Raw genomic sequence first — 139,861 nt, 5'->3', positions numbered from 1 at the left:
CTACAGGCATGCGCCACCATCCCTAGCTCAGATAAGTTTACCTTGGTCATCTACTATGGCCGCCCCTGCATACCTGTGTCTGTCCCGGACGAAACTGCTTTCGTCCGTGAACCAGGTCAGGTCGCTACCTGGAAGGGGGCGATCCTTCAAGTCTCTATGGGTCATCTAGGTCTCAGCTAGGATCTCGAGGCAGTCATGTTCAGGTGCGGCTGCATCGGGGGTTGGCAGAAGTGTAGCCGGATTCAAGGCGGCAGGGGTCCGGAACTCGATGCAGGGTGCGTCCAGCAAAAGTCCTTGGTAATGAGTCAGTCTCACATTTGTAACATCGTCCCGGCGGCTGGATGCACTCATTTATTTGCTATGCTATGTTATGGATTCAACCTTTGGCCATTTTGTTGTTTTGTTTTGGTTTTTGGGTTTTTTGTTGTTGTTGTTGTTGTTGTTGTTTTGTTTTTGAGACAGAATCTCACTTTGTTGCCCAGGCTAGAGTGAGTGCTGTGGCGTCAGCCTAGCTCACAGTAACGTTAATCTCCTGGGCCCAAGCGATCCTACTGCCTCAGCCTCCCAAGTAGCTGGGCATGTGCCACCATGATCAGCTAACCTTTTCTATATATATTAGTTGGCTTGGACAATTAATTTCTTTCTATTTATAGTAGAGACGGGGCCTCGCTCTTGCTCAGGCTGGTTTCGAACTCCTGACCTTGAGCAATCCCCCCCCCCTCGGCCTCCCAAAGTACTAGGATTACAGGCATGAGCCACCGCACCCGGCCAACCTTTGGCCATTTTGGAGACCAGGGTGTGAGTACTGGTTCTGGCACTTTCTATCTGTCCAACTCCAGATATAGAAGTGACTTCCTAGGCTGGGCGCGGTGGCTCACACCTGTAATCCTAGCACTTTGGGAGGCCGAGGCGGGCGGATTGCTCAAGGTCAGGAGTTCGAAACCAGCCTGAGCGAGACCCCGTCTCTACCAAAAATAGAAATAAATTAATTGACCAACTAAAAATATATATACAAAAAATTAGCCGGGCATGGTGGCGCATGCCTGTAGTCCCAGCTACTCAGGAGGCTGAGGCAGGAGGATCGATGAGCCCCGGAGTTTGAGGTTGCTGTGATCTAGGCTGATGCCACGGCACTCACTCTAGCCTAGGCAACAAAGTGAGACTCTGTCTCAAAAAAAAAAAAAAAAAAAAAAGAAGTGACTTCCTTACTTTGAGTCATTTCCTCATCTGTAAAATGGGGATGCCAGTACCCTTATATGTGATGTTACTAGTCCTCACTTTATAGATCAGCAAAAATGAGTCTCTGTGAGGTTAAGTGACCTGCTCACAGTGACAGGAGGAGGAAGAGATGTCGCTGTAACCGCCTGGGCCTCTCCGACTCTAAGTCCTGGCGGTTCTCCAACTCCTCTGTCCCCTCTCCCTGCTTCATTCCCCTCTACTTTTGCACAGCCCAGTGAGGAAACGGGACATCACAAAGATGGAAAGAGATGGCCATGTCAGGGCCCCAGGGTCACACAACGTGGCTAGCAGCTACCTAGCAAACAAAACAGGAGTTCTGTATTTGCACATTTTTAAGAAAATGTTGAACATGCTCGTTTCATTGATGATTTTGGCTCTAAGGTGACATGCTCACCTTTTACACTTAGAATTATCACTTGGTACCAATAGATGCCATGTACCTAAGCCCTTAAAGTCGACACCGAAATTATTGTTGTAGGGTAATCATTAGTAACTTAGAGGATAATTTCCTAAACCCTGCTTATTTTTCTAAAGGAGCATATTTCCATTTTGATAAGCTTTCCGGGAAGACGTGATAACTGTTGGGATTAAAACACTTGGTGCAGGCCGGGCGTGGTGGCTCACGCTTGTAATCCTAGCACTTTGGGAGGCCGAGGCGGGCGGATTGCTCAAGGTCAGGAGTTCGAAACCAGCCTGAGCGAGACCCCGTCTCTACTAAAAATAGAAATAAATTAATTGACCAACTAAAAATATATATACAAAAAATTAGCCGGGCATGGTGGCGCATGCCTGTAGTCCCAGCTACTCGGGAGGCTGAGGCAGGAGGATTGCTTGAGCCAGGAGATTGAGGTTGCTGTGAGCTAGGCTGACGCCACGGCACTCACTCTAGCCTGGGCAACAAAGTGAGACTCTGTCTCAAAAAAAAAAAAAAAAAAAAAAACGCTTGGTGCAGACCAGTTGGGGATGAGCATCAGGAAGCTCTCTCAAAGCGGTTCCTTGTTTCTTAGACACCCTCTTGTAGGTGGCTGCCGTCTCCCCTTGCAGATGCACCGCTCGGCCACTAGGTGGCGGAGTTGTAAAGCCGAAGACCCAACCGCAGACTCCAGGGAGCCAGGATCTCCTTGGTGCCACTCTCGCCTCCGATGGCTTTGGAGTTTGGAGGCAAAAGAGGCTTTTTCAGCCTCTAAAACCACACCTCTACATGGCAACCAGTGCTTCATCCCTCGTAAAGTCTGGCATGTGCATGCCCTGAGTATTGGATCTTCATCCCTCCCTTCGTCCACCATCCATTTGCCTTCTGTCCATCCACCACATATTTACGGACATCGACTGTACCAGGCACTGTGCCAGGCACTGGGGGTGCAAGAGTGAACGGACAGACCCAGGCTTCACTCGCATCCTGACGGGCAGGGATGGACAGCAGCAGCAGTCAGACACGGGAACGGACAGTTGCAACCTGGGGTACAGGTAGTGAGGGAAGGCACTGAAAGCCTTGAGTGTGTCACCTTCAGGCACTTTTCTGACTTTTCTGATGAGTGCATTAACTAGGTGAGGTGGGTGGGGAGCGGGGGATTGTAAGCTGAGAGAAGAGGGTATACAAAGGTACAAAGATGAAAAAGTCCTGGTGAGTTCAAAGCAGGCCTCCGGGTGGGGGAGGGCATAGGGAGAGGAGGCTAGGGGCCCAGGTGGGGACTGCGCCGTGCGGGGTCTCACCTGGCCTGGCATGGAGTTTGCCTTTGATTCTACGTGCAGTGGAAAGCTGAGGTCTCTGCCATCTGAGCCCTCTCTCTGCAGCTCACCTCCTGCACGAATCCCAAGCTGCAGCCACGTCGAACTTTCTGTGAGGTCTTTCCATGGCTCAGGACTTTGCATGTGCTACCCCCTTCCTTGGATCTTTTTTTTTTTTTGAGACAGAGTCTTGCTTTGCTGCCCAGGCTAGAGTGAGTGCCATGGCGTCAGCCTCACTCACAGCAACCTCAAACTCCTGGGCTCAAGTGATCCTGCTGCCTCAGCCTCCCAAGTAGCTGGGACTACAGGCATGTGCCACCATGTTCAGCTAATATTTTCTATATATATTTGTTGGCCAATTAATTTCCATTTGTAGTAGAGACGGGGTCTCGCTCTTGTTCAGTCTGGTTTCGAACTCCTGACCTCGAGCAATCCACCCACCTCAGCTTCCCAGGGTGCTAGGATTACAGGCGTAAGCCACCAGGCCTGGCCCATATATATTTAAAAAAAAAAAAATCCAGACTGGATTAAAAAGAACAATCAACAATGATGTAGGTGCCAGACAAGCCAAAAGATAGCTAGAAAAGTATGCTTCAGGCAAGTTAGGGAGCCTCATTACTACCTTTATCAACTTACCTAACATAAATAAGCTTAGTTTTCCATTCTTCTAACTGCTTCTGCCCCATCTACAAACATGGCACAGCTAGCTTGCCTTGCAAGGCCACAGATGATGGGCCCCATCTACACACATGCCAGCACAGCAGCACTTGGCTAACTAGGAAAGATCTCATCCCCAGTCTATGGCTACCTTCACTGTTGTGTGAGATGGGTTGACTCCTTAACAATATGGCCACTTCAGCACAAAACAACGTTAAATCTTTATACCCTTCTACATGCAGCTGAAAAATTGGATCTTTTGTTACTCCTTGTCTCTGGTGTGTAGACTCCAACTGACCCTCAAACTCATCACTCAGATTTTATTCAAAGCCACTCCTTAACCTGGTGGTGGGAAGGTCAGACTTAGCAAAGCATTGCACTGGCCAAGGGCTGGGCTCCAGAAGGGAGTCCTCGCTTGGGACAGCAGTGAGTGGGGATAGGGCGGGAGGGGACAGAGCTGGGTTGAGTCAGGTGGAGGAAGTAGGGGATTACCACGCACCTGTCTGGAGTGTGCCCCAGGCATGCCAGTTGTTTTCTGTGCTCAAGCAGGAGTAGGATAGGTGTTGGGGCTATTCATTTAATGAATATACTAAAGAAATATGACTAAATGGACAAGCAAGAGCACAACACAGGAAATTAGCAGCACATCAAACAGGACTCTTCAAATGTGGGTCGTACTCTCTGGATCACCTCCCAGTGTCTTGGGAGGCGTGGCTGCCAGGCGAGTCTTTGTGCAGCAGCAGAGTGCAGGTTCTCTGGCTTCAGAGCCGGGATCCACCAAGGCGTAGCCGCTGATGAGACGAGGTGGCCGTGGCCACCCCTCTGTCTCTGCCAGCTTCACTTTTCTTGTTTTTAAGCCGAGGGTAACTGTAAGCTCCAACTTGTGAGGCTGAAATGGCGTATTGGATGTGAAAGGATTTGGGGAATCTTTTTTTTTTTTTTTTTTGAGACAGAGTCTCGCTTTGTTGCTCAGGCTAGAGTGAGTGCCGTAGCATCAGCCTAGCTCACAGCAACCTCAAACTCCTGGGCTCAAGCAATCCTGCTGCCTCAGCCTCCCGAGTAGCTGGGACTACAGGCATGTGCCACCATGCCCAGCTAATTTTTTCTATATATATTTTTAGTTGGCCAATTAATTTCTTTCTATTTTTAGTAGAGACGGGGTCTCGCTCTTGCTCAGGCTGGTTTCAAACTCCTGACCTTGAGTGATCCACCTGCCTTGGCCTCTCTGAGTGCTGGGATGACAGGCGTGAGCCACCACACCTGGCCTTAAAGTGGCAACAATTAACTAGGAATAAAGTAAGTTGAGTTTCATCCAAGAGGACCTTCTTTTTTTTTTTTTTTTTTGAGACAGAGTCTCACTTTGTTGCCCAGGCTAGAGTGAGTGCCATGGCGTCAGCCTGGCTCACAGCAACCTCAATCTCCGGGGCTCAGCGATCCTACTGCTTCCCGAGTAGCTGGGACTACAGGCATGCACCACCATGCCCGGCTAATTTTTTGTATATATGTTTTTAGTTGGTCAATTAATTTATTTCTATTTTTGGTAGAGACGGGGTCTCGCTCAGGCTGGTTTCGAACTCCTGACCTTGAGCAATCCGCCCGCCTCGGCCTCCCAAAGTGCTAGGATTACAGGCGTGAGCCACCTCGCCCGGCCTAACAGGACCTTCTTTAAACTTTAGAGCTTCTTTGGAGAGTTGATAGACTAGATTTGATTAGCAACCCCATTCCCTGGGCACCCTCAGAGCGGGCCCATCTTTATCCCATGGGGAGCTCTTGGTGTCTGGGGGAAGGACTCATAAGGAGTAAGGTTGATGCCAGTGGGCAGTGCTGACCTTAGAGTCCCCCGGAGCCCCTGAGGCTGAGTGTTCAGGTCAGCACCTGCCTGTCCCTGTGGGAGACATCAGGGGCCACTGACACCTGCCACCTCAGCCTCCCTGCAGGGCCTGCCTCAGCCCCAGGGACGAGCCCTCTGGGGCAGGAGTAAGAAGGAAGGCACATCCCCTTTCCACGCTGCCTTCGCAGTGAGGACTGGCTGCCCTCAGGGCACCCCGGCCCAGTGCTCCTGTTCCTCAGGCTTGGGGACCCAGGGCCCAATGTCCTCAGGTGGCATGAGCCCAAGAGACCTGAGGACCAGCCATGGGCCAGGCTCTTCCAGGACAAGTCAGACATTCCACCTCACTCAATCCTCACCACTCCCAGAGCTGCCCCAGCTTCACAGACAGGAAAACCAAAGCTCAGAGGGGTCAAATGACTTGCCCAAGTACACAGGACCGGGCCCGTGTGGGGAATTCCAAGTCACATCTGCCCAGCTCCTAAAGACCAAGGTTTTCCACTATGGCCCCCGACTGTGGATGAATGACTCCCTAATTAAAAAGCAAATTAATAAGAAATTGTAAAAGACTGAGTTGAGGAGGAGGTGAGGTGGGTTAAGGCGTGAGTTGGTCACATGACTAGGTAAGTGGGTAAAAGGATGGGAGGGACAGAGGGGAGAAAACCCCCCGGAAGGACGGCCCCATCGCCCTGGCGGGCTGGTTCCCTTGCAGGTCATTGCCGCCATCCCGACCAGCAGGCTCAAATTCGCCGAGGAGGCCGGCAGGCTCAAGCAGGAGGAGGAGATTCCGGAGGAGATGCTCAGCGAGGACGTGGAGGTTTCTTCCCCAGAGTGGAGTGCGCTGGCTGCACGCAGCATGTGCCACCTCCTCCAGGCCTTCAGGTGGGGCTCAGAAGGGACGATGAAAGCAAGACGGAGGGTCTCCTGCCCAGACCCCTGGGCAGCTGGGGCTCGCCACATGCAGGGAGGTGCCACCTTGGAAGAGGTGCGCCCACACTTCGTCTCCATCCTGCGTAGCAGACAGCTCCCCGCTGCTCCCCAGCCTCACTGCCCCGTCCCACACTCGCCTCACCTGGCCCTCATGGCCCCTGGGAAGTGGGCATGACCCTCCAGGCTTGGAGGTCACTGCGGTCCAGCAGCTTTCTGCAGAGCTGGCACAGCTGGATGGGGTAGTTCTGTTGCTTGTCCCACATCCCCAATCTCTCCAACTTCAATGCCTACACAAAAAATTTAATAACAGTTGTTATATTTATTTTATATCTAATATATAATATATGTCGAATATTCCCTTACATTATGTCTAATGTTCCCTTGTCCCCATTTTCCACTCGAGGAAAATGAGGCTCAGAGAGAAGTGACTTGACCTCATCACCCAGAGCGTCAGTGGTGCAGCTGCAGACCCTAGGCCGGGGCCTGGCCCTTCAAGAACAGGAGACCCAAGAGGTGCCCCACACCCACATTTATACTTGTTCTACCCTAAGCAGCACCCCCCACACGCCGGCAACATTTCTTCACAGGAGGGAATTAACAAATCTTGAAAGGGTGAAAGAGTGGGTTGCTCCGCTGAGGCCTGGCCCTTAGTTCTATTAACCCCCCACCCCCTGGCCCCTTCCAAAGCTCCTTGACAGTCTGGGTCTATCACCCTCTCTGAGCCTCAACATATTCCCTCGATTGGTGACCTTCTCCAGCTAGGGCCTTCCTAGTTTCAACAGAGGAAACTGAAGGATTGTGACTTACCCAAGGGGAGTTGAGGCTTCACCCTGGGTCACTTGCTTCCTTAGTGTCTGGAGGGAGCCCAGGGCTGGACCCTGTGTGGCTGAGGGGAGCCCCCAGCCTCTGTCCTCCAGTGCAGCATTCTCACTGTGCTTGTGGGGAGCCTTCAGCTGTCCTCCCGTGGGAAGCCAGGGACCCAGGGGTTGGGTCCTGGGCTCCAGCTACAGGAGATGGGCTGAGGGCCCTCCTTGCTTCCAGGGAATCTACACTCCGGTCGGATTCCAGGGGCTCAGTTTGGAAGAGGCAATTTGGAGGCATCAGTCCTGTGGCTTAGAGAGGGCAGGGCGAGAGGTCTCAGCCTCTAGGCATTCGCTGGCCTCCTCTGCTCTGGTCTCAGTCCTTGGGTCCCAAGGAGGGACTTGTCAAAAAGAAGCAGGAGGACCAATTTACTCATGCTCCCCACCCCAAGAAATCATCCTACAATGTTCATCATAAAGCCGGTGACACTCAGAACAGCAGGGAGGCATGTGAAGCTCCTTTTTTTTTCTTTTTTGAGACACAGTCTCGCTTTGTTGTCCAGGCTAGAGTGAGTGCCACGGTGTCAGCCTAGCTCACAGCAACCTCCAACTCCTGGGCTCAAGCAATCCTGCTGCCTCAGCCTACCGAGTAGCTGGGACTACAGGCATGCGCCACCATGCCTGGCTCATTTTTTCTATATATATTAGCTGGCCAATTAATTTCTTTCTATTTATAGTAGAGACGTGGTCTCGCTCTTGCTCAGGCTGGTTTCAAACTCCAGACCTCGAGCTATCCACCTGCCTCGGCCTCCCAGAGTGCTAGGATGACAGGTGTGAGCCTGCACGCCCGGCCTTTTTTTTTTTTTTTGAGTTGGAGTCTCAATCTGTTGCCCAGGCTAGGCTAGAGTGCCGTGGCATCAACCTAGCTTACAGCAACCTCAAATTCTTGGGCTCAAGTGATCCTCCTGCCTCAGCCTCCCGAATAGCTGGGACTACAGGCATGTGCCACCATGCTCGGCTAATTTTTTTTCTATTTTTTTTTTTAGTTGTCCAATTAATTTTTCTATTTTTTTAGTAGAGACGGAGTCTCGCCCTTGCTCAGGCTGGTTTCGAACTCCTGACCTTGAGCCACCGCCCCAGCCTAGAAATCTTTTCTTTCATTCATGGTTCTCAGGAAAAGGGTGGGCTTGCTCAGGACAGAAGACTCACCAGAGCTTTGGATTCCAAAGTCCCCGAGTCAGGGTCGCCATGGCAACTGAAGCCCCACCCCTTGGGTCGCACATTTTCTCAAGGACAAGGGGAGGGGGCCATGGGCGGGGCCACAGGAGGGCGTGTCGTGGCCTGTGGAAGGTTCGGAACTTTGGTGCTGGCGGGGCGCGTTGCCGCACGGAGGCTCTTAAGCCACGGCCCGACAGCTTGCCAGCCCGGCGCCGGAAGTGAGCTGTTCGGAGGCGCCGCCGGGAGCTGCCACGTCCGAGGCCTGGAGCCGCCACCGCCGCAGTCATGGTGAGTTTTGGAACTAGGGAGGCCAAGCAGGGTTCGGGCCACGGTCGCGACCCTCGCGGGTTCCTGGACGCGCGAGGTTCAAAACCCTGGCTGGGGCCGTTCAGCTCCCCTCCACCGCTTTGGAGTTTTGGGGGCCCTGGCCTGTCCCTGCGGACCTTTCGAGGGGGAGGCCAGGGGTGAAGCCGCGGAGCCTCTGGAACTCTGTCGACCGCGTCGCTGTCGCGTCTCCTGCTAATCAATCTCTCCTGTCCTCTTCCGTCAACAATTCTGTTCTGTCAGAACCAAAACACCGTAGGAGCTGCGGTATCTGATACTGACCTCTTAGTAAGTTCGAGGTAATCCCAGCCTGCTGACAGCCTTGTGGAGTAGGTGCCATTATTAGCAACAATTTACAGATGAGGAAACTTGAGGTTCAGCGAAGTAAACCTCACAGCTGGTAAATGGCAGAGCCGAGATTTGAACCCCCCTAACCATCCTATTCTGCCATGTACCTCTCACAGCAGAGATGATGAACAGTTGCTCCCGTAGGGCCCTCAAGGCATGGGGGGAGTCTTCAGGAAACTGATGTGAGGATGAGCTCTGTGAGTATCTAAGGGCAGGGATCAGTTTTTTTAATCTCTGTAGTATCCGCAATGCGCATTCAGTCCACACTTACCCATTGAGTGAATGAATGAGAACTAATGGATGGAAGTATCTAGCCTGAGCCTGGCACAGTCTAGCAAACATGTGCTCTTAGGAAAATGGGTGTATCTCAACAGCAGGTTTGAGGGAGCCTGCTGGAACCCAGAAATCAGAACACTGGGTTAGTTCTTGTTTTGCGGGGGGGGGGGGGGGGGGGTAGGTGTTAAATCATTCACCTCTTTTGGCCTCTGGTTTTTTCGCTGCTGAACAGAATTGGGGGCTCTTTTGTTTTTTTGAGACAGAGTATTGCTCTGTTGCCCAGGCTAGAGTGCCATGGCGACAGCCTAGCTCACAGCAACCTCAAACTCCTGGGCTCAAGCAATCCTCCTGCCTCAGCCTCCCAGTAGGTGGGACTTACAGGCATGCGTGGCCACCATGCCCGGCTAATTTTTTTTTTTTTTTTGAGACAGAGTCTCGCTTTGTTGCCCAGGTTAGAGTGAATGTCGTGGCGTCAGCCTAGCTCACAGCAACCTCATACTCCTGGGCTCAAGCAATTCTGCTACCTCAGCCTCCAGAGTAGCTGGGACTACAGGCATGCACCACCATGCCCGGCTAATTTTTTCTATATATATTAGTTGGCCAATTAATTTCTTTCTATTTATAGTAGAGACGTGGTCTCGCTCTTGCTCAGGCTGGTTTCGAATTCCTGACCTTGAGCAACATGCCCACCTCGACCTCCCAGAGTAATTTTTTATGTATATATTTTTAGTTGTCCAGTTAATTTCTTTCTATTTTTTTAGTAGAGACAGAGTCTCACTCTTGCTAGGCTGGTCTTGAACTCCTGAGCTCAAATAATCTGCCCGCCTTGGCCTCCCAGAGTGCTTGGATTACGGGCATGGGTCACCACACCCAGCCATAACTGGGGCCTCTTACACTCTTGACAATCAGCTCATTCTAAATGAATTTTTACAGGAGCTTATCAGAACTCACATAGCCAAAACAAAAAAAAAGATAAAAGAAGAAAATAAAAATTAAAAAAAATGAATTTTTAACTCATCTGATTCTGAAGAGGGGGATTGATTTAAGTGCTGCCTCTTACTACTTAACAAGGACCAGATAACATCAGTTGCTCAGGAGAAAGTACTCTAAGGCTTTAAAACACACCCACCTGTTTAGAAGCATGGTTCACCAACCCTGGCTGGTGGGTGAGAGTGGTTAGAAATAAATGCTGATTATTTCTAAGGTCCTTTGGAAACCTGGGATCAAACTACCTCTTAGTAAACTTTCTTCCTGACTCTATTTATCTTTCAGCCATTGGGTTTAGGGAATTTGGCGTAACAACTACTTTATGTTCTAGATAGGCAGCTTTCATTTGGATTGGAAAGCTCTGTGGGCTGGGAGTTAGGACATGGAGATTTTTCCCCCAGCTCTGCCTAACTACCTCTGCTAACTACCTCTGTGACTTTGGCAAGTGCTTTCTCTTGTATGGGCTCCTTCAGTTCGTTAGTCTGTCAGGTGGCTCTGCCTTTGGTAGCTCTCAGTGCACACGTGAAAGCACTTGGTAACCTGCCTAGCTCGGCACATGGAGGAGACTCCTTATCTTCCTTACTTGCTTCTGCAGACCTTGGGGACTTGCTTTTTAGGGAGTCTAGAATTTGATGAGAGAAGCTGTGCTTACTTGGTGTGTACTTCTTGAACTGCTTTGCAGCCAGCCTCTTCCCATGTCTACCTTTCTGGAAAGTCAAGTTAGACTTTATACCTGTGGGGCTTGTGCTGGAAAGGATGAAATGGGGGAAATGGTAAGAAATGTCTGTTCCATTCTGATTCAAGCAGCAGAGAATTCAAGAATTTTTTTTAATTTAAAAAATAAAAAGAAATGTGCGTTCTAAACTGAACCCTCCTTTTTAGTTCCCCTTTCTATCCCAGGAATTTACAGAATGGTGGTTGAGCAAAGAAAAAAATAACAAGTTTTTATTCATTTATTTATTCATTCAGCAAATAGTTCCTGGGCTCTTTCTGTGAGTTTCTTCTGTTTGCAAAGCTCTGTGCTGGATGATTTGAGGAGATTCAGGACTGAAGATGGCTCAGACCATGGCTCCAGGGAGGTCACCTTCTCGTGAGGAGAAGAAACAACATAGGCCAGGCGTGGTGGCTCACGCCTGTAATCCTAGCACTCTGGGAGGCTGAGGCGGACGGATTGCTCGAGGTCAGGAGTTCGAAACTAGTCTGAGCAAGAGCGAGACCCCGTCTCTACTATAAATAGAAAGCAATTAATAGGCCAACTAATATATATATAAAGAAAAAATTAGCCAGGCATGGTGGCGCATGCCTGTAGTCCCAGCTACTTGGGAGGTTGAGGCAGGAGGATTGCTTGAGCCTGGGAGTTTGAGGTTGCTGTGAGCTAGGCTGATGCCATGGCACTCACTCTAGCCTGGGCAACAAAGTGAGACTCTGTCTCAAAAAAAAAAAAAAGGAAACAACATAAAGTGTTGTAGACATTCCATGCCGAAGATACGCATGGGGGTCCAGCCATTTAGGGATCTGAGAATCTTCAAACGGGCATGGGGCAGGGTGTGCAATTAGAACTGGACCTCAAAGAATGAGTAGGAGAGCAAAGACCATGACAGCTGTGTTCCAGCCCTACAAACTGTTTAAACTTGAATGACAATCTAGGGTCTGTCACAAGTGGTGGACCAGGGAGCAGCCTCAGAAAAACTTGAATCAAGTCTTGGGTAACAACCCTGTTATTCATATCACATCTGCTGAATAGAACTGGGGGCTCTTGTACTCTGACATTGTGCCTGAAGCATTAGAGGATCTCTTGTCCAGGAAGGGAACACCAGCTTAGCTCCCTTGGGTTCCTCCTCACCCTCAAAGGTAGCCAGGACTGCTTGCCACTCCCCACACACCTCAAGCTCTCCCAGACATGTGTGTCTTTGCTTGTGTTATTCCCTCTGCGTGGACTGTACTTTTCCCCTGTGCACTTGCCAAATTCCTACTCATCATCTAAGGCTCAGTTCATATCTACCACCGCCACTCGCCTCAGGCTCCTACAGCACACGTAAATCACTGTTAATTTATCTTGGGCAGGCACAGTGGCTCACGCCTGTAATCCTAGCACTTTGGGAGTCTGAGGTGGGAGGATCGCTTGAAGCCAGGAGTGCAAGACCAGCCTAGGCAATATAAGAAGATCCTGTCCCTAGGGAAAAAAAATTTAAATTAGCCAGGTGTGGTGGCATGCATGCCTGTATTCCAGCTACTTGGGAGGCTGAGACGGGAGGATCGCTTGAGCCCAGGAGTTGGAGGCTGCTTTGAGGTATGATGGCACTGCAGTCTAGCCCAGGCAACAGAGCAAGACTCTGTCTCAAAAAAAAGAAGGGAAAAAAAAGGGGATTTATTTTGCCATGTTATGGTTATTTATGTGCAAGATTCTCAAGGACAAATAGTACCTCTTATTCATGTCTGTATCTCCAGTGCTTGGCAAAAAAGAAGGTACTTTGAATGTTCACTGAATGAGGGAACAAACATAGTCATGAACTTCAGAAACAATTGTTGGATTTATTGAGATGATTGCATTCTAACTGCCATCAGTTACTTAACCAGCAATATCTTTGGTTCTAGGTGTCAGTAATTAACACTGTGGACACCTCCCATGAGGACATGATTGTAAGTATTCATTTAGCCCCTCCCTCCCCCCAGGCTGTGGACATGGGCATTTCTGTGGCGGGGCAGTTTGGATTTTTTATTGCCCCTTTCTGTTGATCATTCATGAATCCAGCTGTGGCTTTGCAGCAGTTGCCAGGTAGGCTGTACCCTCAGGGATATACTTAGTCTCCCCAGCAATTCCCTCTGAGTTGGCAGGGCTATGGCAGTCTGGTCACTCTCTGCTGGGAGGAACCTGGGAATGGCCTGTCGTTTAAGCCTCTCAGTCTTGTGGTCAACACAGTACCCTGCTCTGGCATGGGAGCAGAGGTTTGACAGTAGTGTTCCCTCCTATCTTCCTCTTGCTGTCACTTCTTAGCCCCACTGGAAAGGGGGTTAAAGGAAGAGAGAAGGCAATACAGAGGCAGAGGCTGAAAGCCCAAGGCAGAGGCATGTAGAATCACCGCAGGCAATAGGCCAGACAAGGCCCTTTGAACCAGAAGTCATTAGGGCACTTCCTGAGAGAAAAACACATGGCTCAGTGTAGGACTGGGCTACAGGGGAAGGTCCAGAGGTTAAAGTCTCCACCAGAAAAAATGCAGACTCTGCTTCATTCAGGGCCACATAGTCCAAGCAGCCTTCAAACAAGACCCAGGTCAGTCTTGGAGTGTTTCATGCTGGGCATCTTGCCTTCACAACAGTCCACCAGCAGTTGCTGTAAGAGCACACCTTCGCAGAGATAGTGTGGCATCAGGGGCAAGAAGATCCAACCTGAGACTCCCAAGCCAGCCAGTGTCTTCTCTGAGCCAGCCTTAGTTTCCCCAAGGTAATGGATATGCTATCTACCTGTGTGAATTTGGTTTGAGGAACAGATGAGGCACAGTAATAATGACGAGCATTTGCATGCTGTCAGACCCCATGCTAAGTACTTTTCATTCAGTATCTCATTTAACCCTCATAGCAACCCTTGAAGCAGATGCTATTTAAAGGTGCCCCATTTAAAGGTAAGAAAACTGGAGCTCAAGGACAAGGGTTGCACGGCACATGAGCTAAGGAGATAGGATTTAAATTTCTCAGGCACTATGCCTTGCTTCCTCCCGCTGCGTGACAGCACTGCAGGAGTGCTTCAGAAACACACCTGAATGCCTGCCTTCCAAGAAACCAAGACCTAATATGGGGGGAGGGTTGACTTCCAAAGAAGAATCCAGATGCTTTCTTTGGGTAGGGAGGTGAGAAAGGAGTGTTGATGCAGACAGAGTGAGTGCCTCCTTTGAAAGGGTATAATTGCTCCTGATCACCACAGGAGTAACAACTGATATTCCCTGAATCCCCCGAGACGGGACAGCTGAGGAAAGCGGCATCCATTGGAATAGGCAGAGCCAGCAAGTGAGGAGGGACCAGGGTATTCAGCAGGGCGGTAGGCAAAATGCCTCAGAGGAACCATCACCCAGATGGACAAGGAACTGTGGGCAGGGCCAGCCCTACCTCTGGGTGGTTATCTAGCATCAAGGAATTCCGTTCAAAAGTGGTAGGACCGGCGACACTTAAGGTATTGTGTTGGGTGGGGAGTCTGGGGTAATGGGCTCCCTAGGAAAAAGGTCACGCAGAAACCAAGAGGCAAAGGTCCACTAAGGACCCAGGGCCAGGGATGGAGCGAAAGAGCCCAAATATCTGAGTGGAACTCTGTGTCTAGGCTAGAGGTACATCGTAGATAACCTGATTGGGACCTACAGACGGAGGCCTGCTCCCTTGGCCAGCTTACAAGCATTAGCTTTGGATTTTGGGACTGAGCTGAACCTGAGGTTATCTTCCACAGTGGCCCTTGGAGCCTAAGACCCAGGTGAGGACCAAGAGGAGGAAGAAGAGCAGCTAGGCCAGCTTTTTGCCCCCATACCTACCCTACAGAACAGGATTGGGACCTTTCCCAGAGTACGTAAAGAGTTTGTACAACCAGCTGGGTGTGACTTGTCCCTTAAGACACTGCCTATCAGAGAAATGAGAATGTCCACATTCTAGCTTCCTGCCTGATGGTGATGATTCTTTGAGGTTAGAATAATTTCAGGTGGATTCTGGTCCAAACTAGACTCTCTGTGTGGTGACCACCCCCGCCCCCACCCGCCCAGCCTGCAGGCTTTCCGAGCTGTCCTCCCTTTGCAGCACGATGCCCAGATGGATTACTATGGCACCCGCCTGGCAACCTGCTCATCGGACAGGTCCGTCAAAATCTTTGACGTGCGCAACGGAGGGCAGATCCTCATCGCCGACCTCAGGGGGTAAGTGTTGTTGGCAAGCTTAGGGAAGGCCTCAGCAAACGCTTTGGTTCTCAGGCCCTGCTTCAAGCACGGAAAGAAAGGGTAAGAACCCAGATTCAGAGCAAGCCTAAAGTGTGTTTAGCATTGAGGATGCCTGGATCCCAGCCACCCTGGCTGCCCTCAGCAGATGTCCCTGGGGGTGATGTGATTAAGGGCACAGGTGGATCGGGCTGTGAATCTTGGTTCTGTCCCCCATATGTATACCCACTGGAAGACCTTGGGCAAGTGAGGCAGTCTGTCTCTCAGCCTTCATCTGCTCACCCTCAAAATGGGACCAGTGCTGCCTCCTTCCCAGTAGTGCACGTGAGGCCCTGTCACAGCGCGCAGCACACAGGAAGTCTTCAGTGCAGGCAGCTGCTGCTACTTTTAAAAGCGGTAAGCAGTACTATTTTGCGCAAGTTTAGACAGTATGATCTAAAATGTCTCTCAAGTGCATTACTATAAGAATAAGGTACAGATAATAATTTTACAAATCCCGTTGTTCTGCCTATTTGCCCATGGTAGGTGTTCAGTGAATATTTACAAAAGTTTGATTTAACCCTTCTCCCTACTAAGATCCTTGAGGAAGTCCTGGCTCATTTTTATGGCCACATCTCTACTGTTTTCCCTCTGTTCACTGCCTTTCTTTACTTGGGTTTCATGGATCTCCAAGGGTTCTGTGGATAGAATTTAGGAGTTGGTGAATTTGGGCAGGGAGAAAACCAATCACATCTTTATTTTCAATGACTCTGATATTTAGCATTTTCTTCAGTTATGCGTGTAGGCCTGAAACCTCTGTAGTATTTCTAGTACCTGTCACTTTGTCACTAATAGAAGTCACAGATATTTTCATCCCATGTTATAGTTTAGCCATCACAGATTATCATTTTTGCTTATCATGACTTTAAAATTACAGTGGTTATTAGTCTTGCCGCTGGAATTTGTTGCTTGAAGTGTTAACAAAGAAAAGAAGCACATGTATCTCGTAAGTTGTTTTTCATTTTGGTAACTGCATTTCAATCTAATTGGGTTTTCTTTATAAGTCCAGTTCTGTGTATTTTGTGCATTATTTTAAAAAGAGATCCAAAACCCTCATCAGATTGCACAAGAGAGATTGAGAGCTCTGACAAGTAGATTCTCAGCATGTATCTGTTAACTGAATCAGAGAAAATGTAAACTTAGTCAGTGTCCATTCAGGAAAACAGGCCCTAGAAGTTCCTGTTTCCTGAGCACCAAGGATCAAACGACTGGTGAGCCAAATGCCAGCTCCTCTGGGCGGAAGCCTCCAGCCAAACACAGCTGCTAGGGTGCGGTGGGTTGGCAGCACTGGCATAGATGGTTGCATTTGCTGTGACTTGGTACTTTCTGCTCTCTGTTTTTCTTATGTCAAAGGATGTGAAATATTTTGGGATAAAAAATTCACATCTCCATCACCTCCATTCTTTTTTGCCTCCGTTAAAACTGTGTTGGTCAGGCCGGGTGCAGTGGCTCACGCCTGTAATCCTAGCACTCTGGGAGGCCAAGGCGGGAAAATCACTCAAGGTCAGGAGTTCGAAACCAGCCTGAGCAAGAATGAGCGAGACCCTGTCTCTACTAAAAATAGAAAGAAATGAATTGGACAACCAAAAATATATAGAAAAAATTAGCTGGGCATAGTAGCGCATGCCTGTAGTCCCAGCTACTCGGGAGGCTGAGGCAGGAGGATCGCTTGAGCCCAGGAGTTTGAGGTTGCTGTGAGCGAGGCTGACACCACAGCACTCTAGCCATGGCAACAGAGTGAGATTCTGTCTCAAAAAAATAAAAAAAGAACTGTGCTGGTTGTTGGAAATTTGAGTCTACTCGCAGTTTCGTTAGCAGCACCGTTATAGAGACTGGGAGTGTACCATTGTCTCAGCTAGAGAGAGGAGCAGATTTCGGTGTCTGCAGCCCTAGGGTGAAGGAGTGCATGAGGAGCAGCACTAATAGCTAACAGCTATTGAGTGGTTTTTTTCTTTTCTTGTACCAAGCATTGTTCTAAGCTCTGTACCTGAGTTATCATAAATTTAACCATCGTGACCACCTATGAAAGATGGCTCATTGATATCTCCATTTTCAGATAGAGTCAAAGCTATAGAGACGATATGATCGTCGCCTAAAGTCAAGAGCTAGTGAACAGGGGCGTGGATTGGCAAGAGCCTGGGCTCACAACCACTGACTGCACCATGCTACCTCTTGTGTGCTGAGGTGCACCCTGCACCAGAGAAATAGTCCCTGTACAAAGCCTCAGACAGCACTGTTATCGGGTGAATGGATAAAGATCGGAAGAAAAGGGACAGACTTGTTTTTTGAACAAATTAAAAAGTATTTCAGGCCGGGCGCGGTGGCTCACGCCTGTAATCCTAGCTCTCTGGGAGGCCGAGGCAGGCGGATCCTTTGAGTTCAGGAGTTCGAAACCAACCTGAGCAAGAGCGAGACCCCGTCTCTACTATAAATAGAAACAAACTAATTGGCCAACTAATATATATACAAAAAATTAGCCGGGCGTGGTGGTGCATGCCTGTAGTCCCAGCTACTCGGGAGGCTGAGGCAGAAGGATCGCTTGAGCCCAGGAGTTTGAGGTTGCTGTGAGCTAGGCTGACGCCACGGCACTCACTCTAGCCTGGGCAACAAAGTGAGACTCTGTCTCAAAAAAAAAAAAAAAAAAGTATTTCAGTGAAATGGATACTGCCTGCTCAAGAAGTTGACTGTCTGCAAGGATGAAGTGATTCAATCTACTGATATTTACTGAGCACTTGTGGGTATAAACCCTAGACGGATTAATAATTATATTGATGACTGCAGATATAAGCAATGCTGGCTACAGTCTAGGGCAAGTGAGGTTGCTGCCTGGCCAGGATAGGGAGGCAGACCCAGAGTCCTGACTCTTCAAAGGCTCTGTGACCTTTAGTTGCTTAGCTTGTCTGGGCCTTGTGATCCTCACTGTCCAGTGAGCATTCCTGTTGGCAGTGGCCTTCTGTAGTTCTCCTTTTTAAAGTTCTTAGGCAGTTCTGTCCTGAGACATTGTGTCAGCCCCCCAAGGAAGCCACTTGGTTCTATCCAGAGTGGTGCCTGGCAGGGACACTGTGGGTTCCTCTGGCCCATCTGAGCAGCCTCTGACCCCTCCCTTTGCAGTCATGAGGGTCCCGTGTGGCAAGTGGCCTGGGCCCACCCCATGTACGGCAATATCCTGGCATCCTGCTCCTACGACCGGAAAGTCATTATCTGGAAAGAAGAAAACGGCACCTGGGAGAAGACCCACGAGCACTCAGGACACGACTCTTCAGGTACGCTGAGTGTGGCAGGAGGGGCAGGCAAGGGGCCCTTGTGAGGAAGGCCTGTCCTGCTGAATCCCTGCTCCCTTCCCCTCGTGGTGCTTCTCATCTGTGCCTTGGGTTCCGGCTGGCTCTCCTGCTAGTCTGTCCACAGGACAGAGGCCCTAAGACTAAAGCCAGTCCAACGCAAAATGAGAAAAGCAAGGACAACACAGTGAGTTCTTCTTAAGGTTCATTCGTTTTAAGTACTGGCCTTTATTATTCTCACATTGTTGTCCTTCATGCTTGTTTGTCAAGATAGTCTTTAATTTATGAAATGATGATATAGGTGATAGTTTTTTTTTAATGTCCTTAGTTAGCCAAATTACAACTTCCTCTGGTGATCCCTGTAGGGTTTTTTTTAGAAATTTAATAAAACAGTAAATCTGAGAAATCAAAATCTAAACTCTGGGGCTATGCTCTCTCTACTCACGGTGCCTTCCTCCTTCCTGCAGTGAACTCCGTGTGCTGGGCCCCCCACGACTACGGCCTGATCCTGGCCTGTGGGAGCTCGGATGGGGCCATCTCCCTGCTGACCTACACTGGGGAAGGCCAGTGGGAAGTGAAGAAGATCAACAACGCTCACGCTGTAAGTCCAGCCCCGGCCTTCATGTAGGGCACATCTGTTGCTTTGCCGTGAGTCTGACTGCCGAGAGCATGGCGGGGCAGTGTCCCTGCTGTGCGGTGGGTCGGGCGGGGCGGCTGCTGACCAGACGCGCTTGGTATGGAACATCCTTGAGTTGCTCTGCTCTGAAGCCAGGCTGGGCTGCAGCAGCCTCATTCAGTCCAGGGCAGGGATTGGCACTGGCTGCTCATATGGCCCCAAGTCAGGGAGGCTGGGCACCAGGAAGGTGCGGCCACAGCCTACCTACCGGTCACCTTAGCTATGGCTTGCTCAGGTTGACATGTTCTGCAATAGGCATTTTATGTCACTGCTCAGTCACACCCTAGAATTGAGTGGTGGGATGAAAAGCATCACAGGGATTTAGTTGCTGCGCTCCTGGTCTTCAGACCTTAGGGTTGAAACAGTCAAGAAAGCATCGTGCACAGTGAGAAAAATTTCTTGTTTGTTGAGCCCTACTGTGTGTCATATAAGTCTCACAAACATTTGTGAATGAAGGAAGGAACTAACAAATGTATAGATTTTCAAGGTAAGCAGTCCTGATCCCATTTTATGATGAGGCAAGTGAGGCTCAGCAAAAGTACGGGACTTAGAGAAGGCACTGTGCCAGGATTAGAACCTTGGAGTCTGTGTGCCTTCTTTTGATACAGCAGTCCTGGCTTTGGTGGCCCCAAATACTTCTGATGTCTACCTGATGGAAACTTAAAGTTCGTAGCCCCAAAGCTTACACTGTACTTTTGCAATTCTCAAATATGGGGGATCCAGGAGGGCCCACAGCATGCGCAGCCCTCCAGGCCCCAGGAGCCTGTCTCAGGGCCTTGCTACTTGGGGCTCTGTGTTCTCTGTCTGCTGAAACTTGCAAAAGTGAACAGTTCGAGAGAGGCTTGTGGGAATATGGTAAGGGAAAAAAAATCAGGAAGAATCTACAAATTAGGAGATGTAAAAAGCATAAAAAACAAATTTTAATAGAAAAGACTGTAGTGTTTAGGGATGCATATTTGGGTAACAAACTGGAAAAAGAAGGAACATATTGAGAAGTCGGGGCAATGGTTACTTACTGGGGGAGAAGGAGCTGTGATCAGCATGGGACACAATGACTGGCCTTCTCAGGTAGGTGGCAGACTTTTATTTCTTGACCTGGTGGTGGTTACAGGAGTGCTTTTAAACTAACTCATTAAGCCGTGTATTTATTTTGTGTGTTTCTCTAAATCTGTTACTTTATAGTATTTTTTTTTTTTTTTTTTTTTGGAGACAGAATCTTACTTTCTTGCCTGGGCTAGAGTTAGTTTATTTAAGGAAGGGGGCCATGAGCCAAAGGATGCCCAGGCCAGAGTGCCATGGTAACAGCCTAGCTCACAACAACCTCAAACTCCTGGGCTCAAGCGATCCTCCTGCCTCAGTTAGCCAGCTAATTTCTTTCTATTTTTTTTAGTAGAGGCAGGGTCTTAATCTTGCTCAGGCTGGTCTCAAACTCCTGAGCTCAAACAATCCACCTGCCTCAGCCTCCCAGAGTGCTAGGATTACAGGCGTGAGCCACCATGCCCAGCCTATAATATTTTTTAATAAAAAAATAGACCCAACGTGCTCTTTTTTCATGTCTTTAAAAAATATCCTGCTTATTAAATTTCCCAGAGTTCCTAATTCCTACTTTAAATGCATCCTTCAGAAAAATGCCTGCACTGTTAGGAATCCTGAGGGAGAGTTGTGGCTAATCCTTCTTGTTCATCACATCCGCTGTCCTACGGAATCTGGTCCTGAGAATTGGAGGGCAAATGAATTGCAGCCTTGGGCCTGCAGAAGGCTGGTCTATTCTATTGCAGGGCAAAAGAGCAAAGTCACTACATGTCCCCATCTTTACAGATTGGCTGCAATGCTGTCAGCTGGGCCCCTGCTGTTGTACCTGGAAGCCTCATAGACCAGCCGTCAGGACAGAAACCCAATTACATCAAGAAGTTTGCATCAGGTGGCTGTGACAACCTCATCAAGCTGTGGAAGTAAGTGGGGTTGCGTGGGCTTCTCTTCAGAGGGATACTTCTGCCCTCTACCCTCCCTACCATGACTCAACCACAGTTCCCAACAAACGAGGTCACCTTTCTTTCTCTCTCTGGCCAGTAAAATGCTGTTCTCAGTCTGTCAGAAGATATCCTTTTTTTCCCCCACACACTTTTACTATTCACCTAGTTCCCAACTGTTAGAGACACTTTTTGTCTGTGGAGAAACAAAGCATTTCCTGCAGGGTTTCTTTACAGTTAACTGAATGAAGTTCTGCAGGCTCAATAAATGAAATCAGAAAGGTGGACTCGCTTCTGTGCTGCTGGTGGAGCCTTTGCGTTGAGGGAGGGATGAGTTTGTGGGAAAGGCCCATGGGCCGCTGCCTGCTGGATTCTCCCTCTGGTCTGCCGTGCTAGGGAGGAGGAGGACGGCCAGTGGAAGGAGGAGCAGAAGCTGGAGGCGCACAGTGACTGGGTCCGAGACGTGGCCTGGGCCCCCTCCATTGGCCTGCCCACCAGCACCATCGCCAGCTGTTCCCAGGTGAGCCCAGATCCCTGCGAGCGTCGCATGCCATGTAATCTTGAGTGAGGACCATCAGCCTTTATGGTCTCCTTAGTGGAAAATCCTCTTAGAAGGCAAAGGGAGAGCAACAGGCACCTCTGGACCAATGTGGAGATAGGAAGGAACATGTGCATTCAGGTCGTCATTCATTGAAGTCTTGGTCAGAAGCCAAGGTAACCTGCCTCCCCTGAGAGAAAATGATTACAATAGAACCGATGCCAAGAGTGGGGCCAAATTCAGGACCAATTTTCCCTCCTGACCCTCGTGTGAATGGGGGATGGAGGTGCTCTCAAGCAAGGATCAGGTGAGATGGGAAATTCTAAGACTTTGGACTCACCTACCTAGCCACCCTGCCCAGACATCATAAAAGTAAAGTAAGACCAAGGACAAGCCTTTAATTATATACTTCTACCTCCCTACAGAGAATGAAGCCAGGCCTTTTACTTTTTTTTTTTCCTTCCCAGAGACAAGGTCTTCCTTTGTCACCCAGGCTAGCAAGCAGTAGCCGGATCATAGCTCACTGCAACCTTGAACTCCTGGGCTTCAGCCTCCCAAGTGGCTGGGACTGTAGGCATACGCCACCACATCTGGCTAATTTGTTTTTCTTTTTAGTCTCTTATAGAAACGGGGTCTTGCTAAGTTGCCTAGGCTGGTCTTGAACTGGCCTTAAGCAATCATCACACCCCAACCTTCCAAAGTGCTGAGATTACAGGCATGAGCCACCATGCCCGGCCTACATCATTTGAGCCTATTTTGTTTAGCTCTAAATTTGAGAGATCTTTGTGATTTCTTTTTGGTCCCTTCTCATTTTCTTGAGCTTAGTTTTTAGACAGCTGTACCCATTCACTTGAGAAAGTACAGACAGCCAGAGGGAAGTGACTCAGCAGACAGAAGGAAGACTCCAGAGAAACTTGAAAGTTAGCAGTGCAGACGAAGTCCAGATGTGAAACTAGGATGAGAAAAAGAACCTGGGAGACTCTTGTGTCAGGGCAAAGGGACAGAAGCAAAAGTGCTGGGCTAGAAATTGGCCGTCAAAGCTGTGGACACCAAAGAGGTCCTTGGCTACCCTTTGCTTCGAATACCCACCCTGTTCCTACAGAAAGGTCCCGTGTGGCTCCAGGTTGGGAGGATATCACAAATGCAAGATTCTTGCCCCCATCTCCTGACTCTAACCTGTCTTCCTAGGATGGTCGTGTATTCATTTGGACTTGTGATGATGCCTCGGGCAACACATGGTCCCCCAAACTGCTGCACAAGTTCAATGATGTCGTGTGGCACGTGAGCTGGTCCATCACAGCCAACATTCTGGCCGTCTCCGGCGGAGACAACAAGGTACATCCATTTCCAGTGGTGTAGTGGACAGAGCTCTGCTGGTTCCCACCTTGCCCACTAGAGAGCGCAAGGGACAGTCCCATCTCCCATGCTTGGGAGGAACCTTAGTGAGGGCTGCATTTTGAGCATGTGCCTTAAGTGCATCACTGAATTGCGCAACCCTCTGAGGTAATGTGTTCACCTTTTACAGATAAGGAAAGAAGCTGACAGAGGCAGTTTGATTTGCATGGGGGTCACGAAGCTGTTAGGTGGCAGAGCCAGTCAGGTGTGTCATCCTAACCATTTGGTCACCTTATCTTCATGGGGATGTTCAGTTAGCTTTGCCACAAAAGTATGTAAGAAAAAGAAATCATAAACAAAAGTGAGAAGATTTAGTTTTTTTTTTTTTTTCATGGAACATCACAGAACTGAAAATATTTAGTTTTTTATCCAAAACACTTAAAAAGCATGTTTTTAAAAATCAGTACAATTTTTCTTTTTTTTTTTTTTTTAGACAGAGTCTCGCTTTGTTGCCCAGGCTAGAGTGAGTGCCGTGGCATCGGCCTAGCTCACAGCAACCTCAGACTCCTGGGCTCAAGTAATCCTTCTGTCTCAGCCTCCCGAGTAGCTGGGACTACAGGCATGCGCCACCATGCCCGGCTAAAAAATCAGTACAATTTATGGGAATTTATTATGTACCCATTGTGTACCTACCTCTTATTGCTGTGCCATGAGCCACACAAAGGAAGGGTGAGATGTGGAGCCAAAGTGGCCACTGGAAAACTCAGTAAAACAAAGACCAACACAGGACAGGGTAGAAAAGGAGCAGTGAGGGCAGGCAGCACCCTAACCCAGTCACACTTGGAAGCAGAGAAAACGTGCTTATTTCCAGCATGACTGTTCCATGTGGAACCACCCTGAAAGTAAGGGATCATCTGCCTTACAGGAGAATTCAGCTGGGGAGGTGGCAGTGGCTTGTTCCTTCTTCTCTGCAGGCACCTTTTTTTTTTTTTTAGTTGTGGTAAAATACACATAGAATTTATCATCTTGACCATTCTTTTTTTGTGTCAGGAGTGGGATTCATCTTGACCATTCTTTATAGTTCAGTAATGTTAAGTACATTCACATTGTTGTGTAACTAATCTCTAGAACTCTTTTCAGCTTCCAAAACTGAAACTATACTCATTAAATAACTATCTATTTCCCCTCCCCACAGCCCTTGGCAACCACCATTCTACTATTCATGTCTATGAATTTGATTGTTCTAGGTACCTCATCTAAGTGGAATCACACAGTATTTGTCCTTCTGTGACTGGCTTATTTCATATAGCATAATGTCCTCAAGTTTCATCCATAAGGTTCCATGTGTCAGAGTTTCCTTCCTTCTTAAAGCTAATATGCCACTATATGTACAGACCACATTTTATCCATCCATCGATGGACACTTGGGTTGCTTCTACTTCCTAGCTATTGTGGATAGTGCTGCTGTGAACATGGGTGTACAAATATTTCTTTGAGATCCTCTGTAGGCAGCTTCTGTCTGGCCTAGGGTCCCGTATGATCTAAAGTGGTCCCAGAAATATCTAGCAGGCTCCACCTCAAAGCTATAGAATTTAGAGCTAGAATGGCCCACAAAGGACAACTAATCCAACCTCCTTTATTTCTAGTGAGCGCCAGAATCAGGACTAGAACCCAGGTCTGATGGCATCCAGGACAGACCAAGGGACCCACTGCCTCAGGCAGGCCTTCTGAAGTTTTTACTAGGCAGTAAGCATGTCTCTGGTTGTATATTCCGGTCTGCTGTCAGTGTAATTCTAGGCTTCTTACTCGTTCCCACTTGATAAGCCTGTTTCCTATAGGTAGCTCAACTCTACTGCTGTCTCCATAGCATCCCTTAGTGTGTTTTTATTTATTTATTTATTTATTTATTTTTTTGAGACAGAGTTGCCCAGGCTAGAGTGAGTGCTGTGGCGTCAGCCTAGCTCACAGCAGCCTCAAACTCCTGGGCTCAAGCGATCCTTCTGCCGCAGCCTCCCGAGTAGCTGGGACTACAGGCATGTGCCACCATGCCAGGCTAATTTTTTCTATATATATTAGTTGGCCAATTAATTTCTTTCTATTTATACTAGAGACGGGGTCTCACTCTTGCTCAGGCTGGTTTCGAACTCCTGACCTTGAGCAATCTGCCCGCCTCGGCCTCTTCCCAGAGTGCTAGGATTACAGGCGTGAGCCACCGTGCCCAGCCTCACAGTGCATGTTTAATGAATAAGGTCTATCCCTAAAGCAGTTCTTTTTTTTAATTTCAGTATATTATGGGGGGTACAAATGTTTAGGTTACATGTGTTGCCTTACCCCCTGGCAGTCAGAGCTTCAAGCGTGTCCATCCCCCAGGTGGTGTGCATCATACTCATTATGTATGTACATACCCATCCCCTCCTCCCCCCCATATGCCCGACACGCAATAAATGTCATTCCTATGTGTCCACTTAGGCGTTGATCAGTTAATACCAATTTGCTGGTGAGTACATGTGGTGCTTATTTTTCCATTCTTGGGATACTTCACTTAATAGACTGGGTTCCAGGTCTATCCAGGAAAATACAAGAGGTGCTAGATCACCATTGTTTCTTATTATAGCTGAATAGTACTCCATGGTATACGTAGACCACATTTTATTTTTTTTATTTTTTATTTTATTTATATATTTATTTTTTTTTTAATTTTTTTATTTTTTTGAGACAGAGTCTCACTTTGTTGCCCAGGCTAGAGTGAGTGCCGTGGCGTCAGCCTGGCTCACAGCAACCTCAGTCTCCGGGGCTCAGCGATCCTACTGCCTCAGCCTCCCAAGTAGCTGGGACTACAGGCATGCGCCACCATGCCCGGCTAATTTTTTGTATATATATTTTTAGTTGGTCAATTAATTTATTTGTATTTTTTGGTAGAGACGGGGTCTCGCTCAGGCTGGTTTTGAACTCCTGACCTTGAGCAATCCGCCCGCCTCGGCCTCCCAAAGTGCTAGGATTACAGGCGTGAGCCACCACGCCCGGCCTAGACCACATTTTATTAATCCACTCATGTATTGATGGGCACTTGGGTTGTTTCCACAACTTTGCGATTGTGAACTGTGCTGCTATAAACATTTGAGTGAAGATGTCTTTTTTATAGAGTGCCTTTGGTCTTTTGGGTAGATGCCCAGTAGTGGAATTGCTGGATCAAATGGTAGATCTACTTGTATCACTTTAAGGTGTCTCCATATTGCTTTCCACTAGTTTGCAGTCCCTGCAGCAGTGTACTAGCCTTCCTCTCACTCCGCATCCACACCAACATTTACTGTTTGGGGACTTTTTGATAAAGGCCATTCTTACTGGAGATAAGTGATATCTCATTGCAGGTTTGATTTGCATTTCCCTGATGATTAGAGATGTTGAGCATTTTTTCATGTTTATTGGCCATTATTCTGTTGTCTTTTGAAAAGTTTCTGTTCATGTCCTTTGTCCACTTTTTGATAGGGTTGTTTGATTTTTTTCTTGCTGACTTTCCTGAGTTCTAAATAGATTCTAGTTATCAGCCCTTTATCGGATGTGTAGCTTGTGAAAATTTTCTGCCATTTTGTAGGTTGTCTGTTTGCTCTCGTAATAGTTTCTTTGTGCAGAAGCTTTTTAATTTGATCAGGTCCCATTTATTTATTTTTGTTGTTGCTGTGATTGCCTTTGGGATCGTCTTCATAAATTCTTTGCCTAGGCCAATGTCTAGAAGAGTATTTTCAACACTTTCCTCTAGAATTCTAATAGTTTCACACCTTAAGTTTAAGTCTGTTACCCAGAGTGAGTTGATTTTTTTTTTTTTCTATATATATTACTTAGCCAATTAATTTCTTTCTATTTATACTAGAGACGGGATCTTGCTCTTGCTGCTCAGGCTGGTTTCGAACTCCTGACCTCGAGCAATCGGCCTGCCTCGGCCTCCCAGAGTGCTAGGATTACAGGCGTGAGCCACCGCGCCCGGCCTGAGTTGATTTTTGTGAGAGGTGAAAGGTGTGGATCCTGTTTCAGTCTTCTACATGTGGCTATCCAGTTTTCCCAGCACAATTTATTGAATAAGAATTCTTTTCCCCAGTATGTTTTTATCTGCTTTGTCAAAGATTAGATAGCTATATGAGGATGGTTTTATATCTGGGTTCTCTGTTCTGTTCCACTGGTCAATGTCCCTGTTCTTGTGCCAGTACCAAACTGTTTTAATTACTGTAGCCTTGTACTATAGTTTGAAATCTGATAAATTAATACCTCCCATTTTGTTTTTATTGCCTTTTGCTATATGGGGTCTTTGCTATATGGGATTGCTTTTGCTATATGGGGTCTTCTCTGGTTCCATACAAAGTGTAAAATTATTTTTTCTATATCTGTGAAAGATGATGATGGGATAATAGGGAGTGCATTGACTCTGTAGATCACTTTGGGTAGTATAGACATTTTAATAATGTTGATTCTGCTGACCCATGAGCATGGTATGGTTTTCCACCTGTTTATGTCCTCTGCTGTTTCCTTCCTTGCTAAAGCAGTTCTTAAAGTCCTTTTCTTTTCTTTTTTTAATCAAATTAGTACACGTACATAGCTTTAGGTAGTTTTTATTAGATTTTTGTTTTTTAATGCAGTCTCCTAGTTTTCACTCTCCAGGGACAAGCCTTTTCAGCTCTTAGCTGTTTCTTCCACAGCTTACTTCAGTGTAGAAACAATGTACTTAGTGGTCTGTTGTCTTCCTCTACCACAGTTCTCAAACTTTAGTGTTAACTTGTTAAAACACAGATTGCTGGCCCCACCTCCAGGGCTTATGCATCACTTGGTCCAGGGTCCAGGAATTTGCAGTGTAACAAGCTCTCAGGTGATAATATGATGCTCTGGTCTAGGAACCACACTTGGTCTAGGAACCACACTTGCTCTCACTGTAGCGTTATCAGCTTGGTTAAAATAGCATCATCATTCACAGCTACCGTTATTCCTACTCCTTTTTTCTTTGTGACTTTTTATTCCTTTCATTTGATGAGATTTCAGTGGAAGAACAAAGATAAGTGCTCAGTGGTTCTTGACAGGGGTGTGGCTCATTTGGGGGACCCAGTAAAAGAGGACAGTGGAGGGAAGGGGCGCAGACCTGTGACAGTCTGTGTGTGCACTGACTTGCAGGTGACCCTGTGGAAAGAGTCGGTTGACGGGCAGTGGGTGTGCATCAGTGATGTCAACAAGGGCCAGGGCTCCGTGTCAGCTTCAGCCACAGAAGGCCAGCAGAACGAGCAGTGACCAGATGGTTTTGGCATGGCTCCCCCAACTACCAGCTCCAGGACTGCCCCTCCCTGGGCCAACTGACCAAACAACTGGGAAGAGCTTCCAACTCCAACAAGATTATTTTCCCAGCAGTAGTTACAAGTGTGACCACAGGTTGATCATCTGCCTTAACATGATTTGATATGGTTTGATACTATCCAGCTGAAAGCATTCATGTTATGAAGAAACTACAAGTGATCTTCAAATCTATTATCTTAAATACTTTTGGCCATTTTTTATGTACCTTTGGGTTCAGGTATTATTTGGGGGGTTTTGTTTCCAAAGTAATTAAATAAAGTAATATTAATTCTTGCTGCAATATCCTAACCACTCACATACCCACCCCTAAAAGCTGTATGACTCTTGTTGGTCAGTATACTAGAACATTCACAAAGGCCCAGAGCCGAGTTGGCTAGCTAAATCCTACCTACAAAGCCGGCCTGTCTCTGTAAGCATCTTTGTGACTCAATTTATACCGAAGACATCATTTAAAAGAGCTCTGGACTTGGCCTTCAGTGATGAGGACTATAGCCCTGGCTCTGCTACTTATCTTCTGTGGGTACACATCCTCTTCTGTAGAATGAGACTAATAAGGTCTGCACAGTGGTTATAAGACTCAAATGAGGCCGGGCGCGGTGGCTCACGCCTGTAATCCTAGCTCTCTGGGAGGCCGAGGCGGGCGGATTGCTCAAGGTCAGGAGTTCAAAACCAGCCTGAGCAAGAGCGAGACCCCGTCTCTACTATAAATAGAAAGAAATTAATTGGCCAACTGATATGTATATAAAAAATTAGCCGGGCATGGTGGCGCATGCCTGTAGTCCCAGCTACTCGGGAGGCTGAGGCAGAAGGATCGCTCGAGCCCAGGAGTGTGAGGTTGCTGTGAGCTAGGCTGACGCCACGGCACTCACTCTAGCCTGGACAACAAAGCGAGACTCTGTCTCAAAAAAAAAAAAAAAAAACTTAAATGAGCTAGTGCATGTGGTCACCAACAGGGTGCCAAGCCAGGTAGTAATAACCAAACAGTAATAGCTGAGAGGCTGGCCCAGAAAGTGGGACCTATTCATTCAGTTTATTGACTCTGTTAGGAAAAGGAGGGCCCTGTGGTGGGAGACCACAGTTCTGGTCCTAATTGACCCTGAACCAGGAATAATCTCTCAGCAGAGGCCCTGCGATCCTCACCTGAACCAAAAGTCACAATAGCTGCCACTACTGAGAATGCTGTGAGCCAGGTACTGCACTTGGATATTTCAAACATTAACTCATTTAAGCAACACAACAAGCCTGTCTAGGTATATACTGTGTTTCCCCGAAAGTTAGACCTACCCATAAAATAAGCCCTAGCAGGATTTCTAAGCATTTGCGCAATAGAAGCCCTACCCAAAGATAAAACCTAGTGTTCTAAAGGAAATAGAGTTGCAAGAAATTCAGGGTTTGGAGAGTTATGATGATGTTCCAGAAGAAGATGACTTAACTATATTTGAATAAATGTAGATTGTTGTACCACACTTAAAAAAAAACACATCCCCTGAAAATAAGCCCTAGGGTGTCTTCTTGAGGAAAAATAAATATAAGACCCTGTCTTATTTTCGGGGAAACACAGTATCCCCGATTTACTGAGGAGGAAACTGGCACAGAAGTCCTGCCCCCTAGCATTTGGTAAAGCCAGTGTTTGAGTCCTGATCTATCTCAACTCCAGTCTACTCCCCACTGTAGAACCAGGGAGGGGCAGTTGGGGCCCCTCAGCTACAGTCCAAGGGTGGTGCTCACACCCAGCCTTTGTGTGAATGTACCAGATTGGGGGGGGGCCAGGCCTATCCCCTCAGAAAGCCATGTGCACAGGTCAGTATGGACCCTTATGTACCTACCGTGTTTCCTCGAAAATAAGACAGGGTCTTATATTTTTCTTCAAGACGACACCCTAGGGTTTATTTTCAGGGGGTGTGTTATTTTCCCCTCAAAGCCTCAGCTTGCAGCATGAACAGGATGGCCGGGACCTGATGGGGAGCCAACCTTGTTGGTGGGGCTGCCCACACCTTTCTGGTTACCTCTGGGATAGTAGCTGTCACGATGGAGCAGATGAGAAGGGCTACTTGTCTTCTGGGCAAAGTAAATCAAAAACCTTCTGGATAGCTGGGCATGGTGGCTCATGCCTGTAATCCTAGCACTCTGGGAGGCCGAGGCAGGCGGATTGCTCGAGGTCGGGAGTTCGAAACCAGCCTGAGCGAGACACCCCCCCACCCCACCCCCCCACCCCGTCTCTACTAAAAATAGAAACTAATTGACCAACTAAAAATATATATACAAAAAATTAGCCGGGCATGGTGGTGCATGCCTGTAGCCCCAGCTACTTGGGAGGCTGAGGCAGGAGGATTGCCTGAGCCCAGGAATTTGAGGTTGCTGTGAGCTAGGCTGACGCCATGGCACTCACTCTAGCCTGGGCAACAAAGTGAGACTGTCTCAAAAACAAAACAAAACAGAACAAAAAACCTTCTGGAAAGGATTCACCCATTCTATATGCCATTAACCACTTCAGTACCAGCGTCGACTATAGTCGACAGCCACAGATGAACGCGCACAGCGACTTTAGCCAACAGCCGTGATATGAAGGCACACAGCTGAGCGTTGACTTTAGCCGACAGCCATGATAATGACTTTTCCAATTTTCCATTTGTCAAAATAAAATTATGAACATTTAAAAATAATGTAAACATATATGTATGTGTTACCTATTCTGATTTACATTACAAGTGAAGCTGCCTGTAAAGTAAAACAAGCTTTCAGTGCTTTAAAGCTTTCCTCATCACACGAGCAAAATGGATTCGTTGTCAATGCACAGAACAAACAACTGTGGGCGAGGTTTCGCGGCCGGTGGGCGGGGTCCCGAAGTGGTTAAGAACATTGGTGAATCATGAGAGGAACTCAAAATATCAACATTAGCCAGGCATGGTGGCGTATGCCAGTAGTCCCAGCTACTTGGGAGGCTGAGGCAGGAGGATTGCTTGAGCCCAGGAGTCCGAGGTTGCTGTGAGTTAAGGCTGATGCCACGGCACTCACTCTAGCCTGGGCAACAAAGTGAGACCCTGTCTCAAGAAAAAAAAAAGAACAAAATATCAACATTAGCAGTAATTTGGGAGAAGTTGATGCCAACCCTCATGGATGACTTAGAGGACTAAACTTCAGTAGAAGAAGTTATTGCAGATGTGGTAGGAACAGCAAGAGGACTAGAATTGGAAGTGGAGCCTGAACACGTGCCTGAGTTGCTGCAATCTCATGATAAACGTTGTAAGGGATAAGCAGTTGCTGCTTATGGAGGAGCAAAGACAGTGGTTTCTTGAGATGAAGCCTACTTCTGGCGAAGGTGCTATGAATATTTTTGAAATGACAGCAAAGGATTTAGAATATTACATAAACCAAGTTGATTTGGCAGGGGTAGGATTTGAGAGGACTGACTCCCATTTCAAAAGAAATTCTGTGGGTACAATGCAATCAAACAGCATTGCATGCTACAGAGAAATCTTTCAAGAAAGGAAGTCAATGTGGCAAACTTCATTTTTTAAATTTTCTTTTGAACCTGTATATCTAGCAATATTGTCTATTTTAAGAAATTGCTACAGCCACCCCAACATTCAGCATCAGCCACCCTGATTAGTCAGCAGCCAACATTGAGGAAAAGCCCTGCACCCCCCAAAATGATTATGACTCACTGAAGGCTCAGATGATCATTAGCATTTTTTAGCAATAAAGTATTAAAGATTAAAGGTATCTGTTTTTTAAAAAACAAAATGCTGTTGCATACTCAGTAGACCACAGTATAATATAAACATAACTTTTATCTACACTGGAAAACCAAAAAACTCATGATTCACTTTATTGCAATATTTGTTCTATCATGGTGTCTGGAATTGAAGCCACATCACCTACGAGGTATGCTTGGTACATTTCTACTCAAAAATGCTGATCTGGAGGCTGGGTGTGGTGGATCACGCCTGTCATCCTAGCACTCTGGGAGGCCGACGCGGGCGGATTGCTTGAGGTCAGGAGTTCGAAACCAGCCTGAGCAAGAGCGAGACCCCGTCTCTACTAAAAATAGAAAGAAATTAATTGGTCAACTAAAAATATATAGAAAAAATTAGCTAGAGATGGTGGCGCATGCCTGTAGTCCCAGCTACTCGGGAGGCTGAGGCAGGAGGATCACTTGAGCCCAGGAGTTGGAGGGTGCTGAGAGCTAGAGGTTGATGCCACAATACTCTAGCCTGGGCAACACAGTGAGACTGTCTCAAAAACAACAACAACAACAAAAAAAAATGCTGATCTGGAAGGTATGGAAGCCAAAACTAGGAGAAAAAAGAAACCCCACTAAAAAGCCCTCTCTTGCTTGAAACTCTCCCGCAAAGGGTAAGGGGAGACAGGGCAATATATGTAACCTTAACATTTGTGCCCCCATAATATCCTGAAATTTAAAAAAAGCCTTCTCTCAAAGAAAGAATAAAACCTGTTTACAATCCCAGAATCTTCCTCAGACTGAAATTTAGCCAAATTGATGAAAAAAGTGCTTGCTAAACCAACAAATTATCAGTACAAATGAAATTTCAATGAAAAGTGTATAAAGCTAATTTGTTCTCAGATACCATTTATATACAGCAATTAATTTAATAATGAGTCATTCTATTCCATTCACTCAGGCAGGCTCTTAAGAGACCAGCAGCTAGAAGGAAGTCAGCCGGCCAACAAGCAGTGGGGAGACCTGCTTACTGAGCCCCAACAAGGAGGAAGAACAGGCTTCTTCTCACCCTGGGGGAATTCCAAACTGGTTCCTTATCAGGAAGTGAAAGGAATGAGGAGGAGAACACGCCAGTCCTTTCCAGTAGCCAGTCTTCCTCTAAACTCTTCTTGGTTCAGATCTGCTTGTTTCCCAACCCACACCCAGCCCCTTCCACGACTGAGTGGGCAGCGAGGTACTTTCTGGCGCCTCCTCCCTCAACGGTTCTTATGGCCATCAGATGGTCCTTCTTTGACTCTGTGGTATGTGGTTACGGGTTTTCCAACTCCCAGGTGACATTTCTGTTCCCCAAAGATAACACAGCCAGCCGTGGGTGTTTACTTGCTGGTGGTGTTATCTAAGATCAACACTGGCTGCTCCCGCCTCCAGAGGCCTCTGGGGTCAGCAGGAAGAGGAGGCTTCATGTCTCAGTAGCTGCCTGGTTACCATAGTTGGGGTTTTTCTATTTTGGGGTGTGTTTTTGGGCAGAGGCAGTTGGTGGCTCTGAAAAAGTTGTGACTCTTCTCCAAGGGTTCCCATCTTTTCTCCGCCCTCACCACCTTCAGCCCCTCTGGGCCCCAGGGCCAAGAGAGGTCTGCACTCAGGTGGCAAAAGGCCTCCCGGTGACGCACATATTCTGCTGGGGCTAAACGTGGCATTTCAGCCACCACACTGCGCTGGTGATGGGATTTTCATCCGGAGGTACTCAGCCCCCCACGTTCCACTGAAGGATTCAGTCCAGCCCAGCGTGCCTCCACTGTCCTGGGCGCGTCTACAAAGATCCAATCCCCCTGAAGTCGATCTCTTAAGTTAGGGTGCTCATTTGGCCACCAGCCATTCTACTGCTTCAGTATCTTCCCAACTGGCATCCTGCCCCAATTCCAGCTTGCTCGGAGCAGACTGATTTTCCTGGAACACCACGTTCATCATAGAAGCAGATGCCGTATCAGAAAGAACGCCATGCTAGGTCGGAGTCGAGAGACTAGGGTGGAAGTCCACGCATCAGCCCTGACGGCTGTGTGGCTTTGGGGAAAGTGTGGCCCTACTGGAGTTCAGTTTTTCCTCCAATAAAGTAAAGTGTTCAGCCTCCCAGGACTTAAGTCTTCTCAACTCTTTCATGAATTCTCTGGCCCGTCTCCTGGGGAAGTGGGAGAATCACACGGACCCGGCTCCCGGTGTGCTCCAGAGGCTTGTGGAAGCCAGACCAGCACCAGGACTGGAAAGATCTTGGAGACCACCTAGTGACCATAACCTCATTTTAACGAGGGAGAACGGGGGAGTGAGCTGAGATCACACGGCCGCAAAGGCAGACGCAGACCCACTCTCCCCGCTCCCGGCTAAACCAGGGCCGTGCCCACGCAGGGCAACTCCCTGCACGCGGTCCAGGAACAGATGCAGCATCCCAAGCCAACCCAGCAATCTCCCGGGCGTCTGACCTCCTCTGCTGATTTCTGCCCAGAGGGCACGAACATTTCTAGTTCCCAAGGAATGTACACCAGCCCCCCACGGAAGCTAGGCCACCTCTGAGACGGAGCTGCTAGTTTAGAACAAACACCAGGCTCCCTATATAAGGACCAGCCAGCCACTGGGCACCACCTCTGCCAGGAATCCCAGGTAGGCACTCTCTGCTCTTTGCATGTGCGTTTGCTCACGGGTTCGACTTACTTTGTGACTGCTGGTCATTCACTTAACTTCTCTGGGTCTCAGCAGGCCCATCTGAGCAAAGGGGATGCTAGGCAACTTGGGTTACTCAGGCTGCTCAGAGACAAAGCTTGGCTTAGGAGCTGGTCCCAGTACCCCATGTCCCCAAGGGGCCTTGCTGGTTCAGCTCCATCATCCCATGTTTGAAAACTTGGCACAAGCTCCTCGGAGCCTAGGCAGGTGACACTAGGGTGGACACCCCACCTCCCCACCACCCAAGTCCTACTGCCATTCTGCCCTGAATGGCCTTGGAAAAGACAGAGCACGCGCGTCCTTCAGTTCTCTGCCACAGTGGAGAAGGGGGGAGAGGGGAGCCCTTCTCTACTCAGCAGTCTCAACCCAGGTCGACCCCTCACCTTGTCTGCTGGGCTTTACCCAGCGAATTCTGAGGCAAATTGAGAGACTGAGGCATGCTGCCTGGAGACCTCTTTCCCCCAGGCCCATCTTTCCCCAGCCTGGCCGCAGCCATGCTCTCCCTGGGGACCATCTGCAGCCTACTGCTCCTCAGCATGCTCTGGGCAGACATGGCCACAGCAGGCTCCAGCTTCCTGAGCCCGGAACATCAGAAGACCCAGGTGAGACCTCTCCCCACAAAACCGTACGTACTGCTGTGGTATCTTGTTCCAGCCCTGCCAATTGGCAACCAGCTCTGTGACAGTGGCTCAAGCTCTCTGGGCTTCAGCCTTCTCCTAGAGCACAAAGGGGGACTCTGGGTCTGACCTCAACGCTGTTTCTAGGATACAGGGCCTCAGGGTCCTATAGAGAACATCTCCCTTTCCCAGCAGAGAAAGGAATCCAAGAAGCCACCAGCCAAACTGCAGCCCCGAGCTCTAGAAGGCTGGCTCCGCCCAGAAGATGGAAGCCAGGCAGAAGGGGCAGAGGATGAACTGGAGATCCGGGTCGGTACCTCTGCGATTTTATGCTGTGGGGCAGTAAAAAGAATGGGGTAGGGGGAAGGGAGGGCAGGGAGATGGCTGTGAACAGGGACCCACCTACAAGCTGCTCAAGGTTATAAAATAGCACTAAAATAGCTGAGCTCTGGGTTTATTTTGCCCATAAAGAGAAAACTGGGAGCATTAACTCTGCCTCACCAGAATGGGGTACAGGAGCCATGGACCGAGGAGAGAGGGCATTAGCAGACTCCAGGTGATTTCAAAGGCAGCAGCGACAAAAACACCCAGGAATAAACAGCCAGAGACTGAAGAGGTCTCTCTGCAGAAAACGTTGTTTCACTCAGGGGCGTCAGTGCTTAGAGGTGGAACCCTACCAGGAGGGGGCAGCTCAGACTGATCTTTGCTCCCACAAATCTTGCATGGGGCAGGGAGAAAGTTTGGAGGCAACTCAAGGATCGGAAGGAGGAAGTAAAGGTATCTTACAGGGCCGTCCACGTGACCTTCCTGAAAGGATGGCTGTGGTTTAGGGGATGGTCTCACAAGTGACACCTTTGTACAGCTAATCAGGATCCCCCGGGGTGGTACTTAACCATGGCGATCACTGTAAGCTGTGCTTGCGTATAGCAACTTCAGCTACAACCGTTCCACCCTGTTGCGTACCATCTCATCTCTGCAACAACCTGCAAGGTAAGGAGGGCTGATGATATTAGTACCATTTTATGGACAAGGAACAGAAGTCCAGGTGAGCTCACTTGCCCATGGCACTGCCGCCAGTGTGTGGCAGAGATGGGGCACATCTAGCCCCCAGCCCTCTCCTCCTCCTCACTGGTCTGGAGAACAGAGTCACGGTGGCCCAGGAGTGGCCTCTTCCTCCCTGAGAAACAGCTGAAGCGTACCCCACCTTGGCCTCCCTGTACCTATTTACTGGCCTCTCCTCTGGCAGAGGATGAAAGCCAACCTCAGGCCCCCCAGACCCTGCCCTCCAACACTCACCGGAGCCTAAAGGTCTTCTCAGACCCTTCCTCCCCCAGATTCACTATGTACCACGTGGACGGCCTGCAAATCTTTTTATTTTATTTTATTTTTTTTTTTTGAGACAGAGTCTCACTTTTGTTGCCCAGGCTAGAGTGAGTGCCATGGCGTCAGCCTAGCTCACAGCAACCTCAAACTCCTGGGCTCAAACGATCCTCCTGCCTCAGCCTCCCAAGTAGCTGGGACTACAGGCATGTGCCACCATGCCCGGCTAGTTTTTTGTATATATAGTTTTAGTTGGTCAATTAATTTCTTTCTATTTTTAGTAGAGACGGGGTCTCGCTCAGGATGGTTTCGAACTCCCAACCTCGAGCAATCCGCCCGCCTCGGCCTGCAAATCTTTACACGTGTACCAGGCACCGCCCTGGTGACTGCCAGCTACAGCGGTGGGCAGCCGCCCCGGCCAGACAGGCTCCACGCTAGCCCAGATGGGGGCGGTCCTGGTGGCTGACGATGCAAGACAGGGCTGGGGTAATAGATGCTTCCAGTTTCTGTGAAAGCTTTGGAAGAAATGACCCACACTGCCTCAACTAGACCCAGGCGTGTGAAATGCCTAGGAGGTGCTGGGCCTGCCGGAGACGGGGTGAAGCAGCTACCAAAACCCTCCCCCTCCTAGTGCTCCCCCTCCCCTCTCCTATTTCAGGCCCTCCACTTCCCTCCAAGCGTTCTCACCAAAATCGAGTTTCAGAGCAGAAGACTTTTGAGACCAAGTCTCATCCCACTGGACTGAGGCCAAGAGGGAAGAGGATTTTCAAGTCACACAAAGGACAGTCTCCCGTCCAGCTCCTCCACGCCGCCTTCCACTTGCCCCACTGCCCAGCACCGCAGCGGCGTCAGACCGCCCAGCAGTTTCCCAGGAATCGCAAGGCTCCAGGTCCCCTAAAATAATCAAGCCTGTCACCCCCCACTACACTCCACCTCCACAGTGCACAGTAAGCTTTAAAAAGGGTGCGAGCAGCTGTGTTGTCTTAATAACGTCTTCGAGATGTTTCCTCATCCGTGAAACGGGAATTGTGGGGAGGCGCCAGGACACGCCACTGCAGCAAGGGGACTTGAAGGGGTTCCAGGCTGGGTGGGTTTGGTCCTTAGCTCCTGATTCGCTGGGCTTCTGCTGTGAGGGCCAGGTGACCGAGTGCTCCCTCCAGCACTACGATTCCTTTGCTGACTCATGCAGTCACTCAGCGACTGACACAGCCAGGCACCGACGTGGCTACTGGCAACACAGAGACGTCTCTGCTCTCAAGGAAAGAAAAACCTGGGATGGGGCAGCAGACGGAACTCTCCCCGTTTACTCAAAACTCTGAGCTCCAATAAATCATCTCAGAGGATGCCCAGAAAACAGGAAAGACAGGCGCTCCCTGTGGGAGGGAAGAAACAGAGGCACAGAAGGAAAGGACTTGTCCCAGAGCATCTTCCTATGAAAAAGCCAGCTTCCTTTTGATCTTCCACAGAACGAGGAAAGGTCTATGTATATAAGAGGGTTAGAAAAGGAGAAAGGGGAGAGGAAAACCAAACAAAAAAGCAAAAAGAGGCCGGGTATGGTGGCTCACCCCTGTAATCCTAGCACTCTGGGAGGCCGAGGTGCGCAGATTCCTCGAGGTCAGGAGTTCAAAACCAGCCTGAGCAAGAGCAAGACCCAGTCTCTACTATAAATAGAAAGAAATTAATTGGTCAACTTATATATATAGGAAAAATGAGCCGGGCATAGTGGCACATGCCTGTAGTCCCAGCTACTCGGGAGGCTGAGGCAGCAGGATTGCTTGAGCCCAGGAGTTTGAGGTTGCTGTGAGCTAGGCTGACACCACGGCACTCGCTGTAGCCTGGGCAACAAAGTGAGCCTGTGTCTCAAAAAATAAATGAATAAATAAAATAAATAAATAAATAGGAAGAAATGATCACAGCCAGGCAGAGCCACCAGCTCCTGAAACCTCCCTGCACCCAAGGCCTGCGACCACTGGTGACTCAACCTTTTGTCTTCAAAACTGCACAGCAGAAAGAACTTGTATTAGGGGACTCGGCAGCTTTTATCAGCAATCCCCTGAGGGCTAAGGCTGGGATACAAGGAATGAGACTGCAAGGTAGGTGTACCCTAAAGATGGTGAGAGGGCCAGCACAGGGCCTCATGCCTATACCCTCAGCAGTTTGAAAGGCCAAGGCGGGAGAACTCTTTGACCCAGAAGTTCATGCCACTTCGCTCCAGCCTGGGCAACACAGCAAGACTCTGTCTCAAAAAAAAAAAAAAATAGTGAGAAGGCAGGTAAGACATGGGCCTAAGAAGGCAGAGTAAAATCTGGCTGAGATTGAGACTGTCAGTCGGTGGGACCCTGCCCCTTTGAGGAGGGAGTGGGAGAGCCCAGGGCCTCCTTTGTGACAGGACTGTGATGTCTGACACCTCTCGGGCCCCCCCTGTCCACCTCCTAGTTCAACGCCCCCTTTGATATTGGGATCAAGCTGTCCGGGGCTCAGTACCAGCAGCACAGCCAGGTCCTGGGCAAGTTTCTTCAGGACATCCTGTGGGAAGAGGCCAAAGGTAAGTCCTTGCCTGGGTCAGGTTAATTTGATTTCCTTGGGAGTCTCAAACATGGGCAAGTTCCCCCTCCAACCCCTGCCTCTCAAAGAGCTTCTAACTCCTCTTTCCCAGATGCCTGCAGGAAAGGGCTGGGCTGGTACTGGCATAAAGTCTCTGTGTTCAAAGGACACTAGGTTCCAAAACCCAGCACATTAACTGACTTTGAGGCCCAGCTGAACCGCAATTTTCATGACTGTAAAACGGAGCTAACACTATTGTGAGTGTAAAATCATTGGTGTTCAAACACCTTTAATGTATAACTTTTTTCCACAAAAGGAATCATTGCCACAATAGCATTCAGAAATAGGCTCCAGTCAGTTAAGCAAAGGACTTTTGGTTTTGTTCTGAATGCCCTCTGTCTTGTAATAAAAAAACGAAATGAGGGCCGGGCGCTGTGGCTCACGCCTGTAATCCTAGCTCTTGGGAGGCCGAGGCGGGCGGATTGCTCAAGGTCAGGAGTTCAAAACCAGCCTGAGCAAGAGCAAGACCCCGTCTCTACTATAAATAGAAAGAAATTAATTGGCCAACTGATATATATATAAAAAATTAGCCGGGCATGGTGGCACATGCCTGTAGTCCCAGCTACCTGGGAGGCTGAGGCAGTAGGATCACTCCAGCCCAGGAGTTTGAGGTTGCTGTGAGCTAGGCTGACGCCACAGCACTCACTCTAGCCTGGACAACAAAGCGAGACTCTGTCTCAAAAAAAAAAAACAAACAAAAAAAACAAAATGAAATGAAACCACCCAGCTTGTTCCCGATCGAGGTGACAGAAACACCTGCCTCTCGGAAGCTCACGCTACAACCTGTGAAGCACTGTCCTCACCAACATGGTGACCCCCTCCACGCCCCAACCGGGGGCGGCACCCAGCCCACTGTGCAGATAAAGAAACCAAGAGCTGTGCATGCCTTGCGCAAGGTCATAACAGTCCACTCTCTGACTCCAAGGCCAAAGCTTCCTCCCACCTCCCCCTACCCCATTACAACCTGGCACCTCCAAAGTCACCATCATGGAAGCAAAGCCATCTTTGATGGCATTGGCAGGATGGTGGACCCAGGACTGACTTAGCCTCTTGCTTTTCAGAGGCCCCCACTGACAGCTGATCACCTCCAAGACCGGCTCACCCCTTGTTGTCCTCCCAGGCTTGCACGCTCTCATCTGGCTTCCAGATCGCTTCTGCGACAACTCCCAGGACTACTGTACTAGCTCAGGAGGTGAATAAATGTTCAAACCATACGCTGAATTCTCAAAATGGGAATTTATTTAACCAAAGAGGAAAATTTCACATTTCACTTGAAAAAAAGTCCCCCCCAAAAAAACAACAATTCTTGGTCTGTGGTCACTGGGAAGAGACATGTAGCAAGTCAGGTATGCATGCTTAGAAAACCAAAGCAAACCAACTCATTCAAGCAGATTAACTATTTCATGGATGTATTGGACTGGATGTACAACACAAGGTTTCTTGAGGAGGAAGAGGAAGAGAGAAGGGGGAAAGAGGGAAGCGAGAAGAGAGGAAGAACTAAGACACAGTTCCTTTAAATATCAGCCTCCTGAGTGCAAGGCTGCACTGACAGTTTATTAACAACCAACGAGAGCTGTGTGGACAGAAACTCCAGGTGACATTATCTGAGCCAATATCCACTCAAGATCAACAAGAGGAAGAAGGGAATGCCAGAGAATAAATTTGGAGGCCGGGCGCGGTGGCTCACGCCTGTAATCCTAGCACTCTGGGAGGCCGAGGTGGGCGGATTGCTCAAGGTCAGGAGTTCAAAACCAGCCTGAGCGAGACCCCGTCTCTACCATAAAAATAGAAAGAAATTAATTGGCCAACTAATATATATAATATAAAAATCAGCCGGGCATGGTGGCTTGTGCCTGTAGTCCCAGCTACTCGGGAGGCTGAGGCAGGAGGATCGCTTGAGCCCAGGAGTTTGAGGTTGCTGTGAGCTAGGCTGATGCCACGGCACTCACTCTAGCCTAGGCAAGAAAGCGAGACTCTGTCTCAAAAAAAAAAAAAAAAAAAAAAAAAAAGAGAATAAATTTGGAGATATAAGTGAGGTGCCCACCAATAGCTCTCAGCCACTGTTAGCCAGCATTGAAATAACCACCTTCCCTTTCCTCCCGGTCCACTACTGAAAAGGCCTGGCAAGGCTGGCCATCGACTCGACACTGCACTGACACGACACAGTATCCCAGAACACTTCCCAACTCCAGCTCACAGGTGAGATGAGCCTTGATCCTTAACTTTCACAACGTAATTCTAATCAAGACACCAGTCTTGGCCAGGCACAGTGGCTCATGCCTATAATCCTAGCACTCTGGGAGGCCGAGGCGGGTGGATTGCTTGAGGTCAGGAGTTCGAAACCAGCCTGAGCAAGAGTGAGACCCTGTCTCTACGATAAATAGAAAGAAATTAATTGGCCAACTAAAAATATATATACACAAAATTAACCGGGCATGGTGGCACATGCCTGTAGTCCCAGCTACTCGGGAGGCTGAGGCAGCAGGATTGCTTGAGCCCAGGAGTTTGAGGTTGCTGTGAGCTAGGCTGATGCCACGGCACTCACTCTAGCCTGGGCAACAAAGTGAGACTCTGTCTCAAAAAAAAAAAAAAAAAAAGAAAAGAAAAGAAAAAGACACCAGTCTTCCAGGGAGGGGTGCCAGTCACGTCCCCATAGTGTGAACATGTGGACTAAGGATTAACGCTGGTTTCTGAGTGCCAGTAATGACGGGTGGGACACGCCACTGGGGGGAGGGAAAGCCAAAGAGCAGGGGGGCCCCAGACGTCAGCACTAGCAACCTGCCAGTTCACACAGCTGCACATATATTACCGACACGGAGGAAAGCCCCTGCAGAGGAGGGTGATGTCCACACTCTGGAAAGCCCTGTCACAGACGGCTCCAGGAGCCCAGCGTCTCCCAGGTAAAACTCCAGCCACCTACCATGCACAGCACTAACCACTGCTCCCCAAAACCCAACTGCCGCCTCCCACGCAGGAGCTGTGTGTGGTCTGTGGGCCATCTCAGAAGTGCAGAACCCCGGCCCCAGCCCTGCTCTGTCAGGACGTGCATTTGTGACCCCTGGCTATTCCATGGCAGCACTACAGAGCCAGCCAGCAGGGAACAGGTGTCAACTGTCACGAAACTCTTAAGGTAATTCGGATCTGGCCAGGTGGGGTCCTGGACACAGCGGGGAACACATGAAAAAGGTGCCCTGTTTGCTCACTCACCTTCTCCCGGTCTCTCTAGTACAGCTCTGTTGTCAGTTCCATGCCTGTCCCTTGGGCAGACACCACACACATATATACAAATTCCATTTCTAAGACAGCTATATAGACACTTGACTTTATGACTATACAGTGACTTAGTTCACCATCCTTGCTTCCAAAAGCACCTGCGTCTGAGCCTCAGCAATAACCACGCATGGAAAGACTTTGTCATCACTAAAAGAATTTAAGGTATTGAAGAGTAGGTAAAGCAAGGGAAAAGAGAGAAAGAAGTAGAAATGAATTTCCTCTGCTCCTCTGGATAGCCAGCGCCCTCCCTCCCCAGGTACCCAGCACAGGTGTATGCAGGGATCAACACACCTGTCCTGGAACGTAACCGCATCTCAGCTCTGTCACTTAGTAGTAGGGAGGTGCAACCCTGATCACCACTGACTATGCACACAGCCGTCTTCTCAGTAGCTACAGAAGAACATCCAAGGGCCAGGTGTGGACCCAGTGGCCCAGGACAGGTACCAGGGCCTAGACAGATGCTGGTCACCTGATGCTTCCCAAAGACAAGACAAAGACAAGAATTTACTTCTCTCCCACTTGCCCAGATCATTCATGCAAGAAACAGATACTGAACACCTAGACACCCGCTTTGGACTGGGCACTCTCACCTGTGCCATGCAACAAGGTGTGGTGCAAAGCCATGGGCTTGGGTCTCAGAACTGAATCTGAATACCAGCTGTGTGACCCAGATCAAGACACTGCATTTCCCGGGCTCCTCATGTGTAAAATGCCTACCTCCCTGGGTAATGGTCAGGACTGAACATAGTGTCTCATGGGAGAACACCTGGCACTTATCGGGCCTCGGTTCTTATAACAGCTGCCATTACTGCGCTCCTGCTGTGTGCCAGGCACTGTTCTAAACACTTGTACTGACTAATGTAATTTCAGTTTACTTCCACAGCAAGCCTACAGACAAGAAAGAAAACCAAAGTTCAAAGAAATTAAGTAACTTCCCCAAGGTCACACAGCAAGTACACGGCAGACACACGCGCAGAGCTACAGCACTGGGCATGCACTTTTCCCAACTCATTCCACTGCCTCCTGATCAGAGCCGCCCCACTGCCTGGGATCCACGGGACTCCTGGGGGATTTTTTTAATTTTCCTTCATAACACACTGGGTGAACCTGGTGGAGTAGTGAGCACAATTTTGAGCCAATGATCAGCAAAAATAAAACTTGTCAAGGGAAAAGGTTCAGGGCCACCTTTGAGAAAATGTGTCATCTCAAGCAGGTCCCCATGTCAGCTTTCTTAAACCTGCGCCTGCATGCGCCATACCACTAAATGAAGGGTCTCTGAAGCGGGGCGTGTGTACCCCTGGGGTGAGCAAGATACCTGCTGGCGGGAAAAAGTTCTCCTTATGAAAAAATTTCTACTTTGTGTTGTATAATAAACAGCATATGTATTTAATCTATTATACACTCATAGGCGGGTGGCTCAGCGCGCAAACAGAAGAGCTGAAATACCTGCACTGAGCTACCTTCCTCACTCTGAACACACCTTCCACCATCATGAACAAACAAGCAGACAGTGATCGTGAGGGGCTGGATGGCCACTGATCACCTTCTTCGAGTCTGCTTATTCAATCACTGTATATCCCAGTGGCTGTTTGCCCTTATTTTATAAAACTGAATGATGCAAAAGTGCTGATAGTAAATAGTACCAGCCCCAAACTTAACACAGGGAGAAAGATGGAAATGCCAGAAACGCCACGAGCAGACCTTCCGCCACAATAGACTATCCTCAAGTAAGTCAATTATCTGTTCAACTGGAAGGAACTGAGACACAGTTATGGAATATGCTCAAAGTACATAATCTATGACTACACCTAAAAAGTGAGGCAGCGGCTGGGCGAGGTGGCTCACACCTGTAATCCTAGCACTCGGGGAGACCGAGGCAGGCAGATCGCTCAAGGTCAAGAGTTCAAAACCAGCATGAGCAAGAGCAAGACCCCGTCTCTACTAAAAATAGAAAGAAATTAATTGGTCAACTAAAAACACACATAGAAAAAATTAGCCGGGCATGGAGGCACATGCCTGTAGTCCCAGCTACTCGGGAGGCTGAGAGGCAGGAGGATCACTTGAGCCCAGAAGTTTGAGGTTGCTGTGAGCTAGGCTGATGCCACGGCACTGTAGCCCAGGCAACAGAGTGAGACTCTGTCTCAAAAAAAAAAAAAAAAAAAAGTGAGGTGGCAACAGATTATGAATTTGTTCAGCATTCTTAGATGAGAACCTTCCTTTTTACATGTATGTAGGTTTACTTTTTGGCTTGTGCACTTGTGTTCAGGAATACTTTAGTACAAAATAACAGGCCTGCAAGTAGCAAAACAGAATTTCCTTCAAAGTTTACCCAGAGGCATCAGGAGTTCAGTCCAAAGCCCACAGTACAACTGATTCATCAACACCCCTGGGGACTAGATTTTTTCTTCCTCCTACTGCCTTGTCTAGAAAAAAGAAAAGAAAAGAAGGTATCTATGTACTCTTCAAAGGTTAGGAAGAAGCAGTGCATCTGAGTTCCCAGGCATTAATATGAGAGTTCCATGGCAGAACTTTCAAGAAGGTATCGCATAGTCTTACATACAGTTTTTATGGAGAGAGACATACGTATACTTGAGAAAGTCTCCAGATATTTGGATTCTCAGGTTACAAAGCTGGCCAACAACCACAATGAACCATTGTATCACTCAGAGAAATCTACACAAACATGGAGAGCCTAGGAGTTGGCTAGAGAATCCACCACTTTATTTACAGAAAAAGATGGCCAAATGGGGGGAAATAATACAGAGGCATTCCAGGAGCACAGCAAAAACAATCAAGTCAGCCATCAAAAAAACTGAATCAAAAACAATGCAAATCTGCTTTCACACCCACAAACTAAGGTTTCACTGTGTAACAGCACATAAATGATAATCCTAAATCCTAGAGAGAAAAGTAGATAGCACCTTGTGCTTTTCCTTGGCAGGTGAACTGCATGAGCTTACAGACTTCCATCTAGTCTTTTCATCCGCTAATGCGGGGCAAGGTAGTTTCCTGTGGAGGCAGTATTGACTTAAAAGGCTTGCTGTAGAAGAGATGGCTATGGTGCAGTTCACCTGGGTGACAATAAAGCACTTTGATATACTTAGCTGCCCCCAAATCTTACAAGTAGGAGACCAAGGTCCTCCTGACTCCCACATGGGCAAATCTGAGGCACAGGCACCCTTAACAGCACAGCTGATCCATGGGAGATGGACAGTGAACCCAGGCCTACTTCCCAGGCCAGTTACTTGTATGCCAGGACAAGATGGGAATAGCAGATGTGAAACATCAAATCCGTTCTATTTTAGCTCACAAGGCTCCAATGTGCTTCCACAAACACCTAGAGGAATCCACCACAGTGATGGATTTTACAATTTAAGCCTCCAAGAAACAGACAAGGGACTCTAGGTGGCCTGTCTCACTGCAGGAAATGAGGGTGAAGGATCCTTTATAAACAAAGTGTAGAGTCTCCTCACCCATATAATCTCTAAGGCCTGTAATGAGTGTACCTTTACAAGGCCCCTGCAGGGAGAGGAGCGGAGCAAAGCTTAGAACACGGGATGACACAGTTGCTCAAAAGTCGAAGGAGAGTCTCTCACTTCTAAAACACAGAGAAAGGACACAGAAGAGGCAAAGGCAAGGGAGACAGCCGGGAGAGGGACTGATGCATTGATAGACATCAGACCTACTTTTTCTGCATAGGCAGTATGACTGGCTGAGCTGCCCAAGCAGAGAGCCAAAGATTGAAACTGACTGATCTCTCAACCTGGGTGGGACACACTGGGGCCGACACATGGGGTGAAGCAGAAGAAGGATTATTTTTGGTCAAGTGTTCCAGAGAAGAGGGCAAGAAGGGAGGCTGGGACGCCTGACACCAGACTAGCAGGTAGTTTCTGCTGCAAACTGAGCCTTTTTCCATTTAACACACCCAAAAAGCATCCTGGGGGCATAAGTTACCTCCTTCAGGAGGTCCTCTTGCTTGAGGCCCCCAGGCTGTCCTGGATCTCGGTCAGCCAGGATGTCCATGGACGAGCGCCCCCCTGCACACCTCCACACTGACGGCAGCGGGACCAGCAAGCCCAGCAGCCGAAGTCCTTCCACCTGCGCTGATGCTGGAGTTGACATGGGAACAGGGACAGCCAAGCTGAGGAGTTACCCAGGAGAGGAGGAGGATGACTTCACTTTCACTGGTTTCAAGAAAATAAACCTCTGAGACAGGTGTCCAGTGAATTTCCCAAGAGATTTCCCACTTGGGAGCTCATTTTTAGAACTGAGAACCAGGAACTGAGTTACACACCCACATGTGCTTAGCCGAGGAGGAGGGCGACTTTATTCACAGACTGCTCAAAAATACAGGCTGCAGAGAACAGGACTTGGACTGGCAAACTCTTCTTCGTCAGTGCCTACCCTGGAGTATTCTGGATGGGTGGCAAAACCCTGATGCTATTCGGGGCAGTGACACCCTCGTCCCACATCCACTCCACCCACCCCACCCACCAGCCAGAAGCCAAAGCCTTATGACGAGGTTTCGAGGAAATGTCCTGTCCTGGTTTTCTCTGTTCTGACGGGCTCTCCAAACACATCCTTGACCTGGGGCACAGGCAGAGTTCAAACCCAGCCTATGTCATGTCAGGCCGCCAGTCACCCTGGAGAGTTTGAAGAGAAAAGGAAGAAGGTTCCAAACCAGGTTCACGTGACACAAAGCAAGCTTCATGCTCACCCTAGATTTACATGCTTTATAGTAAGAAAATGCAATAAAAAATTTGTCCCAATTTCTGAAAAACATATAATGTGAATTTTATGACCTTTTCCAAGAGACTCCTGATTGTGCCTGTTCTGCTTAAAGATTGTAGAGGCGACTGGTGTTCTCACGCAAGGTGGCCAAGGTGCGGGAGAGCGGCTGATCTTTGACCCTGGCGATCTCGCGAACCGTATGCAAGGCCAGGCCCGGGTGGGCATACTGGCAAAGGCTTTTGGGGACCTGGAAGACATCAAGCATTTATAACATCACTGTGTCTTCTGTGCACAGCTGTGATATAGAACTCCCTCCCTGTCCCTTCCCCAGCAAGGACCTCTTTGGGGCTGCCCTGTAGAGACCCCTTTACCTGCAGGTGCAGGGAGAGTCCTAGTCATGGGGGCTCTGGGTGAGCAGGGTCCCACGCTTCCTTGGACTACCCTCTACAGGGTAGGGCTTTGCACTGCCTGGAAGAGAGTGGTTACCCTTCAGCTTCTCAGCCCCCTAGACTTTTGGTTCTGCAGAGCAACAATGAAGAGATGTCTACATAGTCCAGGGTGGGACCTGGAAGTCACTGGGGCTCTGGCCCTGCCAGCCTTGTAAGGGTGACCACCCACCTCCCCACCTGCTCCCCTCCAGGCCTCAACTCAGCCTGAAGACACCCCTACCTGGCGAGGAAGGAAGTAGGGAGCATCAGTTTCCACAATGATTCTGTCCAGTGGGATCTGTTTCAGAGCGTCCCGGGCCTCCCAGGCAGAGGAGTATGTCAGCACTGCCGTGAAGCCCACAGACATATTGGGAAAGTACTTCAACAGGGGCTCGATGACTGGGTAGCTGCCAGTGAAGCAGTGCCTAGGGGAGAGAACTCCAGGTCAGGGCTCGCTCACAGCCCTTCTGCAGCAGCTCCAAGCCCCTCTAGATCTAGTACCCCTTTCAAATAATACCCAGATATAGAGAGACTACCCCAAAGGGACAGCTCCACAGTGAACAAAGTCAAGAGGTGGCTCCAACACACTAAGAGCCACAGTGACGCTGGGTGAGCGACACTCAGCAGCCCCGCTCACACTGTAGAACGCTGTGGTCTTGAGGAACGGCCACCACAAAGAGTACACAGCAACAGTACTGGGGTGAGGTATGCTTATAACACGAAAAGAGAAGCAGAATGAAAACCTGTAGCCCCTCTGAGAGCACAACTACAGTGTGTAAAACTTATGCTGATGTAATCAAGTGAAGTGGAAGGAAATAAAAAATGAAAATACCAAGGAGTGGGATTATTGGTTAATTTTCTTCTCTTATTGGATACCTGTTTGTGTTCTTGGTGCAATACATATTGTTAACCAATCTGGAAATTCAGGGCTTCCTCCAGCCCACCATGTCAGCTCATCCCTGGTCTACCTGCCACGTTAGATTCCCTCTAAAGGCAGCCCACAATGAAGCAGTGAGAAGCCAGCCAGCCCAGAAGTGCCAACAGACTGCCCCGTCGGTGCGCACACTCCACAGCCAGGGGTTGGAGGCTTTGCCCAAAAGGCCTGACAGCCCATCCCCCATCTCTCCCACCCCCGCCCCATCTGACAAGACCCACTTGGGATCTGAACTCCTTTATTTCTCAGCTGACCCTCTCTCACCCCTCTCTACGGAGCCAGCTCAGGCACTGCCTCCTGACCCCTTCACTGGGCTGAGCTGAGTGGCCCTTGCTCGGGCTCCCTAAGAACTCGGGCCCCCCTCTGTCCCACACTCCATATGCACAGAAGCCACCCGGCAACCTGTCTTGTCTCCCGGCAGCTCCTCCAGGTGTCTCCGGAGAAAAGCCAGTGCCTAGGACGTACATGTGGTAGGACTTTATCAGACTGAACTCTGCCCCTAGATGCCACTCAGATAAAACACATCCTAGACTTCAGTGAAAATAACAACTGGGACAAAAGAGCTTTCAAATTCAAAAAACAAAAGAAAATGTCTTTTCAAGTACCCTCGAATGTTCTCTGTGTGCTAAACCACCAGACCCCATGGGCACTCACAGGAACTACAGTCCTCATTTCTGAGAACCAAGACTCCGTGTCAACCCGCCACCCAGGAAGGGGGCACGAGAGGCCCTTCTTGCTCACTGGTGATTCAGGGCTTCAGCCCGAACCATATGGAATTGCCATTTTGTAAGCAATGGTCAAATATCAAAAATTTCATATAGTTCAACCTAAAAATACTTAATTCTTTAGAGAAGACAGGATAAAGACAGATTATCATTTCCCTCCTGAGTTTTCATTCTTCCAACTAACGCCCCAGACAGAGGGAAGTTTCTTTCATTTGCCCACTGAGGTTCCAGCCTTCTAACCTATGGATCTTGTAGTCAGAGGGCACAAATTTTTTCATGATGTCTAGCAGATCTTCATCAGCTTCTCGGCAGTGGATCACCAAGGGCTTCTTTAGAGACACAGCCAGCTGTAGTTGTCTCTCGAATACCTAGAAGACAAGGAGACAACACCTGCTGATTAGTGGCACTTCAGAAGGCCATTACCTCTGGAACACCCAGTCCAATGGGCATCCCACTGTCTCTAATTCTTTTTAAGCTATATAATGTAATAATAATGGCTGATGCTCATTGGGTGCCTACTATAAAGCGGGGTGGTACCCAAGGCACTTCAGGTGTATTATAAACAGTAACCCTTACAACTGCCCTGAGGTGGGTACTACTGTCAGTGCCTCAAGCAGTGAGGCCAAGGGACTTACAGCTAGTATGCTGTAGCGCCTGGGTTCAATTTGAACCCAGGCAGCAACCACTACGCAATGCTTATTTGAGAGGGCAGAGCAGGGCTCTAGAACATCAGGTACGGAGTTAATGTCCTTCACCTCACTGTCCCCACCTCCAGTCTCAAGAGGTATCAGCTTCCAGACCTTTCCCTACACAGAGCTGTGTGTATGTGTAGCTCTAGCATAATGACTGGCTCTCAGAAGGTATCTTTCAAATATTTGTTGAAAGAATACATACTATATTTATTGTTTACAACTTGGTTTCTTTACTAAATCAAAATCAGATAATCAGTGAATACTTATAGATACACTTCATTCTTTTTAACTCTAGCCACTTTTAAATTTTCATTAATATACATATTATTAATAATTTAAATAAAAAAAGTAGAGCTAGAATCCCTTCTTTCCTTTAGCAGGCCAGGTTTAGAACAAAGAACAAAAGTATTAAGTCTCTATAAGCAATTTACCTCATCTTAATGTTGCCATGAGTAGTTTTTTCAATTATGGAATGTAATTCATGTTTGCATTTTTAGCATCAAATAATAAGAGGCTTCTGGTAATTTGAGTCAGGTGATATTCCCTTAGACCGACACTTACAAACCTAACACTTGTACTGCCTCTTCTCAGAATAACAGCACTACGCCAGGACCAATTCTGATGTAATTTTTGTTTAACCTGTGTTTTCAACTAAAGGAAAATGACCAGGGACACCAAAATTACAGAGTGCTGGGCAAGGGCTTTAAAGACTGGCTAGTTCCAATGTCTATAGGTGGCCTGGCCCCTCCCAGATGAATCTGCTAAGTGCTCCTCTGTCCTCTGACCCCTATAGAGGCAGGGGGTTTCAAGAGATCCCAATTCCAACTTTTGATTCCTGCCTCTAAAAATGTACTCCTTAGAGTAGTTAAGCAAACTATGATAGCCTTAGGGTGGAATATTACACAGCTGTTAAAAAATATTTTTAAAATTTTAATGTAACAGGAAAATTCCATAATTTTCCACAATCTTTTCCCAAATGGGAAAAAAATATTCCAAACTTTTAAAAACATTTCCTAATTATCTTTTTTAAAGCACATAATACAACACATTTCTTTGATTCTATGACAGGTCCTTATAAGACAAGCCACTCATTAATTGGGTCTTGCAATCTTCCAAGGAACAATAACATTAAATTTTTAATGTTTTGTAAAACACATCCAAATTTCAAAAATGTTAAGATGGAAGAACTCATGAGAATGCAGGAACTTGTGGCTGGACTGGAGCTACCATGTTTTCCTGAAAATAAGACCTACCCATAAAATAAGCCCTAGCAGGTTTTCTAAGCATTTGGACGATATAAGCCCTACCCTGAAAATACAACCTAGTGATGGGCATGGCTACGCAGTGCGTCTGCACAACCCACGCATTTCACAGAGGGGTAAAGAAGACAAGCAGCCCTTCTCATCTGCCCCATCATGACAGCTACTATCCCAGAGGTGACCGGAAAGGTGCGGGCAGCCCCACCAACAAGGTGGGCTTCCCCTGTCAGGCCCTGGCCATCTTGTGCGTGCTGCAAGCTGCGGCTTTGAGGGGAAAGTCTCCTCAAGTGAAGTGAGGAGCAGGACGCTCCGCTTTAGGTATTGTGTGTCCCCAGGGGGAAAGAAGGAAAGCTGTGGCTGCCATTTAACTATGATGATGTTCCAGAAGACTTAACTATGTTTGAATAAATGTAGATTGTTGTACTGTACTTAAAAAAAATAACACATCTCCTGAAAACAAGCCCTAGGGGCCTTGAGGAAAAATAAATATAAGACCCTGTCTTATTTTCGGGGAAACATGGTATCTACAGCATTTGTCCTTCCAGGAACCCAGGTGAAAAGAACAGCGAGTGAATGCGGGTAAGTTATTTCCCCAACATAATTGCTCTCTTCCCCCTCCTAGCTGATCCATTACTTCCAGAGATTCCAGAGTCAGTCTTTCCTGGGGGTGGCCCCAGGTGTCCCTTGTGTATTTATTACCTCAATAATTAATTTTTTTTTTTTTTGGAGACAGAGTCTCAGTGTGTTGCCCGGGCTCAAGTGCCGTGCATCAGCCTAGCTCACAGCAACCTCAAACTCCTGGGCTTAAGCAATCCTCCTGCCTCAGCCTCCAGAGTAGCTGGGACTACAGGCACGTGCCACCATGCCCGGCTAATTTTTTCTATTTTTACTTGTTTGGCTAATTTCTTTCTATTTATAGTAGAAACGTGGGTCTTGCTCAGGCTGGTCTCCCGCCTTGGCCTCCCAGAGTGCTAGGATTACAGGTGTGAGCCATCACGGCCCGGCCAATAATTAATTTCAGTCAAACACAAGTAGAGACAGATGCAGCCTGGGTGGGGAAGAATACTCCCTGGCATCCATCCCAGATGCCAAGGGATTCTGATAATCGTATCGGCTGTGTGTGCAACTTACACAAGAACTGTTCAGGCTCTAACTCTCAAGAATTAAACAGTTATATCTGTAAACACAGAGATAAACAAGGAAAAAGTTAACAGGGGTTTGCTCTGAGTAGCAGAGTAATTACAGATTTTTTCCCTATTCTTTTGCTTTTCTCTATTTTCCAATCTTTCCAGAAAATATTAGGCACAAAAACCAAGGCTCTCCTATAGGCTTGGCTTATTACAGGCTCTCCTAGAAGGAGCCAGCTCTGGCACCCAGACGACTTAGCCAGACAGCCCTCCCACAGGCCTTTCTTCTTTTCTTCAAGATAAAACATTCCGCAGTCTGCACTTGGGCAAATGCAACTCAGCACAGACATCCAACTAGTACAGCTGTAGTTACCACCATTCATCTCATCTGGGTGCTGAATTCTACATTTATTAATACATCAAGAACATAGCATTCACTTGCTCCAATCCAGCCTAGGAGTCTCTAATGTTTACAGAAATATTTCTAGTCTTTTCCTCTCCTTTAAATGCAGCTTTGCCCCCCAGCCCACCCAGCAATTTATTTCCTCTATTTTCCATTTTGAGCCAAATTTTACCAAGCCAAATGATGCTGCATTTATCACCCCATTGCTACCACTTCAAGTTCAGTTTGTTGTACAGCATGCCCCACGGACCTTCACATACAGATCTGAAACTGACAATCTAATAAAGGAAAAGTCACTGTGAACTACGCAGCACCTTTCCTGACGCCAAGTAGGCATTCAGTGAACATCTGCTACACAACTAAACAAGCACCCCTGAGTACATGTTTCCGAACTCTTCCTCTTTCCCTACCACATTTGACCTGCCTGACAGAAACCAGATGGGAAAGAAGAATATTAAATATCTGTCCCACTTTCCTAAAGATCACTTTTCCTGTGTTCAGATTTAGCCATTTTACCATTCACCTCTGGCCAATAAACTGCCGCCTCGAGCCAGATTTGAGACAGCTCCAGAAGGAAAGCTGCTGTGCCAAGTTTGCACAGGGTGGGGCCCTCTGGCTTAGACCTCTCAGGCCTCCGTGACCCTCCAGGAAGGAAGCACACTCTCCAACAACAAATTCAACCTGGGAACCAGGGAAGAGGTGGAGTGGGAGGGTCTTTCTCCTTGTCCTGTTCCTTCAGAAACTTCCGCTGAAATGCTACAACTTTCCCCTTGCCAAAACACAATGCTCAAAAAATACCATGAGGAAATATGTTAAGATTGTAATAGTTTCATCTATGGTTGAATGGGAAATTGCCCTTTTTATACTATTTTTTTTTTGAGACCGAGTCTCACTCTGTTGCCCAGGCTAGAGTGCCGAGGCATCAGCCCAGCTCACAGCAACCTCAAGCTCCTGGGCTCAAGCAATCCTCCTGCCTCAGCCTCCCGAGCGAGTAGCTAGGACTACAGGCATGCACCACCATGCCCAGCTAAATTTTTTCTATATATTTTTAGTTGGCCAATTAATTTCTATTTTTACTAGGGACGGAGTCTCACTCTTGCTCAGGCTGGTCTTGAACTCCTCACCTTGAGCAATCCGCCCGCATCAGCCTCCCAGAGTGCTAGGATTACAGGCGTGAGCCACCACGCCTGGCCTTTTATACATTTTTATATTTTCTAAATGTTTTGCAATGAACATATTTAACTTTAAAAAATGAAACCAAAACCCAAAGTTTGTTGCTTCTCAGGAAGGAAAGAAAACAAATATTTTGACACTGCTATCTTTAACCATAAGAAGCCAAAGTAACTCTCCCCTCTCTTACATAATAAAACTGAAAAATTAAAAATAGCTTGTGAAGCATTTGAAAAATAACACCTAGATTGTCTGGATGGGAGCAACTAAATTTTAGAGATTCTAAATTCTTTTTTTATTTTTTTTTAAAAGACAGGGTCTCACCCTGTTACCCAGGCTGAAGTGCAATGGCACAATTACAGCTCACTACAGCCTCGAACTCCTGGCCTCAAGAGATCATCCTTCCCACCTTGGCCTCACCAAAGTGCTGGGATTACAGGCATGAGCCACAGCACCTCTCCTGGGATTCTAATTTCTTCAGATCAAAAGCGGAAAAACGCTTACTGTTAGGTTTCAATAACTAAAAGAAGAATTGAAACTCTAAGCAGTCTAAAGAGAGCCTCATTACCTTGTGCTGTTCTGGGACAGGCGTGGTACACTTGTAAGAGTAATCCAAGCCCATTTCCCCAAATGCCACAGCCTTGGGGTGCCTTAAGGCTTGCAGAAGATTTCTTTCTTGACTTTCATTGTAGTAACGTGCAAAATGAGGGTGACAGCCAAAGGCCCCCCAAACCAGATCTTCTTTCAACAGCTCTTCCCACAGGCAATCTGTCAGTGTCCGAGGATCACAGAAGTCAGAGATGCAGCCCTGAAATTCCTTAGGGAAGGAGCTGCTATAAATTTTTCTGAACTTGGTAAAAGTCCCTTTGAAAGACAACTTGGAATACAGCATGTCCAAGTGACAATGGGTATCAATGAAGCCCTCCTCCAGGCTTGGCTCCCGGTGGCTCCTAGGAAGGGAGCTAGATGTGTGTCCTCCACAAGGACGTGGTGGCGTCTCCTCTTGGAATGTTCTTTTCTCCTTCACCTCTTCCTCTGAGCTTCTGGAGAAACAAAATGACCTAGAGTTCTGGGATCTGCCTTCCTCTGTGGCCTCCAAGTCTCTGGAGGTGTTTTGGGAGCTCACTGCAGAGTTGGGGGAATAATCACTCAGGAGACCCCGGCTACTCCTGCCAGCCGGGGCTGTGCCGCCACCGCCTATGGTGGGGTAGGCCGAAGGCTTGGGGCTGCTGGTCCAGCAGCTGGCGTAGTCACACCAAGGACTGCTGTACAGATGAGGTGGGTACATGACGTAGTCTGTGGGGAAAGGCGGCAGCTCTGGGGCTGCTGAGGGTTTCAGTGCGACAGGCTCCTCCTGAGAGAATCTGACTGTGGAGACCTCGTCCACATCAGACCAGTCGCTTCCTGAAGAGAGCCGCTCGCCCGCCACCTCCCTGTCTTCGTGCTGTGGAACAGAAATGGCAGTGGGTTAGCCTTCCCACGTGAAGACAACCTCACGTACTCAGCAGCAGCAGAACACAAACTCTGGTTTTTCTGGCCACAGAGAAGACTTTGCATTGGCCCATCAGCTCACCTTGTCACCTGGTTTCCTTACAATTTCCAGAACTCACCCAAGTTACAGCTGTGAATAGTCCTATCAGGTTCAAGGAATAAACCTGTGACTGTGGTCTCATAATGCCACTCCTAAAGGGGATGCTATACCTGGACTCTCTTTCTTAATGACCCCTCTTGAGAAGAATTGCTCTCTAGAACACATTCTGTACTAGGGAGTTTGGAGGCTAGCAGAGCCCAGCTTCTCATCTCTAACAACATATCCAATATAGTCAAAATGCAAAACAACAACAGTTGTGGTAGTTTTAAAATATGTGCCCAAATTATTTTTGTGGTTTCCACTACTCCCCAATGAGAGGTGGGGGTCTATGACCCCTCCCCTTGAATATGGGCCAGAGACTCAAGGGTAACCAAGAGAATGCACCAGAAGTAAAGCTGTGTAGCTTCCAAGGCTCTGCCAGAACCACCAGCTTCCAACTGGTTCTCTCAGCTTGCTCACTCCAGGAGAAGCCAAGTACCACATGAGAAGTCAGACCACCCATAGATATGCCAGTTCCCAGCCCAGCTGACATCCCAGCTGAGACCAGCAGTAACTGTCAGCCCAGCAAGCTTCCCTGTAATCGCAGCCGGCCTTGCCAATATCCAAAAGGAACTACATGAGAGACTCCCCCAAGCAAGACCTGCGAAGTCTAGACCTTTCTGAATTCCTGACCCGCAAAACTGAGCAAAATAAAAGTTATTTTAAGCCAATGGCTAGCAATAGTAACCAGAACAACGATATGCTGCATTAATCAATTTAGCCCTACTAGAATGTAAATTCTACAAGGTCAGGAATTTTTTTTCCCACTGATGCCTCCCTAACACCTAGACCAGTACCTGGCATATAGTAAGTGCTCACAACAGTTGCAGAATTAATTTGTAGAAATAAATGTTATAATGGTTCCTGAACTTAGCTTCACAACATCACCAACTGGGGTGTTTTAAAAACAAAATTTTAATACCTACTCTACCCTAAGATATTGTGATTCAGTAGGTCCAGAGTGGGATCAAAGAATCGGTATTTAATTCTCCCTGTAATTTTGATGCAGACCAGGTTTGAGAAATATGGGAAGCACAAAGATATCAACTCGTGCTAAAAAAACATTAAGTGCCATCATTTTTCCTTGTAAGCCAGAGGCCTTATAAAGTTCTTTTCTTAATATAAATAAATATAATTCATGATAATGAAACAAAAAATTCACTGTGAAGAAAAGCATTATGAATTGATTAAACTGGAACAAATTTTTTTTACTGTTGTCTATACTAATTCTATATACCTATATCTATACTCCAAAAGGAAACAAATATTAGTAACAAAAATTTAAATGAATTATAAATTTCCTGCTTTATATTTTCCTCCCTTAGATAATCTTGCTGCTACTGCTTTCTTGAATGGCAGAAATATCCAAATAAGAATCTTTTCTAAAATGCAAAATAACTTAAATTTACAGCGCATTTAAAATTTAATCTGTCACGCCTGTAATGCTAGCACTTTGGGAGGCCGAGGCGGGCGGATTGCTCAAGGTCAGGAGTTCGAAACCAGCCTGAGTGAGACCCCGTCTCTACCAAAAATAGAAAGAAATTAATTGACCAACTAAAAATATATATACAAAAAATTAGCCGGGCATTGTGGCGCATGCCTGTAGTCCCAGCTACTCGGGAGGCTGAGGCAGTAGGATCGCTAAGCCCAGGAGATTGAGATTCCTGTGAGCTAGGCTGACGCCACGGCACTCACTCTAGCCTGGGCAACAAAGTGAGACTCTGTCTCAAAAAAAAAAAAAAAAAAAAAAAATTTAATCTGAATTCCTGAAGCTGGGTGATGGGTATGTGGGGACTCAGTATACCATTCTGTTTACTTTGAATATATTTGAAATTTTCCATAAAAAGTTTTTTAAAAATTATCTGTAAAGAGCCAGCATGGTGGCTCATGCCTGTAATTCTAGCACTTTGGGAGGATTGCCTGAGGACAAGAGTTCAAGACCAGCCTGGGCAACATAGTAAGATGCCGTCTCTACAAAACATTTAAAAATTTAGCCAGGCATGGTGGTGTGTGCCTGTAGTTCCAGCTACTCGGGAGGCTGAGGTGGGAGGATCACTTGAGCCCAGGAGTTTGAGGTTGCAGTGAGCTATGATGATGTCACTGCACTCTAGTCCAGGTGACAGAGCAAGACCCTGTCTCAAAAAAAAAAAAAAAAATCTGATTAGAATGGCCAAAAATCCAAATATAAGGTGAGGTTTATCTCCCCAAAAGTGATCTCTTAGAAAAGGCATCACTTTATATTCAAATCCTTACAAAGGCTCTTATATTAAAAGGTATACGCTAGGCCAGTCGCAGTGGGTGACGCCTGTCATCCTAGCACTCTGGGAGGCTAAGGCAGGCAGATTGCTCGAGGTCAGGAGTTCAAAACCAGCCTGAGCAAGAGGGAGACCCAGTCTCTACTATAAATAGAAAGAAATTAATTGACCAACTAATATATACAGAAAAAATTAGCTGGGCATGGTGGCCCATGCCTGTAGTCCCAGCTATTTGGAAGGCTGAGGCAGTAGGATTGCTTGAGCCCAGGAGTCTGAGGTTGCTTTGAGCTAGGCTGACGCCACGGCACTCACTCTAGCCTGGGCAACAAAGCAAGACTCTGTCTCAAAACAAACAAACAAACAAAGAAAAAGGTATACACTTGTTTGAAGACGACAACTCCAAACAGACCTCTACACCAAGCTAATTTTGAATGCTTACAGAGGTTCCCTAAACCCATTTTTTTAAAAAGGGAAAATAGGCTGGGTGTGGTGGCTCACGCCTGTAATTCTAGTACTCTGGGAGGCCGAGTGGGGAGGATTGCTTGAGGTCAGGAGTCCAAGACCAGCCTGAGCAAAAGAGACCCCATCTCTACTGAAAATAGAAAAATTAGCCGGGCATGGTGGCACATGCCTATAGTCCCAGCTACTCGGGAAGCTGAGGCAGGAAGATCGCTTGAGCCCAGGAATTTGAGGTTGCTGTGAGCTAGGCTGATGCCATGGCACTCCAGCCCAGGAAACAGAGTGAGATTCTGTCTCAAAAACAAAACAAAACAAAAAAAAACCTAAAATTAAAAAATAAAATAAAAATAATAAAATAAAATCTTAAAAAAAAAAACAAAAAAAAACAAGCAGTCCCGACCAGAGCAGGACAACAGAGGGCTTTAGGAGGCACACCTCCAAGAAAAAAAAGGGAACAGATTACTTATTTTGACAGTATGAGAAGAATTTTATGGCTCTAAGCAGTTTGGGGATAAATTAGTGATAGGCACAGAGAAAACCAAAGAAAAAAACAAAGTAATGACAAACTTCAAAACAATAAAGTTTTATGAGATAGGAAATAAAATCAGAGTATGTTAGATGAACTCAGCTGTGAACATGGCAGTAATAAACATTTAAAAGATTCGGCCCCAGGCCGGGAGCGGTGGCTCACGCCTGTAATCCTAGCACTTTGGGAGGCCGAGGCGGGCGGATTGCTCGAGGTCAGGAGTTCAAAACCAGCCTGAGCGAGACCCTGTCTCTACCAAAAATAGAAATAAATTAATTGACCAACTAAAAATATATATACAAAAAATTAGCCGGGCATGGTGGCGCATGCCTGTAGTCCCAGCTACTCGGGAGGCTGAGGCAGGAGGATCGCTGAGCCCCGGAGATTGAGGTTGCTGTGAGCCAGGCTGATGCCACGGCACTCACTCTAGCCTGGGCAACAAAGTGAGACTCTGTCTCAAAAAAAAAAAAAAAGATTCGTCCCCAAACGGCATTAAAATGACACAGGGAGGCTGAAAGGGGAAGTCGGTGTGTGCACGGGTGCGGCTGCTGCTGAAGAAATCGCACGGAACCAAATTCTCATCTTCCCAAGAATGTCTAAACTGAAAAATCAGTAAACAGTAAAGAATACTTAGAAATACAGAGGTAAACACTAGAAGAATTAAGGCTCGGTGTAGCAGTTCACACCTGTAATCCCAGCACTTTGAGGCCAGGAATTCGAGACCAGCCTGGGCAACATAGCAAGGCCCCATCTCTACAAAAAATTTAAAATTTAGCCAGGCGTACACGCCTGTATACCCAGTTCCTCCAGAGGTTAAGGAGGGAGGATTCCCTGAGCCCAGCAGTTTGAGGTTACAGTGAGCTATGACTCATGTCACTGCACTCCAGCCCAGGCAACAGAGCGAGACCCTGTATCTTTAAAAAAAAAAGGCTAAAAGATGAGGAGGGCTGCCTGAAGACCAGAGGAGCATAGTAAAGGGCGAGCAGAGACAGGCACCATGGAGAAACACTTTCCTCCAATTATAAGCTATGTTAAAAATCACTAGTTTACTACTAGTTTCCCTCCAATATCATCCTTCTCTTCTTCTCTAGCAACAGAAGTTTATTTAGGTGTAATTCTGCCCAGATGAAGATTAATTTTCCAGACTCCCTTGCAGCTAGGTGTTAGCCAGGTGTCCAGACTCCTGCCAAAAGGCATGAGCAGATACAATGTGCACAACTTCTGAGCCAAGCTCTTAAGAGGGAGGGAGCATACTTTTCTCTTCTCCCTTCTTACTGGCTAGAATGTCAATGTAATGAACTGAGTCCTATCAGAGTAGCCATCTCACACCAAAAGACGGACACTGTGCTGAGAGGCAGCAGGGCACCAAGACAAAAGGCACTAGAATCCTAATACTATGGAGCCATCCTTCTGAAGCCAAAATTCTATTTAAAAAGCCACTGTATTTATATTTTGACCTTTTATACAGCAGCCAGACCCACATCCTATCATATAAATCCTTAAAAAAAAAAAAAAGCAATGAATTTAGGTTTACTAATAACTCTGAAAAGTATATTAGAAAAGAACCATCAATTTGTTTCCTTGAGTCCTGGTTAAGTGAAATACCACTTTTTTTTTTTTTTTTGAGACAGAGTCTCACTTTGTTGCCCAGGCTAGAGTGAGTGTCGTGGCGTCAGCCTAGCTCACAGCAACCTTCGACTCTTGGGCTCAAGCAACCTTCGACTCTTGGGCTCAAGCAATCCTGCTGCCTCAGCCTCCCGAGTAGCTGGGACTACAGGCATGTGCCACCATTCCCGGCTAATTTTTTCTATATATATATTAGTTGGCCAATTAATTTCTTTCTATTTATGGTAGAGACGGGGTCTCCCTCTTGCTCAGGCTGGTTTCGAACTCCTGACCTCGAGCAATCCGCCCGCCTCGGCCTCCCAGAGTGCTAGGATTACAGGCGTGAGCCACCGTGCCTGGCCGAAATACCACTTTTAATTAATAACCCTTAGGATTAATCTAGAAAGAAAAACTAAATATTCTTAATCAAGAGAACTAAAAGTCCAGATGCTTTACTCACCTTTTGGATTTCTAAGTGAGAGTCAGAGTCATCCAAAAACTCCAGGCGGGGCGAATGTTTGTCAACGACTGTCCTTCGGTCACCAAGTAGCTCCTCGCTGGGTTTCTCCTGAGGGTCTATAACCACTCTCCTGTCACAGAAGTTGGTCCTCTCTGGCACAGTCTTTTCCTCCTTCACTCCCACCTCTGGGGCCGACTCTTTCTCTTTCTGAGGACTTGTGACCTTGACATTCCTAGCTGGTCCTTCTCCACTCCTGGTGGGTCCTTCACTCCGGACTGGTCCTTCTCCACGGCTGGGATGCTCTCCTGTACTTGGCTTTGCCTTAATGGCAGCCTCGCCCTTCCTTTTTGGCATTGATTTCCCCAGGATGCCCTGAATAGCCTTCAGGTAGATCATTGTGGAGCCTTGGTCTCGAAGTCTATCCCTCTTCCTTCTCTGAAGCTTGTTTGGTTCCTCAATTGTATCATTCTGACCCTCAGCTTCAGCTGCACATTCAGAGTTCATGGAGTTACGACAACTATCTTTGGAATCAACCTGGAAGAAAACACAGATTTGGAAGGGACTGTCCCAAAAGCAATTTTGTAAGGTGAAGCATTTGGCAACTTATAAATCAGTGGTGGTTCCACCAGCCAAAGGGCAAGTGACTGTGGCTAAGGCAAAGATTCTCTGCAGGTGGTGGTTTTCGTCTCACCCCACTGAGAAGTGCCACTGTAAAAGAGACTGAATTGCTGCCATTTCTTATTATTCACTTTCTGCTTATCAGGTGACATACTCTTGCTATAGTAGGAAGGAATGAGCTGAAATTAGCAGCCTGATTACACCAGACTATGGGCCCCTGGAAGGCAGGCACTACCACACACTTCAGACCACACACAGGCAAAAACGCTCAAAGTTTTCCCACTGAAAAGGTCCTTAGAAACCAGCTAGCCCAATCCAACATCTAAGAGTCAAGGAAACCTGAAGATCCAGTGAGGGGAAGGGCTAGCCCAGGGAACCCCAATCTCCTGAGTCCTCAGTGCAGTGTTCTTCCCACTTTACCCCAACCTCCTTAAAGTACTCTGCAAACGCCTTCCCTCAAATCATAGCCTTGGTGTTGGAAGGGGCATCGGTCTCCCAAAGAATGCATTGAGGTCAATGGGAGACTCTAACTGCCCCCAACCTTGAATCTCCTCAGAGACAGAAGTGAAGTCTCAGGCCCCTTCATTTCCCTTCTGCACCCACTCACTCCAGGAGTCCACAGGGAAAAAACTAGATTATCTGTCTGCAAAATTTGCCGTGGAAACTCTGATTCAGTCTAATCCTAGCCTGGTATAAGAACACCCCATAAATCTCCCCTAGAGACATTCCATAAGCACTGGACCATTACCCACGGCACTCTGCTGCCTCTAAAATGAAACTTCTAATTCATTTGTATTAAATTCCTCTCAAAAGGAAACACACTCAGAGAAAGGAACTCTACACACCAAGCTCACTAATCCTTTTCCTCTACTGAGGAAAAGAGGAATCCATTCCAAGGAATGTCCAGATAGGGGACAGGCTGAAAAACAGGCACCTACCATAAAACTGTGGTCCCAACCCCCGGGCTGTGGGCGGGTACCAGTCTGTGGCCTGTTAGGAACCAGGCTGCACTGCAGGAAGTGAGCAGCAAGCAAGGGAGTGCAGCTTCCTCTATACTCACAGCTGCTCCCCATCCTCCACATCACAGCCTGAGCCCCGCCTCCTGCCGGGTCAGCTGCAGCATTAGATTCTCACAGGAGCGCAAACCCGACCACAAACGGCACATTCGAGGGATGTAGGCTGCACACTCCTTACGAGAATCCAGTGCCTGATGAGCTGAGGTGGAGCTGAGGTGGTGATGCCAGCTCTGGGGAGCGACTGCAAATGCAGATTACCATTAGCAGAGACGTTGGACTGCACTGAGACCATAATAATCAATTGCCTTCCGATTCATCAAAACCTCATCAGTGAAAGTGACATTGTAATAATAGAAATAAAGTGCACAATAAATGTAATGCACTGGAATTACCCTGAAACCATGCCCATCCTCAGCCGTGGAAAAATTATCTTCCATGAAACCAACCCTTCAAGCCAAAAAGGTTGGGGACTGCTGTCATAAAACACATTGCAGCTTTTAAAAAGAAAAAAGTTTGCTCTAACGTTCATGCTACATAGTAAGAGTAAAAAAACAAGTAGCAAACTAACAAGTACAGGGTGTACTCTCACTTTTGAAAAGGAAAAAATACTTTTGTATGTATATACTTACAAACAAAGCCTAAAAAGATAAACTGTTTTGTTTTTATTTATTTATTTATTTTTTGAGACAGAGTCTCGCTTTGTTGTCTGGGCTAGAGTGAGTGCCGTGGTGTCAGCCTAGCTCACAGCAACCTCAAACTCCTGGGCTCAAGCGATCCTCCTGCCTCAGCCTCCTGAGTAGCTGGGACTACAGGCATGTGCCACCATGCCTGGCTAATTTTTTTCTATATTTTTAGTTGTTCAGCTATTTTTTTTTTTTTATTTTTAGTAGAGATGAGGTCTTGCTCTTGCTCAGGCTGGTCTCCAACTCCTGAGCTCAAACGATCCATCCTACTCGGCCTCCCAGAGTGTTAGGATTACAGGCGAGAGCCACCGTGCCTGGCCTGCGGTCATGAATTCTTAATGTGAATTTTCCAAAAATTTAAATACGACGGAGACCTAGCAGGCTACATTCATTCCACAGACCAGCAGTTTGCCAACCCTGGTAGTGAAGCCCAGGACTGTAGCTGGGGGAGAAAACGATTAGGAATATGATAACATACTTTATGCTTTCATATGGATTTACAATTTACAGAGCTGCCACAGCTGTCATTCCTCATTTGCAGAAAGGGAAAGTGCCACACAGCATGTAAGTAGCAGACACAGGATGCAAACTCAAGTCCTCCCCGACATCCTGGAAACCAAGGGAGAAGAACAGTGGAAATGTGAAAGTGAGAAACACTATCAAAGGCTGTAGGGGTCAAAGACAGTGAGGTCCCATGATGGATCAAGGTCACTGAAGAGGAGTTTCCACAGGTGATAAGAGGCTCTAAAGGTAAAGAGTAGGCAGAACAAGGGCAGAAAGTGCAGAAGAGACAAACTACCTGCTTCAAAAATGAGATTTCATTCTTCCCAGTAGCACTGCGTGGTGAACTGTGCATCTCCAGAGAAAGGGGGGGAGACCAAGCAGAGACACTGCTCTAGCCCCGCCTCCACGAACCTGAACAATCACAATAGCTCGCTGCCTTCTCCCTTCTAGCCTTCCTTCAGTGTGCCAGAGGAGCTCTAAAAGGCAACTCCCACAATAGCATGCCCCAGCTTAAAACCCTTCAAAGGCTCTGTGTGTGCCTACAGAACACATCTGGAACTTCTGAACTCATCAGAAGCCATCCACAGGCTGGCCCCCAGCCTGGCTGCCCAGCCTCATCTCCCATCTTTCTCCAAACACCCAGATGTCCAGGGAATGCAGAGAGGTGCCAGGGACGAGGGAGAAGGCGGCCCTTGGGGCCAGAAGTGCCCGAGCACTGCAGACAAGCAGCATCTCCTGACACCTTTTGGGCACACTATGCCTAAATGTCCTTTACCTCGGATGCCAACTCTTCTGTAAAGACCTTCCCAGATAGTTAAGACGCTCATTCCTTTGACCCTCAGGTACTTCAAACATTCCTGTTACAGCACTATGCTCAATGCCCTGCAGCAAGTGATTTCTCAGTCTGTCAAGCACTGCCTTACTGTCCTTGGCTTTTGTAAAATAACTCTCCAGCCCCTAGCACTCTCCACCCAAGCACTGGACATCTGCCAAGGGAAGATGCAGGAAGCAGTTATTGTGAAAGATCTATCATTCGAGAGCCAAGCTACTCAATGGTTTGCTGTGCCTGGTGTCTCCCCTTGCACAGCACTCATCAAGGGAAGGACCTTGCCGCCTTCATCCCTCCACCCCTCCATCAATGCCAGGCTGGGGCACAGCAGGTGGGCCCAGAGGCAGCAGTGCAAAGCACACTGGCTTTGAAGTCAGACCAATCTGGGATTATCCCACAGCTCTGCTGCTTACAAGCCACATGGCCTTGGTCAGATTATTTAACCTTTCCAAGTCTCATTTTCCCAGTGCCTACACATAGTAGGTGCTCAAGTATTTGTTAATTGATATGAAACTATTTGTGGACTGATATGCAGAGATAAGACCACCTTATTTCTTCATGAGACTCTTAGGAGGATGGGACAGTCTATAGGTCAAACACTGAGAATCACAGTTGATCAGAGTCTGTCACATCATAAATGCTCAAATTTTCCCTTCCATTCTTCCTTCCCTAAATTAAATGGAGAAATTTAGATATGTCATAATAAAGACTAAATATAGAGTACATAAAGGTGCTCATAATACAATTAACCTCCTCTATAAAGAGTAAGCTGAGATCATAAGAGTAACATTAGAATTTGAGAAAACCTCTCAAATGACTGTCAAGAAGGGAACAGTGTATGGTCAGCCAGCAGCGATTCTAAAATGCCCAGCCTAACACTTTCCTCTCTGAGTATTCTGGGACCTGGCACAGAGCCTCTGTGTTGAAGGCTAGGGGAAAGGGACACAAAGCCAAGTGTGTACCCCTCAAAGTTTACACAGCAGACACAGAAGGGGAGTGAGGGTACCCTGGCAGGACTGGGGTGAGATTATGCCATTTTTCTGAGTGTCCCTTAGCTGTCCCTACTTTCTAGGATTTATGAGACAGACAAGCTCACGCATGGCAGAGCAAGGGGGGAGGAGGAGCAGATGGAGGGGAAAGGTAAGAGAGGCATTTGTCATTCATCAAGATGAGTAAAGTACTGTACCTTGTTTTTATTTGTTTTACAATGGGAACTATGTACCTTGGTTTTTTTTTTTGTTGTTGTTGTTGTTTTTGAGATAGAGTCTTGCTTTGTTGCTCAGGCTAGAGTGAGTGCCGTGGCATCAGCCTAGCTCACAGCAACCTCAAACTCCTGGGCTCGAACAATCCTGCTGCCTCAGCCTCCCAAGTAGCTGGAACTACAGGCATGCGCCACAATGCCCGGCTAATTTTTTTTCTATATATATTAGTTGGCCAATTAATTTTTTTCTATTTATAGTAGAAACAGGGTCTTGCTCTTGCTCAGTCTGGTTTTGAACTCCTGACCTCAAGCAATCCGCCCGCCTCAGCCTCCCAGAGTGCTGGGATTACAGGTGTGAGCCACCACGCCCGGCCTCAATTGATATTTTATACTGTACCTAAGTCCTCTGAAATTTTATCAAAAAGGATTAATGACAAGATTAAATTGTATGAACAAAACCCCATACTTACTGATTTACATTTGAGTCATAGTATGGTTTATGCCAAAGACAGAGCTTTTCAACTAACCATTACTTGTGAATTAAAAGAGAAGAAAAATCCACGTGCCCACACAAGAGTTCGGACTGCGAGGTCCACACTAAAAAAACCTGGGCACTTCGGGTTCCCCAGGATAAACTGCCAAATACACTTTCATTTTTCAGCTCTACCTAAGAAACCGCCAAGGAAAAGTTTAAAAATAAATTCACTTTCCTTAGGACTTGTTTTTATTGCTTTTGTAAAATAACTTTCAGGACAGCCCTTCTCATCTGAAATAAGACTTTTTTTTCCCACTCCTCCACAGGCAGAACAACTCCTCACCTTTTAAGGTCTGGAGCTCTAAAACCTAGAATGCAAACTCTAAGAAGGCCATATCTTTGCTTTGTTACCAAAGAATCCCAAACACCTAGAACACTGCCTGGCACAAACTAGGACATCAATGATAACTATTTGTTCAGAGTCTAATTGAATGAGCAGATGAAATGTACCTTCTCTGTGAAGCACTGCTCAGTCTGCCCCAAGTACCCTTTTGTGTGCTACCATTGGGGCACTAAACCTTTAACCTTAAGAAAAAAAAAACAAAAAACCCCACCCCACTAAGCAAAACCCAACGTGATGAAAACCATCACTTTGGTGAAAAACGACACCAAGAACCAGGTTCTTTGTTTTGGCTCTGTGATTCAGAGTGGCTCAGAGTACAAAGGCACAATTCCTTAAACTGACAACCAAATCAAGTAACATCTGTGTCTCTGAAGCACGCACTCCACCCTCTGCTGCGGTGCTTCTCCAACCTAGATGCACATTTACAATCACCTGGGAGGCACTTAAAAAGATGGAAGCCCAGTCCGAACCGAAGCCCAGTTAAATCAGTTTCTCTGTGATAGGAGGGACCTTTAAGCCTTCCAAATAGTTCCGGAGTGCTGCCAAGTTGCAAACTACCTCTCTACTGAACTTCAGGTCACCTGGGGCAGACTGCTTGGTCTAGGAACACGCCAGAGACCTTCAAGCATATGATCTGTTTTAGTCTCCTTCACCAAAATTCCCATCCCCAACCTCTCAAGCTAAGTGGAAGGGGCTTCACCGACTGCAAGGCGCGGCAGCCACCTACCTTAAGGCTGCAGGCTTCCTCCTCTAGAGAAGCCATTTCTTCTAGAGAGGGGTTGGCAGGGCGTAGAGGGGATCCCCCTGACGAAAGGAACCCGCGAGTGCTCCGAATCAGGCACCCTTTGGATGCGGCCCCGCCCACACCTGGGCTGGAAGAAGGCGAGGAGGAATTTCTGCCTCGGGATGAGCCCCAGGATAACCGCGGCGTGCAAGCCACATCGTCCAACTTCGGGGCTTTCAGGCGCTTGGGGCTGCTGACCCTTTCTGAGCGCGACACAGAGCTACCAGCTGGCCGGCTGGAGGGGGCCACATCACCGGGCTCCCGGAGGCAGCTGCGCTTGCTGGGACACCCTTCCGACGTGCTGCTCCAGTGGTACTTGACCTTGCGCCGCTCCGACGCCATGGGCACCTGCAAGGTAAAGGGGGCCTGGATTCCAACACCATCCTTACTGGCTGCCCCAGCTCAAATTCCCGCCACCCCGATCCCCCTAAAGGGGGGGACCAAGCCAGAAGGCCAGAGCCAGGGGCTGGCCTCACTGACCTTTCCCTCTTCTTTCCACTGCCCATCACAGTTCTCAAGGTTTCAGAGATGCCAAAGCGCTTCGACTCAGTTTGCAATTCCAAAGCGCTTCGGAGAAGTCAAAACAATCCGAAATTTACTAAAGGCTTCGGTTTGGTTTCCAAGCCCACAACGTGCTTCCGAGATCACCATGCGCTTCAGTTTGCACGGTGCTACTTCGGAGACGCCAAAGCGCTTCCGGGACTACAAAGCGCTTCGATTTAGTTTGGAATACAAAGCCCTTCAGAGCTGTCAGAGCGCTTCAAAAGACCACGGGGCGCTTTAAGGTCCCCACACCGCGGCCAGACCCGCAGCCCGAGGGGCAGGCGCGCGGCCCGAAGGCCCTGGCAGCCTAGGGCCGCCCGGAGGGCAGGGCCAAAGCCACGCAGCAGCCCGCCCTGCGCCCGCGGCCCCGCCGACCAGCCCCGGGCCGGAAGGGGCCCGAGCCGCCCCTGGGGAGCCGGCAGCGCCCCAGTCCGCCGTTTCCAGACAGAGCCACGGCCGCCGCGGCCCAGACGCCCGCCCTGCTGCCCCGCCGTCCCGCCTGGCCGCCCGCTCGCCGCCCGCCCCAGTCCTGCGGCCCGGCACGGACTCCGCCCGAGCTGCAACCACTCCGGCCTCCGCGGCGTCCGCCCTCCGAAACCAACCCTGAGGCCCGCAGTCGGCGAGCGGCGCGGGCGGGGCCTGCGCTAAACGGAGAGCGCCCATTGCTAGAAGGGCCAAGGGGCGGGACTCCGGGCAAGATGGAGCCCGCCTCTTGGTCAGAAGGCTTGGAGGCGGGAATCTACGCGTTACGAGCTCGTCTATTGGTTGGAAGCAAGATGGGGCGGAGCCACTCACGTGTTCGAAGAGCGCGAAGCTGAGGCAAGATCGCAGTTCCTCAGGCCGGCCCTTTGTGCGCTAGGGGCGTCCGGGACCCCCGTTCCTCAGGCCGGCCCTTTGTGCGCTGGGGGCGTCCGGGACCCCCGTTCCTCAGGCCGGCCCTTTGTGCACTTAGGGGGCGTCCGGGACCCCCGTTCCTCAGGCCGGCCCTTTGTGCGCTAGGGGCGTCCGGGACCCCCGTTTCTCAGGCCGGCCCTTCGTGCGCTTAGGGGCGTCCGGGACCTCCGTTCCTCAGGCCGGCCCTTTGTGCACTTAGGGGGCGTCCGGGACCCCCGTTCCTCAGGCCGGCCCTTTGTGCACTTAGGGGGCGTCCGGGACCCCCGTTCCTCAGGCCGGCCCTTTGTGCGCTAGGGGCGTCCGGGACCCCCGTTCCTCAGGCCAGCCCTTTGTGCGCTAGGGGCGTCCGGGACCCCCGTTCCTCAGGCCGGCCCTTTGTGCGCTAGGGGCGTCCGGGACCCCCGTTCCTCAGGCCAGCCCTTTGTGCGCTAGGGGCGTCCGGGACCCCCGTTCCTCAGGCCAGCCCTTTGTGCGCTTAGGGGGCGTCCGGGACCCCCGTTCCTCAGGCCAGCCCTTTGTGCGCTTAGGGGGCGTCCGGGACCCCCGTTCCTCAGGCCAGCCCTTTGTGCGCTTAGGGGGCGTCCGGGACCCCCGTTCCTCAGGCCGGCCCTTTGTGCGCTAGGGGCGTCCGGGACCCCCGTTCCTCAGGCCGGCCCTTTGTGCGCTAGGGGCGTCCGGGACCCCCGTTCCTCAGGCCGGCCCTTTGTGCGCTAGGGGCGTCCGGGACCCCCGTTCCTCAGGCCGGCCCTTTGTGCGCTAGGGGCGTCCGGGACCCCCGTTCCTCAGGCCGGCCCTTTGTGCGCTAGGGGCGTCCGGGACCCCCGTTCCTCAGGCCAGCCCTTTGTGCGCTTAGGGGGCGTCCGGGACCCCCGTTCCTCAGGCCAGCCCTTTGTGCGCTAGGGGCGTCCGGGACCCCCGTTCCTCAGGCCGGCCCTTCGTGCGCTAGGGGCGTCTGGGACCCCCGTTCCTCAGGCCGGCCCTTCGTGCGCTAGGGGCGTCTGGGACCCCCGTTCCTCAGGCCGGCCCTTTGTGCGCTAGGGGGCGTCCGGGACCCCCGTTCCTCCGGGACCCCATCTCACAAGACTGCTGCTCCACGTTGGCCCGTCCCTTGCTGAGCGCTTTCAGACCCGGATTCGCTCATTGAACCTACACCAACCCTGTGCAAAGCGTTGTCACCACATTTGAAGAGCTGGAAACTGGCTCAAAGAGACCAAGTGACACACCCAGCTAGTGGCAGAATGAGAAGTTAGAAGCCACAAAACGAGGCGGGCGCGGTGGCTCAAGCATGTTATCCTAGCACTCTGGGAAGCGGGAGGATTGCTCAAGGTCAGGAGTTCCAAACCAGCCTAAGCAAGAGCGGGACACGTCTCTACTAAAAAATAGAAAGAAATTAATTGGCCAATTAAAAATATATAGAAAAAATTAGCTGAGCATGGTGGCACATGCCTGTAGTCCCAGCTACTCGGGAGGCTGAGGCAGGAGGATCGCTTGGGCCCAGGAGTGTGAGGTTGCTGTGAGCTAGGCTGATGCCAGGACACTCACTCTAGCCTGGGCAACAAAGCGAGACTCTGTCTCAAAAAAAAAAAAAAAGGCTCTCCTCCTGGAAGTGCAATGCAAAGCAGACATGCCGGCTGCCAGGTGCATTCAGGGAATGAGGTGCAGAAAGTGACAGCTGTATCTGTGGACTTTTCCCAGCTGGCCTCCCCTGGGCCCCCACAACTCTTGGAAGAGATCTGAAAAGGTGTGAAACTAAACAGGCAAGGCCCCCTTGGATTGCACAAGCTCCCCCACTCCCCTTGCTTGAAGTTGGAAGGGAGCAGAAAAGACAGGTGTGCAGGAAGCACCTTAGCACCTAGGAAGGGCTCTAGGGCCGAAGAATGAATGAAAGGCCCTCTGTGGGACCCTTACAGTCGCCAAGATCAGCTTTTCTGCTCCCACTTTGTCCTCTTATTTTTAAGCAGATAGGTCTTGGAGCCCAGGCCTGGCCTCTTGTCCCCTAAGTTTTGGGAGTGAGCCAGGGCTCTGGGCAAGGGCTGGAGGGGTGAGAGATCTGCTGATGAGACCAGCCCCACCCTGTGCTCCCTGAGCTCACCAAGGATCCTGTGCTTTCCGATTCCCTTTTCCTCCTGTCCCTCCCAACAGGGCTGCAGTCGCTGCAGTCAACCAGACCCATCAAGCCTGTGGGCCACACAGGTCTCAACCCTCAGTAATTAAGCCATGAGGTTTAATTCTCCCCAGACTGGCTTCTTACCCATCCTCACTCCACACCCGCGCCCACTCACACCAGTCTGGCCACTTGGGTTGCACCCTGCCAGGGCCCGAAAGAGTGCCAGGCATCTTGGCTCCCTCCCCGGGGTGCCTGGAGGTCCAGGTGGGCAAGGGCAGCTGGGAGGGCTGGCTGGTGGCTGCCACTTCCAGAGAAAATTCTCACCACAAGGGGTAGTGAGTGCACCTGAGGTCACCAAGGCAGGCCTGAGGACCACGTGTTGGGAAGGGAGAGTGCTGGCTACAAAGTCACCAGTCACCCCTTGGGAGTGCCAGGAGGCAGTGGGTGGCCAGGGAGAGAGCTGGCTGGTGCACAGCTACGGAGCCAAGGGACACAACCTGGGAAGCTCCTGGAGTCTGGGGAGGGGCTGAACCCAGACCACTGTGTACAGTGGGGAGGGGAGATAGACCCCTGGGGATGGGGATGGGACTGGAGGTGGGGGTGGGGAGAAAGAGAATAAAAAAAGATTCTCCCAAGTTAATAAGATAATTCAGATTAAAATGGGCAAAGGAAATCAACTAATGACCAGAAACAAATTACCAAAGGCTTTTTTTTTTTTTTTTTTTTTTTGAGACAGTCTCACTGTGTTGCCCAGGCTAGAGTGCCGTGGTGTCAGCCTCACTCACAGCAACCTCAAACTCCTGGGCTCAAGCAATCCTTCTGCCTCAGCCTCCTGAGTAGTTGGGACTACAGGCATGCACCATCATGCCCAGCTAATTTTTTCTATATATTTTTAGTTGTCCAATTAATTTCTTTCTATTTTTAGTAGAGATGGGGTCTCACTCTTGCTCAGGCTGGTTTCGGACTCCTGACCTTGAGCAATCCGCCCGCCTCGGCCTCCCAGAGTGCTAGGATTACAGGCCTGAGCCACTGGACCCAGCCCCAAGGCTCTTAAACATATGAAAAGATAGCTCCACCTCAGTCATGAAAACTGTACAAATAAAATTATAACTTTTCACTTATTAGATTGGCAATGTTCAAAAACAAAGGGTGTAGAAGAGTGTGAATGGAATACCCTTGTGTGTGGCTAAATAGAGAGGAGGGGGGAATCTAAGATAAATGTGGTTTTCTTTTTTCAAATGCCTGAGGATAACCACTTTGTGTGTTTGTTTCTAACAGTTTTACTGAGATACAATTTATGTTAACTTAAAATTCATTTAGCTGAATTTTTAAATTCATTTATTCCATGTCAACATCTAAAGAAAAATTCAATTATTAAATAAATAAATAAAATGTATTTAATGTATATGATTCAGGCTGGGCTTGATGGCTCATGCCTGTAATCCTTGCACTTTGGGAGGCTGAGACGGGAGATCCCTTGAACCCTGAGTTTGAGACCAGCCTGAGCAACATAGCAAGACCCTGTCTCTACAAAAAATTTAAACAAGAAAAAAAATTAGCCAGGCATGGTGGCTCGAGCCTGTAGTAGCAGCTATTCTGGAAGCTGAGACAGGAGGATCATATAAGCCCAGCAGTTTGAGATTACAGTGAGCTATAATGACACCACTGAACTCTAGCCTGAGGAACAGAGTAAAGACCCTATCTCAAAAAAAAAAGTGTTCTTAATATATTTACAGAGTCATGCAATCATTGCCATAATCAAATTTTAGAACATTGTCATCACCCCAAAAAAGAAATCTCATGTACATCCTAACTCCTCATCTTAAACCCCCACATCCACACTCCTAGGACACCACTAGTCTAGTTTCTGTCTATAGATCTGCCTATTCTGGCAAAATAAAAATGGAATCATACAATATGTAACTGGCTTCTACTTAGTATAATCTTTTCAAGGTTCATCTAAGCTTTAACATGTGTCAATACTTGCTTTTTGTGGCTGAATAACATTCCATTGTGTGGATATACCACATTTTATCTACTCATTAGTTGATGGACATTCAAGTTGTTTCTACTTTTTTTTCTTTTTGGTTATTACAAATAATGCTATTATGAATGTCTGTTTGTAAGCTTTTGTATGGACATAGGTTTTCATTTCTCTTGGGTAGATACCTAGGAGTGGAATTCCTGGGTCATATGGAAACTCTCCAAAGTCTTTTTCCAAGTGCACCATTTTACATTCCTACCAGCCGTGTATGAGGGCTCCAATTTTTCCACATCCTGGCCAACACTTGTCTGTCTTTTTTTTTTGAGACAGAGTCTCGCTTTGTTGCCCAGGCTAGAGTGAGTGCCATGGCATCAGCCTAGCTCACAGCAACCTTAAACTCCTGGGCTCAAGCAATCCTCCTGCCTCAGTCTCCTGAGTAGCAGGGACTACAGGCATGCGCCACCATGCCCGGCTAATTTTTTCTATATATATTAGTTGGCCCATTAATTTCTTTCTATTTATATAGTAGAGACAGGGTCTCACTCTTGCTCAGGCTGGTTTCAAACTCCTAACCTCGAGCAATCCGCCCGCCTCGGCCTCCCAGAGTGCTAGGATTACAGGCGTGAGCCACCGCGCCTGGACTTGTCTGTTGTTTTGATTATAGCTACCCTAGTGAATGTTAAGTGGTATCGCATTGAGGTTTTCATTTGCATTTCCCTAATGACTAATTGAGTACCAAGATAAAAAAAAAATTTTATTGTCACTAGAAGGACACTCCAATCTAGTGACAGTGGCCGCCTCTGGGAAGAAGAAATTGGAGACTAAGATCTCAGTGGGAAAAAGGCTTCCTTCTTGGCCGGGTACAGTGGCTCACACCTGTAATCCTAGGACTCTGAGAGACCAAGGCAGGCAGATCATTTGAGCTCAGGAGTTCGAGACCAGCCTGAGCAAGAGGGAGACCCTGTCTCTACCAAAAATAGAAAAAATTAGCTGGGCATGGTGGTGCGTGCCTGTAGTCCCAGCTACTCAGGAGGCTGCGGCAGAAGGATCGCTTGAGCTCAGGAGTTTGAGGTTACTGTGAGCGAGGCTGACGCCATGGCACTCTAGCCTGGGCAGAGTGAGACTCTGTCTCAAAAAAACCAAAAAACACTATAGTAGGATTATTTTAAATATGACATTTCTTCCAGTGAATTTTAAATAGCAAGTTTCACAAAAAGATTTGCAACATGACTTTTCAGAAATATACCCACTGCATAAACATTAAGTACATGGCAGAAATATACATGTAATACCTTTTATTTCTTTTATAAAACAGGAAAAACAGGAAAAGTGCATTTTTCAAGTACTTCTGTAAGCACTGCCTCACCTGTTCCTCCCAACAGCCCAGGGAGGGAGAATGAGCAGGTGTTATTTTACTTACAAGGAAACTGAGGTCCCAGGCAGTAAAGCATTGACTTAATTAGCAGCAGAACCAGACATGAAACACGTTCTCCTGATTTTTTATTCAGCCATAAATAAACACATATTCTCAAAATAAAAGCGCCATTAAAAAATACTAGCATTAGTGGGATGGGAGGATACAGGTGCTGAGCAGGCACTTAATAAATACCTGCAGGTGGCAAGATTTCCAGCAGGGGCAGTGGCAAGCCTACGGAGCCCTTTGCCACGTGTCTGGCATCTGTAAAACTTGAGACCTGAAGAGGCGAGTCAAGAACTGCACTGGGACTCAAGTTGACAATCTTTCAGAGTGTGGAAGTCTGCAGACAGCTGGCAGCAAACATGACCCAGAGATCTTAACTTTGGAAAATGCCACTGGCGTTGCAGAATGCTCTGTCAGTTATCAGAGCACAAGGCCAAGGGCTGACAGGTAACGGTATCTGCTGGGGTGGCTATCGTTACACTCTCCCCAGAACCATAACATCACCCACATCCTAGGCCCATGAACCAGTTGCTGCTTCAGTTTCCTCCGATACCTGGCTCTGACCAACAAACCCCAGAAAGGAAGAGGACTTCCTGGATTTTCACGTCTCTTCTCCCCTAACTCACTGTGGCAAAATGAAAGTTTCCCTCCCTCCCAAGAAAGCTGACCATCAGTTGTGTGTTTCCTGCCAGATCCTGGCTTCTGCTGCAGACCTTTTCTTGATCCCGTGCTCGTCTTTTTGATTGAGGATGTGGGTCCTCAGCTGTGTTCCACCCATCAGAGGCCAAAAAGCTCCAAACTGTCCAGTTTCTCCTCTTTGTAGAGCAGAATATTCTCCATCAGTTTCCTTTTGGCCTCATTGATCTCAATTTGCCACGAAGTCTCTGTAACTAATGTTCAACAGGAAGTAAAAGAGCAATTTGAACAAAAGTTACTATTATTATAAGTCTTAGATTCACTTAAATCAGGTTTCTTTTTTTGTTGTTGTTGCCCAGGCTAGAGTGAGTGCCGTGGCGTCAGCCTAGCTCACAGCAACTTGCAACTCCTGGGCTCAAGCGATCCTCCTGCCTCAGCCTCCTGAGTAGCTAGGACTACAGGCATGCGCCACCATGCCCGGCTAATTTTTTTTTCTAGATATGTTAGTTGGCCAATTAATTTCTTTCTGTTTATAGTAGAGACAGGGTCTTGCTCTTGCTCAGGCTGGTTTTGAACTCCTGACCTAGAGCAATCCGCCCGCCTCAGCCTCCCAAAGAGCTAGGATTACAGGCATGAGCCACCGTGCCCGGCCTAAATCAGGTTTCTGAATCAGGCCAAGTGTAATGAGCATGTTCATCCCTTCTGCCTTTGCAGGGAAGCCCCGCAGCCTGCTCCCACAATCCTGCCCATGGTGGGGGGAACAGGCTCACAGCCTCTCTGGCTCCCGTCCTCCCCATGGGAGGAGGAGCAGTCAGAGGCTGGGACATTTATCAAACAACACTTACTAGGGGACAGGGACGCATCACTGAAAAGGACTTCCTTTCTGTATAATTAGGTTAAAAAAAAAAGAAGAAAAAAAAAAGGCCTTCCTAACTTTTAAGAAGGAAATCTGGTGTATTTGCACCTGAGTGGCAGAAATGAAAGGTGTCTTTAGGAGTAGCTGGCTGGCAAGGACAGGGTTTGTGTTGTGAAGTGAGAATGGAACGGTGGGCAGGGACAGACCACACAGGGCCCTTCTGGTCCCAGGAAGGGCTCTGACTTGGTCCCTAAGTGCAATGGGGACTTTACACAAAGGGTGACATGCAGTGTGTTTGTAAAAGCCGGGTGAGGTGGCTCACCCCTATAATCCCAGCACTCTGGGAGGCCGAGGCGGGCGGATTGTTCGAGGTCAGGAGTTTGAAACCAGCCTGAGCAAGAGCGAGACCCCGTCTCTACTATAAATAGAAAGAAATTAATTGGCCAACTAACATATATATAGAAAAACTTAGCCAGGCATGGTGGCGCATGCCTGTAGACCCAGTTACTCGGGAGGCTGAGGCAGGAGGATCGCTTGAGCCCAGGAGTTGGAGGTTGCTGTGAGCTAGGCTGACGCCAAGGCACTCACTGTAGCCTGGGCAACACCGTGAGACCCTGTAATTAATTAATGTATGCATGTATGTATGTATGTATGTATGTATGTACGTATGTCACTCCGGCTGGCTCCTGGAGAAAGAACTGGTGAGGGAGGGGCCAGAGCACAGCGAGGAGGCAGGTGGCCAGGCAGGCACCCCGCCAGGACAGCAGCTCAGACAAGGGGGCAACGCAGAGAGGTAGACGGAGGTGAGAGAGACTTGGGAGGCAAATGGACGGGACTGGGTAAGAGATGAATGTGGGGGGCAGGAAGGAGAGGAAGGCGTCATGGACAACTCCCAGGGTTTTCTTTGTGCGTTGGCTGGCTGGTGAATGGCTGAATGACTGTGACAGTGAAAGAGGGTGACGGAGAGAATAATGATGGGCTGAAGGTAGGGACACACACGGGCATGGACATGCACGATGACCTCCGTGGCTTACCGTCCTGGGGAGGCTCCACGCCTGCAGAGGCCACGCAGGAGGAGGCGGCCTGCAGCCTTCCTTCCCTGAGTTCTGTGGGGAGAAACGAGGCAGTAGCCCCCGCCCCGGGTGCCCCGCTCACAGAGGAAGAGGCATCAGGGCTGGAATTGTCAACGTCATCTGTTTCTTCTGGGGTGTTGGAGGAAGAGCTTGTGACCTCAGAGAGCCCGCGCCAAGAGTGTGACGTTTCCTGACCGTGGAGCTGCTCTTCCACAGCAGCCACGGAGCCACGCACCTTGGGGAGGAGAGGGACAAGAGTGCCATCAGGAGTCCTTTCTGAAATCCAAAATCTAATGCCTGGTCCCCCAGGCCACAGAGGAGCGAGAGAGAGACACTGGAGAACCAAATGCTGGTTGCTTTGGAAAAACAGCATCTTTCCACTGGAAAGATCTGAACTTGCTCCCCACACACCTGGACCACAGATGAGATCACATGACCCTAGATTGGCCAATCACAGTACCCCATTCCTCTGACCCTAATGATTACTCCAGGTTTGGGCACGTGACCTAAGCAAGCCAATAGAATCCTTCTCTGGGATTTTTCCACACAGAGCTTATTGGGGAAAGAACCCCCTTTCCTTTTTTTTTTTTTTTTTTGAGGCAGAGTCTCTCTTTGTTGCCCAGGCTAGTGTGAGTGCTGTGCCATCACCCTGGCTCACAGCAACCTCAAACTCCTGGGCTCAGGCGATCCTGTTGCCTCAGCCTCCCGAGTAGCTGGGACTACAGGCATGCGCCACCATGCCCGGCTAATTTTTTCTACATATATTAGTTGGCCAATTAATTTCTTTCTATTTATAGTAGAGACGGGGTCTTGCTCTTGCTCAGGCTGGTTTCAAACTCCTGACCTTGAGCAATCCGCCCACCTCAGTCTCCCAGAGTGCTAGGATGACAGGCGTGAGCCACCGCGCCCAGCCCCAACAATGAGTTTTTTTTTTTTTTTTTTTTTTGAGACAGAGTCTCACTTTTTGTTGCCCAGGCTAGAGTGAGTGCCGTGGCATCAGCCTAGCTCACAGCAACCTCAAACTCCTGGGCTCAAGCGATCCTCCTGCCTCAGCCTCCCGAGTAGCTGGGACTACAGGCATGCACCACCATGCCCGGCTAATTTTTTGTATATATACTTTTAGTTGGTCAATTAATTTCTTTCTATTTTTTTAGTAGAGACGGGGTCTCGCTCAGGCTGGTTTCGAACTCCTGACCTTGAGCAATCCGCCCGCCTCGGCCTCCCAGAGTGCTAGGATTACAGGCGTGAGCCACCTCGCCCGGCCTAACAATGAGTTTTTATAGATTAAAAAATTAAAAGATCAGAGAGGTTAAGTTCCCTGACTAAAGCCACCCAGACAGTACGTGGCAGAGCTGACCACTAGCCCAGGCCTGCTTTTCTTCCAATGCAGGACCCAGCTGGCCTCTCATCTTCCTAGCCTGGTAGTGATGTACTGGGGACAAAGACCATTTCTTATCCCTCTTTGAAAACCTAGAGTCCCATCCCCTCTATTCTATATAGCAAATATATCGCGATCCTTCAAGGCCCAGTCAAAATGTCAACTCTTGAGATAAATCTTCACAATTGACGTCTAATAAATATTTGCCAATCTAAAGACTATATTCCCTTGTAGCTAGGCGTGGCCATATAACTATGTTCTGTTCCACATTTTGTAAGGAAATGTGATGTATGCGTTTCCAGGTCACACTTTTAAAAGGAAGGGAGTATGTCCTCCTCTTTCCTTTAACCTTCTTTGACTGGATGGAATGCAGACGCGATGGCCTGAGCTAGTGCAACCACAGAACCCTGAAATAGAAGCCACATGGTAATGACAGCAGAGCAACAATATAAAGGGAGTCTGGGTCCCCAATACTGTGGCACTGCCACATCAACACCAGACTGCCGACATTTAGACAACATGTAAATGGAGGTGGCCAAATGCCCTCCCCAAGAGGGGGGAGAGAAAGAGAAAGGGGCCGAGAGACAAGAGAAAGCAGCCAGCAGATCAGAGAGAGCAGGCCGAGGTCCAGGGACATCCGAGGGTCTGGTCCTGTGCCAGCAACCCACCTGCACTCAGGTCCCCGTGATCCACACGCCACCCCCTTTTGCTGACGTGCGCTCCAGCCATTCTGCCACTTGCGAACAGACACGGCTCTAGTTTGAGAAATCGCGTCTTGGTGAAGGGATGGTCCCTGATAAGATGGACCCGTATTGCCCCCGGCAGCGAGGCCCGGCTGAGCCTGAGGCTCACCTCCGCCAGGCTGGCGTTCCGCCTGCGCAGGCAGAAGCAGGCGGCTGTGGCCAAAGCCTCTGCGCAGTCCTGCGGCAGCCGCCCCGCGCCCCTCTCCAGGTACTTCCCGCAGATCTCCTTCACCACCGCCCTCTCCACGCCCGTCTTCCTGGAGCGCGGGGAGGTGGTGCTGCTTGGAATTTCACGGAGCAGTAAATCCTTCTGTGGGAAGAAGAGTGGAAATGCCCCAGGTGAGCTGCAGGCTGTGGGGGCCATCACACCTGCCCCTCCCTCCTCCAGCGCTGCCCCCCATGTACAAAAACTGCTCAGAAAACCAAAAGGACATTTTAAAAATAAATGCAAGGGCCCCAGAGACAAATAAAACACTCAAGAACTGGAGAATCACGAATTTACTACATGCATGGGGCTTTTCGCAGTGGCTTCACACTACAGACACAGGGGTTTAACTATTCTCAGCCTTAGTTGCTTCATCAGGAAAGTGGGATAACAAAAATGCCTACTCCTAGGATTAAATAGGAAAATGCCTACTCCTAGGACTAAATAAAACATTAAAGGAAACAATGCACCTAAAACACAGAAGGTGGCACCTAAAACACAGGGGGTGACACCTGACACAGAATAAACATCCCACAGTCTATTAGCGCTAATAAATAATAACAGCAGCCTATCCATTTATAGGCTCTTACCGCATGCTAAGCATCTCACTCAAATATTTGGATTGGTGCAAAAGTAACTGCGGCCTTAGCATTGTTGACATTTAGCATTTGATGTTGGCATACATTCTTTTTTTTTTTTTTGAGACAGAATCTCACTCTATCACCTGGGCTAGAGTGCAGTGGCGTCAGCCTAGCTCACAACAACCTCAAACTCCTGGGCTTAAGCAATCCTCCTGCCTCAGCCTCCCAAGTAGCTGGGACTACAGACAGGCATGCGCCACCATGCCCAGCTAATTTTTTCTATATATTTTAAGTTGTCCAGATAATTTCTATTTTTTTTTAGTAGAGACGGGGGCTCACTCTTGCTCAGGCTGGTCTTGAACTCCTGAGCTCAAGCGATCCTCCCACCTGGGCTTCCCAGAGTGCTAGGATTATAGGCGTGAGCCACCATGCCCAGCCTGGAATACATTCTTAAATAAATGTGGCTATATTATACATCATTTTAATGTACATTTCTCACTTTTTGTTTTTTTGCTAATGACTTATTACTTGCTAGTTATTGCATATTTATTTTAGACTATGGATATGATGTTAGACAAAAAGCAAATTCAAGCATTTTTCTCATTCATGTTCAAAATGGGTTGTAAAACAGCAGAGACATCTCACAACATCGACCACACATTTGGCCCAGGAACTGCTAAGGAACATACAGTGCAGTGGTGGTTTAAGAAGTTTGCAAAGGACGAGAGCCTTGAAGATAAGCATAGTGGCTGGCCTTCGGAAGTGGACAATGACCAACTGAGAGCAGTCATCGAAGCTGATCCTGTCACAACACCTGAGAAGTTGCTGAAGAATCAACATCAACCATTCTACGGTTGTTCAGCATTTGGAGCAAATTGGACAGGTGGAAAAGCTCGATAAGTGGGTGCCACATGAGCTGACCAAGAATAATAAAAAAAAATTGTTGTTTTGAAGTGTCGTCATCTCTTCTTGTACACAACAATGACAAACCATTTCTCAGTCACATTGTGATGTGCAAAGAAAAGTGGATTTTATACAACAACCAGCATGAGCAACCAGCTCGGTGGCTGGACCGAGAAGAAGCTCCAAAGCCAAACTTCCACCAAAAGAAGGTCATGGTCACTGGTGGTCTTCTGCTGGTCTGATGCACATCCACTACAGTGTTCCAAATCCTGGCAAAGCCATTGCATCTGAGAAGAATGCTCAGCAAACTGATAAAATGTGCCAAAAACTGCAATGCCTGCAACCAGCATCGGTCACCAGAAAGGGCCCAATTCTTCTCCATGACAACGCCCGACTGCCAGTCACACAACCAATACTTCAAAGGTTGAACGAATCGGGCTACAAAGTTTTGCCTCATTCGCCATATTCACCTGACCTCTCACCGCCGACCACCACTTCTTCAAGCAACTCCGCAACTCTGTGCAGGGAAACCGCTTCCGCAGCCAGCGGGGGGCAGGAAATGCTTCCCAAGAGTCCGTCGAATCCCAAACCCCAGATTTTTATGCTACAGGAATAAACAAACTTATTTCTTGTTGGCAAAAATGTGTTGGCTGTGATGGTTCCTATTTTGTTATTTATTTATTTAATTTATTTATTTTTTGAGACAGAGTCTCGCTTTGTTGCCCTGGCTAGAGTGAGTGCCGTGGCGTCAGCCTCGCTCACAGCAACCTCAAACTCCTGGCTCAAGCGATCCTCCTGCCTCAGCCTCCCATTTATTTTTATTTATTTATTTTTGAGACAGAGTCTCACTCTGTCACCTGGGCTAGAGTGCCATGGCATCAGCCTAGCTCACAGCAACCTCAGACTCCTGGGCTCAAGCAGACTCCCGAGTAGCTGGCATGCGCCACCATGCCTGGCTAAGTTTTTGTATATATTTTTAGTTAGCCAATTAATTTCTTTCTATTTTTAGTAGAGACGGGATCTTGCTCTTGCTCAGGCTGATTTCAAACTCCTGACCTTGAGCGATCTGCCAGCCTTGGGCTCATAGAGTGCTAGGATTACAGGCGTGAGCCACGGTGCCAGGACAATGGTTCCTATTTTGATTAATAAAGATGTGCTAGAGGCCGGGCGCTGTGGCTCACGCCTGTAATCCTAGCTCTTGGGAGGCCGAGGCGGGCGGATTGCTCAAGGTCAGGAGTTCAAAACCAGCCTGAGCGAGACCCCGTCTCTACTATAAATAGAAAGAAATTAATTGGCCAACTGATATATATATATAAAATTAGCCGGGCATGGTGGCGCATGCCTGTAGTCCCAGCTACTCGGGAGGCTGAGGCAGAAGGATCACTCGAGCCCAGGAGTTTGAGGTTGCTGTGAGCTAGGCTGACGCCACGGCACTCACTCTAGCCTGGGCAACAAAGCGAGACTCTGTCTCAAAAAAAAAAAAAAAAAAAAAAAAAAAAAAAAAAAAAAAAAAAAAAAAGATGTGCTAGAGCCTAGTTATAATGATTTAAAATTCATAGTCCAAAACTGCAATTACTTTTGCAGCAACCTAATAATTTACTCTTATTAACAACTATGTGGACAATCTCTTATAATATTAGCATTTTCAAATGTAGGACTCTGATCCATTTATATATATAGGAGATCGACTATATAAATAATATATTTATACTTTCTATACATTTTATATTTACATATTATATAATATTTTATACTACATAAAGTGCAAGAATCTGAATTATGCATACAACTGAAGATATGGTATATAAATAATAATTATATTTCCATACAAATATGTAAGTATATTTAGTTAGTATAAATTATAGTATGTAATGTATTTCATGTGTAATATGATATATATTTACATATTTGTATATATAGATATGCTATAAAAATATTGTATTAAATACTTATGTTGATCATATATATAATAAAGAAACTAATATGTAATAAAACTGTGTATACTATTGATTTATATAACATAGTTACAGTATACTAATCTATTATATCATTATATTAACATTTATGTTTACGGTCTATTTGTGTAAATACTATATTTACATACAAATTTTTCATACATATTGTATTTGTCATATATATTATATACGTCATTATTTTTTGTTTAGAGACAGGGTCTTGCTCTGTCACTCAGGCTGGAGTACAATGGCATGCTCATAGCTCAATGCAACCTCGAACTCCTGGGTTTAGGAAATCCTCCTGCATCAGCCTCCCAAGCAGCTGGGACTATAGGAACGTACTACCACGCCTGGCTAATTTTTAAATTTTTTGTAGAGATGGGGGTCTTGCTATGTCGCCCAGGCTGGTCTCAAATTCCTGGGCTGAAGCCTTCCTCTGCCTCCCAGAGTGCTAGGATTATAGACATGAGCCACTGTGCCTGGCCTAAGTAACATTACATATGCATATTTGTAATTATATATTATAAAATATATATTTTATATAGTTACATATGTAATTAATAAATAAAAATAAACCTAGCTGGCAAGGGTTACATTTCTGACCTTCTTGCACAATTCTCTTGTGTAAGCTCTGCCTTCTAAATGTTTATCTTTTTAAAAAGTGTAATGGCAGGCCGGGCGAGGTGGCTCACGCCTGTAATCCTAGCACTCTGGGAGGCTGAGGCGGGCGTATTGCTCAAGGTCAGGAGTTCAAAACCAGCCTGAGCAAGACCCTGTCTCTACCATAAAAATAGAAAGAAATTAATTGGCCAACTAATATATATAATATAAAAATCAGCCCGGCATGGTGGCTCGTGCCTGTAGTCCCAGCTACTCGGGAGGCTGGGGCAGGAGGATCGCTTGACCCCAGGAGTTTGAGGTTGCTGTGAGCTAGGCTGACGCCACGGCACTCACTCTAGCCTAGGCAAGAAAGCGAGACTGTCTCAAAAAAAAAAAAAAAAAAAAAAAAAAAGTGTAATGGCATTTAAAGTTGATAAATCAATAAGTAACTGTTTTTTTTTTTTTTGAGACAGAGTCTCGCTTTGTTGCCCAGGCTAGAGTGAGTGCCGTGGCGTCAGCCTAGCTCACAGCAACCTCAAACTCCTGGGCTCAAGCAATCCTCCTGCCTCAGCCTCCCGAGTAGCTGGGACTACAGGCATGCGCCACCATGCTTGGCTAAGTTTTTCTATACATATATTAGTTGGCCAATTAATTTCTTTCTATTTATAGTAGAGACGGGGTCTCGCTCTTGCTTAGGCTGGTTTCGAACTCCTGACCTCGAGCAATCCGCCCACCTTGGCCTCCCAGAGTGCTAGGATTACAGGCGTGAGCCACCGCGACCAGCCAATAAGTAACTGCTGAACAAGCATAGATAGAATACAGATACAGAGGTTACCATCATCTCAAATAGAATTAGAAACTGTTAAAAGTGACTGTCCTGGAGGCCGAGGTGGGCAGACTGCTCAAGGTCAGGAGTTTGAGACCAGCCTGAGCAAGAGCGAGACCCCGTGTCTACTAAAAATAGAAAGAAATTAATTGCACAACTAGAAATATATAGAAAAAATTAGCCAGGCATGGTGGTGCATGGTCCCAGCTACTCGGGAGGCTGAGGCAGGAGGATGGCTGGAGCCCAGGAATTTGAGGTTGCTGTGAGTTAACCTGGGCAATAGAGTGAGACTCTGTCTCAAAACAAAAAAAAAACCTTCTTTGCCAAAGTGAGAGAAAGCATCTGAGTTGTCTGTTTCTTTCTAAAAGAAACTTCTTAGAATGCTCAGTATCAGCCAAGGCTTCAGTCCACTTTCACACCTGCTGGGCAACAGACTTTAAGCTGGGGAGGGTGGGGATGGCCACACTCGGCCCCTCTTCTCAGCAAACCCCACTCAACAAGGCGACCCCAGCACGCCAGGGAGACGGCACTCTGAAGCCCACAGTGACATAATACTCCTCTCTCCAGCCATTTTGGGAAAAAATTACAGACTGGGACGCTTTAGAAATTCTTTCTTTTTTTTTTTCTTGTAAGAAAATTTCTCTCCCTTACTCCATCCTTACTTTGTTTTTTTTGTTTTTTATTTATTTATTTATTTATTTTTCCTAGAAACAGACCTGGAACCCATCTTTACTTTGTAACCTGGTTTATAACAGGCCATCCATTTCCGCAGCACACTTCTGAAAACAATTATAACCTGGTCCCATCTTTCTAGGGCCTGGATCCACTTACACAGCAGGAAAAACAAAGCTACCTGCTAATCATGGAAGTGTGTCCAGCCTTTAAATAACTTTAATTTTAATTTTTTTTCTTGTCATTAAAATGTAAAATTAAAATGGGGAAAAAGTATTTAATATTAAGCCTTAAAATGAAACCTGCAATGCAAAGAGTAAAATGACAATAAAAGAAAGTGCAGAGGACACAGGGCATTTTTAAAGAGCGAGCGATGCTGAGAATACACGGTGGGAGGACGTCAGCAATCTTCCCGCCTCAGTCAGCCTCCCCAGTAGCTGGGACTACAGGCGTGTGCCACAGAGACCCCCTTTCCTTTCCTTCCCGTTCCCCGTTCCCTTCCCCCCACCCAAACCCCCATCAATCTTAGAACTGAAAGTAGGCCGCCAGCCGCAGGCCCGCGTCCTGACGCAGCAGGAAGCGCACAGCGCCTGACACAGTGATCTTGGCAAAAGCACTGACCGCGAACCTAGACTGGGACGCTTTAGAAATTCTTTCTTTTTTTTTTTTCTTGTAAGAAAATTTCTCTCCCTTACTCCATCCTTACTTTGTTTTTTTGTTATTTATTTATTTATTTATTTATTTTTTCTAGAAACAGACCTGGAACCCATCTTTACTTTGTAACCTGGTTTATAACAGGCCATCCATTTCCGCAGCACACTTCTGAAAACAATTATAACCGCAAGCCTCAGAGTGAACTGCCAGGGCACAGAAAACATGAAGAACAGAGAAACAAGTGAAAGATACCACAAGGATGTAATCAGCAAAACCCAGAACATGACACAGTCTATATAGGACAAATGACTCACTTTATGCAAAAACGCAATGACATCCAGAAAGAAAAAGGGAGTAGGGGTAGAGGCTGTGAAAGAATAAGAGACCCTTAAGAAACATAACCAAAAAAAAAAAAAAGAAAAGAAAGAAACATAACCAGAGTAATATGTGTGCCTTCTGTGGATCTGGTTCCAATCAAACCACCTTTAAACAGGGTACAGTGGCTCCTGCCTGTGATTCCAGCACTTTGGGAGGCCGAGGCAGGCGCATCGCTAGAGGCCAGGAGTTCAAGGCGAGCCTGAGCAATATATCAAGATCCCATCTCTACAAAATTTTTTTTTAAATTAGCCGGGCATGGTGGCGAACACCTGTAGTCTCAGCTACTTGGGAGGCTGAGGCAGGAGGCTTGTTTGAGCCCAGGAGTTCAAGGTTGCTGTGAGCTAGGCTGACACCACGGCACACCAGCCTGGGCAACAGAGCAAGACCCTATCTCTAAAAGAGAAAAATCTACCTTTAAAAGCAACTTCTGATACTATTTGGGAAATCTAAATATGGAATGGGTATTAAATGATATGAAGGAATTAAGAAAATAACTATATTTTATGGATAAAGGTGTAATATCTGGAATTTGCTTTAAAATACACATATGCACACACACAAGTTTTTTGGGGTGCTTAAAAAGAAATAAGAAAAGCCCAATGTAAAAAAAGTGATGGGACAGATATCCGGGGAGTGTTTATATTCTTCTGTTTACTTTTGTGTGTGTTTGAAATTGTCCGTTATGAAAAGGTATTTGAAGAAGCAGTCATCCTAGAGGGGGCAGGCATGGAATCTCTTCTGTGTTGTTGGGTTGTCTAAGCGGAGTATGTAGTGCTTGAGTTTAAATGTTAATTAAATAGGAATTATGGTTGCAATTTTTATACGGTAATACTTTTTTTATATTTCAGAGATTGGGTCTTGCTCTGTTGCCCAGGTGTGATCATGGTTCACTACAACCTTGTACCCCGGGGCTCAAGCAATCTTCCGGCCTCAGTCAGCCTCCCAAGTAGCTGGGACTACAGGCGTGTGCCACAGAGACCCCCTTTCCCTTTCCCTTTCCCTTTTTCCCTTTCCCTTTTTCCCTTTCCCTTTCCCTTTCCCTTTTTCCCTTTCCCTTTTTCCCTTTCCCTTTCCCTTTCCCTTTCCTTTTCCCTTTCCTTCCCTTTCCTTCCCTTTCCTTTCCTTTCCTTTCCCTCTCCCCTCCCCTCCCCCTCTCCTCTTCTTTTCTTTTTGAGATGGGGTCTCAATATGTTTCCCAGGCTGGTCTCCAACTCCTGAGCTCAAGCAATCCTCCTTCCAAGGCCTCCCCAAATGCTGGGATGACAGGCGTGAGCCATGACACCTGGCCAGAAATACTATGTCTTGATTGTGGTGGGGATTACACAGCTGTATATATTTGTCAAGACTCACACAATTTTGTGCACCTCAGAAGTGGGAGTTACACATTTCAGCTGAAATGGAAGCACATGTCAGACAGAGACGCATGCACAGAGGCACCCAGCGCTTTACCTGTAATGGTCAGAAACTGGAGACACCCCAAACGCCCATCAGCAGGGATGGACCACCTGCAGCACATCCACACAGCCCGACACCACCCAGTGGACCACGAAGCACCCAAAGAGCATGGAGGAATCTTAGAACATACAACTAGGCCGGGCGCGGTGGCTCACGCCTGTAATCCTAGCAGGAGGCCAAGGCAGGCGGATCGCTGAAGGTCAGGAGTTGGAAACCAGCCTGAGCAAGAGCGAGACCCCGTCTCTACTATAAATAGAAAGAAATTAATTGGCCAACTAATATATAGAGAAAAAATTAGCCAGGCATGGTGGCGTATGCCTGTAGTCCCAGCTACTCGGGAGGCTGAGGCAGGAGGATTGCTTGAGCCCAGGAGTTGGAGGTTGCTGTGAGCGAGGCTGATGACACAGCACTTACTCTAGCCTGGGCAACAAAGCGAGACTCTGTCTCAAAAAACAAAACAAAAAAAAAAAAACATAGAACTAAACGGAAAAAGACAGACATGAGCACATAGGTACGGTTTCATTTCTATAACGCTCCAGAAAACGTTAAGCTTCAGTATGGTGACAGAAAGCAGATCAAAGGCTGGGGGATGGCAGGGGCAGGAAGGTAGAGAGCTAATTTCTGGGGACAGAAAATCTAGATGTCCCTGTTTCTTATTTACTTATTTATTTTAAGAGATGGGGTCTTGCTCTGTCGCCCAGGCTGGAGGGAAGCAGTGCGATCACAGCTCACTGTAACCTTAAAAGTCCTGGACTCATGTGATCTTTCCGCCTCGGCCTCCCGCACAACTGGGACTACAGGCGTGCGCCACCGCACCCAGCAGCAGGTTCGTCATTTTGATTTGGTGATGGCTTCATAGATATACAAGTGGAGAAATTTATCATATTATATATTTTATCCTCATTATTTATAAATAAAGTTATTTATAAATAACTTCATGGTATTCCATGGTACATATAATTGTAATTTCCATAACCGCTTCCCCATTGATAGATATTTCATTTGTCTGCAGTGCTTTACTATTATAAACAATGCTACACCAAACATCCTCGTTCACCTGTCTTTCCTCACTTGTGTGCACGTTTCCCTAGTGAACAAATGTAATTGGTATATCAGAGGGTACGCACATAAACCACCAAATGCCCTCGGGAAACACTGTGGCAACCAACCCTTTCCCAAGCCTGGGGAGAGGTCTGCTTCCTCCCACCCCAGACAACAGGAAGTGCCAGCAAGCTTTCCTCTCTGACTCAAGATCACCAACAGTCTGCACACACCACAATAGGACATGATAAAAGATCATATTTGAGTCTAGAGGAAGAAAAAGAAACTAGATTTTAGAAATCATTAACTAAAAAAACCTTCCAGAATATTCTATGTCAGTGCCTCAAAAGCCTCCTTTTCCTGTAACATTCGTCCAGGAAGCCCCGGGGGACTGCTAGGGAATGCTCCCTGAGTAAACAGCCAGGAGATGAGAAACCACCCAAGCGGCCATGCTGGAGCTGCCCAAACCTACCCGCCTCTTTGAAGCACATGGGTTTGGCGGCAGCAGGGCGGAGCCCAGACTTCGGCAAAGGGACATGGCTCAGCCTTCTGGGTCTAGGGAGAGGACACCGGGCTCCCTGCCCCAGAGCACAGGGCATGCTTTTCAGACCCAGGCACAAAAAAATCTGGCTATTTCAGTAGCCTCCACATTGGAAAAAGTACCCCTCTCAAACTGATGAAGAAGATGAGAGCTTGCATAGGATTTGGAATTCTGCAGAAAATGGGTTCCAACCCCAGTTTCACCACTGATGTCACTGTGGGCATGAGACAAGTCACTTCAGATCGGCCTCAGTTTTCTCAACTGCAAAACGGAGATGACAACACTGAATTCATACGGCTGGACTGTCATGAGAAACAGTCAGGACAGTGTTGTGGATGGGAGCTCAGGGCCCGAAGTCAGGGAGACACGACTCAGAGCCCAGCTCTGACACCCGACACTCAGCAACTCTGAGATTGCAGGCGAGCCTCAGAGCCTGCTTTCCTCCTCTGTAGAGCAACACAAGGACCCCACGATGAGGATTTTGAGATGCTTTATAAAGAGAAAATATCTGTATATGTATATATATAGACATATATAAAGTAGCTATTTTTTTTTTTTGGAGACAGAGTCTCGCTCTGTCACCCCGGCTAGACTGCAGTGGTGTCATCATGTGTTGATTTTTAAAATAACTCTGTATATCAGTCATTTGACCTATAAAATATAAATGATTGTTTTTATTATAGGAACCTGTTTAAAAGGGCTGAAATTAACTTTCAGCAATTTGAGGACAAATCCTAACAAACTGCCCAATATATAGAAAAGAAATGGGTTTTCCCTCAATATTCTAAATTCTATCGTCACGGAAAAGTAACCGTGGGCTGGCTGGTGGAGACGGGAGGTTAAATTTCTTTGCTGGGACACAAATAAAACCCTGGGCTGAGGCCTCATTAGCAGGTGTAAAATGGCTACAGCTGAGGTCCCTCCCTCCCACACGGCTGTGTGGCCCAAATGCACTGCCCAGGCAGACGCGACTGGCTCCGTACCAGGTAAACGGGGCTTCGGCTGCTGTCCATCGCGGGGATGCCAGTAAGGACCTCGGCTAACACCTGGAGGAAACAGAAGACAGGGTGAGCTTGGTCCAGACACTGGCGCACAAGGTCAGGCAGGCGACTCAAGCCAAGAGAGAAGCCTCTTTTCAGTTGCAAAGTCTGAGCTACAGCCCCAGCTCTGCCATTCGCCAACAGAGACACTTGCCCAAAACCTGGGGCATGGGCATACCACCAAACACTTCCTCCAGTTAAAGATGCCACACCAACTGCCAGTGGAAGGCTTTAGTGAATTGACAGCAAGGCAGGGAGGATGGAATTCAAAAATTCCTGTGTGTGTGTGTGTGTGTGTGTGTGTGTATTGCTATAAGTTTTATATACACATAAACACACATGTAAGTATATATACATGTGCAGTATTTTTTAAAGATTGTTGCACTTAAAAATACGCCAGCAATGGCAAGCTGGCATTGCTCTATCAATCTCAGGGAAAGAAGGAATCCACCTGCAGGTAGGTATCCATTCTACACAGAAACTCTTGGCAATAGATATAGCTACGTTTCATCCATAGGACTTTGTTAACATTTATTCATTAAAGCATCCATTCACCAAAGGAGCACAGCCCCCTCCCCCCTTAAGCCACCATGAAATTGACAGACCTAAAAAAAGGCAAGCAAGAAAGAAATTGACAAATCTGGTTCCAAAAGGAATTCTCAGCAGAGATTAACAGCATGGTGGTGAAGGGTGCTACAGCCAGACAGGCCTGGGCTCAAATTCTGACTCTTCTCCTCACATGCTCAGGTCATCTTTGAGCAAGTGACTAAACCCCGAGCCTCGATGTCCTCATCTGTTAAATGGGGACCTAGCGGTTGTGAATACTGAAGGAGTGACTGACCCACCCTTAGTGTCCAAGCTCTCTCCCGGCCTCTCTAGCACGGAGTCAGAACAGGGTGACATTACTGCCAAAATCCCTCACGGCCTGGAGGAGCGAGAGGACAGTGCGCTGAGACCACCCAGGCCCGTGGGGTTGACGTGGGGTTGACGACAGACCGGCAGTGTCGGGAGAGCAGCAGAGGGCGCTCCTGTGGCAAGCCGGCCAGGAGCCAACAGGGCACTCCTGCCCCTGCCAGGAAGGGAGGGAACAAGGGCGAACAAATAAACAAACATCTCCTCTGCCCCTTCCCCACAGCAGGCTCTGCCAGGCCCTGAGAGACGCACTGTGCTCCCCACAGGGGGAACCAAAGTTCAGAGTCGTAAGGTAACTGTAGACCAGCGGCAGGGCTAAGGAAACGGGTGGAGGGAGCCAGTGGGCGCTCGATGAACAGGAAGTCAACTGTGGCCCCGAGAGCTTAGTCAGAAGGTTAAGGGTGAACATGTCTGGAGTGAGGGCGTGAAGGTAGGAATGACCGCAGCCACAATAATAATGATAGTCTAATGGCCGGGTGTGGTGGCTCGCTAGTAATCCTAGCACTCTGGGAGGCTGAGGCGGGAGGATCACTCAAGATCAGGAGTTCGAGACCAGCCTGAACAAGAGCGAGACCCCATCTCTACTATAAATAGAAAGAAATTAATTGGCCAACTAAAAATATATAGAAAAAATTAGGTGGGCATGGTGGCACATGCCTGTAGTCCCAGCTACTCAGGAGGCTGAGACAGGAGGATTGCTTGAGCACAGGAGGATGAGGTTGCTGTGAGCGAGGCTGACGCCAGGGCACTCACTCTAGCCTGGGCAACAGAGAGACTCTGTCTCAAAAAATAAGTAAATAAGACGTTCTCCGTCTGTGCAGGGCACTGTGCCAGGCGGCACGCACGAAACCACACTGCCTCCATGTCCTCGTCACCCTTGCCGCACAGAAGACACAGCTGGGCCCAGACGGAGGTGAAGCACTGTCAGTCACGCAGCTGGGCCAGGTGACAGGCCTGGAGGCCCAGGGGCTGAGCCCGCAGATGCTTAGAGGAGCGGGAGCCGGGCCGCCCTCTGAGCTCCACTGAGCAACTCCGAGTGAGGCCGAGGGAGGCGAGAAACCGAGAGCGAGGCACAGACTGGGAGGCCCAGGTGCGAGAACCTGGCGTCGGGGCTGAGGGCAGAAGGTGGCTCGGCCAGGGCTCCAGCAGCAGGGGGACAGACAGGGGACTGTGGTCGTGGAGAGCACGTGCGGAGGTCCAGGCTAGGGAGGGAGGGGAGAAAGGCCACGTCCGAGCTGCCTCCCCTGTTTGCACTTGGCTGAGGCCAGCCAGGCTGTCGCTTTCCTCAGCCAACACTTCCCAGACCGAGTTCCCTGGAACACCGCTGTGAGCAGATGCTCTGAGAAAACGAGCTCTCAGAGTCACGTGAATGTGGGAACACTGCGTGCCCCTCTCTGGTGAATTCACAGCGACCAGATTAATGGCTCACGGCCGTATTAGAAGCTCAAATTCATCTGTGGTAAAGACACCTGCCTCACCCCGTATTTCCCAGACATATTTGGCACAGAACTCTTTGAGCACATCAGCTCCACGCCGGTCCGAAGGAACTGACGGTCTGCGGAAATGCACTTTGGAGATGACAAGCTCTGGAAGGAGGGGCTGTGTTCTAGTTGTGTTTGCAGCCCGAGTGCCCGGCACATGGCAGGGACGGTGGCGGGTGGACGCTGCTTAGGGACAGAGGTTATCAGGCCAGGACAGCAGGACCGACCTCGGACGCTGCCGGGAGTCAGGGGCGTCAGGAGCCAACATCTGTCGCTCAGAACAGGGAATCTCCTGAGCGGCTTTACCTCAAGGGTCGGCAAACGTTTTCTGTAACAGGCCAGGCCACATGGTATCTACTTCAGCCTTCGATATGGGCCATATCGAGTCCCTGTCACATATTCTTTTGTTTACTTTTTTTTTTTTTTTTGAGACAGAGTCTCACTTTGTTGCCCTGGCTAGCGTATCGTGGCATCAGCCTCGCTCACAGCAACCTCCAACTCCTGGGCTCAAGCAATCCTGCTGCCTCAGCCTCCCGAGTAGCTGGGACTACAGGCATGCGCCACCACGCCTGGCTAATTTTTTTCTATATATTTTTAGGTGGCCAATGAATTTCTTTCTACCTTTAGTAGAGATGGGGTCCCGCTCTTGGTCAGGCTGGTCTTGAACTCTGGAGCTCAAATGATCGATCCTCCTGCCTTGGCCTCCCAGAGTGCTAGGATGACAGGCATGAGCTGGCACGCTGGCCTCTTTTGTTTTCTTAAATCCTATCCTTCATAAATGTAAAAGCTACCCTCAGCCGCCAGGCCAAAGGAAAGAGGCAGCCGCCAGCCCCTGCCGCACTCTGATGGGGCCGTCTCCGTGCCCATGGCACACCCTGGGCTCACAGAGAGCCATGGGGAGGACGCGTGGGCACGCCCAGGTCTGCACAGGAGGCTCTTACTATTCCGTAGCCAAAGACGTCCACTCGCTTCGTCAGCTGCCCTACTCTGATGAAATCTTCTGGGAGATACGCAGCGGAGGCCTGGAAAAGCTGGGTCTCCATCATGGTGTACTTTGACCTTTTGTTGACGGGGCACAGGTGAGCCACTGGGTGTGCCAGCTTGGGGACGAGATTTTGGTCCAACAGAACATTGGAGCTGTGGAAAAGAAAGCAGAGAGAACCTTCTCGTTTGGAGCTGCATGGTAAGGAGTTGCCATGGGGACCCTTTTGGGAAACAACTTAGCTGTCAGTGGGCAATTTGGCACCTGCAGATTGGGATCATGAAGACTCTCCATACAGTTTCTGAGCCAGCGGGGGGGGGGGGGGGGGGTCCACGCCCTCCGGCAAATGGGGGTGGAATCAGGATTAAGACTTCCTGCCCCTGGGATGTGGCCAGAGATGTGCAGCCTCCCTGACTCCTGCAGATGTCCACCCTCATCAGCCACGGTTTGATCAAGCCCACGGGTTATGCTGGCCTGGCCGACTCAAGCCTAAACGCCAGCATCCTCTGTGGCTGAACCTGCCTAGATCGTGGGGAATAAGAAAAGAAAAAGGCCGGGCGAGGTGGCTCACATCTGTAATCCTATCACTCTGGGAGGCCGAGGAGGGAGGATTGCTCAAGGTCAGGAGTCCGAAAACAGCCTGAACAAGAGCGGGACCCCGTCTCTACTAAAAATAGAAAGAAATTAATTGACCAACTAAAAATATATAGAAAAAATTAACCAGGCATGGTGGCACGTGCCTGTAGTCCCAGCTACTTGGGAGGCTAGGGCGGGAGGATCGCTTGAGCCCAGCAGTCTGAGGTTGCTGTGAGCGAGGCTGACGCCACGGCACTCTAGCCTAGGGAACAAAGTGAAACTCTGTCTCTAAGAAAAAAAAAAAAAGAAAGAAAAGCAATAAAAATACCCTTTGGCCCAGGCATCTAACATGGGCACGTGAACTCCAAGAAAGTGCTCCAAAGGAGATTTTCAAAAGCCAACCTGCACGTGTAAAAATATTCAGTGTGGAACTAACCTCAAACAGGATTTCAAAAAGCTGACACCAATTCCAATATCCACTGTTAGGAGTGGCTAAGTAAACAATGGGCAAGTCCCTTTAATGGAAGACAAAGGCGGCACTAAAAACATGACAGTTCATGGTAAAAGCAAACGAAAGAAGCCAGGATGTATGCAATCTGGGGAAATGTTTGCCACGTTTAAATGAAGGGGGAAAACATAGAACAGGAATTGGTAACTGGATAAAGGTGCTGCCTTAGGGCTGAGGATGTGCACGGGCAGGTCCTGGGAAAGAAACAAAACAGAGGCTCGTTGATGAGTCAGGGGGATGGGTCAGCAATGACCTCTTACCTTTCTTGCTATTACAATTGTCAGTGCAATGAAATAAAAATCAGAGAAGAGAAAAGGGGAAAAAGGCTTCCTCAGGCCAAATGGAGAGAGAACGCTGGGAAGCACGAGTTCTATGGCTCTGGGGCAGTTCTATCCGGTTTTCTGTCATCTTCTGGAACCTTTCCCCTGCTGCCAGTCCCCAGGCAGGGACCTCTCACTCTTGGATGCTGCCGACCCTGCGGGAAGCCTCTCTGACAAGACGCCAACACCAGCAGATCCACGAGCTGGGCACAGGTCTCCCAGAAAGCCCGGAACAAGGCGCTCAGAACCCCAGGCGCCTGGCAAACATGGCTCGGGGCTTGAGGCTGAGTCCAGGCCAGCCGCCGAGTGGACGGCGAAATGCACGGAGTGTGGGGGGCTCGTTGGGAAAACAGCATCTCGGAAACACGATGCGGAAGCAATCCGTGCTGAGAGCGATCAGACGCAGGGCGCAACCCAGAGGCACTGAGGATTGCAGGCGTGACAAAGAAAAGGACACCCGAGGGGTGGAGAGGAGGAGAGAAAAACGAAGAGAAGCGAGGCAGAGCGGGGACACGGCGGTGCTGGCCCGCCCTGGCGGCCCCAGCCCCGGGCTCACCTCTTGACGTTGCCGTGGATGATGCCCAGGCCGTGCAGGTGCTCGAGCGCACCAAGCAGCCCCGCACAGATGCCGACGCGCTGCGGCCAGGGCAGGGCGTCTGAGCCACCCTGGGAGGAAGACAGGGGCAACGGTCACTCCTGCGCCTTTCAAAGCCCTGCTGGCGGGGCCCAGCGCCCCACCTCTCCCGCCCGCCGCCGCGCCCTCCCTAGGCAGCGGGCTCTGCAGCGGGACTTCACGCAGAAGCCCAGGGTTTCCACGACAGGCGGGTCTCAGCGTGACTCCCAGCTCAGACGACGGGAGCTGAGTGGCTTTGGAACTTCCTGGCATATAAGATGGAAATGTCAATTCCTGTGTTTTAAGGCGGTTGATAAGGACTCGAGAGAGAACACGTGACAGTGTCTGCCACACAGTAGGTGCTCATTAAATAGCTATTTTTATTATGGCTATTTCAGTGGCAGCTCTGGAATTTCTCCGCAGGAGGGGCTTGCTGGGAGAGGAGCTAGGGAGCGCGTGTTTGCACCCCGAGCACATGAGCCTCACCCCAGTCCCCTGTGTGTTACGGGAACTTCGCAGGGCTGACGGGGACTGAAGCACGGCCTTAGGCCTCCCATGTTCCCAGGTCCTGCCACTGTCGTTTTAAGACTCACTCTCCCAGGCTAAGTCACCACCTACTTTCCGAGCTCTGGTCTAGGTCCCACATCCCCTAAGAACTGGCCTGGACAACCTCTGGTAACAATTCCTTCTCAAAAGCTCTGAAATCTAGGCCAGGTGAACCCAATTTAAGCCCTGGCCTGACACTTATCAGCTGCATTCCTTTAGGCAAGTCTCTGCGTCTCTATGTGCCAGAGGCTCCTCTTTTGAAAAATGTGGGGAACCTCTTTGGCTGTGGGGAGGCCTGCAGGAGACGACATGTGCAAAGGCTGGTGTCACCATGGTGTCCTGCACAGGGAGAGCTCAGAAGAGCTAGTGAGCACGAGCATACCTCGAATACCTGCTTTGTCTGGTCCCTGCCAAGGGAGCAATCATGCTGTTATGGAGTAACTCTTTCCCTCTGAGGATTTTATAAGCAGAAGGTCTGTTTTTAAAAAAATTATAATTTGGCCAGGCACGGTGGCTCACGCCTGTAATCCTAGCACCCTGGGAGGCTGAGGTGGGAGAATCACTTGAGCTCAGGAGTTCAAGACCAGCCTGAGCAAGAGCGAGACCGCTGTCTCTACTAAAAAAAAATAGAAATTGGCTAGACAACTAAAAAAATATATAGAAAAAATTAGCTGGCCATGGTGGTGCATGCCTGTAGTCCCAGCTACTCGGGAGGCTGAGGCAGAAGGATTACTTGAGTCCAGGAGTTTGAGGTTGCTGTGAGCTAGGCTGATGCCACCGCACTCTAGCCGGGCAACACAGTGAGACTCTGTCTCAAAAAAAAAAAAAAAAAAAATTAAAATTGAAATTTATTTATTTATTTATTTTAGAGACAGAGTCTCCCTCTGTCACCTGGGCTGGAGTGCAGTGGCATGATCAAAGCTCACTGTAACCTCAAATTCTTGGGCTCAAGGGATCCTCCTAACTCAGCCCCCCAAGTAGCTGGGACTACAGGCATGCGCCACCATGCCCGGCTAATATTGTAACTTTTTTCTAGAGATGCAGGTCTTATTGTACTTCCCAGGTTGGCCTCAAACTCCTGGCTTCAAGTAATCCCCTATCCACCACCCTACCTCAGCCTCTGCAATTGCTAGGATCACAGGTATAAGCCACCATGCCCAGCTAAAAATTGTAATTTTTAATAGGCATTAGTCACATGATAAAAATATTCTAAAGGTATAAAAGGTCACACAGTAACATTGTTTCCCTCCCACCCTGTGCCTCAGCTGCCTCACTCTCCACCCCAGAGGCAGCCAATATACCAGTTTCTTGTGTAACTTTCCAGGGAAATTCCGTAAATCCACAGCAAATAGGTATTTACTGGAAAAACATTTTATAATAAAAACTTGCCTCTACTTTCTACACTCTTTATCTCTTAATTCTTTTTCTTGTCCTACTGCATTGGCTAATACCTCCAGAACGGCGATGAGCAAAATGGGTGCTGTAGGGCACCTCTGTCGTACTCTTGACTTGAGTGAAATGCCTCGTCATGTTTTTTGTTTTTGAGCTGGGGTCTCACTGTGTTACCAGGCTGGTTTTGCACACCTGACTCAAGCATCCCCCCACCTCAGCATCCTTAGTGGATGGCATTACAGGGACATGGCACCATGCCCAGGTTTTTTTTTAGTTTTCTTTCCTGAAGATATTTAGCTAGATCTTACCTATGCTGGCCCAGCTTCTTTCCTTGGAAACCGTCCCTGGGACTGCGAGGATGGCCCCTCTCCCCTCTGGATTCCCTAATCCTCAATCTCTGACTCCCTCACTGGGTGTGGCCTGGTCCTGTTCTCTGCGCACGACCCAGGCTCTTACCTGGCCCTGGAGTCTGTCCTGTAAAGAGCCATTGGCCATGTGGGGGTAGATCAAGCTGTGAAACCGCCTTCCCGCACAGAAGCCCAGCACAGGTAAGACGTTCGGGTGGCAGCATCTGAAATCAGGTATCGGTGCAGGGGTGAGGAGTCAGACGGAATAATCAAGGACTTACCCATTAATACTTCCTCATCTCTCATCTTCTTCTGCCCTCTTGACCCCAAAGCCACCAGTAACCTCCCAGGTTACCATGCTCTGACCCCTAAGGGCCTGGCACCAGGGCAGAGAGATGAAAACTGCCTGCCTTAGAGGAGCTGGAACCTGAGTGGTCCCCATCCCTCTCCGCTGCTCTGCGGCCAGGACACCTCAACCACCCCATCTTCAGAAACACGGGCTTGGAGGTTACTGAATCAGCCCATGGTCACAAACCAGCAAACAGTGAAGCCAGGACCAGATCCCGGGTCTATCTGACTCCAGGACTGGGGCCTTCTGAAACCCTCTTCCACCGGGTTCTGAGCCCCCTCCCTCCTGACTCTCCTCCCACCTCTCTGACAACTCTCCCTTGGCTTGTTCCGCTAAGATGCTCCTCCTCGGCCTTCCTCCTCTCCGCCAGCTGGGCCGGCAGCGGCGGATATGCTGTCCCTCCAGGCACCTCCCCACACCCAGATCTCCTCTCCAGCCCCATCCGACGAGCTCCAGACTTCGGGGTCTAAACATTCCAATGCTCAGGTGAGCACCAGCCTGCGCTCCAGCCCCACACCTGCCTATCCACCCATGTTCACCATCCCAGCGAAGGCACCCCCACCCCGCCACACCGTTCACTGTGATAAATAGCTTTCGACAGGCCCCCTTCATTCCCCTCTGCTCTGCCTTGGCCAGGCTCCAACCCAATTTCCCAGGACTCCTGTAAATGGCCCCTGCCCGACCTCTCTGCCCCTCCGCTCCCGCAGCCACCGTTAACGTGTTAGCCGTCTGCAGGGCAGTCTCCCCGCTGCACCGTTATCGTGTTAGCCGTCTGCACGGCAGTCTCCCCGCTGCACCGTTATCGTGTTAGCCGTCTGCGGGGCAGTCTCCCCGCTGCACCGTTATCGTGTTAGCGTCTGCACGGCAGTCTCCCCACAGCCACCGTTATCGTGTTAGCCGTCTGCAGGGCAGTCTCCCCGCTGCACCGTTATCGTGTTAGCCGTCTGCGGGGCAGTCTCCCCGCTGCACCGTTATCGTGTTAGCCGTCTGCGGGGCAGTCTCCCCGCTGCACCGTTATCGTGTTAGCCGTCTGCACGGCAGTCTCCCCACAGCCACCGTTATCGTGTTAGCCGTCTGCAGGGCAGTCTCCCCGCTGCACCGTTATCGTGTTAGCCGTCTGCGGGGCAGTCTCCCCGCTGCACCGTTATCGTGTTAGCCGTCTGCAGGGCAGTCTCCCCGCTGCACCGTTATCGTGTTAGCCGTCTGCGGGGCAGTCTCCCCGCTGCACCGTTATCGTGTTAGCCGTCTGCACGGCAGTCTCCCCACAGCCACCGTTATCGTGTTAGCCGTCTGCGGGGCAGTCTCCCCGCTGCACCGTTATCGTGTTAGCCGTCTGCAGGGCAGTCTCCCCGCTGCACTGTGAACCTCCCCAGGCGGGGCTGCGCACACTTGGCGCTGCCCTGGCCGGACCCTTGGAAAGGGCTCGACCACTCATGCTTTCTGGACCGATGAATGGAGGAGCGACTGCTGCCGACTCTAGGAAGGGGCCGTGCCAAATGGAAAGGGAGTCATACCTGTAGCTTTGATTAAATGCGCATGTGCCTGTGTATATGTGTGTGTGCATGTGTGTCTTCATACACATATGAATAGAGAAACCATGAAAGAAAATATGTCAAAATGTTAACACACTCGTAGTTATTTATAGGTGCTGTGGAAAACAGGTAATCTCTATTTTCTTTGTTTCTGAAAATACTCCACAGAAATCATGGATTCTTTGCCTTGGCCGTGTCCCGGCGGAGGGAGCCGCATAGTGTGACTCGCCAAGGCCAAGCAACAGCTGTGCCTAGCACTCGATGGAGCCCAGTGGGCACTTAAGTCCCTCAGTCAGTGATGGCAGAGCCAGGACAGACCCCAGGTCTCCAAACAGTCCTTCCCTGCTCTCTCCAAGTCCCCACCCAGCTCTGTGACAAGGAGGCTCACTTCTCTGGTCTCAGTTACCCCATCTGTAAAATGAACAGGTTTGAGGATAACTTTGGAAGCCTTTATCACTCTAGACCATGTGTCAGCAAACTTTTTCTGGAAACAAACAGCAGTAAACATTTCAGACTTTGTAGGCCCTACGGTCTTTGTTGGCACGGCTCAACTGTGCGCTGTGACACAAAAGCAGTCACACATGACACGAAAATGAACGAGTGTGGCTGTGTTCCGATAAAGCTTTATGACAGACATTGAAATGTGGATTTCATACAATTTTCGTGTGTCATAGAGCATTCTTCTACTTTTTTTTTTTTTTGAGACCGAGTCTCACTCTGTTGCCCAGGCTAGAGTGCCGTGGCGTCAGTCTCGCTCACAGCAACCTCAAACTCCTGGGCTCAAGCGATCCTCCTGCCTCACCCCCCCCCCCCAGTAGCTGGGACTACAGGCATGCGCCAACATGCCTGGCTCATGTTTTCTATTTTTAGTTGTTTGGCTAATTTCTTTCTATATATGTAGAGACAGGGTTTTGCTCTTGCTCAGGCTGGTCTCGAACTCCTGAGCTCAAGCGATCCTCCCACATTGGCCTCCCAGAATGCTAAGATTATAGGCGTGAGCCACTGCACCTGGCCTATTCTACTTTTGTTTTTTTTCTTTCAACCATTCAAAAATGTAAAAATGATCCTTAGCTCTCAGACTAGACCACGATTTTAAGAGAGATTCGCTCTCAGAGTTGGTTCGTAAATCTCTGGCTACCTCAAAAAATGGGACAGAAACATCTATGGAATGTTTTCCATGGAAGGAAGGTGTTGGAGGAGTGAGCCAAGATTCCTAGGCCGGGCGTGGTGGCTCACGCCTGTAATCCTAGCACTTTGGGCGGATTGCTCGAGGTCAGGAGTTCGAAACCAGCCTGAGCGAGACCCCGTCTCTACCAAAAATAAAAAAAATAAATTAATTGACCAACTAAAAATATACATACAAAAAATTAGCTGGGCATGGTGGCGCATGCTCCCAGCTACTCGGGAGGCTGAGGCAGGAGGATCGCTGAGCCCCGGAGATTAAGGTTGCTGTGAGCCAGGCTGACGCCACGGCACTCACTCTAGCCTGGGCAACAAAGTGAGACTCTGTCTCAAAAAAAAAAAAAAAAAAAAAGATTCCTTTATAACTCTAATCTATACCTATAATTGATACATAGAAGAACATGAGCCAGGCCATGTAGGTACAAATCCCAGCTCTGAGACTTACTAGCTGTGTGATCTTGGACAAGATGCTTAACCTCTCTGTGCTTCAATGTACCCATCTGTAAAATGATGTGATAGTAGCAGCTACATTACAGAATTCTTATGAGGATTAAGTGAGTTTATATATAACAGAGTGCTTAAAACATGCCTGGCACACAGGAAGCTCTATGTGAGGGGATGTGTCACTACTGTTAACATTAAACAAAGCATTTTCCAGAAGGGAGGCTTACCTACGACAGACCTGCACCTCTGCCTGGAAGAACCTCTGAATCGACCCTGGACTGGAACAGGCCGTCTGTGGAGGAAGACACGGAACGTGGAGGCCCAGCCTCACCCGCGCAGCCCCACCCCTCGCTAGAGACCAGAGGCACTTGCCTCTCTGAGCCTCTTGAAGACGAAGGGCGTCCCGAGCCTCTGCCCCCTGTAGACGTCAGCAAAGGTGCCCTCGTGGATTTTGCGGTTTTGACTGAAGTCGTCAGTTGCCTGAACCACGTCCGCCTCGCTCCAGAACAGGCTGCCTCCAGCCAGGCTCATGGGCTCTTCCTGCTCAGGGACAGAGGTGCTGCAGCCCTGGGGGTTCGGAGAGGAGAGACGGCATGAGTACGGAGGCGCCTTTCCCTGCCACCTCAGAGGGTCTCGGAACGCCGGAGCTGAAGGGTGGAGGTCACCTTGTCTAGTGGGGAGCTGTAACGAAAACACGGACAAGCCCAAGCTCAGATCCCAGCTCTGCCCCTAATTTGCTCTGTGACTTTGGGTGAGTTACTTAACCTCTCTGAGCCTCAACTGCCTCATCAGCAAAAATGAAGATAGACTAGTACCCTGGAGGGTAATTTTGAAGATTAACTGAGATGTGAGTATTCCTGGCACAGGGTTGATGGTTCCTTTTCTTCCGGTCACAGAGGTAGGCACAGAGAAGATAAAAGAGCTGAAGTGAGGCCACCCTGCTGGTCACTGGGCCAGGCTTGGTGCCCTCAGTCTGGCCCACAGCACATGTGCTAAGCCTCTGGGGCCCAGGGACATGGACGAAGCTGTGCTTCCCTTTTTAAAAATAAGTGTCCATGGCCGGGCGCTGTGGCTCACGCCTGTAATCCTAGCTCTTGGGAGGCCGAGGCGGGCGGATTTCTCAAGGTCAGGAGTTCAAAACCAGCCTGAGCAAGAGCGAGACCCCGTCTCTACTATAAATAGAAAGAAATTAATTGGCCAACTGATATATATATAAAAAATTAGCCGGGCATGGTGGCACGGCTGAGGCAGAAGGATCACTGGAGCCCAGGAGTTTGAGGTTGCTGTGAGCTAGGCTGACGCCACGGCACTCACTCTAGCCTGGGCAACAAAGCGAGACTCTGTCTCAAAAAAAAAAAAAAAAAATAAGTGTCCATGAATTTAATTTTTTAAAAATTATATATGCTTAGGCCCAGCACAGTGGGTGGCTCACACCTGTAATCCTAGCCTTCTGGGAGGCCGAGGCGAGCCGATCATTTGAGTTCAGGAGTTCGAGACCAGCCTGAGCAAGAGCGAGACCCCATCTCTACTATAAATAGAAAGAAATTAATTGGCCACCTAATATATATATATAAAAAAAAATTAGCCGGGCATGGTGGCGCATGCCTGTGGTCCCAGCTACTGGGGAGGCTGAGGCAGGAGGATCGCTTGAGCCCAGGAGTTTGAGGTTGCTGTGAGCTAGGCTGACGCCACGGCACTCTAGCCCAGGCAACAGACTCTGACTCAAAAAAAAAAATTATACATGCTTGTATTAACAGTTTTAGAAAACTGGGGAGGGGGAGAATTATCCATAATCCCATCATCCACTTAACTGCTATTAAAGTTGTGTATTTCCTGCCAACTGGATAGTAATATATCAGGATTTATTTAACAAAATTGGGGACGTGCTGCACATAGTTTTGATTTCTGGGGTTTTCACTTAGCATATACCATGATCATTCTCCCAAGTTATTAAATCATCTTGGAAAATGATTAATTATTAAAAACAAACAAACAAACAAAACTCTGCTTAAGAGAGAATCTCCACCCTAACCAGACCCACGTGAAGCGGCCTCTCCCCGACACACGCGACGCGGTGTCTGGGGCTCACAGCACTGCAGGGCCATGAAAACATTTTAATTTCTTTAAAAATGAGAAGAAAATAAATAACATCCTCATTTTTAAGCTAGCTTGGATTATATTCATCTCCATACCAATGCACTCATAAGATATAATTTTGGGTTGTTTTTTTTTTAAATAAAGGAAGGGGCCCATGAAGGTGAAAGTGCCTAAAACCCAGGAAAGTCACAATGCAACCCTGGCCCCACGCCACTCAACACTCAGGACAGCCCAGACTGAGTTATGCAACCCGGGGTAACTGGGCTGAAAAAAGGTGGGGGGGAGGTGGTATGTGAGCCAACGGCTACTTTACGGATGCATTTGGGCTTGGGGGTGCCAGTCTCCCAAACGATGGAAAGGCTCATTCACTGGCGTGTGCTCCCCTCCCAGGTCTGCTGACCGCCTGCACGTTCAGTCTTAGCAGCCAAGAGTGAGTGATCTGAGGGGTTTCCTTTCCCCTCCCCACCCCTCACCTGGTTTCAAGGAGTAAAGAAATTGCATTTTTGCAAGGGAGCCACAGGCCAGCGGACATGGCTTGGGGACGGAAGCAGAGGGGTGGGTTTACCTTTGAGTCCAATGAAGCGGGGAGGTGGGTTTTTAAGGAATGAGGGGCATCTTCTTCAGAAGCAGGCGGTGGGAAGGGCTGCAGGCGGGCTCCAGCTGCAGCAGACTCTGGAAGGGAGAGACTGTGGGTCGGATGTGGCCTGGGGGAGCAGGGCGAGGGGCTCCCCACCGAGTAACTCTCTCATGCACCCCCAAATATGTATCACTGCCACTTCCTGAAGCCCAGCACTCGCGCCCAACGCACTGCTCAGGTGAGCCCTGTCACCTCATTTAAGCCTTGGGACAGCCCTGCAGCCCTATCTGCCACCCATTTGACAGGTGGGACACACAGGCCCTGGAGGGAGAGTCCCTGCCCTGGGGAACACCGTGGGAAGTGGCACAGCTGGAGTTCAAGCGGAGGCAGTTTGACTTCTGAGCCCTGCTCTTTCCTACTCCCGCTCAGAGAGCAGTGGAGGACATAGAGGTCAACTAGCTACTGAGCCTGCCTTCCAGAAACCTCCGCCGTGGCAGGGGTGACAGTAACTGTCCTCCAGGGACAGATTCCACGGGGAAGCAAGGTCAGGGGCAGGAGAGGCCATAGCAGGCTGATACGAGGAAGATTCACAGAGGAAGTAGCATTCAACCCGGGCTTGAAAGACGGGGAAACATTTTCCATAAGCACCACGGGGTAGGAGGGCTTGAAGCCGTGGAAGGAGTCTGTGCAGAGGCCGGGCAGTGGAAGGCCCCAGGGGCGCAGTAGGCAAGTATGTAGACGCATTTAGTCAGCAGACACAGCATGCCAAGGAGTGTTCTAAATCACCTGACGCCCACAACAGTCCTAGGAGATAAGCTGCCACTGGACCGTTAGCATGTCCTCTGACACGAGGCAGAGAGAGGTCAAGCAGGCTTTCCAAGGGCACACAGCCAGTGGCTCCAGAATCCACGTTCTTAACTCCCCAGTAAGTGAGGAAGAGTCATGAGAGAGGCGGCTTGAGGAGTAGTTTAGGGTCAGGTAGACGTTCGGTTGAAGAGGGTGAAATTTCTTCACCAGGCACCACAGGAAGATTGACCTGAAGACTCACTAGGCAACCTGAGGTCTGAGGAATGAACAAGGTGCCGGCTGGGTGAGACGGGCCGTGGAGTCTGGTCCACACAGAAGCAGCCTCGGCGGAGGCCAGAAGCATGAGTTATCATCTGAAAATACCCGGGCGGCCCCATGGCAAGGATGGCTTCTAAGTAATTGCAGACTGGCCTTGACCCTGGGGCTACTGGACAAGTCTACCTGCTTCAGCTGTTTCTGACTTGTGGATCAGGAAAGGAGCGATCCATCCGGAACCCCGACCGCAGCACGTGAGTTCAGGAGACGGGAACAGCGCCGCAGCCAGAGCGGTCAGCTACACTGGGAGCCCCGGCAGGCGGCTGGTGGAGCAGAGCCTGCCCGGCAGCGGCCGGGGGCAGGTCGAGGGCTGTCCTGAGCCTCCTGGATCCTGCCCGGCCGCCTCTTGAGTCTCGCAGCCACGAGGACGCGAGCCGTGGCCCCAGCTGCCGTGGCTCTGGCCCACGCCTGTGTCCACGCCTGGCCACGCTTCCCGGCTGCTCCCAGACGCTGTGTGCAGAGGGGACACAGATATGTGGGGCGTCTGCGTGGACCTGATTTTCCAAGACGCTGTTAGCCCTTTGTGTGCCAGAACTCTACTAAAAAGAAATCCCATTTCCTATGGAGACCTTTCTAGAATGTCTGCTTTCCTCAGCAGAATGCGCCGAATCCCGTCCTGCATCGGACGTGGGGTTTCCCGCGTCCTGCCCTGTGGCTGGCGCGGTCGGCCCGAGGCTCCCCTCTCCTTTGGCGGCATCAGAACTCGGCTGAGTCCTGGCTCCGTCCTTACGGAAGGTCTGGCCTCGAGTGAGCTATGCTTCATTTCTTTGAGCGTTCTCCAAACATAAAACGAGAAATACTAGTCTGTTCCTTGTACAGTTCTTGTCCGGGCCGAAAGTGCCAGTCTGGGCACAGACGGGGTGCTCACCAGCCCCCAGGCGGGCGAAGCCGCGCAGAGTGAGGACGCGAACAGACTCCGACCGCCAGCCCACGGCCTCTCCTGCCGCTGGCTTCCCACGGCCGTCAGCAGCTCAAGGCCCCGAAAGCCGAAAGCCCGTGCGCGGGGCTGCCCAGCTCCTCCGCTCGCCTCCCCTCCCCGTCTCTTCCCGCTTCCTCCCCACCTGCCGAGGAGGGGACGGCCCAGGAGTCAAGGTCAAGGGGGGGGCTCTGTGTCCTCCACGCCTACAAAAATCCTTCCAGGAGATCCACCGGTTTGAACTTTGGGGCCCCAGGGAAACGTGGGGCTCTCTCGGGAGAAGGCGGGCTTTGGGTGGTTTGATGAAAGGAACGATTATTTCTCAACTGCCGTTTGGGCAAAGAGACTCGCGTCTACGTCTGCAGACTGTGGCGCCATCCCCACAGCGCAGGCAGACACCCATTCGAGAAAGAGACTGTGCAAAGTCCAACAGAGACATGTGACGCTGCTTTGCACAGTGACCTAGTGGAGGGACAGGAGAGGAAATTGCTACGCCTGTCACCTCCCCGAGAATTCCCCTAGTTTACTATCGTTTTTCCCTCTGGCCATCAGCCAGCCTCACATTTGCCTTAGGGCCATTTCCCCTTATCTTTAATTGCCGGTGCAAGGTCTGCACCTTTTTTTTAATCTATCTTTCGCTCCAGGAAATAGTCCATACTCCTTGGCTTGAAGTTGCCATTCCAGATTCAACCTCTCTGGGGTGTCTGGAACGTCCCTCTCTCCGCTGTCTGGTGAGCACTGGGGCAGTTCCTGACCACGACAGGGCGAAATGCTGTTATCTTCATTTCATGAACTGAAGAAACCGCGCACAGCAAGGCCGATTCCGCTAGAACGCGGCAGAGCTGGGATTTCGACAGGCCGGTCTAGCACAGAAGCCCACGGGCACCCTCCTCGCGGCAGGGCGGGCCGGCTTCAGAGCCTGCACCGCGCACCGAGATCGCACCGAGATCACGCAGACCTGGGATCTTCGGCTCGCCACGCGGGAGGCTGCGGGGAGGCCCCAAAGCGAGGCTTGGCTCCGGGCCGGGTGGCGAGGACAGAGACACGGCTGAGGAGCAGCTCCCCGGGGAAGTCGGCCCCTGGCTGAGCCCCTCTGTCACCTGGCAAGCTGGCCCCAGCCTTCGCCGGGGCACTGGGGGATGGAGACAGACCCAAAGTGGTCTGAGAGGCTCTGGGAGTCGGTCCGTGCCGTGGTTAGGGACGTGTGCAAACCACACGGCTCAGGTGCCACCTCCTCCTCGTCACTCTCTCTCTGGGCTTCAGGTGCCCGAGGACGAAGCAGCAGACGTGTGGCTGGAGAGGCCGAGGCGGCCGGGGCTGTGGAGAGCAGGCACTGGGCCGGCACTGGCCTGAGCCAGCCTGCGCTGGGGGCTTGGGAGACCACAGGTGGAACAGGGGCCCGGCAGCGTATGACCTTGGCCAGGTTGTTTATCCCCTTAGTGCTTCAGTTTTCTCATCTGTAAAATGGGCACAATAACGATACCCAATTCACACAGGTAGCTGAAGGTTAAATAAGTCAGCATCTTTGAGGTACAGTACTGAGAATAGTGTCTGACACCTAGAAAGCTCTCAATTACGGAGTTGTTTTCTTTTGACAAAAATGGTAATAGATGATACATATTCTTTCGTTTCCTGGCTTTCTCCACTTTTCCAACTCACTACCTTGTGAGCATGTTTCCACGTACAGATGCATGGCTACGTCGTGTTATTAATTTTACCATCTCCTATGCCGTCTACAATTTTTGGTTTAGATGCTGAGCTGAATATCCTTATAGATAAATCTTCATTTCCTTAAATAAATTTGCTTTAAGTAGAGATATTAAATTAAGTTCAAAATACCTGGGCCCGTAAAAGCATCTGGCTTCACGGGCTGCTCTTCTCCCTGCATATTCTGCGTAGTTCTAACAGAAGCCGCCAAAGGCCCTCCTGGCTTCACAGCATCTGGGAAGCCCAGAGTGGGAGACCCGACTTTAGGAACCGATTTCCCTGAAAACAAGGTGGGAAGAAAATGATTAGTATTTCATGAAGTGGGGTAGCAATCGAGAGGCCAGGACTAGAAGTCGGAGACCTGGGTTCTAATCCTGGCGCTGCCACAAATTGGGAGGTGGGAGATGTTCTCTCCCTGGGCCTCGACCTCCACATCTGTAAAATGGACATGACAACCCCCTGTGATGGCCCAGCTCTAACACTCCGTCTTCCGACCCTACTGGCTGTGCCACCCCAGACAAGTCACTCTCCTCCTCTGAGCCTCCGTTTCCCCACCTATAAGATGGGGACGATGACAATAATACTATCTGCTTACCTCCCTCCCAGGTCTGTTGAGAAGGGGAAACGAGGCCCACAGGTGCGAGGGGCTCTGCGGGCGACGCGGCCCCCTGAAGGTGTGAGCAAGCTGGAGACGCCCACCCCCTGAGCCCCGCTCAGCCCCAGATGCAGAAGCCCCGGCTGTTCTGCAGCTCCCCGTCCATGGGCTGCGGAGGCGCCGTGCAGACAGGAGCCCAACAGCAGCAGCTGTGTCCTGGGGACCCACCATGCCAGGCCCAGGCCCAGGCCCAGCCTTGCACATGCTAAAGCCTCACGACGTCCTTGCGTGTCTTCCCTGTCTCGAGATGAGGAAACTGAGGCCGGAGCAGGTTAAGTCACCTGTCCAAGATCCCACAGCCAGAGGCAGACAAGGACTGGTCAAAGAAGCCACCTGCCTTCTTGAGAGTGATCATTTCCTCCTTCCCCTGACCTGGGAAGCCCCAGAGGTGCTGCGAGGGTGTGTCCACATGGGCAGCCAGCCACCTACTCAGAGCTGCTCTCTGAGCCCTCTCCCTCCTCCACCTGCCCCAGGACGCCCCGATTATCCCGCCAGCTGGCCACTGCCTCCTGCTGCGGTGGCCGACCAGTCTGCATCTTGCTGAAATGAGATCTGGCCTCGCCACTTCCCTGTGGGGCTCCCCTCTGCCTAGACGACACCCTCTGCTTAGCCTGAATCCCGTTTCCCCAGTGCCTCCCAGGTAACAGCTCTGCATTCCAGGCCCTTGCTCTCTGTGATGTGGGATGCACTCATGCGCGAGAGCCAGACACAGGGTGCCGCAGTCCCAGGGAGGCTGCCGACCGCTCGCTCTCACACCGAGCCCTGGGCGGGGCTGGGAAGAGGCGTCTCCAGCAGCACTTTGACTGGTTGAACTGTCTCTGAACAAAACCAATTCTTACTCTGGGAAGCCGAGGCGGGTGGATCGCTCAAGGTCAGGAGTTCGAAACCAGCCTGAGCAAGAGCGAGATCCCCGTCTCTACTAAAAATAGAAATAAATTAATTGGCCAACTAAAAAAAAAAAATATATATATATATATATATATATAAATTAGCCGGGCATGGTGGTGCATGCCTGTAATCCCAGCTACTTGGGAGACTGAGGCAGGAGGATCGCTTGAGCCCAGGAGTTGGAGGTTGCTGTGAGCTAGGCTGACGCCATGACACTCTAGTCTAAGCAACAGAGTGAGACTCTGTCTCAAAAAAACCCAATTGTTAGCATGGGACCTAGCTTTTCAAACCCAAACTTCGGGACTGGAACAAAGAAACATTAAGACCTAAATTTGCAATGACACCACACAGATTTATTTAATTTTCACAACAATCTGTTGATAGAATTATCTGCATTTTATTTTTAGCCTGTGGAGACGCAGGTGAAAAGATTTGTCCAGAGTCAAACAGCCAACAAGAGTCACACCTGGCTCGGGTTTCGCCGTCCTGCCTTCCAGCCAGGGCAGAGCTACTTGAACGCCACGCTGGGTCCCTGCACAGGCAGGGACAGGGGTGCCCACTCCGCTTTCCCCAGGGTCGGGGGAGACCCGGGAAAGCACAGAAATAACAATAAGGCTGAAGAGGGAAGCAGCGTTCCCTTGTGTTTCTGTAGGCTCGCTGCCTTGTCGCTCGTTGAGCGAGCCTGCCTCACAGAGGCAGCAGGGCTGGGCTGTTGGGTTCAGGCTCCGGGAAGGAAGCCAGCTCTGCCAGGCCCTGGCCGTGTTTACTCTGGACAACTTTTACAAGGACTAGCAGAGGCGGAGCACATGAATGGCCCGGCCCAAAATACGCCCGCTAAGTTTTGGGTTAATTTAAAAGAAAAGGCAGGACCTTTATTATTGTGATTGTCCTTGTATTTTTAAAAAATTGGTTCTCTCTCAAACGGCCCACCTACTGAGCATAAGACCGGTAGGATAGGAGTTTTTAGTTTTCATTTAACACAATTCTTAACCAGTTAAAAAAATGTTAACTTGGGTTTTCCACTTTAATAGTAACTCAAAGGACATGCAGATGTATCCATTGATGTGGAAAGGTGCCAACACCACACTGTTGGATGAAAGTGGCGGGCAACAAAAAAGAAATCTATACATGAAGACACAAAGCGCCTGCCGCACGCACAGCGTTTCCAGTGATTACGTGGAGGAGAGAAGCACCACAGTGAGCTTATACTGTGGAATTGTTTTTCCTTTTGGTTTATTCATATTGGAGAATTTTTCGATGACGATTATGCATTATTTACATAGTAAAGTATATTTTCTTAAAAGAGAACTCAGTAAGCAGGCTAGCTAAAACTGCGACTAGAACTGGGCCTCGCAAACCCGAGGAGCAGGTCTGCCCTGGAGGGCCTGGCCGCACCAGCTGCAGACAGACCGAATCTGCCCTTCCCCGAGTCAGAGCCCACTGGATTGTCTTCTGCCTAACTGCCCCGAGATGTGTCCTCCCAAGGACCCTGGAAATCTTGAGTAAGGAAGTGGAGACTCCAGGAGGGGAGGCGGCCACCTGAGGGGGAAAACTGCACGAAGGCAGGGAGGAGGGAACGGAGAACACGCGCTTCCCTCTCCCTCAGGGTCCTCGGTCCACGCCGCCCCAGCTCCCACCAGAGGAGCTTTCTCCGGCTGAAACTCAGAGCCCAGACACCGGCTTCTCCTCAACAGTGGCCTTGCCGGCGCCCGTCTTGTAGAATGCCACTGACTCCCACGCCCAGGAGGGAAACGGCCCCTGGTACACCCTGGTACAGACAACAAGGAGCAATGGCCGGGGCGAATGCTGACTCAGACGCGGCTCTGGCGCAGAGCTGCGCGCTCCCCAGTGTGCACGGCCGGGACACTCTGCCTGTGCCCCCAGAAGGAAGGGCCACCCGCCCTCTGTCAGACACACTTGGCAGAATATCGAGGCCACGGCCCCTCTGTGGCTGGCCCAGTGGGCTCCACCCACAGGGAAGAGAAAAACCGTCATTATATTTCCATCCTAAGAAGAATCCAGCTCTGCTCTTTTTTTTTTTTATAGACAGAGTCTCACTCTGTTGCCCGGGCTAGAGTGAGTGCCATGGCGTCAGCCTAGCTCACAGCAACCTCACACTCCTGGGCTCAAGCGATCCTCCTGCCTCAGCCTCCCGAGTAGCTGGGACTACAGGCATGCGCCACCATGCCCGGCTAATCTTTTCTATGTATTTTTAGTTAGCCAATTAATTTCTTTCTATTTTTAGTAAAGATGGGAGTCTCACTCTTGTTCAGGCTGGTCTCAAACTCCTGGCCCTTGGACAGGAGTGTCCTTGCACTCCTTCCTTGGTGTCTTCCTGATCAGTTTGACTTGCTTCGGCCAGTCCCAGAGAGCAGTTGGTGCACAAACGTGGGACACATCCTTGTACTTGCAGCCTGGGACCATAGAGCCTCAGAGACAGGGCCTCTGTGGAGGTAGGGCAGGGGGAATAGGGGTGAATTCAAGGTACAGGAGAGTTCCTCTGGAGAGATTAAAAGCCACTGTCTTGCTTGAGTTTTCTGTGGTAAAGTAGTAAAGGGTGGTGAAAACAGCATTAAAGCAGGAGAGTAGATGGAAAAAAAAAACAAAAAAACTCCTGACTTGAGCGATCCTCCCGCCTCGGCCTCCCAGAGTGCCAGGGTGACAGGCGTGAGCCACCACGCCCGGTCTGCTCTTTCTCTTTCTTGCTCCTTCCACGGGGACATGTGGCCCCACCTAGCACTATGTGTAGGGCAGGAAACACTCGAGGGGAAGGGCGCGTGGGCAGGGCCAGAGCCTGCAAAGGGGCCTGTCTGGCAGTCGGGGTGACACCTCCCACACAGGGGGCCTCGCCGAGCCCCGCCAGAGATGCCAGCGGATAGAGCCGACTCCCTGACAAGGCGTTTCGGTTTCCTGTGAAACCCCGTCCCAGAGAACTTCGGGTGTCTAGATGCCCAAACAAATGCCGAGCGTGAGCACGAACGAACAGTGGCGTGACAGACACCATCAGCGTGCCTCTCTCGCTGCTCTGTGGCAGCGGCCCGCGGCCCCATGGAGAGCGCGGCCAGCCCTTTGCTGGCCTCTTCCTTCGTCCGACCCAAGACGGAGGAAATGCGGCTTCTCCGTCCTCATCCCCGGGAAGACTAGGCAGACACAACACCCGCTCCCTCAGCATGGCACACCATGACACTGGTGAAGCAAAAAAACCCACCAAAGGCAGCAAGAAGCAAAGAAGGCCAAAATGCTCGCAGGAAAGGGCTGTGAGGAGCTTTAAACCGCACGGAGCTTCCTGTCTGTCAAGGCCGAGGCGACAGCCGGTCATAGCCTTTTTTTTTTTTCTTGAGACAGAGTCTCACTCTGTTGCCCGAGCTAGAGTGCCATGGCATCAGCCTCGCTCACAGCAACCTCAAACTCCTGGACTTAAGCGATCCTCCTGCCTCAGCCTCCCGAGTAGCTGGGACTACAGGCATGTGCCACCATGCCCAGCTAATTTTTTCTATATATTTTTAGTTGGCCAATTAATCTGTTTCTATTTTTAGTAGGGATGGGGTCTTGCTCTTGCTCAGGCTGGTCTCAAACTCCTGACCTTGAGGGATCCTCCTGCCTCGGCCTCCCAGAGTGCTAGGATGACAGGCGTGAGCCACTGCGCCAGGCCAACTGTTGTTATTTTTATTATCATCCCTAACTCTAGGTCAGGCTTATTCCTGCAGGTGCTTTCCCGCAGGCATGGCCTATTTAATTCAGATGGCAGCCTGGGGAAAGTCTCGGCGCTATCTCTGTCTTACGCTTGAAGAGCGTAGGTTACGTGTCTGTGATCTGTGTGTGTGCCCGTCTCCTTCAGTGGGGAGCATTTAGGAAGTTTATCTTGCTGGGTGGGCCTTGTCCTGGCCTCTGCCCGCGCTGCCTGGGAACATCCGACAGTGGCCAGTCCGGGCAGCGGCAAGGGACGTGCAGGGGCTGGCGAGGTCTTTCCTCGGTGAGCACATTCTGGAAACCCCCTACCCTCACGCCACTCAAGGTAAACAGCGGTGTGTTCATAAGCTGACTCATGTGATGGGAATCCATCCTGTGTAGAACCAGCCGGGGTGACTCAGCCATGACTAAAGCACGCTGTGCCAGCCGCCTGCACCAGGGACAAACACCACTGCCTGAGCCCTCCTCACTTTTCCTTTCCCTGCTCTCCCCCGAGTTGGACCCTCCTCACTTTTCCTTTCCCTGCTCTCCCCCGAGTTGGACCCTCCTTGCTTTTCCTTTCCCTGCTCTCCCCCGAGTTGGGCCCTCCTCGCTTTTCCTTTCCCTGCTCTTCCCCGAGTTGGGCCCTCCTGGGCACACACACACACAGACACACTGAGTTGGACCCTCCTGGGCACGCGCACACACAGACACACTGAGTTGGACCCTCCTGGGCACGCGCACACACACACACACACACACACATACACTGCTGATCCCTGAGTTGGACCTTCCTGGGCATACACACACACACAAAGACACACACATACATATATACACGCACACCATTCAAAACTCCTGGCTCAGGCCGGACGTGGAATTAGGCGAATCTGAGGGGCAAGCTGTCTGGCTAAGCGCTCTGCCCCGGTTCTGCAGCGAAGCTGTCCTCCACCAGGCGCCGAACCCACTCGCTCCTCCTCACTCGTCGGTTGTGTTAGGGCTTAGGGATTCCACCCATTATCAAAACTGATGTGATTCTGACATTAAGCAAGTTAAATAAAAGATATTTGGTCATAAGCTGGGAGCAGTTCTATATTGAAAGCAAACATCAGGGAGAGAAAGTTTTCTTTAGAAACAAGGTCTCACTCTGTCGACGCCCAGGCTGGAGTGCCGTGGTGCAATCACAGCTTACTGCAGCCTCCGACTCCTGGGCTCAAGCGATCCTTCTGCCTCAGCCTCCCGAGCACTTAGGACCACAGGGTCCTGCACCACCACACCCAGCTAATTTTTTAATTTTGTAGAAATGAGCTCTCACTATGTTGTCCAAGCTGGTCCCAAACTCCTGGCCTCAAGCCATCCTCCCACCTTGGCCTCCTCAAGTGCTGGGATGACAGGCGTGAGCAGCTGTGCCCGGCCTCAGGGGAAGCTTCTCTGAGGAGGTGCCATTTCAGCAAGAGACCGGAAAGATAAAAAGGACCAGCCGCGGGAAGAATGCAGGGAAACTAGGGAGGGATCAGTGCCCCAAGGAGACGGAGCAGCAAGTACAAAGGCCCAGAGGCAGAAAACCTTGGTGTATCCCCTCAGGCGAAGAACGGCCCCAGGGCTGAGCTGAACGAAGGGAGTGGTAGAGACGAGGACAGAGAGCTGGAAAGGTTTGGACCACGCAGGACCTTGTAGCCATGAGCCCCTGAACCGCAGCAGCCTGTGGCTGGACAATACTTACCGAGTATCTGTGACCGTTCGCTCCTCTCATGCCCACACCCCAGCCTCCCTGCAGTTTAGGCTAGAGACACATGGCTGGTTCTGGCCAGTGGATTTTACATGGCAAAACCTTTTTTTTTTTAATTTTTAACTTTAATTTTTTAGAGACAAAAAGTCTTGCTCTACTGCCCAGCCTAGAGTACAAATGCTGTGATCGTAGCTCACAGCAGCCTCAAACTTCTGGGGTCAAGGGATCCTCCTGCCTCGGCCTCCCGAGTAGCTGGGACTACAGGTATGTACCACCACGGCTGGCTAATTTTTACATTTTTTTGTAGAGAAGACAGGGTATCCCTGTGTCGCCCAGGCTGGTTTTGAACTGCGTCTGCCCCCTGCTAAGAGCAGTGAACCTGGAAGGGTAATACAAGAGACATGGGAAACGGCTAAGAGAATAAAAAGGAGCTCTCGCGGGCAAGCGAATGTGCGGGGGCTGGGAACGTCACGGCCCTTCTGTGCTAATTCATCCTGACTCCTATGACATTCAGTGTCTGACAAAGTAAGTCGCCATGTCCTGGGCAGCTGGGGCTGAGAAACCATCAAGGAACTGACACCCACAGAACCAGCCCTGACACAGTCAGGCCGGGAGCAGCTACAGCCCACGACTCAGGAGACTTTATGTAAACACGGTCCCACGTTCCCCAGTCAAGCTTCCTTATGTCGAGGATTGGGGGGCAGTTTTCAAGAACTATGGTATTCAAATCTGGTTTTTAAAGGCCTTTAAGAAGTGGTAGGTAGGGCCAGGCACGGTGGTGGCTCACACCTGTCATCCTAGCACTCTGGGAGGCTGAGGTGGGAGGATGGCTCAAAGTCAGGAGTTCGAGACCGGCCTGAGCAAGAAAGAGACCCCTGTCTCTACTAAAATAGAAAGAAATTAATTGGACAACTTAAAAAAAAAAATTAGCCGGGCATGGTGGCACATGCCTGTAGTCCCAGCTACCCAAGGGACTAAGGCAGAAAAATTGCTTGAGCCCAGGAGTTTGAGGTTGCTGTGAGCGAGGCTGACGACAGAGCACCCTAGCCTGGGCAACAGAGTAAGACTCTGTCTCAAAAAAAAAAAAAAAAAAAAAGTAGCAGGTGGAAGTCAGGTTCTCAAACCGCCAGAGGCAGCTGAGTAAGTTAATAAAGGATCTCAAGCAAGTAAATGAAAAATAACGTTTAACTGATGTTACAATTAGGGAAGGAAAGAAGCTTTGACCAGCTGCAATGATGAATTTAAAATACCTCTCATATGCCCTCTATAGTCACCTCCAAGTGACAGGGATTTTATAGCTCCTTTTTTCCTAATTAAAAAAAAAAGGCTAGGCACAGTGGCTCACACCTGTAATCCCAGCACTCTGTGCAGCCTAAGCGGATGGATCACTTGAGTTAGGAGTTCGAGACCAGCCTAAGCAAGAATAAGACCCGTCTCTACAAAAACTAGAAAAATCAGCCAGGTGTGGTGGCATGCACCTGCAGTCCCAGGTACTTGAGAGGCTGAGGCAGGAGGCTCGCTTGAGCCCAGGAGTTTGAGGTTGCTGTGAGCTAGGCTGAGGCCACGGCACTCTAGCCCAGGCAACAGAGCAAGACCCTGTCTCAAAAAAAAAAAAAAAAAAAACCCACAATATGCAGAAAGGAGAAGTGCCTTGCTTGAGGAATCAAAGCCATAGTAAAAGCCGGGCGAGGTCACTCACGCCTGTCATCCTAGCACTCTGGGAGGCTGAGGCTGGCGGATCACTCGAGGTCAAGAGTTCAAAAACAGCCTGATGAAGAGTGAGAGGTATAGAGTGAGAGGCCTGTCTCTACTATAAATAGAAAGAAATTAATTGGCCAACTAATAGATATAGAAAAAATCAGCCGGGCATGGTGGCGCATGCCTGTAGTCCCAGCTACTCGGGAGGCTGAGGCAGGAGGATCGCTTGAGCCCAGGAGTCTGAGGTTGCTGTGAGCTAGGCTGACGCCATGGCACTCTAGCCTGGGCAACAAAGTGAGACTCTGTCTCAAAAATAAATAAATAGGCCGGGCGCTGTGGCTCACGCCTGTAATCCTAGCTCTTGGGAGGCCGAGGCGGGCGGATTGCTCAAGGTCAGGAGTTCGAAACCAGCCTGAGCAAGAGCGAGACCCCGTCTCTACTATAAATAGAAAGAAATTAATTGGCCAACCGATATATATATAAAAAATTAGCCGGGCATGGTGGCGCATGCCTGTAGTCCCAGCTACCCGGGAGGCTGAGGCAGAAGGATCACTCGAGCCCAGGAGTTTGAGGTTGCTGTGAGCTAGGCTGACGCCACGGCACTCACTCTAGCCTGGGCAACAAAGCGAGACTCTGTCTCAAAAAAAAAAAAAATAAATAAATAAATAAATAAATAAATAAAGGGTTTTTGTAAAGTAAAAGATTAAAAAAGGTTTCAAGGCCAGAGAGCTCAGCCAGAACAGCCCAGGGGCACGACGGGGTCTGCCAGGAGGGCCGGGGCTACTCACAGTTGAGCACGATCTGGGCGGCGCGGTAGAGCTCCAGGTGGCGCAGCAGGTCCACGAGCTGCTGGACGGTGGCCTGCCGCATGCCCCACCACCACAGCAGCTCCCGCGTGATGCTCGCGCCCTGCACCCGCTCCAGGGACTTGATCCTCCGCAGCTGCGTCAGGTCTGTGATCACGTAGGAGGCTGCGGGCAGGCGAGAGGGTCCGCTTAGAGTCGCGAGCAGTCCTCCCGGGAGCGCGGGGCCCCGCGCCAGCCCGGCCTTGCCGGGGCATCCTCCCCGCCCGCCCACCCGTGCAAGAAACACCACGGTTGGCTGAGGTCCACAGGTGGCCCCGAGTTACCGTGTTTCCCGATAAGACAGGGTCTTATGTTTCCTTTTCCTCAAGAAGACACCCTAGGGCTTATTGTCAGGGCATGTGTTATTTTCCCCTCAAAGCCTCAGCTGGCAGCACGCAGAGGGTGGCCAGGACCCGACAGGGGGAGCCAACCTTGTTGGGGGGGCTGCCCACACCTGTCCCATCACCTCTGGGATAGCAGCTGTCACGATGGGGCAGATGAGAAGGGCCACTCCTTGACGACACGCAGGGGTTGTGCAGACGCTGCGCAGCCACGCCCATCACTAGGGCTGATTTTCGGGGTGGGGCTTCTATTGCGCAGGTGCTCAGACATCCTGCCAGGGCTTGTTTTGTGGGTAGGGCTTATGTTCGGGGAAACACAGTATGACATAACACTGAGTCTGCCAAATACCCATGGGAACTGGCACACGAACGTAAATATCAACTCGGCTGCCACGGGAGGCTTGGGAGAAAGACCACAGGACAGCAGGGTGAGCCTTGAGCTTTAATGCTCCTTTGCTGTCAGCAGTCCCTTCGCCAATGGGAGCCTCAGTGGGCCACAAAGCTCCGCCTGCCTCCTCTTCTAGAACGGAAAACCCCACATAGGAAGAGGGTTTTACCTGTGTCATCCAATGTCACAGGCCCAGAACCCAGCACAGTGCCTGGGCTCAGAGCAGGGGTGGTGCCAGCACAAGGCCGAGCCAAGGAAGGCCCCTGGGGGCCAAGAGTGAGGAGGCTCTCACTGTAAGCCCCCCACCCCGCATCTGCAGGACCCCGAGGATAAGGGCCTCCTTCCATTTCGCCCTGGGCAGCCCACTCTCCTGGGCTAAGCCCCCGCCCTGCTGCGGGGAACTAAGTAGGTACATAATAAATGAATGGACGCATGAACCCACACCCCACAGTCCTCCCAGAACTGTGATAAGGATCAACACAGCCCGGGGATACAGAAGCACTTGGCCAATTCTGAAGTACTAGACAAAATCCTCGAGGAACCACTATTGACAATAATAAAAATAGTGCATTCTTCCTTTCCACTTTTCACCACAAAATTAATGGCAGTTCACTAAAGAGAACAAGGAAAATACAGGGGGACAAAAAGTCACACAGTGTCCTGCCGCCCTCCTACGCGACCGGGGTACTTCCCCTTTCCAAGAGTCACACCTCTGCACCGCTGTGGCCGTGGACACAGTTATTGCTACACTGGAGGAAACATTTTGCCTTCTACTCTTTTTTTTTTTTTTTTTTTTTGAGACAGAGTCTCACTTTCTTGCCCGGGCTACAGTGAGTGCCGTGGCGTCAGCCTCGCTCACAGCAACCTCCAACTCCTGGGCTCAAGCGATCCTCCTGCCTCAGCCTCCTACATAGCTGGGACTACAGGCATGCGCCACCATGCCTGGCTCAGTTTTTCTAAATATTTTTTAGTCAGACAATTAATTTCTTTTTTTTTTTTTTATTTTTTATTTTTAGACAGAGTCTCACTCTGTTGCCCAGGCTACAGTGCCGTGGCGTCAGCCTGGCTCACAGCAACCTCAGACTCCTGGGCTCTGGCAATCCTCCTGCCTCAGCCTCCCAAGTAGCTGGGACTACAGGCATGCGCCACTGCACTCGGCTAATTTTTTCTATATATTTTTAGTTGTCCAATTAATTTCTTTCTATTTTTAGTACACACGGGGTCTTGCTCTTGCTCAGGCTGGTTTCCAACTCCAGACCTTGAACGTTCCTCCCGCGTCGGCCTCCCAGAGTGCCCGGATGACAGGCGTGAGCCGCCGCGCCCGGCCCGCCTCCTGCTCTTATCGTCACTATACCGCGCATCTGCTGGCTCGTCGCAGCTCTTCATGAATGGTGTTTTCAAGGCCAGCACTCCACTGAGTTTACTGAAGTGAGGGAGGCATTTTTTTTAGAACTAGGAATAAAGTAATCAAGCTTCAGTTCCAGGATTTCAGCAGTCACATCAGGGGAAGGGATGTGAACACCAATCACTCATTTGCTCACCAGCAAAGCTGCCTGTGTGCCAGGCTGGGACAAGCTCTAGACACCGTGTTGAGTTGGCCGGGCAAGGTGGCTCACGCCTATAACCCTAGCACGCTGGGAGGCCGAGGCAGGAGGATCACTTGAGCTCAGGAGTTTGAGACCAGCCAGAGCAAGAGTGAGACCCCATCTCTACTATAAATAGAAAGAAATCAGCCAAACAACTAAAAATAGAAAAAATTAGCCGGGCATGGTGGCGCATGCCTGTAGTCCCAGCTACTCGGGAGGCTGAGGCAGGAGGATCGCTAGAGCTCAGGAGTCTGAGGTTGCTGTGAGTGAGGCTGACGCCACGGCACTCTAGCCGGGGCAACAGAGTGAGACTGTCTCCAAAAAAAAAAAAAAAAAAAGCAACTGTGTTCAGTAACCTAAAATTCCACGGAGCTTTTCTGCCCAGAACATACAAACACAGGTGGGCCACGTGGCGCAGGGTGGCACAAAACATGAAGCTGGGCCACGTAAAACGAAGACCCGCCACTAAATGCCGCGATTTGGGGTTTGGACTCGACCCCGAGAGCCACAGAGGACCACAGGAAGCCTCAGGGCCAGGGAGGGAGCCATGTGATCTGACTGCAGAGGTCCCCTCCCCCCTGGACAGAACGGCTTGCGACAGCTTCCTGCAGACAGAAAGAAGTGCCCTCTGGGATGGAAAGTTCCCGAGTTGCAGCTTTAGTCACTGGAAACCCCAGACCAGGCTCCCAGGCAGTGGGAAGTGAGGTCAGCCCGGCTGGGGGCTGCTTCCAGCGGCCCACAGGAAAGAGCAGAGGGAAGAGGAAGGAACGCCCCTTCCCCACGGGACCCCAATGAACCCGACTGAGCTATTATTCATCCGCACGCACTCCCACCCTCTGGAGGCAGCGTGATGCAACGGGAAAAACAGAAGCCCGGGCTGCGCTGGTGGCCGGTGGCTGGTGGCCGAGGGAACTAAGCCAACGCCCTGACCCTGCGTGGGCTGAACTTTCCTCGCTCGTGATGCAGGAGAAATAGGAATTAAAGTGTGAGGTTTGGACATGTTAGTTCCATGAAAGTGACATGTTTTAAACTGTTGACCCATCAGCATTTAACCCGACCCTTTAAACAGGGTCAAGATGAGACAGAAGTCTTGGGCGATGAGTCAAGGTCTCAGGACCACCGAGGCTCCTGCTATGCCCACAGCTCTGTCCTTGGCAGGGGAAGGACACCTGGTCGTGGCAGAACATCTGGAAAACAGGAGATCAGAGTTCCCGTGATCATTCCACTTGGGAGACTCCGAGGAAACCACCGGTTATATCCTGGCATCTAATTTTCCAGACTTCTTCCCACAGATATAAAAATATGTGCAGGCTGGGCATGGTGGCTCACACCTGTAATGGTGATGAGCACATGGACAGACGCTCAGCAGCGTTAGTCATTAGGGAAATGCAAACGAGAGCCACAGCGAGATGCCACTTCACACCTGCCCAGTGAGCATCAAAAAGATGACAGTAAGAGCCAGACACTGAGCCCTTCGAAGAAAAAAAAAAAGAAAAAAGGAAAAAAATGAAAGAAAAAGATGACAATAACATCTGTTGACAAGGATGTGGAGAAATTGTAACCCTCATGTAGTGCTGGTTCAGCCACCGTGGAAACGGTCGGACAGCTCCTCAGAGGGTTAGACATAAGAGTTACCATTTGAGGCCGGGTGCGGTGGCTCACACCTGTAATCCTAGCACTCTGGGAGGCCCAGGTGGGCGGATTGCTCAAGGTCAGGAAGGAGTTCGAGACCAGCCTGAGCAAGAATGAGCGAGACCCTGTCTCTACTAAAAATAGAAAGAAATTAATTGGCCAACTAAAAATATATATAGAAAAAATGAGCTGGGCGTGGTGGCGCATGCCTGTTGTCCCAGCTACTCGGGAGGCTGAGACAGGAGGATCGCTTGAGCCCAGGAGTGTGAGGTTGCTGTGAGCTAGGCTGACGCCACGGCACTCTAGCCCGGGCAACAGAGTGACACTCTGTCAAAGAAAAAAAGAGTCACCATGTGACCCAGCGATTCCATGCCTAGCTGTATACCCAGGGGAAATGAAAACATACGTCCACGTGTTAGGCAGGCAGTTGGGGTCTCCAGCTCTTCTAGGGTTAGGGTGCCCTGCTTTGGTGCTGTGTCGAGCAATTGCTCCACCTGGGAGAAGGATGAGGGCGGGCCCTCCGTTTAGGTGCTGGCCCACCCTTAATCATATCCTAAGCAACTGCTACATCTGGGGAAGAGAGAATATTCCTCACAAATGGGAATGCCATGGCTCAGTCCTGGCAGCATTTAGAAACACCAGCTGATCATTTGACAGCACCCCCCACCTCCCAGGAGCCCGCCCCTGCACTCAGGGCCAATGAAAGGAAATGATCCGAGGAGCCAGGGAGAGAGTGAGTTGGTCTCTTTCCACTCGCAGAGACAGTCTCATTTTGTTCTACGAGAAAGAGCTGCGCTTGTAAAACTGCTTCCTGCCTGGGGTTACTCCGCCATGTTGGCCCTGCTGGTGATTTTTCCAAAACCACAGTCTGGACTTGACACTCAGTTTGGTCATCAAGAATTGAGGGCAGACTGCCACCCTGACACACACAAGCAAACGTGCACACAAACATTCAGAGCAGCATTATTCATAAGAGCCAAAGAGTGGAAACAACCCAACGTCCATCAACTGATGAGTGAATAAATAAAATGTGGCACATCCATACAACGAAATTATTTAGAATAAAAAGAAATGAAGTGGCGATGCATGCCACAGCACAGACGGACCTTGAAGACATTATGCTGAATGAAGAAGTCGCAAAGGACTGTATATTGTATGATTCCATTTATATGAAATGTCTGAAACAGGCAATGCCTACAGCTGGGGGAATTGGAGGAAGGAGTTGGGACTGACACCTAAGGGGTACGGAGTTTCTTTTTGGGGAAATGAAAATGTTCTAAGATTGTGGAGATGTATGCACAATTCTGAATATACTAAATGCCGTTGAGTTGTACACTTCAAGTGAATTGTACGGTATGTGAATTATATCTCAAAAAAGCTAGGTTTTTTGTTTTTGTTTTTTAAAGTCATAGGTGTGTCTTCTAAATTAATTTCCTAGGAACAGAAGTTGTCCTGGCATTTACAATTGAAGGCTGGACCAACATGGAAAAAATGAGAACAAGACCCACACACACAGTTTGTCCACTGCCCAGGCAACATTTAAAATAAAGTCGCCGAGGTGGGAGGATCGCTTAAAGTCAGGAGTTCAAAACCAGCCTGAGCAAGAGCGAGACCCTGTCTCTACTAAAAAAAAAAAAAAACAGAAAGTAATTAATTGGCCAACTAAAAAATAATAATAAAAATAAATAAATAAATAAAATAAAGTCGCAGGCCAGGTGTGGTGGCCCACGCCTGTAATCCTAGCACTCTGAGAGGCCGGAGGATCACTCGAGGTCAGTTCGAAACCAGCCTGAGCAAGAGTGAGACCTCGTCTCTACTAAAAATAGAAATAAATTTATTGGACAACTAATATATATAGAAAAAATTAGCCAGGCATGGTAACACATGCCTGTAGTCCCAGCTACTCGGGAGGCTGAGGCAGGAGGATTGCTTCAGCCCAGGAGTTGGAGGTTGCTGTGAGCGAGGCTGACGCCACGGCACTCTAGCCCGGGCAACAGAGTGAGACTGTCTCAAAAAAAAAAAAAATAAAAAAACAGTTATTGCTGAGAGGTAGAATCTAAGCTATTTTACTGTTGTTTTCCACAGTATTTTGTGCTAAGGGCATATTACTTTTGTTACTTCGAGGTTAAAACAAGGTTTCTGAACCTCATCACTATTGATACATTGGACCAGATAATTCTCTGTGGGGGGGATGTCCTGTGGGTTGTAGGGTATTTAGCAACATCCCTGGTGTCTACTTACTACCTGCTCCAAGTTAGAAACACCAAAAGTGTCTCCAAACATTGGCAAATGTCCCCCCCCAGGGGGAAAAATTGCCTGTGATTGAGAACCACTTAGTTAAAATATACATTTGCTCAAACTGGATGGAGAACACATACATGTTCATTTCTTTTAGTTTTTAAACTGTACATATGTTATATACTCTTGTACAAATGGTATATTTCTTAATCTAACACTTTAATAAAAATATACATTATTTTAAAAGTTAAGTGGCACTAATTACCCTGACTTAAACCATGAAACTAAGAATGATAATTAACACTCATTCATGACTTGTAAGACTATCTAATGCCTAGGTGTTGTGCTTTTTATACAGTATTTTCATTCCTCACAACTTTATGAAAAAGCATAATGAACATCTCGAGTTTACAGATCAAGAAGCTGAGGCTCAGAGAGGTTAAGAAACTGGCCCAAAGTCACACAGCTAGAGAAGGTGGTAGAGGCTGGAACGCAGATTTCACTTGGGCATCTGAGACAACGCCTGCAGCCTCTCAGCCAGCCATCAGGCGCAAACAATCAAAACACATCAAGGAGTTGGCTTGGGTTCAAATCGCCTTCTGCCCCTTAGCCAGGCAGTTCCACCTGAGCAAGTTGCTCTGCCTCATCCATAAAAGGGGGCGGGGAGGCAGCTTGCATTTCATAGGCTGTCTGGGCTACTGAAGTAGACATGCACAGGGCCTGTCACCTCGCAACTGCCCTGCCCCTGTGACCAGTTTCACTGTGATCAAGTTCCCTATAACCAATCAGTTTCACTGTAATCAATCGGTTTCACTTTGATCAGTTTCCCTGTGATCAATCAGTTTCCCTGTGATCAATCAGTTTCCCTGTGATCAGTTTCCTATAATAAATCAGTTTCACTGTGATCATTTTCCCTGTGATCAATCAGTTTCCCTGTGATCAATCAGTTTTACTGTGATCAGTTTCCCTGTGATCATTTTCCCTGTGATCAATCAGTTTCACTGTGATCAGTTTCCCTGTGATCAATCAGTTTCCCTGTGATCAGTTTCCCTGTGGTCAATCAGTTTCCCTGTGATTAATCAGTTTCCCTGTGATCAATCAGTTTCCCTGTGATCAATGCTTCCCTGTGATCAGTTTCCCTGTGATCAGTTTCCCTGTGATCATTTCCCGGTGATCAATCAGTTTCCCTGTGGTCAATCAGTTTCCCTGTGATCAATCAGTTTCGCTGTGATCAATGACCATGGCAAAGCAGGGGCGGACACACGGCTCCCTCGAGGCGACCAGGCCGAGGCCCAGACGGGGAACCGGGCGGCCGGCGCGAGGCGGGAGCGCGGCGCGGGCGACTCACCGAACTGCATCCAGTCCCACTCGCTGAGCGTGTCCATGCTGCGGCACAGGTCGTCCAGCACGCGCGCGGGCAGCTGGTAGATGTAGCCGGCCATGTTGCCAAGAGCCGGCCGCGCGCTGCCCGCGTCTCCGGCCGGCCCGGCGGGCTCAGCGGGGCGGCGCAGTCCAAAAGTGGGCGGGGCGCCACCGCCCGGAAGTGGGCGGGGCGTCAGCACGCCACTGCCCCCTGGCGGCCGCGGGCGGCGCGACGCAGCCCCGCCAACTTGGCCCCAGAGGCTGGCGGACCCGAAGGAGGGTCGTGACTGCGAGGAGAAACTGGGGCCCAGAGAGGAGAAGGGACGCGGCAATCCCGCGGCAGTCCTCGCGGGAGGCCCTGTGCCCCCATCCAGTGCTTTTGGCACCACAACATATATAATGCGTGCGTCAAACCCTCTATTATGCATTACCTGCTGTCGTGGCGCCCTGGCTCACGCCTGTGATCCCAGCACTTTGGGAGGCCGAGGCAGGAGGATCACTTGAGGCCAGGAGTTCCAGACCAGCCTGAGCACACTGAGACCCCCGTCTCTACCGAATACAAAAGAAAAAAAATGTTTTTATGCACAAAACTGTCCTTGTAATGCCTGGGAAAAAGAAAAAAGATAAATAAATAAAAGTGCACAAAACATAAAGGCAATTTGTGAAGTGTCTCTGTATTAAAAAAAATAAGTAAAAATAAATTATTAAAATAAATAAAGAAAAATAAAGTAAAAATGCACAAAACCACAAAACCCAGCCGGGTGTGGTGGTGCGCACCGGTAGTCCCAGCTACTCGGGAGGCTGAGGCAGGAGGATCGCTCACAGCCCAGAAGTTGGAGCTTCCGGTGACTACCATCATTGCACTCTACCCAGGAACACTGAGTGACACTCTGTCTCAACAACAAAAACAAAAACAAGGAAACTGATCACCCCCCCTCAAAAACTCCCACCTCTTCAAATAAAAATTAAAAAAAAATTTAAAAATTAAAAACAAAAAGTTATCGAGAGACTTGATGTAATTAGTTACATAGTTATATCATTTTGAGCTGTTCATGTTCAATTCCCTTGAAGTTACAGCTGGTGGTTTGCAACCTTGGCTGCACATTGGAAACACCTGGGGAGATTTTAACAACCACAGAAGCCGAGACGCACTACCTCCAGAAATCTAGATTCAATTATCCTGAGGTGAGGCTCAGGCATCCACATTTTTAAAAGCATCCAGATAATTATAGTTATGTGCAGGCAGAGTTGAGAACCCCGCATTATATCAGGAAGCTGAATCAGGAAGGAAGACTGATGAAAGGGGAATAATAATAAAGCTACTTATGTGCTTTTCACATTTGATTTTTTAAATAAAATATCTTTATTGGTTTCTCTGATAGGATGTGATCATTGTGACAGAAAGAGAAAATGAACACTCTCTTTTTGTTTTTTTTTTTGAAACAAGAGTCTCACTCTATTGCCCTGGCTAGAGTGCTATGGTGTCAGCCTAGCTCACAGCAACCTCAAACTCCTGAGCTAAAGCAATCCTGCTGCCTCAGCCTCCCAAGTAGCTGGGACTACAGGCATGCGCCACCATGCCCGGCTAATTTTTTCTATATATTTTTAGTTGGCCAATTAATTTCTTTCTATTTTTAGTAGAGACAAGGTCTCGCTTTTGCTCAAGCTGGTTTCAAACTCCTGACCTTGAGCGATCCTCCCATCTTGGCCTCCCAGAATGCTAGGATGACAGGCGTGAGCCACCATGCCAGCCAATAGCATCTACTTTTTCCTTTTTGGCTTATTTAGGAGCACTATGCTTTATTTGGCCATACTCCTATCACGGTGCATTTATTTCCAGTATTACGCTATTCTATATAATGCTGCAGTGAGCCTTCATATATACACATCTTTTCATGCTTGCTTTTTTCTTTAAGGTAAATTCTTTTTTTTTTAGACAAAGTCTCACTTTGTTGTGCAGGCTAGAGTGAGTGCTGTGGCGTCAGCCTCGCTCACAGCAACCTCAATCTCCTGTGCTCAAGTGATCCTACCGTCTCAGCCTCTCGAGTAGCTGGGACAACAGGCATGCGCCACCATGTCCGGCTAATTTTTTGTATATATATTTTTAGTTGGTCAATTAGTTTATTTCTGTTTTTTAGTAGAGGCAGGGGCTTGCTCAGGCTGGTTTCAAACTTCTGACCTCGAGCAATCCACCTGCCTCTGCCTCCCAGAGTGCTAGGATTACAGGCGTGAGCCACAATGCCTGGCCAAGGTAAATTCTTAAAAGTAGATTTTCTGAAGCAAAGATGAACTCATCTAAAATTGTGGTTGGGCCGGGCGTGGTGGCTCACACCTGTAATCCTAGCACTCTGGGAGGCCGAGGCGGGCGGATCGCTCGAGGTCAGGAGTTTGAAACCAGCCTGAGCAAGAGCGAGACCCCGTCTCTACTATAAATAGAAATTAATTGGTCAACTAATATATATAGAAAAAATTAGCCAGGCATGATGGCACATGCCTGTAGTCCCAGCTATTGGGAGGCTGAGGCAGGAGGATTGCTTGCGCCCAGGAGATTGAGGTTGCTGTGAGCTAGGCTAACGCTATGGCACTCACTCTAGCCTGGGCAACAAAGCGAGACTCTGTCTCAATCAATCAATCAATCAATAAAATAAAATTGTGGTGGGACTGGTGCAGTGGCTCACGCCTGTGATCCCAGCACTTTGGGAGGCCAACGTGGGAGGATCACCTGAAGTAAGGATTTCTAGACCCAGCCTGGGAAACTCGGTGAGACCCCATTTCTACAAAAATTAAGAAAAAAAATTAACCAGGCACAGTGGCATGTACCTGTAGTGCCAGCTACTCTAGAGGCTGAAAGTAAAAGGATCGCTTGAGCCCAGGGGTTCAAGTCCAGCCTCAGCAACGTAGTGAGAGCCCATCTCTTAAAAAAAAAAATCCTCCTTACTCCCTATAGCTGCTCCAGGACAGGGTAATCCAGACCTGCTGTAACAACCCTCACCATTAATACCTACTGATGCTTTCTCATATTCTTGGGTTTGGCCTACGTAATGATCTGCCTTCTACTAGTGAAGAATTGTCACCTCATATCACTCCTCATCAAATTAACTGCTAGACTATCCTTTGCTCAATTAACTCTTCACAATTTATTATAAGATAAAATGGTTCAGCGTGACTTCCTCTGGGCCTTTCAGTAATCATAGCTATTATTGTTAACATTTGTGGGCCCAGCCTCAGGCTTCTAGGACTCTCAACTTTTCCCAATTGGAACAAAACAATATTTCTTTTTCTACTTGGACAGGGAGAGAACCTATTGTTATTTGTTTGTATGTTAAGCAGAGTTATACTGCCTGAGGTTTCACGGTTTGAATTCTGGAAACAAGTTTTGTGGGTTTTTCTCTCTTATCCAGTGTGCTATTGCCCAATCCTTCTGGTGACCATCACAAGCATATATAATTTTTCTGTGATCTGCCAATAGACTATTGGGTGTATGATGAGGAGCAGGGGCAGGAAAATGTTTTGTTTGGGGGGGGGAGTAAAAGGTGTGCCAAAAGAAAAGGGAAATAAAGGTGAGTATCCCTTATCCAAAATGCTTGGGACCAGAGGTGTTTAAGATTTCGGATTTTTCAGATTTTAGAATATGTACATATACATAATGAGATATCTTGGGGATGGGACCTATGTTTAAACACAAGATTCATTTGTGTTTCCTGTACACCTTATACACATAGATTGAAGGTAATTTAAAATAAAAATTTTAATAATTTTGTGCGTGAAACAAAGTTTGTGTTGAAGTTTGTGTACGTTGTGGAATTTTCTACTTGTGGTGTCATGTCAGTTCTCAGAAAGTTCTGGATTTGGAGCATTTGGATTTCACATTTTTGCATTAGGGAATACTCAATCTGGATTGAACGGGTATCAGGCAGCCCAGTGACTGGCAGAGAGTGGGGCTGGGAGGTGCTAAGAATGGGATAGAGACCAAATGTGAAAGTGACTAAAAAAATTCACGCCGGTGTCCACACTGATATCTATTTCGCATCCTTGATGCAGTGATTTCTAGCCCAGTGACCTTTCACTCTCAACGTAATAGCTGGTGAAATATTAGCCACTTACCGTTTTTGGTTCTGTTTTCACAGGGAAAAATTTTGTTCCCAGGGTGAATGTTTTCTTCTTAATATTTCTCTGTGGTTTATAATTTTTTTACAGTGACATTTCATTTTCATAAGAAACATAAAGCTAAAAGAAACAATGTTAATTTAAAAAAAAAATCAGGGTTGGAAAGAGAGGAGACTTAGAATGAGGCTAGTTGCTTATGTTTGCTCTCCGATCCCTACCCTAAGCTTTCAAAACTCTCTGACAGGCCGGGCGCTGTGGCTCACGCCTGTAATCCTAGCTCTTGGGAGGCCGAGGCGGGCGGATTGCTCGAGGTCAGGAGTTCAAAACCAGCCTGAGCAAGAGCGAGACCCCGTCTCTACTATAAATAGAAAGAAATTAATTGGCCAACTGATATATATATAAAAAAATTAGCCGGGCATGGTGGCGCATGCCTGTAGTCCCAGCTACCCGGGAGGCTGAGGCAGAAGGATCACTCGAGCCCAGGAGTTTGAGGTTGCTGTGAGCTAGGACGCCATGGCACTCACTCTAGCCTGGGCAACAAAGCGAGACTCTGTCTCAAAAAAAAAACAAAAAAAAAACTCTCTGACAGAAAAGCCTGGTTAAAACACCACCACAACACACCCCATCTATTCCTTTACACAGCACCGTTTAATGTATTAAAGAACAGCTTTTTTTAAAAACTTGAAATAGGAACTTCACAGTCTCTTAAGAACAATACATTTAATACATTCACAAGATTTCAAAGGAGAAACATACATTATTCATGCTACAAGTTTTCAGTCTTCCTTGGACAACACAAAAAACCACAGTACTCCAACTGCATGTTTGAACAAGAGGAACATGAAATCTCATTTAGACAAAGACAGGTTGAAAAAAATAAAACCAACTTGAAACTACTCCACCATCAGCCGACTTCCTTAAATCCCCTACCCTGCCTACTGCGGGACTCACATAGCTGCCTCCCTCTCTAGCACACGACACTCTGCTTCTACAGCTCTTCTCTACCCAACATGTCCACAAAAATCGTAAATTTTAGAGGTGTGTGTCACTGAGTAACAACTACTACAACATGCTTTTAAAAAAGCCAACTTATTCCTTGAATGTTGAAAGAGGGGGCTAGGATTAGGTCAAGTTTATTTTCACATTCATTCATTCGTTCATTCGTTAATGCATGTGTGCCTCAGCCTGAAGATCAAGCGAAATTTAAAAGGTAGCGGGGAAACGGGAGCTATGTTTCACTCACTTCACTCCGGTTTTAGAGCATAGGAATTGTACCCAAAGGTTAGGATAAGGAATTAAGGACTCAAAGAAATAACCCAAACATTAATTATAAATGGAAGACTATACTACTGAAGAGCTTAACATGGAAAAATATTTAAGTTATAAACATAAATGAAAAAGTAGGATACAAAACTATATACAATATGATCTCAACTATGTAAAAACCAATCAAAATATGCTCTAAAAAAAGCTGAAGGAAAATAGTTCAAAATGTTAATAGTGGTTATGTTTAAGTAGTGTTATCTACAGTGACCTTTTTTCTTCCTTTTACTTTTGTGCCTTTTCCAAATTTTTCTCTACTGGGCAGCTTTTTAAAAAAAAAGATTATTAATTATAAAAGACTAAATCTAATAAAAGTATTGAATTTAAGCTAATGAATTTAAGTCCATCCTATTAAGGAAGGATCTATACATTTATAAAACTATATAAAAAAAAATTCCAGGCTATTCCTTGAATCCCCTGTTAGGAGTAACTCAGCAGAGACTGAAGGGCTTCCGCCACTGAAAGACGCCACCAGGTCCGGCCTGATGAAAAATGCTGAACCAATCGGAAATGTCACAGATTTACAAAATGGAATAGAAATACCCACACTTGGCAAAAACTTATTTACAGCAGAGTTGCTCATTAATACTAGAATTAAACATGAGGATTTTCTCCTATTTTCTGGGCAGATGTCAAGTTACAAAAATGCTTTCATCACAATTAACTGTAGAAAACCAATCCTAGTTTAAAAACAGAAATAAAACGGAACTACAACAATGGTGGAGTCAGAACAGCACTCGATTTAGAAAATTACAAAAAGCACTTTCTATAAAAATGATTCCCTTTAAGACATTTGTTTACTGTACACACTTTGAAGCCTCCCCCCCCACAACAAAAAAGAGGCAAAACCTCCACACACTTTCTACCAAAACATCCAATGGTTTGCTCATCTGACAAACACGAACGAACTGACGGCTCGTAGTGTGCTAGGCACTGGGGTCTTGAGGAGAAAGCCTTGTCCCCTGCCTAGAGAGACTCAGCCTTCCCAAAGCCAGAGGCAGACAGTCCCCAACCACAACGTGTCAACTGGAAGCAGACGCCGCCGCTGTCTCACGCTGAGAGGAGATGCTGCAATTCTTACTGAATGACTCACATGAACATCCTTACACAGAAAATTTCCTGACTTACTAGGAGGCAAAAGTACAACTACTGTCTCCCGATAAATACTTTCTAGAAAGGGCAGGCATTAAGTAACACTTTTGTGACGTTTGCCCCTGAACACCACAATGCCTAGTGAAGTCAGTTAACCTTCTTTTTAAGCAGTGGAGCGTATTGTACTCCCAAAATCACACATTTTGAAACAGAGAGTAAGTGACCGGTCCTATATCCAGGTCAAGACTCATTAGTACCATCAAAAGTTGAGATGTGGGGGGGTGAATTTCAATTAAAATCTTCCATTTCCTCTCCCATCCGTTGATTTTCAATGTGCTCCTGTGTCAGCCGCTCCAGGTCTTTCCGCACGTTCGGGTGGTCTTCCAGATCTTCGTAGAGTGACCTGACGATGTCCAGCCTCCTGTAATTCTCAGGCTTGACAAGACTGCGGACAACCTGGAGGCATCGCTCCTTCAGGGTATACACTGCAGGGCAGAGAATCGACGTTCAGGGGCAGACTCACACCCCGGGACCAGGGCTGAACAAGAGGTTTTACCAAGTGTGGCAACTGCCTTTGCTACATGTGGATCTCACTTCAGTGGGGAAAAAAGTGCATGCGTATGTTGTGGTGTGTGTGTATCATGCTGATGGCCCCCGGGGATGCCTCAGAGAATTCTACATCCTTGTGTAGTAACTTCCTCTTAAAACGGGCTGGGCCAAGGATTTGCAGATGAAGTGACACTGGCAATTCTGGGCCTGATCCCTAAGAAAGCCTGGCAACTTCTGCTTTCACACTCTTGGGAGCCCAGAGCTACCCTCCTGGAGAGACTATGCAAAGGACAGGCCCAGACCTCCACCCACCTGCCAGCAGAAGGCAGCCACGCCAGTGACCACCAGTCAGCAGAATAACCACGTAGCTTGAGTGCAACCCAGACTGCAGAATTATAAACAAATGGTGGTTGTTAATTTGGGGGTGACTGTCACACGGTTACAGATAACCAAAACAGTGTGAAATTGGGTTTTGAGGCAACGAAATTCTTATTTTAAACTCACTGAGAATTTACTCTTCAAGAGTATTCTATAAGGCAAAGTCTCCCAAATTCAACTTATCAATGCTCTATTTGTATACTCGCTTCCTTAAAACAGTATGTATAGGGGGGGAAATGGGCATTTATTGAAACCTTAAAATCTGTACCCCCATAATATGCCAAAATAAAAAAAAATTAAAAAAAAAAACAGTATGTATATATACATATTAGTTTGAACCCTAGGAAGCCATGGGTATTTGGTTTTCTTCCCCACAAAAACATCAGTTTCTCAGAGTTCAACTTAATAAAATCATTTGAGCTCTAAACAAATAGTGAACTATGATGCTAATCTTCAATTTGCTGATTTTTATTTTTTAGAATCTGATTGGCACTGTGAGCTTGACTGGACTAAATTAAAAATTTAACATTAGACGTCAACAACAAATAAGCCATATTATCTCACACTGTATAATTTGTTCTCCTGACTTCAGGGTATGATTCTGCTCTAAGGCCAGAGACTCAAAAGGCATTCATATTACAATTATACAGAATTAATCTATGGTGTGATACTTTAATTTAGCCCTTCTCTTTCTTTTTTTTGTTCACCACAACACTATTTCAGTGAACAGCTCTTCTCCTAAGAGCCCAAAGTGGTTTTGAGACACCCCAACATCTTTGTTCAATACAGAACATATAGATAAATTACTTCTACTTTATTTACGGTAGAGAATAGGCCACAGAAAGGTTGGATACCTTGTCCAGCATCAGGCAAAAATTGGTAAGAGCTGGGCTCCTTCAAGTGGCCTATCCTCTACTTACTACAACAACCTTATCTTTTTAAAAAGCAAGATTGAACATCAGTACCTGGCAGTGTGATGTTCGCAAAAATAGGCTGCCCATCAACATTGAGAGACGGCACAAATAATTCCGTCTGGTTAACCAGAAGCCCATCGTACGTCCCTGCATCTCTGAAGAGCCACAGGTGACCTGTTAAGACAAGCAGAGGCTGTTAAGGAGCAGAGGCTGTCTGAGTCAGGACACCTATTTTCTCTGCTTCTCCTGACCTGCGTGAAATGCTTGCCTCTCACTCTGCTTAAATATCGTACTAAGCCCTCAAATAACTATCTCATTCCATCCTTACAACAGAAAACAGGTCTGAAAAAGGCAAGTGACTTGCCCAAGGCAACAGAGATACTAAGCAAAAGAGGTTCCAACTCCTGCATCCTTTCTGCCGTGGTGGGAAAGGAAAGCCTAGGTTAGGTGAAGCGTGTGACTGCCAATCACACCAAGCACTGCAAACCATAAGGAACAAGGCGGCTGACTCCTAAAAGCTGTGCTTCTCAAAAAACAGAAGATACAAAACAGCATGTTGAAAGAAGCCGGACAGAAAAGGGTACATTACGTATGAACAGGCAAAACTAATCTACAGTGCGAAAATTCAGAAGAGTGGCAGCTCTGGGAGGGAGAGGTCTGAGTGGGAAGGGGTAGGAGGGGACTTAATAGGGGAACGGACCTGTTCTAATCTACAACTTGATCTAGGTGTTGCTACAATTGCCAAAACTCATCAAACCTTCAGATCTGCATAAATTATTCCTAAATTTTAAAAACAAATACATCACACATAAAATAGTGGGGGAAGGAGGCAAACCTCCAGACCCAAGATTCTGTTTAAGGAGGAGGTTGTCTCAAATAAATATAGCACTTCGTCCTGGGGCATAAATTTACTTGAAGATTTGGTAGGAAAATTTAAGACATGCAAACTGGTAATTTTTTTTTTTATCTTAATCATTTGTTTTTGAGACACTGTCTCACTCTATTGCCCAGGCTAGAGTGCCATGGCGTCAGCCTCGCTCACAGCAACCTCAAACTCCTCGGCTCAAGCGATCCTCCTGCCTCAGCCTCCCGAGTAGCTGGGACTACAGGTATGTGCCACCATGCCCGGCTAATGTTTTCTATATATTTTTAGTTGGCCAATTAATTTGTTTCTACTTTTAGCAGAGACGGGGTCTCGCTCTTGCTAAAGCTGGTTTCGAACTCCTGACCTCGAGCGATCCGCCTGCCTTGGCCTCCCAGAGTGCTAGGATTACAGGCGTGAGCCACCGTGCCCACCTGGTAATTTTTTAATTATGGTAAAATATTCATAAAATTTTAACCATTTTTTAATACAGTTTATTGCAGGAAGGAATTACACTAGTCCAAGTTACAAAGCAGACCCCACATGTTACATTATACAAACTGTGAGGTTTTTGAACTTGCGACAAGGGACAGAGGAGAAATTCTACTCATCGCAAGGAAGCCCTCACGTAAGCTTCAGTGAGCCACAAACACTTAAAACCCATTAACCTTCAGCTGACTGTCCTTAGCCAGTTCCTCTACAAGGAACTGGCATAGGTTCTTGCACTGGTCACCCTGTCACCAAATTACTTCTCCATACTCTGTATGCTCAATTACAGTATCATTGCAGGCAAATTTCTTCTTAAACACCTGCACTAATTTCTTTTTATCATAATCATCAGCAATCCCTTGGACAGTAGTAAGGGTCTTTCCACCATTTCTCTGTTGAATTCTTTTCTTTCTGAGACAGAGTCTCACTTTGTTGCCCGGGCTAGAGTGCCGTGGCGTCAGCCTAGTTCATTGCAGCCTCAAACTCCTGAGCTCAAGCCATCCTCCTGCCACAGCCTCCCGAGTAGCTGGGACTACAGGCATGTGCCACCATGCCCGGATAATTTTTTCTACATATTTTTAGCTGTCCAATTAACTTCTTTCTATTTTTGGTAGAGACAGGGTCTTGCTCTTGCTGAGGCTGGTTTCGAACTCCTGACCTTCAGTGATCCTCCCGCCTCGGCCTCCCAGAGTGCTAGGATGACAGGCGTGAGCCCCCTCGCCCGGCCTCTGTTGAATTCTTATACAGATATAACCCTCAGTGCCAGGAGTAAGGGCATCAGCCTTACTTGCATCAGCAAAGGTGTCGAGAGTGGAGGCTCTGGGTAGCAGCCACACCACACGGTTCCCTTTCCTGGGTGAAAACGGCCTGCAGAAGGTGGCACTGGCAGTAGAAGTTAGGCGGTGAGGACGGAGCATCAGGAAAGGGGGACTCCGGGGGAGGTTGCAGAGTCCTCAGCAGTGGCTCAGTAACTGGACTAACCATTTTTGAAATTTAATTTTTTATATAGAGATGGAGTTTGCTATATTGCTACCAGGCTGGTATGAACCCCTGGCCTCAAGCGATCCTCCTGCTCCAGCCTCCCAAGTGCTAAGATTATAGTCCAGGGCCACCGCACCTGGCCCCTAACCATTTTTAAGTGTACAGTTCAGTGGCATTAAGTACATTCACATGGTAAATAATTAAAAAAAAATTTTTGTGTGTGTGTGGAGACAGTCTCACTTTGTTCCCCAGGCTAGTGCGCGGTGGCGGCATCACAGCTCACTGCAACCTCACATTACTGGGCTCAAGTGAGACTCCGGCCTCAGCCTCCCAGGTAGCTGGGACTACTTCTCCTGCCTCAGCCTCCCTCAGTCTCCCGAGTAGCTGGAACTACAGGCATGTGCCACCACACCAGATGATTTTTCTATTTTTTGTAGAGATGGGGTCTCGCTCTTGCTCAGACGGGTCTCGAACTCTGGACCTCAAGCAATCCTCCTGCCTCAGCCTCCCAGAGTGATAGGATTACAGGCATGAGCCACCACCCCCCACCCCCCAAAAATTTTTAGATTAAATCAAGCAGATAAATATTTAAGTAGAATACAAAATTCATACAATTTCCCAGGGACTACAGAACCGCCGATCGTATTGTGTCCTTCCTCATCTAACACTAGAAGTTTGGTGCAAAAGTTTAAGAAGCATTAGTTTATTAAGTATACCACCCCACAGAAGAAAAGATCCACCAGTTATCCTCACAAGATGGTTGTAAAAATTAAGCAAGACTAGGACCACCTTTCTGCTGAAGATTACTGCCTCCACCTTAGGTAAGATCTAGTTATGCCTCATTTAGGTTTTTGCAACAGCTACCTAACTGCTTCCTCACCAGTAGTTTTCCTCCTTGAAATGGCCTGGCACCCTGCGTGAGCTTTTCAGTACATAAACGTGAGGACAATGTCATTTCCCTGTTTAAAAACTTTCAGTGGGGCTGGGCGCGGTGGCTCACGCCTGTAATCCTAGCACTCTGGGAGATCGAGGCGGGCAGATTGCTCGAGGTCAGGAGTTCAAAACCAGCCTGAGCAAGAGGGAGACCCCGTCTCTACTATGAATAGAAAGAAATTAACTGGCCAACTGATATACATAGAAAAAATTAGCCGGGCATGGTGGCGCATGCCTGTAGTCCCAGCTAATCGGGAGGCTGAGGCAGGAGGATCGCTTGAGCCCAGGAGTTGGAGGTTGCTGTGAGGTAGGCTGCTGCCACGGCACTCACTCTAGCCTGGACAACAAAGCGAGACTCTGTCCCAAAAAAAAAACTTTCAGTGACTCCATTTCCATAGGGGTAAAAGGACCTTTTGAGCTTCCTCTCCTAAGGCCCTAGCTCTTAGCCCAGACCAACATTTCTATGGGCCCAGTCTAGAGCTCTCCACTCCTACCTTGGCTTGGCGAGTTCCTGCTCATGCTGCGTCTTTTCTTATGTGGGAAGCTCTCCTTCACTCAGACCACACAACCCTTCCCCTCACTGTCGCAGCAATCCCGACACTGGCTGGTCCTTGTCTGTGTCTGAATCTGTCTTTCCAACGGGACTATGTCCTCTGTGAACGCAGGCACTCTGACTCCACACTCCACGCGGAATTGGCCCCAGGGGTCCTCAGGACTGGACTGACGGGCGTTAGGGATGGAGCGCATCTCTTAGGAGTAAGACACCATGGAAGGGGTGGGAAAGCTACCTTGGAATGAGAATTATTCAGTCTTATAAAAAGAATGCTCTGGGCCCTGCGGGCGCGGTGGCTCACGCCTGTCATCCTAGCTCTCTGGGAGGCCGAGCTCACGCCTGTCATCCTAGCTCTCTGGGAGGCCGAGGCAGGAGGACCGCTCGAGGTCAGAAGTTCGAGACCAGCCTGAGCAAGAGTGAGACCCCATCTCTACTAAAAATAGAAAGAAATTTATTGGCCAACTAATATATATACAAAAAAATTAGCCAGGCATGGTGGCGCATGCCTGTTGTCCCAGCTACTCGGGAGGCTGAGGAAGGAGGATCGCTTGAGCCCAAGAGTTGGAAGCTGCTGTGAGCTATGCTGACGCCATGGCACTCACTCTAGCCCCGGCGACAGAGTGAGACTCTGAAAAAAAAAAGAATGCTCTGCCACTCACTAGCAGCGTCACCTTGGATCTGTCACAGCCTCCCAGAGGCCTCAGCTCCTCATCCGTAAAATGAGTACATAACGATGCCACCACCTGCTTTTCCGGCGGGTGGTGGAGGGGACCCGAGGGGACGGTGCTGTCGCCACCGCTGAGAGCAGCCACGAGCCAGCCCGCGGGGCGGCGCCGCCCGTACCTCGGTAGCTGTGGATACGGCGGCCGGTGCCCGGCGGCAGCGTGGGGTAGGGCTGCGGCTCGCCGTCGAAGTTGAGCCACACCGGCAGCACGACGCGCGGGCTGCGGTTGCAGAAGATGACCTGGGACGGCTCGCGCGAGTTGACGGAGCGCAGCACCGGCCGCGGCCGCCCGGCCTCCATCGCCTCCTCGGCGCCCGCCTCCTCCGGGCCGGATTCCGGGCCGGACTCCTCGGCGCCCGAGTCCTCGTGGCCGTACTCCTCCGGGCCGTACTCCTCGGCGCCCGCCTCCTCGGCGCCCGCCTCGGCCTCTTCGCCGCGCCCCGCCTTCCGGGGCATCACGGCCGCAGCAGGGACTGCCGGGGCCTGGTTGCCCCGGGGGATTCGCGAGCCCGACGTGGGCCGGGGCGGGGCGTGCGTGCCTGCGTGCCTGCGTGCGTGCGCACCGCCGACCGGCCAGCGTACTCTTCGCGCGCGCTTGGTGGGGGACGGACCACACACGCGCAGAAATGGCCGCCCAGAGACTGCGCGCGCGCACTAGGAACCTCCAGCCACGTGCCAGAACCCGGGCTGGGCGAACTCGTCACTGTATCTTCACTATAAATTTGTTTTTTTAACAAATAATGTTAAGTCTGCATCAGGGGATTAAAAAAAAAAGTAAAGAAAAAAGAAATAATAAAATTATTTATATCACGCCTGTAATCCTAGCACTCTGGGGAGGCCTAGGCAGGCGGATTGCTCAAGGTCAGGAATCCGAAACCAGCCTGAGCAAGAGCCAGATCCTATCTCTACGATAAATAAAAAATAAATTAATTGGTCAACTAATATATAGAGAAAAAAAATTAGCCGGGCATAGTGGCGCATGCCTGTAATCCCAGGTACTCAGGAGGCTGAAGCAGGAGGCTTGAGCCCAGGAGTTTGAGGTTGCTGTGAGCTAGGCTGACACCAGAGCACTCACTGTAACCTGAGCAACAAAGTGAGACTATGTCTCAAAAAATAAAATAAAATAATTTATAAATTGAATAAAAAAATAAATATAAAAAAATTAATTTGGGTTTTTTTCCCCTGTGAGATTTTTTTTTTAATTTTTTTCTTATTTTATTTACTTATAATTTTATAATATTTAGACCTGAAAATGAGTTTCAACCCCTGTGAGATTTTGACAGTTTCCTTAGCTTCATTCATTCTCTTAAGATGTTCATGGTTTTTCCCCTACCACCTGCGCTGTTACTTATTTAAAAATTTCCTGACTAATCAAATTTGTCCACTTTGGGTCACAAAATTAAAAATGTGCCCCAGTTACCCAGAAAGAGTCCCTGAAGGCAATACGTATTAACAGTTTTTTGTGCTTCCTCTCAAAGGTATTTATGCATATGAAAACAAGTTTAAGAAGAAATTTTATATTGCTTCCATCAGTAAAAATTCACTATCATTTGCCATAGATTACAACAGAATTAGATTCAAATAAAAACAACAGTTACTGTTTTATCTATTGTCTGCCAAAGGCTCTGACTGAGCTTGTTCTTTCTTGATTCAAAAGGGGCAGCCAGGCCAGTTGCAGTGGCTCATGCCTGTAATCCTAGCACTCTGGGAGGCCTAGCACAGGAGGATGGCTCAAGGTCAGGAGTTCGAAACCAGCCTAAGCAAGAGGGAGATCCCGTCTCTACCAAAAATAGAAAGAAATTAATTGGCCAACTAAAAATACATAGAAAAAAAAGTTAGCCAGGCATGGTGGTGCATGCCTGTAGCCCCAGCTACTCGGGAGGCTGAGGCAGGAGGATCACTTGAGCCCAGGAGTTGGAGGTTGCTGTGAGCTAGGCTGATGCCACGGCACACTACCCTGGGCAACAGAGTGAGGCTGTCTCAAAAAAAAAAAAAAAAAAAAAGGTCAGCCAAGTGTTAGATGTTAAACAACTTCTGGTACCAAACAAACTTTCTCCGGGACATAATCAGGAGTAAAGGAAACTGAGAAGAGTAACTTTCCACACTGCAGTCTGTGTGCCCTATGAAATTCAATCTCATGACACAGAAATACTGCATTACCCCACAATCACTTGAGTATCAGCCAAATATGAGGGGAGGCAGTTGGAATCAGACCCACCTTGGCTCTCATTCCAGGTCTAGCTTCAAATGTGTGATGTTGGGCAAGACAATTTAAATTCTCTGAGCCTTTAATTCCTCATCTT

At 48.8% G+C, this 139,861-nt stretch overlaps 5 protein-coding genes across 14 annotated transcripts; 2 read left to right on the top strand and 3 right to left on the bottom strand.

The window, feature by feature from the left end:
• Positions 1-8,560: 8,560 nt before the first annotated feature.
• Positions 8,561-28,687, top strand: SEC13 (SEC13 homolog, nuclear pore and COPII component). 2 transcript variants are annotated; one of them, XM_012760629.2, is made up of 9 exons: positions 8,561-8,688; positions 12,931-12,975; positions 15,109-15,224; positions 18,393-18,544; positions 19,027-19,160; positions 21,054-21,187; positions 21,602-21,725; positions 22,932-23,078; positions 28,233-28,687. In XM_012760629.2, the coding sequence occupies exons 1-9, from the start codon at positions 8,686-8,688 to the stop codon at positions 28,344-28,346; spliced, it is 969 nt and encodes a 322-aa protein (XP_012616083.1). In that variant the 5' UTR covers positions 8,561-8,685; the 3' UTR covers positions 28,347-28,687. The 2 variants fall into 2 exon arrangements, with proteins under 2 accessions (XP_012616083.1, XP_012616091.1); XM_012760637.3 differs by lacking the exon at positions 8,561-8,688 and adding an exon at positions 10,429-11,108.
• Positions 28,688-33,639: 4,952 nt separating this feature from the next.
• Positions 33,640-41,343, top strand: GHRL (ghrelin and obestatin prepropeptide). Of its 3 annotated transcripts, XM_012760641.3 has the most exons (4): positions 33,640-35,405; positions 35,613-35,729; positions 39,177-39,285; positions 40,406-41,343. In XM_012760641.3, the coding sequence occupies exons 1-4, from the start codon at positions 35,241-35,243 to the stop codon at positions 40,423-40,425; spliced, it is 411 nt and encodes a 136-aa protein (XP_012616095.1). In that variant the 5' UTR covers positions 33,640-35,240; the 3' UTR covers positions 40,426-41,343. The 3 variants fall into 3 exon arrangements, with proteins under 3 accessions (XP_012616095.1, XP_012616093.1, XP_012616092.1); XM_012760639.3 differs by lacking the exon at positions 40,406-41,343 and having other exon boundaries at positions 35,616-35,729; positions 39,177-39,840; XM_012760638.3 differs by lacking the exon at positions 40,406-41,343 and having other exon boundaries at positions 39,177-39,840.
• A 3,973-nt stretch (positions 41,344-45,316) lies between these two features.
• On the bottom strand, positions 45,317-68,696 carry TATDN2 (TatD DNase domain containing 2). Of its 2 annotated transcripts, none has more exons than XM_012760678.3 (8): positions 68,015-68,693; positions 67,478-67,882; positions 61,022-61,555; positions 54,655-55,530; positions 49,676-49,803; positions 48,018-48,201; positions 47,420-47,595; positions 45,317-47,260 (listed from the first exon to the last, which is right to left on the bottom strand). In XM_012760678.3, exons 2-7 carry the CDS (start codon positions 67,874-67,876, stop codon positions 47,455-47,457), a joined length of 2,262 nt encoding a protein of 753 aa, XP_012616132.1. In that variant the 5' UTR covers positions 67,877-67,882; positions 68,015-68,693; the 3' UTR covers positions 45,317-47,260; positions 47,420-47,454. The 2 variants fall into 2 exon arrangements, 1 of the variants encoding a protein (XP_012616132.1); XR_001153002.3 differs by lacking the exon at positions 45,317-47,260 and adding an exon at positions 47,720-47,816 and having other exon boundaries at positions 47,476-47,595; positions 68,015-68,696.
• A 5,849-nt stretch (positions 68,697-74,545) lies between these two features.
• IRAK2 (interleukin 1 receptor associated kinase 2) lies at positions 74,546-124,823 on the bottom strand. 5 transcript variants are annotated; one of them, XM_012760606.3, is made up of 13 exons: positions 124,640-124,822; positions 117,050-117,232; positions 107,755-107,901; positions 103,866-103,972; positions 101,576-101,770; positions 101,431-101,495; positions 97,806-97,920; positions 95,355-95,464; positions 93,354-93,549; positions 89,963-90,025; positions 79,278-79,478; positions 77,009-77,282; positions 74,546-75,372 (listed from the first exon to the last, which is right to left on the bottom strand). In XM_012760606.3, the coding sequence occupies exons 1-13, from the start codon at positions 124,731-124,733 to the stop codon at positions 75,260-75,262; spliced, it is 1,863 nt and encodes a 620-aa protein (XP_012616060.1). In that variant the 5' UTR covers positions 124,734-124,822; the 3' UTR covers positions 74,546-75,259. The 5 variants fall into 5 exon arrangements, with proteins under 5 accessions (XP_012616060.1, XP_012616061.1, XP_075854552.1 ...); XM_012760607.3 differs by lacking the exon at positions 124,640-124,822 and adding an exon at positions 117,573-117,780; XM_075998437.1 differs by lacking the exon at positions 124,640-124,822 and adding an exon at positions 117,391-117,566.
• Positions 124,824-129,389: 4,566 nt separating this feature from the next.
• Positions 129,390-138,669, bottom strand: VHL (von Hippel-Lindau tumor suppressor). 2 transcript variants are annotated; one of them, XM_012760604.2, is made up of 3 exons: positions 137,678-138,664; positions 133,068-133,190; positions 129,390-131,660 (listed from the first exon to the last, which is right to left on the bottom strand). In XM_012760604.2, exons 1-3 carry the CDS (start codon positions 138,012-138,014, stop codon positions 131,464-131,466), a joined length of 657 nt encoding a protein of 218 aa, XP_012616058.1. In that variant the 5' UTR covers positions 138,015-138,664; the 3' UTR covers positions 129,390-131,463. The 2 variants fall into 2 exon arrangements, with proteins under 2 accessions (XP_012616058.1, XP_075854677.1); XM_075998562.1 differs by lacking the exon at positions 133,068-133,190 and having other exon boundaries at positions 137,678-138,669.
• Between the last annotated feature and the right edge of the window lie 1,192 nt (positions 138,670-139,861).

Source organism: Microcebus murinus, chromosome 28 (genome assembly GCF_040939455.1).
Source record: "Microcebus murinus isolate Inina chromosome 28, M.murinus_Inina_mat1.0, whole genome shotgun sequence".
In the NCBI taxonomy this organism is placed as follows: Eukaryota; Metazoa; Chordata; class Mammalia; order Primates; family Cheirogaleidae; genus Microcebus; species Microcebus murinus.
The sequence above is the reverse complement of the archived record's forward strand: the minus strand, read 5'-3'. Positions and strand labels throughout refer to the sequence as shown.

What these genes read in the sequence shown, in the direction of transcription:
- SEC13 (XM_012760637.3), top strand. Translation starts at nt 10,968, where the DNA reads ATGAGAGAAGCTGTGCTTACTTGGTGTGTACTTCTTGAACTGCTTTGC. An exon ending in CTCATCGCCGACCTCAGGGG is followed by an intron (nt 15,225 to 18,392) that starts GTAAGTGTTGTT and finishes CTCCCTTTGCAG; the next exon opens with TCATGAGGGTCCCGTGTGGC. An exon ending in AACCTCATCAAGCTGTGGAA is followed by an intron (nt 21,188 to 21,601) that starts GTAAGTGGGGTT and finishes CTGCCGTGCTAG; the next exon opens with GGAGGAGGAGGACGGCCAGT.
- GHRL (XM_012760638.3), top strand. Translation starts at nt 35,241, where the DNA reads ATGCTGCCTGGAGACCTCTTTCCCCCAGGCCCATCTTTCCCCAGCCTG. An exon ending in CGGAACATCAGAAGACCCAG is followed by an intron (nt 35,406 to 35,612) that starts GTGAGACCTCTC and finishes TCCCTTTCCCAG; the next exon opens with CAGAGAAAGGAATCCAAGAA. An exon ending in AGGATGAACTGGAGATCCGG is followed by an intron (nt 35,730 to 39,176) that starts GTCGGTACCTCT and finishes TCCACCTCCTAG; the next exon opens with TTCAACGCCCCCTTTGATAT.
- TATDN2 (XM_012760678.3), bottom strand. Translation starts at nt 67,876, where the DNA reads ATGGCGTCGGAGCGGCGCAAGGTCAAGTACCACTGGAGCAGCACGTCG. An exon ending in AGGAAGCCTGCAGCCTTAAG is followed by an intron (nt 61,556 to 67,477) that starts GTAGGTGGCTGC and finishes GTTTTCTTCCAG; the next exon opens with GTTGATTCCAAAGATAGTTG. An exon ending in CCTACTTCCTTCCTCGCCAG is followed by an intron (nt 47,596 to 48,017) that starts GTAGGGGTGTCT and finishes GATGTCTTCCAG; the next exon opens with GTCCCCAAAAGCCTTTGCCA.
- IRAK2 (XM_012760606.3), bottom strand. Translation starts at nt 124,733, where the DNA reads ATGGCCGGCTACATCTACCAGCTGCCCGCGCGCGTGCTGGACGACCTG. An exon ending in ACGTCTTTGGCTACGGAATA is followed by an intron (nt 90,026 to 93,353) that starts GTAAGAGCCTCC and finishes TGTTTCCTCCAG; the next exon opens with GTGTTAGCCGAGGTCCTTAC. An exon ending in GCCGAAGCCCCGTTTACCTG is followed by an intron (nt 79,479 to 89,962) that starts GTACGGAGCCAG and finishes TTCTTCCCACAG; the next exon opens with AAGGATTTACTGCTCCGTGA.
- VHL (XM_012760604.2), bottom strand. Translation starts at nt 138,014, where the DNA reads ATGCCCCGGAAGGCGGGGCGCGGCGAAGAGGCCGAGGCGGGCGCCGAG. An exon ending in CCGTATCCACAGCTACCGAG is followed by an intron (nt 133,191 to 137,677) that starts GTACGGGCGGCG and finishes TTGTCTTAACAG; the next exon opens with GTCACCTGTGGCTCTTCAGA. An exon ending in TGCGAACATCACACTGCCAG is followed by an intron (nt 131,661 to 133,067) that starts GTACTGATGTTC and finishes TCTGCCCTGCAG; the next exon opens with TGTATACCCTGAAGGAGCGA.